Below are 144,179 nucleotides of genomic sequence, written 5' to 3'. Positions count from 1 at the left end.
TATGGCAATGTGACGTTTTACAAACCCTTGAGCCGAATGCAACAGAGAGTAGCAGAAAATATTGGCTCATTGTGAAGGATTACATGCCATGCATTCCAGACTGGGTTCATAAGGTCGGTATCCTATAAGTACTATTATTTATTTAATCGAAATTTTTGACTTTTTATTTCCTAATTTTAAATGCTATTTTATACAGCACCAACCTGTAATCAACACGCCGCCGTCTGTTACAACGCAATCAGACGAGCATGACGACATACCAAACCCAACAACAGAGCAGCGCCATGAGACTTCTGAGGATGAGGTGGCTGTTGATGACCACCAGGAGCAGACAGACAACTCTGATGACACACATGATTCCGAGGTTATAAATAATTTATTTTCTTCATTTATAAATCATTATTTTTTTACTGTTATTATAAAGTTTTACTTATTTTCTTTTGTAATAGTCGAGGACAAAGCAGTTTAATGATTACATGTGACGACAGTTGGACAAGATTGATCGTAAGGTTTATAAACTGAAGTCAGAATTTAAAGATTTTAAAGAAACCGTGGTGGGATTTATCTATTCAATGTCTAAAAGTACAAATAAGGATTCTCCCACTGGACACTCGTATGCGGTGAGCAAATTTAAATTTAATAATTGTGTTCGTTTAGCTTTTAATTTGATAGCTGTTTAATATGTTCATATTCTTGAATAGGCCAAAGATGACTATGGAATGTATACTGATGTGGGCAATCAAAATTTTTCTACTCCCACGTCATTATATAGTTTCTATGGGGATGTTAGTGGGGAGAGCGTGCAGGTCTTTACTGAAGCGCCTCCGGGGATTAGTAAGTTTGATCGAGCGTACTGACCGTCGTATGTTTTTTACAGTCCTTATATGATTCCTGCATTCAGGCAAGGAAAGAACGTCCAACGTTTACGTCCACTGCAAATCATGGCCCATGCGATTGACATGAGTACGAGTGTGGATATAAATCCACTGAGAGGATTGGAGGATTCTAGTCTGTATGCTGAGTTTGATCGATGGTTCGCTGGTGATATGACACTTAAGTTTATATAATTTTAATGCTCACATTTTAATATTAAAAATAAAATAAAATTTCATGACATATAAGTGTATAATACACAAAAAAAACAATAACAGTTTTAACCAAGGAATCGTCGAAACAATACAACTAACTTCGAGTCGACGCAATGAGATTCTTACATTGCTTACGGTTATATCCCAGTTCATTACACCGTTCGCATTTAACAGTCCGCCAATTAACGTCCTCGCCAGCCGAGGGTATTCTGAGCTCTTTTCGACGACCAGGTGGTGGTGCCTCAACTGATGGATATACTTGTATCTCTTGAATTTCATCTGGAACTTCCTAATCAGCCACGTCGCCAACCGACTCCACTGGTTGTGCATAAGCTATTGCCAACGATTCTGTAGTGTAAAAGTTCGAAAAAAAGTTAATGAAATCCACTCGAACAGTTAGACACGTCGTAATTGCATGAGCACATACAAGCTGATCAAGCTGAAACACTCTGCAGGAGCAAGTTTTCTTTTACAAGTCAACCAAACATTCCTTAATTCCACTACCTACAACTTGAAATTGATACGGAGACACCGGCCAAACTATCATTCTTTCAGCTATAGTTCTCCTGTCAGTAACTATTTCATCCGCCCATGTTGTTAGCCGAGTACTCATTGATTCAGCCACAATTTTTCTATCATAAAACCGCAATGTTTTCCTAAAGTAATCAACAAGATAAGTAACATGAAATTTTAGCAGTTCCCTCATGAAAGAATTAACACTCTCCGCAATGTTGGTGGAAAGTATGTTGTACCTCCTACCTTTAAATTGAGACCTTGCCCAATTACATGTACCGACATTATTTTCTAAGTAATCAGCCGTACCCGAGTGGATCATCCACAACCCTTCAAGTTGTCTTTTAAATTCCTCGTGACCATACGTTTTTGCTGCATTAATAAAGGCAGGCTCAAATTCATTCCAAAGAGTTTTAGACTTTCTAAACCTTGACTTAATGTTACCTTTCACAAGGTAAAAACAAACGCCATGAGTTGCATTGTGAAATACTTTCAAAACGGCTCTTTTTATGGTAGTGCATTGATCAGAGATAATTATCAACTCAGGTCTATCGCCAATCATTCAGTGTAACTTCATCATAAACAATTCGCAAGCATCATTGTTTTCTGAATCCACGACCCCAATGGCTAACAGATACAATTAATTGTTATCATCAAGACATGTTGATACGAACATGCTTCCACGATATAGCCCCTTTAGATGAGTACCATCTACAACAATGACAGGCCGAATGTACTGCATAAAACCATTGATGAAAGATCTAAGTGCTACAAAGTAATACAAGAAATTACCATCTCCATCTCGCTCGAGGTGAGTGACTGTACCCTCATTCATTTTAGTCAGTACGCGAGAATATTTAGGGAGCAAGTTATATGACTCTGTAGAGTTGCCTCGAACTGTTTCAAGACCAACTTCTCTAGCCCGATATGCCTGTTGGTATGTTAACTGAACACCGTATTCCTGTTGCATATCTGCTCTTATGTCATTCATAGTATAAATCCTCTTATCTTGAATATATTTATCTGCGATAATATGAACGACAACCCGGCTCCTTACTTGATGACGTCCATCAACCAATACCTCATTATGACAATTGTGTACATTGTCAATTTTTCGCACCACCCAAGGAACATTTTGCTCGTTCGAATTTCTAGTTGCTCGAATACGTCATTTACATGATTCCGAACAACAGTGAGCCTCGAAACGTGTCGTTGTAGACCGTGCAATCTTGAAATCAAACTTATCCCTAAAGGTAACCTTGCGTAGTTGTAATATAAACTCATTCTTTTCAGCAAATAGTTTACCCAGACTGATATCATCTGAGTCACAGACTGGTAAGAAAGCTTGGAGCAACCATGTTCGAAGGCAAAATTAGAGAAAGACTTGTGAGGGGGGTCAATCCTCCTTTTCGATCGAACCATTGAAGGAATAGATCCATTGCCTCTGTTATTCACAGGAATATTGTTTTCACACTCATCCTCATGCTGAAACGACGGAATATTCGAAGGACCGGCTCCTTCATCATCACCAGCATTATTGAAATGAGTGCCCCACATACTATTAGCAGGTTTTGTACAAACATTATCCCCCTCTGTCTCATCATGAAGATCATCATTGTCCCGGAAATCATTGTTATGATACGGAGAATACCGTTGCTCCAACAATGTCGTTATTGGAAATACCTCTTCTCTAACATCCTATAACGCAATGTCATTGTCACCAATGTTGTCATAATTGTTGTGGATTAGAGAGTAATAGTGCTGCAGCGACATTATCCTTGGCAACACCTCTTCTTAATTATCAGGGCTAGATATATTTGCTTTAAAAGAAGTTTCTGTTTCGACATATAGCTCAATATAAGTTTCTGTTTAGACATATAGCTCAATATCTTCGCTCGGAACTCGAGATGATGTGATAACGAATATAGGAATGCATCCAAAATTGGCTACATTGGATGTCATATGCAATACAACCCTCACCATTTCATCATCAAATATATCCATGGGCAGTGCACATATACGATATAATGTGTTACTAGACCTCAAAGTTGTCTTCATTGTGATACCATATTCATTAAGATTTATTTGTAACACCTCGTATACTCTTGCCAAAAACTGATCAAACAGACAAGTTTTTCCAACTGAAAAAACTCTATTTTTACCATTCACATACTACATACAACCATTCTTTAACGTCTCTCACCAACCATCATAACACAATTCAAGTATAACTGAATCCATTAAGCCTGAAATTATAAAAAAATAAATTATTTGAGCACTATCAAATTAATAGTCAGTTGCAATGGATCTGCCTTTTGGTGCGACATGGTACTTGTTGCATGTGCCTTGGTGCGACATGCACTTGTCGCACGATGTTTGGTGCGACAGACACCTGTCGCACAAAGCTTCATGCGACAGGCAGCATATCGCACCAAAAGGCAGATTCACCCACAACTCGCAGTAAGAAACCGCACTGAAACTCTCGCGCAAGTTCAGAAAATAACTCATACCACTAAGTGATGCTGATTAGTGTTGGATCTGGATGGATTATGATCAAATTTCACTTTTACTGTTCGCCGTCGGTGTTTACCGTTGCCTTTTGCTGTCACCGGTGATGATTCAAGAGTGCAAAGCTGTGTTTGGTTTGATGAAATGGGAGAAAGAAAGTTGTTTTTTGTTTGTAAACAATGGTAATTTGGGGAGAAAAGCGTGTGTTTGGCTAATGTTGATAGAAAAAGGTTTAGAGAGTTAATTGTGAAAATAGTAAAAGTTTTATAGTTATTTTTGTAAATTTCCCATCCATAGCTGAGATGCAAGCTATTGCTTCAGTTAGAGATACTTAAATCCTACTCCATTTTGTCTTGCAAATAATGTGCAACGGCAGCCAACAAATATTATATATGGCACAAGGCTTGGCAAAGGGTCAGGCGCAGGCTTGGCGAAGCCCAGCCCAGCCCTATGATTGAAATAAAGGATCTTAGTTTTAAAAAGTCCAAACCTAACACGAAAAGGATTGTGCCTAACTTTATCCGAGCCCAGTCATTCCATTTCTTTTTTTTTAAATAGAACTGCCATTCTTAATTCCTTATTAACAAATTGTATTATTGTTCCATTTTTATTTTGAAATTAGCAATAAGGATATCACTATATAAAAAAATAAAAATTCATGTTTGATAATTAATATTGTATATTTTGTTGCCAAAAAGCAAAGTCTCCATAGTTGCAATACAATAAACAGACTTACAGACATTACAATACTTGCAACAAATTATGGGCTTGTATACGTAACTTCACATATCTACTCCCAGAAACTACATACTTGCATAACGCATTCTTATCTTAATATTGGAACTAAGCCAAATATTCTGCAAAGTTGAACCATAAACCAAGAAAGGAAGGGGGAAAAAAAATAACCCCACTTCTAGACAGAACCGAGAACAGTAGGCTGAGGTTTGTTGGATAAAATATCATCAGGGGAAAGCTTTTTGACAAGAGGCAACGGTGTAAAGATGTAGCGGCTGGGAATCGCGTCAGCGTTGCTCAGCATAAGCCTCTCTCTTTCCCTCGTGCGTAGCCGGGGGGTTATTGTGCTAGCTGGATGGCTGGTGGTGCTGTGGTGGTGGGTGGCTGGATGTAAATCACCAAAGTCAAAGCGCTGCTTCTCGCTTTTTTCACTTCTTTTTATTGTTTTACCTTTTATTGCCTGTTTGGTATAGTTTATTTAATGTGTATAAGTGTTTACTTAACCTCATAAACTCTTATTATAATTTTTGTTATTGTTTGGTTGTTTTTCTAATAGAGTTTTTTAAGTTTAAATAAATTATTTTGCCTCCATTAACAAAAATTTAAATTTTAAGTTTTTAGCAGTAGAGATTGAAAAGTTTTTTTAATGTTAAAATATCTAAAATATCATCTACTTATTTAATAATTTTATTTTATTCTTTTCATAACATAACTTTAAAAAAACTTGCCTATTAAAGTAATTTTATAAATTTTTAATAAAAACTCTTATTGACAACTAAACAACTAAAATTTTTCTAGTAAAAACCATATTTATAAAAGTTCTACTTATACAAGCTGTATTTTAAAAGTTGTATCAAACGGAGCTTTAATCTTCATGCTAATGTTAGATTATCAGGGTTTGTAAGTTGTGAACCGCATCTAACGTGTGTATTTTAAGTATTCTTTAAAAAAAATTAATTTAAGTGTCAATGGTTGAGTAAATGTATTTAGGACCTGTTTGGGGCAGTTGCTCCCCAGGCCAATTCTAGGGATAGGACCGTCCTGACCCTAATGCAATTGGGCCCAAAACTTGAGTTTAACTTAGCTCTCAATCATTAAATTCGAGCCAAAAACCAACAAATTTGGGACTGGGTAAATTGGGCCAAGGGTTAGATCGGACATTTTGCCATCCTTATATGGCACTTTAAAGTAATATCTCATCGATTTGTCGTCAACCTATAATGCTGAAATTGACCTCCCGAATTATCATTATTTCTTATTGTATCTTTTATTGTCTATTACATATTTGTGGGGCTTTTGTATTATACAACTCATAGATATAGTTTTCTTTTATTCCTTCCTAATATATGTTCATGCACGAGTTTTTAAAGTTACAGAAATATTACTTTTTGTCTATTCATTATTTGTTGCGGTGTGTATATGAATATTATTACAATTTGTTGAAGTATATACGTGCCAACGAGTGAATAGAAAGAGAGCAATACATCAAGAGCACCCAAATTTTCACCATATTCATCATTGCTTATTATTGTTATGGATTATCAAGCAAACTGAACATATTGAAGAAACACATCTTTAACACTTTAAGCAAAACTATTTTTCTTCCGCAAACGACCGTTTATACAAAACCGATAAAAAAGAAGTGTCTAAACAAAAAATTCAACCATTCATTTTGTTTAATAATTTTAGGAACAATTAACAAACTCTTATTATTGCTTATTATTGTGGTGGCATTTAAATACGAAATCGCACTCATGTGAAATTAATAACCTTCACACAGTATAATTGTTGGGAAACTTCAAAAATCCAACAATTTTTGAGTCGGGTACTTTAGAGAGAGTCTTCAAGTCGAAAGCAGTCCAACATCTCGACAAATCCGTATCATAGAAATAGGCCACACATCTGCAGTTCGAACTACATTGTCTGGCACAATCTTCAATTGTAATGGATTCAATTCCATCATTATATCTGCACGTATAATGCTCAACACTTTCAAGCTTATAATAATGGAAATCTTTTGTCCCGCAAAAATTTACTTGCTTAGGCTCACATTCCTTACTCCAACCAATCAAACCCTTTTCTGTAGGGCAAGCTATACATTGGTTATCTTCACATAGCCCCAATTCGCCGCATTTATCTGGCATCTGGCACTCATTTTCCCAATTTATTGCATTGCTACCTCTGGAGTCTTTACCGAAGAGAGTGAACCTTTCTTCCTCAGGAAGCCAAAACCTTCCTTCCTCAGGAAGCCAATCAACCTCTCTGGGGAAAGTAAAGACCCTCAGATTTCCATCCATACTTAGCCGAAGAAACGATATTGTGCTGTCGTATTTTGGCCTGTCCAAAACGAGACTGTTACCGTCTGAAGAATCCAGTGTGAGCTTATACATAGTTTCTGGGGAAGATTTGAGCGTCAAATTCTTTAACCCTTTATACGAAATAGGAAAAGTGTAGTACACAAGTGGCCGGGGAGCATTGCTGCTTTTGTAATACAACGCCAATCTTTTGGGCTCCATTACAAAGCTGTGAGGGCCGTCTACGTTTTCTTTAATGGAGAGTCTGCTTATGAGCTTTGTGACCCTACTGACGCGAAGAGACTGTCCCACCAAGAGAGTATCAGTTGGGTAATCAAAGCTCTGCCAAATAAATTTACCCTTTGAGTCACGAAGCACCATGTTGCCACTAGAAAGCAACTCGAAGCGCACAACTCCTTTGTTGGCTGTGTTGGATTGCCAAACGACAGTGCCGTCAGCTTCGGCCAAGACAAGATTCCCGTCGGTTCCGAAAGATAAGACGGCGTTTGCGCGAACCGGTTTTCCCCGGTTGGCTTCCCAAACCCAACGGAAGACCGTTTTTCGGTCCATGCTACCAAAAAGGAGAGCAAGGGTGTAAGCATTTGGAGTTGTGTTGTAAAAGCCGAGGTTGAAAAGATCATTGTAAATGCCTGACATTCTGTGATCTGCATTGTATTCATTATAATAAAAAGAACCTAATTCTCCCTTATTAACAAACTTGAATGTTTCATTGCCAGGAACCTGAGCATTAGCTGTGGAGTGAATGAGTGATGTGAGCAATAAGAAGGAGAATAATAATATTGCTGAGGAAAATGGCATGTTGTTGGCTTAGTCGGTGATGAATATCGACCGCTAAGGCAGGTCATTATTTATAATGGCTAAAGCGAGACAAGTTGCTTGATAAATTATTGTTAATTACTTCTTTATGAATCACCATCATCCTCTTTCAGATTACACTACTTTGTTATTGTGGATCTACAAAAAATTATATTTTATATCGTTTTCAAGAATATCTCTTTTACGCATGCACATTGATATGATCTGGATTCAAACTTTAAGTGTTTCTAGATCCCACAGCATTTTATACTTAAAGCACGTGAGATAATAATTTTAATTATTTTGTTGAAAAAAAAAAGTCTGTTTGTTTTGGTAGTTAATCTTGATTAAATTAAGTTTGTAAGATCTTATTAATTGGATATCTTCCATGGTTTATTTCCTGCACATTTTATAACTGGAATATTATTTATTCCATCCAGGTATTAAAATGGGGTTACTACTATTATTATTATTATTTTAAGTAAAGTTCTCTACATCGCCGGCAAAATAAATATATACAAAATCAAGGGCATATTAAAATGCAGAATCCCAACTCTAGCTGCATCATTTGAATGCATTAAGTCTATTTAAAATAGAAAGTTGCCAAATATATGGTGCTTGACTCATCTTTCAAATTGGATTAAAATTAAGCCATACATGAAGCTTCCCCACTTTGTTCGGTGGCAGCCAGCCAGCCATGGCTTATTCTACTAGATGGGAGATCACATTAGTGTGTGAGAGCTGCTTACTGGCTATTCATTTGTTAAAACTTATTTGAGATGAACAAAAAAATTTGGATCAAGTGTGGATAAGGCTAACCGTGTTTTATTGCATATTTATAATTTTTTTACGAAAGTGTACATTTATAGCAGTGGAGTAATTCTACAATAAAGATATCTCTTACTTTAATAAAGTAAGAGATAAGATAAAAGATTAAAACATATAAATTTAATACACTTTAAGATAAAATACAATGTATTAAAGTGTTATTTTTCTGTATTTTTAACTTGATTTTATTTCTCTTATTCTAAAATCACTATGTAGCAGTGCACAATAATATTTAATAATCCTTATTTTATTTTATTACTACCATCACAATATTGTCATCACAAAGTTAAGCTAAACACTAAAATAAATAAAGATTTATCATGTATAGCATATTGACTTCACATTATTAAAAAAATTACCACCTTGATCTCTTCATTATAGCTGTTAAAAGAATAATTATATATGTACTGAAAATAGGACAAAATTTATATAAAAGTTACAAAAACAAAAAAGAAAATTCATGTTGTAGTGAACTTTTTTTTATCCCAAAATAATTTTCTTATCTTTTAACAATGATGTGCTTTTTTTATTCTGCTTTTTATATGCATATTATTAGATGTTGCTGTTAAAAATCTCTTAATATTGATAAAGGCATGCGTGCAATAATTAATTAATGGGACTAAATGGATGTTCAAGGTCAAACTTGGACACCTTTAATTAGATCGATAAAAAATAAAATAAAATAAAAAGATCGATATCTTAATGCTGAGACCGTGGTACCTTTTGCCCGTGGCATAGTTATATTCAATTTATAGTATCACAATAATAAAATGACAATTATAATAATAAATTAATGCTTCTTGGTCTTTATACATTACAAACATTATAATCCTTGTGACATTTATTATATATAATTATATATCTTGTCGCCTATTGCACTTAGTCATTGAACATGTGCGGCGAGGCGGTGTATTTTTTAATCATCATATGGTTTTTTCCTTAATTGTACATATTAATGGTCGTAATTGTTACTTAGAAATTGTATAATTAAAGTGGCAGATTAAAGTTTAAACTATGCCTTAAATAAATAGAGGGTATAAGTCATAAGTGATAATGACACTTAATTATTAGGTACTTTATGTTTTTATCTTTTATCACTTAGGTCAGTTATTTTGCTAATTACCTAATACATAACTAATGTAAAAACAATTATTATATTATACAGTTGTTGTTAGTCTAATGTGTTGGGTTTGTTAAAAGGTGTAATGCATGGTTTTGTATGCTAAAAAGTTGTGTTTGTCCCTCAACACTAAAGTTTAAAAGTTAAAATTAAGCCAAATTCTCCCATCGATGCAAGTGGTCCTCCATGAGTTCAAGGATGTGATGCCTCCCAAGTTTCTGAAGAAACTCCCATCTAGACGAGAAGTGGATCATCAAATCGAGTTTAAACAAGATGTCAAACCTCCTGCCTTAGTGTCCTACCACCGCATGACATCACCCAAACTCGAAGAATTGTGAAAATAGCTCATAGATTTACTGAACGTCAGATACATCCACCTGTCTAAGGCTCCATTCGATGCACTGATCCTTTTTCAAAAGAAGAAGGATCGATCAAGTCTTGGACTATCTATACAAGGCTTAAGAAAGGCTTCAACTAATATGCTAATTTTTTGCTATGTTTGAGGCATATACAAACTTTTATATGATACTATAGGTTTAAATTCATGCAGTTCTGAGCCCATACTAAAGACCAGTCCACATGTAAGTGACAAAAAAAAAAAAAATAAAAATAAAAAATCTCATATCGGCTTAGATATGTTACTAGCATCAAACTGTTAAAACTATCCATTTATTAAAGGCAGGGACTCAACGTAGAATTTCCTAAATTGCAAAGGTCCAAAGTATCTTCATTTCATAGTGCATAGTCACAAATTATTGCCATATTTTTATTTCATAATGGTTACATATGATTCTTGCCATAGATAAATATCAAAAATATCTCTGAGTTTGAATATTTATAGTGTTTACTCTAAATTTTGATGTTAATTGTGTGCATTTGGGAAAATAGTACTTCAATTTTGCTTAAAATGCGCATCAGTCAAAATATTTATTAAACTAGTCTTAAAATTTTCTCAATACTTGTATTTTGAACAAAACACTTCTTTAACTGGACCACTTTTAATTTCTCTATGTAAATACTTGTTTAATCCCTATATTCTGAGTTAAGTGCTTACTTTGTCTTTATATGACACTTTCACCCTTATTTTTCTTATTTGTTGTTACAATAATAATACTCTTACTACAATCTTGAGAGCATTAATTAATTTATGCATTAAAATTTAATTATCAAACTGACCATCAATATAAAAGAACTAGTGTTTTTCATATCCTTACAATAATCTTTCTAGTAATTATTTATAAATAGATTAATACCAGCCAATTTAAAACTACGTTTAATACCTTACTGTCTTGTTATTAATTATCTAAAAAAAATTAAGTTACCAAATAGCCCCAAAAGTAAAACAATAACAAAAACTTTACTTTAATTTTTATTTTACTTTTAGTGTTAAATAAAATAAAAATTACTTTAATTTATTTTAATTTCAGTGATAATTTGATAAAGTAATTTTTTTTATTAATGCCACCAAGAATATTGTTACAAGAATATTATTAAAAAAGCAAAGAAAAATAAGGGTAAGAGTGTCGTATAATTAATAGTAAGGTGTCTTGAGGTATTTTTTAAAATATAACAATTTAATATATATTTAACTCAAAATATAGAAATTAAACAAATATTTACCATAATTTCTTCGATTTGGCAATTATTTAAAAGAAACTGTACAAAGTAAAACAAACAAACTCTTGTTATTGTGGTGCGCATCTCTATCTTCTATGTCATAAGAGATAGAAAAAGGTGAAATGAAACAAGCCGCTATAGCCATAATAAACCTTGTGGGACAAGACAATTATGAAATAACCTTCTCATACAGAACTTCCGATTCTCCCCTTATTACAATGATTATTTTATATTCGATCACTGAGAAAGTCTTTAATTGATGCTCGTAGGACATTGTTCCTCAACTATTCATCATTTGTTATATATGTAAATTATCAAAATTAGTTGAAATATACACGTACCAAACAATAAATAGAGGAGGGGTGTTTCAGGAACAGTCAAGACTTTTCCTTGTTGGAAACTTTTATGAATCCAACTATTGGTGAGTCGGGTGCTTTGGTGAGAGTCTTCAAGTCAAAAGCAATCCAACATGTCGGAAAACTCGTATCATAGAAATAGCCCACACATCTGCAATCCGAACTACATCTTTTACCACAAGCTTCAATAGAAATATTGGCTCCAATTCCATCAAAATAATTATACGTGCACATATAATGTACAACACTTTCAAGCTTATAATAATGGAAATCTTTTGTTCCACAGAAATTCACTTGCGTAGGCACACAGTTCTCCTTGCTCCACCCAATCAAACCATTTTCAGTAGGGCAAGCAACACATTGCTCATCTTCACACAGCCCTAATTTCCCGCATCTGTCTGGCATCTGGCACTCATTTCCCCAATTTATTCCATCATTACCTCTAGAGATTTTACCGAAGAGAGTAAATCTTTCTTCCTCGGGCAGAAAATCAACCTCTTGGGAGTAAGTAAAGACCCTCAGATTTCCATCTATGCCTAGCCGAAGAAACGATATTGTGCTGTTGTATTTTGGCCTATCCATAATGAAACTGTCACCGTCTGAAGAATCTAGCGTCAGCTTATAATGCCTCGTTTCTGGAGAAGATTTGAGCGTTAAATTCTTTAACCCTGCATACGAAAATGGAAAAGTGTAGTATAGAATCGGCCGGGGAACATTGCTGCTTTTGTAATAAAACGCCAATCTTCTGGGCTCCATCACGAACCTGTAAGGGCCGTCGACGTTTTCCTTAACGGAGAGTCTGCTTACGAGCTTTGTGACCCGACCGACTCGAAGAGATTGACCCACCAAGAGAGTATCAGTTGGATAGTCAAAAATCTGCCAGATAAAGTTACCCTTTGAGTCATGAAGCACCATGTTGCCATTTGGAAACAACCCGAACCCCAGGACACCTTTGTTGGCTGTGTTGCTTTGCCAAACCACAGTGCCGTCGGCTTCGGCCAGGACAAGATTTCCGTCGGTTCCCAAAGAGAACACGGCGTTTTCGCGAACCGGTTTGCCACGGTTGGCTTCCCAAACCCAACGGAAAACCGGTTCTTGCTTTTTGATACCCAAACGGAGAGCAAGGGTGAAAGCATTTGGTGTTGTGTTGTAAAAGCCAAGCTGGAATGGATCATTGTAGATGCCTGACATTCTGTAATTTGCATTGTATTCATTAAAGTATTCCCCTAATCCTCCTTCATTCACGAACTTAAATGTTTCATTGGCAGGAACTTGAGCATTAGCTACGGCGAAAATAAGTGTTAAGAGGAAGAAGAAGGAGACTAATGCTGAGGAAGATGACATTTTGTTTGTTTAATTGGAGATGAATATCGATCGCTGAGGCAGCCCAGTGTTAATAATAGCTAAACAGAGACAAGTTGCTTGTTAAATAATTGTTACTTCTTAATGAATCACCCCTTTCACATTACACTACTTTGTTATGGACCTACAAAACTATACTATATCGTTTTTAAGAATTTCTCTTTTATACACGTTGATTTAATCTGGATTCAAACCTTAATTAACTCATCAAACGTTTTAGCTAGAGCCCACAATTTTTTTCTTGAATACATAAAATTTCCTTACATCGCTGGCAAAGTAATATATAAATATAAAGAGTGTTTCCAAATATATTTATACTATATTAAAATGCAGAATGCGTACTCGAGCAGCATCATTTGAATGCATAAAGTATATTTAATTAAACTAGAAAGGTTGGGAAATATATAATTCCTGACTCATCTGTCAATTAAAGAGGATTAATCTATGAAACTTCCCCACGTTGTCCAGTGGCCAGTTGGAGCCATCGCTTATTTTAGTGGATTGAGGAACGCGTTAGTGGGAGCTGTTTGTTGGTTCAATCGTTAAAACTTACATGAGATGAACAAAAGATTAAAAGTTCCGTTAATGGTTGCTAACCCAATAATCATATATATCATAAGTAACATGAATTTAGATTAAGTGTTGATCAAGTCAATTGTGCTGAATTTTTTTATAATTTTTTATGGGACCTTTGTCATTATAGCAGTATATCATTATTATTATTTTTATATAATTACCAATCACAATAAATAACACAAAACATCTCTACACTACCTAAAATTCTAATTCCAAAATCCATAACATATTGACTTCACATAATGAAAAAATTTCCAAATTGATCTCTTCATGATAGCTGTCATTGACTTGAGAGTTTAATGATAGTTTTTAACTTGAAATAATATTGTGAAGTTCAAAACCTGTAAATAATTGTATCCTTTGTTAAACCAAAACCTTGATCACTGCATAACTGGCTTACAATTTAGGAGAGATGCGTTCGAGTCCAAGGACTCATATTCTCACCCAATTAAAAGTTCGATTTGTGGGCTAAGTAGAGAGAAATTCTAGAATACATCTGAGATATCATGTCACCCATACAACAAGTAATGATATCATGACATGCATGCATTTATTTTGAACCACTATCATGCAAGTGGTGATTGTATTAAATTCAATTACGCATGTCATGCATGCATCAATTGATTATAATACATCTGAGGTATTTTAGAATTTTTCCTAAGCAAATATCCTTTCAAATATTTATGAAGCCCACATAGGTATACATCTCTCCAATTGTAAATGGAGCAGATATCATCATAAATTTAGGCTGCACTGGTCTCAGCACATATATCTGATTAAACAACATATATCAGCAATTAAAAGAAAGAGAGAGAGAATTTTTTAATAAACAATGTAAAGTATCTTAGTTTAAAATTTGTTCATCTATCAAATAATGATGGAGACAGGCAATGCAATAATTAATGGGATTAAATGAATATTCAAGGTCAAACTTCGGCACCTTTAATTAGATCGATACCTCAATAAGATAATGCGTTTTATTTTAGTGATACCATATCTTTCTTTTTTATTTTTTAAATGATACCATCCGTATCTTTGCCCAGGCATAGTTATATTCAATTTATAGTAATATAATGAAGACTATGATAAGAATAAACACCGTAAAATCTTTATAATCTAATACTCAATTAATTAATAACTTCTATTAGATAATAATTTTTTGCGATCTCAATTTGGGTCAAAGGGCTAAATTAATAAGATAAATTTTTTTTCTTAAAACTCTTATACGACTTTATGGTCTCATTCATATCATAAATTAATAATGTACTGAAATTATAAATATAATTATTGTAATATTTTATTAAATAAAATTTTACTCTATTGTTACTTGTTTTCTATTGAAATTTATGATAGTTGGATATCTCATCACTAATTTTACTTATTACTTCTAGAAGTTTCATGGTTAAATTCTGAAATTATAAGAATTTTAAATTTCTTTCGTTAATTTAATTTATTTTTAATAGATTTATTTATTTTTAATTGATTAAATTGGTAAACTACAACAAAATTTATAGTTGATTAAAATATAAGTTCTTTCAATTGTACAAACACTTTATAAATTTCTAAATTATCAAAAATTTATCAAATAATTAAATGTCTTTTTAAATTAATACGATCCTGATATGATATTATTAATTTATAGGGAGTTTACTGCACTTCTCCGTCTTTAGCACTCTTTCACATTATAAACATTATGCTCCTCGTGACATTTATTATCTATATAATACATATTTTGGGTGGTAGCGTATTATATCGCATTTACTCGGTGAACGTGTGCGGGGGAGTATTTTTTTAATCGTAGGCTTTTTCCGAATGCTGTTGTTTCATATTCATTCATTAATTGGTACCTAGGAATTATCTATGAAAGTTCCTTTTATTTTTCATCAATTAGGACCCTAATTTTTAAACTACCTAAATAGATCACTGATGTGAAATGGTTACTACTATACTATTATTGTCAGTCTAATGTGATGCATTTATCAAAAGATATGAGTATTTTGTATCTTAAAAAGTCACGTTTGTCCTTTAACATAAAGTTTAAACACAAAAATCATAATGTGGGAGATATAATAGGTAATTAAAGGGAAAAAAAAAAACCAACTTAAGGGGTTAAATTGTGGAAGTTTGGAACACTTACTATACCATTAAGCATTGTACAATTTTACAATTTCTTATCAAAGATACATACGACTAAAATCAATAACATTATGACATGTATATATGCAAAAATCATCGCGTTATGATATGCATATAGGGAGGGTTTAACATATTGTATTGTATTACACTATATTATAATATTTAATGTAAGTATATTGTATTATATTGTATGACATTAGTATTGTATTATAATAATATTGTACATTGGTTTGTGTTATATTATATTGTACTAATTATATATTAATATTATTAAAATTTATTATTTTTGTATTACTAATTATATTATAATATAATAATTTTGTTTTTTATTTTTTACAATAAAAAATTAAAATATATTTAATGCCTTAATTAAGGAAAATGTTGGTACATTGCAGTGTATTAAAATGTACCATAATGCAGCTTCCAAAATTTTTAAACATATGTAAATAATAAATTAATATAAATAATATTATAATACTATGTAATACTATATTCCAAACACATAACAGTCGTAACCTCTATAGGTTACATATTCAAAAAATCAATCATGATTTATGATGATTGATTATTCACTTTTGGTGGGGACATTTGTACCATTTAAAACTATTTTGAACACCTATTCTCTCTCAAAAATGTAATTACCCGTCCAATTTCAGTAGGCGTCCATGACATCTACGTCGCTCAAAATAATGCTTTCTGTGGTGGGATAGATGAAAAATCAACTCTCAATATATATATATATATATATATAGTTTTCTTTGTTTTTGTTTTTCTTTTAATTCTTTTATCTCAAGTTTGATTTCTTTTATCTCTTTTTGAAGGTCTTGAATACTAGGAGTTATAGTTTTCTTTGTTTTCTTTTTATCCAAAATCTCAGAATCATTCTTTTGTTTTTCTTTTAATTCTTTTATCTCAAGTTTGATTTCTTTTATCTCTTTTTGAAGGTCTTGAATACTAGGAGTTATAGTTTTCTTTGTTTTCTTTTTATCCAAAATCTCAGAATCATTCTTTTGTTTTTCTTTTAATTCTTTTATCTCAAGTTTGATTTCTTTTATCTCTTTTTGAAGGTCTTGAATACTAGGAGTTATAGTTTTCTTTGTTTTCTTTTTATCCAAAATCTCAGAATCATTCTTTTGTTTTTCTTTTAATTCTTTTATCTCAAGTTTGATTTCTTTTATCTCTTTTTGAAGGTCTTAAATACTAGGAGTTATAGTTTTCTTTGTTTTCTTTTTATCCAAAATCTCAAAAAAAAAAAAAAAGATATCCTTGATTCTATTCAAACAGATGAAAATGGAGCCCCCATCCTCGATGAGTTCAATAGTCCAATTCAGGATGTTGTTGCTACCTTGATCCTGACTATATCCCTTTATCTCTTAGGTGTGAAGGATCACATATGAAATGAAGGGATATAGTCAGGATCAGGGTAGCAACAGCATCCAGGTTGAAGGGCAGTAAAATCAATTCTTAGCCTTGGATTGTAGCCATACCAACAAGACTGATACTAGAATATAGGTCTTGACCCATGGATTCTCTGCTCTGTAGAGCATCGTCCTTTTCTAGCTCTTCTTCTGGAAGAACTAGTGATTCAAAGAATGTTGTGAATTCGGAAGAATTTGTGATTGAAAACTTTAATAAAGCAATTGAGAATTGAGAATTACCAAAGGTTAATAAAGAAATGATTTATAAAACAAAAAAACTTGATTTTTTAAAGAATGATTATGTTATAAAAACTGAAGAAATAGACATAACCCTTTCAAAGCCTTTTGAAACTATTCATCTATTTTCAGAACACTCTTTAAAGAAATTAAAAGATAAGAACTTTAATTACGTTCATATTGGCTTAATACAAGTTGGTATAAAACCCTTAACAAAAGAAGGTCTTAATACCTTCATACTGGCTGTCCTAAGAGATGGGCGATTCATCTCTTTTGATGATTCTTTACTAAGTAGTATAGAATCAAGTCTTTGTAAATGTCTCATTTCATTCAATTGTTACCCGAACATAACAATTTCTCTAAAAGACAAGACATTCTAAAAAGCATGATTTTACAAATCAAGACCCATAATTATCACATGATTGAAGGATCTGTTCCAGTTGCATTGATCTATAAAATTTCTTACAAACCCATGATTTCTGCGTTTAACACGCAACATAAATTTCAGTCAAAAAGAGATGAGACTCTTCTCTTGCAGACTGATCTGTCTAAAGCCAACACCGTTATTCCAAAACCAATCCAATGGAAAGATGTCAATATTCCAGACAAATGGATTCTTGAAGGAGCCACTGCTCCAGTAATTCCAAAACAACTTGAGCCTAATACAGAGTTATAGCCTAATACAGAGTTATAAAATGTAACTCAGTATTCTGATGGTAAAGTTAAATTATCCTTTAGAAGATCTACATCATTCAGATTCTCCGACAAAAACTCAAGTACGAGTATTCCTAGTTTATAAAGGAGATTTTCAAAAATTCCTTCTGTCATAAATCTCCCTTTTCAACAAGTACAAAGTCAACCTAGGTTTTCCACCTCGGATATACCTAGTTCTTCCATATATTATGTCGACTATACAACTAGTGTTCCTCATCACTTCTTCTTGAGCCAAAATTTTGTAAAATCTCTCTCTCTCTCTCTCTCTCTCGGGAAATCTGGAACAAGATATCAAGGAAACATTTCCTATCTTGTAATTTTCCCTTTCTTCAAAAGCTGTAACTCATTTCTGGATTCAAGCAATTTAACCTGTAAGTTTTAAATTCAATTTGTAATTCCAATTTAAAGTTCATATGCATGTTTAAATTTCTGAAATTAATTTAAAGTTTTTAATCTTCATAAAAGCTGCTACGTTCCTCTAAGGCAAAGAGACCGGATCTCTGCCCTTAGTTGTATCTTCTCTTCTCCCTCCATCCAATCAGAATACTATTTCTGGGATCCAGATCTAGTATTATCTTTGAGCCTTTAGATTTTGTTGCTAGGCTTGATTAAAGAACATTAAATTATTTTTAGTATATCGGCTGGAAAACAGAACGTGCGTGATATTGATCTGTTCTAAGTCAGATCTGGTCACAAAGGCAGATTAAGTTCTGCATCGATCTGGAAGCAATGCCACGTACATCTGGAAGCAACGCCACGTATTAAATAAATTCTTTTTTTTTTAATACAAATGGCTTTAATAATACTTTATTGGAGAGAATATTCCGAAGCAGTCATCTTTGTTTTCATCTCCAAGGGAGATGAACGGCTAAGCTTCTCCCGAAGAGCTTGAACCAAAACAGGCAATAAAAGGTTCTGATCTCGAAGCAAGAAGCTGTTGCATGACTTTGAAATATTCTTCTTCGGTCTTTGTACTATCCAAGAGAGACCGGGTCTTAGTTCTTTGAGCTAAAAATGTGCTTTGGGCTTTGACATCATGGATGCTTGGAGTAAGGAGTCCTTTTGAAGAAAGCCAAGCTTGAACTGTGGCTTCTGATAATTTGGACTGCTCATCAAATTTAGATCACCATTTAACTTTAAATGTTCTTTGTAAAATGAGTTGGGCGTCTTGGGTGTGGTAGTTTAACAAACAGAGTTTAACATTAAAGCCTTTGCATTGAAAGGCTCTGATACCAGTAAGAAATAGGATCGAAGTGTGGATGTGATTAAGCTAAATAAATAAGAATTTATTTAGTACGTGGCGTTGCTTCCAGATCGATGCAGAACTTAATATGCCTTTGTGACTATATCTGACTTAGAACAGATCAATATCACGCACGTTCTGTTTTCCAGCCGATATACTAAAAATAATTTTAATGTTCTTTAATCAAGCCTGGCAACAAAATCTAAAGGCTCAAAGATAATACTAGATCTGGATCCCAGAAATAGTATTCTGATTGGATGGAGGGAGAAGAGAAGATACAACTAAGGGCAGAGATCCGGTCTCTTTGCCTTAGAGGAACGTAGCAGCTTTTATGAAGATTAAAAATTTTAAATTAATTTCAGAAATTTAAACATGCATCTGAACTTTAAATTGGAATTACAAATTGAATTTAAAACTTACAGGTTAAATTGCTTGAATCCAGAAATGAGTTACAGCTTTTGAAGAAAGGGAAAATTACAAGATAAGAAATGTTTCCTTGATATCTTGTTCCAGATTTCCCGAGAGAGAGAGTGAGTGATTTTACAAAATTTTGGCTCAAGAAGAAGTGATGAGTCTTAGTCTTCATCCCCTTCTTTATATAACAAATGTTTTTACAAAAGAGAAATGATACTGTTGATTCACATGTGCGGTTGGTGGAGCGGGTCCTTTTTCTCCTGTAAGGGACAATATTTTCTTTATGATTTTTAACGTCATGTGCAGCTGGAGGACAACATCATGAAATGTATCAACTACTTTGGAGACTTTTAAGAAACTTCACGTGGTTGGGACCTTTAGCCTTGGTAAAATGTCTTCACGATGCTTTTGATTTTAAGGGAAAAAGCAAAAGTTGGGTGAAGAGACATGTGCGCTCTCACTTGTGTCCAGGGGTCCACCCAATAATGTAAATACAGAAAAGATATTTACAAAGGAAAATAAATACAACTGAAAATAATTACAATAAAATTGTAAAATTACTTATTGCAGAATAAGAAAATTACTTTTTTTTTAATACAAATAGCTTTAAGAATGCTTTATTAGAGAGAATATTATGAAGCAGTCATCTTCGTTTTCATCTCCAAGGGAGATGAACGGCTCAGCTTCTCCGGAAGAGCTTGAACCAGAACTGGCAATAGAAGGTTCTGATCTCGAAGCAAGAAGCTGCTGCATGACTTTGAAATATTCTTCTTCGGTCTTTGCACTGGCCAAGAGAGACTGGGCCTTAGTTCTTTGAGCTAAAAATGTGCTTTGGGCTTTGACATCATGGATGCTTGGAGTAAGGAGTCATCTTGAAGAAAGCCAAGCTTGAACTGTGGCTTCTGATAATTTGGACTGCTCATCAAATTTAGACCACTGTTTAACTTTAAATGTTCTTTGTAAAATGAGTTGGGCGTCTTGGGTGTGGTAGTTGAAGTTCCACATCCAAACCCAAGGAAGGAAAAAGTTTGTACAGAAACAGAGAAAATGAGGGAATTTTTTCTCAGACTCTGAAGGGACATAGCGGGCTTTGAAAAGATTTAGACAGCGGATGGCGTTAGGGGTAAGAATATCTGGGCTTGGCCTAAAAAAGTTCCACCATTGTTGAAATCAGTTTGGGAGGCTTTGGACAGTTATTTTTTAATTGAAGAAAAATAACCAAAAACGGGTCTTTTTTGGGTTTTGTATAAAAAATGTATTAAACCAAGCTTGTTGATAATCCCAGTAGGAAAAGAATAAGCAATGGTTTAAGGTTCTTTGAAAACTGGCGGGAAAGGTTTGGAGCTTGTGGAGTTGGTCATTCCACTGCTTTGGGCTTAGAACTTTAAGAATAGTTGCTGTGGAATAGGCAGGCTCAGAATGAGATTCACTGAGGAAGAAATGTTTAAATTTAATAGACTCAGTAAATTCAAGAATGCTTTGACAGAAAGACTGGGGTTTGGACAAATCCCATGGTTTGAAAAACCAGCCTTTCGGGAAAATCTTTGAAATTGCTTGAAATGGATCGGAATGATAAAAACTATCTTCCATAGTTAAAACATTTTGAAAATGGGTTTTATTAATCCAATCCGAAGATCTTTGAGAAAGCTTTGATTGAGAAACAACTATTTGAGAAGATGAGGTTTCTCCAGAAATAACTTTAGAAGAAGAAGATTTTGAAATTTCTTTAGAAACAAACTTCTCCTTTTTAGGAGCTTTAGAAAGATCTTTATTTTGGGAAAAACTTTGTAAGGCGAGCATAAGCTCAGGAGATTTAGAAATTGATTTCATCCATTCATTTACCTGTTCTTGATAGGTAATAGCTTTAAACTGAGCTTCCTGATACTCTTGTTCTTCAACTATGTTAATCCAAGATTTGATTGGCATGACTGATGAAAGCAATTTTTCTTTAGGAGGGGTTGCAGGTGAGGTCTTTGAGGTGGTTTTAGGTTCAGGGTCTTTAAGAATCTCCTTCCCTTTATCTTGTCTTTTGGGCGGCATTATCTGTTTTGGAGAAATTTCCTGGTTATAAAATCAGGGATAGAATTTGTATCACCTTTAATAAACTCAATATCAAAATAAAAAACACTCAAAATAGCTTGCCATCTTGCAAAAATCTGTTTTGAAGCAATATTTTGAACATCTTTTTCCAAAACATGTTTTGCAGCTTTGCAATCAATTCTGAGTAAAAATTTTTGATTTAATAAATCACTTTGAAATTTAGATATACATAAAACAATAGAAAAAAATTCTTTTTTAATAGTAGAGTAATTTCTTTGATATTCGTTCCAATGAGCAGAAACATATTGTACTATTTGTTCTTTATTATTCTCTTTTAGCTGTAATATCCCTCCATATCCTAAATCTGATGCATCTGTTTCAACCATTTTAGGTAGTGCAGGATTTGCAAGGAATAAACATGGAATATTTTTAACAGAATTCTTTATTAGCTTAACAGCTTTAGTTTGCTCATCAGTCCATGCAACGGGGTTCTTTTTTAATCTATTATGCAAAGGTTTTGACATTTTGTTAATAATTTAAGCTACCTAAGAATCTCTGCAATTGGGTTTTGTCAAGGATTTTATCAGGAAATTTATCAGCAAATATAAGAGATCTTTCAATAGGCGTAATGGTTCCCTTAGAAATGTAATGACCTAGGAACCTGATCTTTGTTTGAAACAAAGAAACTTTAAAACTAGAAATTGCCAGACCCGCCTTTCTAGTGGCAATGTAGAAAGTCTTTAAATGTTTGAAATGTTGATCAATTGTTTGGGAGAAGATCAACACATCATCTACATAAATCAGAGAAATGATTATAAATATTATTCATAATTCTTTGGAATTCTGAGGGTGCATTTTTCAAGCCGAATGGCATAACAGTCCATTCATATTGTCCAAACGGAACAGTGAATGCAGTTTTATAGCGGTCTTTTGGATGAATTTGAATTTGCCAAAATCCTGACTTCATATCAAATTTGGAAAAAATAAATGCAGAATGTAGTTTTTGAAGCAAATCTTTTTTATTAGGTATGAGATACCTAATCCATTTTAATACTTTATTCAGAGGTTTATAATTTATAATAAGTCTAGGTGTTCCTCTTTCTATTTCAGAGTTTTTATTTACATAGAAAGCGGCACAAGACCATGGAGACCTAGATTTTACAATGAGTCCTTTTGATTCTAAGTCTTTTATTTCTTCTTTACAATGTTGTTCCAATTCCATATTCATTTGGATTGGACGGGCTTTGGTAGGTATTTGTTTTTCATCAAAAGAATTTTCATAAGGCAAATCTACTAAATGTTGCTTTATGTTCCAAAAAGCAGAGGGTAGATCCGCACATATCTCTTTTTCAATGAGATCTTTAAAATTAGAGATTTTTCTTTTTACAAATTCATTTTGTAATTGGTTTTCGATTCTTTGTAAACTCAAATCCTTTTTTAAACAAATCAGGTCATTTTGTTTTGACTTGAGGAGTACATTGATTTGGTTCTGATAAACAGAACAGCCTTTAACAATATTCAAATTTCTTGTTTTAGGTTTCTCAATGAAAGGGAAAACAAGGTTTTTTGTTTTTGCTTTAAAAGATATACTGTCATGGTTAACAGTATAAGGGGTTATAAGGTTAATGAAAGGAGTTCCTAAAATAACAGTATGATGGATATCATTTGTTAAAAGAAAGGAAGTCCTAAATTCAAAACCATTATTGTATACTGAGGCATCAACTTTAGATTTTACTTTTAATTTTGAATTATTGGCGGCAGAGAGTCTTTCATTTGTTTTTTCATGAAATCTTTTAGGGACAATATTTTCTTTAATGCAATTTAAATCGGCACCAGTATCAAAAAGAGCAATGGTGTCAATCACAAAGTCTTTAGAAAGAATTAATGCAATTTTTATTAGGTATTTTCTCGTGGTGATTTGTTTTAAAACAAACAGGAAATCATTGGGTATGGATTCAATGTTTTCCACGTTTTGTTCATTTTCAGATTCAACATCTTTATCAAAATTATCTTCTAATTATTTTTGTAGGAGGAGTTGAATGGTTTCAGAATCATTCTTTTGTTTTTCTTTTAATTATTTTATCTCAAGTTTGATTTCTTTTATCTCTTTTTGAAGGTCTTGAATACTAGGAGTTATAGTTTTCTTTGTTTTCTTTTTATCCAAAATCTCAGTACGATCATAAGTATTCTTTTTAATTATTGGGCTTTGGAAGTTTCTGTTTTATTGAGTTCTAGGGTTTTTAAAAGTTTATCAAGGTATTCTTTTTGGAGATTTGGATCAGAAATATGTTTAACCAATTCAAGAAAAGTTTCTTGTCCTTTAGTCAAGACATTAATCTTCTTTAGATAAGATTCTGTATCAGAATCACTATCACTGGATACAGATATATCTGAGTCAATTAACTCATCAACCTGTAGAGGTTCATTATCTCCCGTCATGGAAGACTCTACAAGTAGAGGGGCTACTTTAGAAAGTGTTTCTTCATCAAGGCCAAGCTCGTGGAGCTTTCTATTAACTTTGTAAAATTTTACAGTGTGGCCTTTCTTATCACATTTAAAACACGTGGCTTCTTTGTAGTTGAAAGAAGTTTTTTGTTTGGGTCTAAAGTCCTTCTTTTTAGAGAAGCTGGGCTTCTTATAAGACCTTGAGGGTTTCTTATAAGAAAGTTCCCTAGAATCTTGAAAAGGTTTCCTGTGGCTTTTTGATTTGTAATGTCTCTTGTAAGGTTTTGAATAACACTTACCATTACAATCTTTAGAAGTGGATGCTTTAAAGGGATCATAATTGAATTGCTTACAAAAACTGCCTAATTCTTGCTTAGATTTTCTAAGCTCCCATTTTAGACGTTTCTGAAGTTTCAAGTCTTCGCAAATCTTTAAACCTTCCTTATTAACAAAACTGACTAATTCACCGTAGGTGAGTTCGTCATAAGGAATACGGTTGTCATAGAGGGCTTTTATGGAATTCCTAACCTTTTCTCCTAATAGGGTAGGTAAACCTGCAAGGAATTTTTCTTTCCAAGTTATATGATTTGCATCATCCCTAAGGAAGAGTCTGGTAAAGAATGTGGTTTTGTAACTTTGGAATTCACTAAGTTTCCTACATCTCAGATTATGTAGTAACTCAGCATTTTTATCTCTTAGGTGTGAAGGATCACCTATGAAATCAAGGGATATAGTTAGGATCAGGGTAGCAACAGCATCCTGAATTGGACTATTGAACTCATCGAGGATCGGGGATCTATTTTCATTTGTTTGAATAGAATCAAGGATATCTAATTGTTGTTGTTTGGTGAGAAGATGATCCCACCAGCCTCTAACTTGACCCGTAAAACCAGCTATAAGAATTTCTGCAATGGCTTTGTCAGACGTTCCCGACTGGGTTTTATAAGCATTGGCTGCCATGGTCATCTGTTTCAACAATCCTAAGATGTTGTATTCAGACATACCATCAATGTTCCACTCATAGACAGAGGATGCATTAAAGCGTGATTGATTTAATGCTGCAAGTCTATTGTCTATGGCCAGATCAGGTGGGGACTTGACAGTAGGTAGAGCTAATTCCCAATGGATTTTATTGGCTTTAGAAGCAGGTTCTTCTTTAAAGGCTTCTATATCTGAAGAGGTTATAGACATATTGTCCTATTCTAGTACTCCAATCTTACTGGATTGAGCATTATCCGGGGCCATTTAGATTTTACTAGATGAAGAAGAAGAGGCTTTTATTCTATCTAGTTGTTCTTTAATAGCTTTAACAAAATTTGATTTTGACTCTTGAACAAGCTTTTGACCAGTAAGAAATAGGATCGAAGTGTGGATGTGATTAAGCTAAATAAATAAGAATTTATTGATCTGTTCTAAGTTAGATCTGGTCACAAAGGCAGATTAAGTTCTGCATCGATCTGGAAGCAACGCCACTTACTAAATAAATAATATATATATATATATATATATATATATATATATATATATATATATATATATATATATATATATATATATATATATCTATATATCTATATCTCTAGCATTGCCGAAGACTCCAATGAAAGAAGTAATAAAACGAATGGTCTCTGCAGTTTTTTTTTCTTTGTTTAGTAAGTATTTTGACATTGTTTTAAATTTCTCATAAAACTTTATTTTAATTGAAATTACCTAAATAATTAAGATAAAGTATTTTTTATTTTAAAAGAAAATTCAATCTAACACTTAATCTTTTAATAAAATTTTTACAACCATCCCATTTTATAAATTATAGTTATATTTCAAAATTTTAATTATTTTTTAAAATAAAATTATAAGAGTTTAGAATTATGGAGATTAAAATTATAGAATAAAAATAAAATAATTTATAATTTTATAATTTGTACGAAGTTATAAATAAAAACTTAAAAGAAATATTCTTTTTAGGGTATAGTTTTGCAGCAAGATGTTAATTTTATTCTCAAATTTATATTTTATTAATCAAACTGGGAATATTTTTGGAAAAAAATTCAAGAAAGGTGTTGTAAGGATTTTAAGAGGATGTTAAAAGCTCCATTTTTTTTTAAAGTGCTGATATACTCACCGAATGGGATTTCAATTCGGGTCCAACAATGGAAAAAAAATTGATTAAAATTTAAAAAAAAAAGGAAATTTTTTGAATATTTTGTGACTGGCCAGTTCATGGCTATCCTTCGGGTAGGTTATCATTTTCCATTTTTTAATCTGTAAAGCTTGTTGAACGAATATCTGAGTTCAAAAGTAACAGTGGTACAAATTAATATTCCTAAGATTATTCGTTTCTTCGGGTTTCACAAGAATATTGTAAAAATATTCGTTATTAAAAATATTGTAAAGTTTGAAATTTATTTGATTTTACACTCAATGCATGCAATTTGCATCAATCATTCACACTGAAAAAATAGAATTATCATTAAAAATGACAAAATCGAAGTAAACACAAATGATAGTACTAATCATTATGTAAGGATAATTCTATTTTTTTGATAAACGTTTGATACACATTATTAAAATTGATAGAAAATCAAACAAATCAACCTTTTATTATATTTTTTTATGACATGATAATTTTTGGGTCGATCACTAATAATTTCTGTTTATATTAAAAAACATAAGAAGTAGTGGATTTGACATTTTATCTGTTTACAGTAAAGAAAAGGAAAAAAAAAAAAAACAATTACACCATTCCATTATTGTTCTTTTCTCCATTGTTACTCTTCTTTGTTGCTAATCCATTTGTTAACGTTAATCCTCCTCCAATACCATCTTAGTTTCCCAAACTACCTCGTTTTGTTAATCAAGGAGAAGAGTGAAACTATTGGCACCCCTACATTATTCTTACAAAACTCCACTTTAAATAAAATTACAATTAAAGACAATTGAAAATTAAACACATATAGATTTTTTTCCAACAAATTACTTAATTCATAATAATCCTTTTCAAAAAAAAAATCCATATGTTACTTCCTATTTAACTAAATAAATTGTACAAATTTAAGACAATCTATTGTTGTCTTTTGATTTCTTATTGATTAAATATTTTTATACTTAAAATTGCTTTGAAATTATAATTTGAAATATGTGTTATTTCAGTCAATGATTAACATTAAAAAACTTATCACCCATATAACTTTTTAATTTGTATGTAGATTAATAATAAAATTAAAAATAATTAAAAAATAGTACAATAATACTTTGAGTTTTAACAATAAAACAAATCAAATGAAAATTGAGAACTTAGAAAAGTGTATCTAAAAAAAGGGGCATTTTCGGAAATAAAATAAATATAACTAAAAAGGGGGTTTTATGAGGAGATGAGAGGGGTGTCAATAGTCCAACTCCAAGGAGAATTCGGAGAAACGAGTCATTGACTAGGGGTGTGCGTACACTGGGCTCGAATGGATTTGTGAAAACTCAACTCATTATTGGATTTTTTTCAACCCAACTCAACCAAAAAAGTATGTGCAACCAAACCAATCCAACTTTTAAATTATCAAAAAAAAAATTCAACCTTAATCAAATAAATATGTGCAACCCAAACTAATCCCACCTTTAAATTATCAGGATGAGTTGATTAGGTTGATGGTTATATTAAAATTTAAAATTAAGAAAATATAAGCATAGAAAAGTTTAAAACTTATTTAGTACTTAAAGTCAAATTCAAATAAGAAAAAAAAATGCATCAACTCTCCACCATAATATATAATATTGTGCATTTTACCCAACATATATCAATAAACAAAGCAACAAAAGTAAATTTTGCATTAAAAACTATGTGGTGTAATGTTTAAATATCTACTAACTTACTTTTAGTAAAAATTGGAGGTATAATTTTTGAATTTTGACTTTAAGAAATTAATTAGAATCAGTGTCAGGTTTAACAAAGAGAGATTGAAGAAAAGTCTCAATTATAAAAGAATAAAAATAATTCAAAAATAGATTTAGCTTTGGGATTTAACAATTGACAATCTATATTAACAATTTTATGATTTTTTTTGTTCTTGAGTTGGTTGGGTTATGACCCCATTTGATATTGAAGTTAAGCAGTTGTAACTTAAAAGTTATAGCACTAAAGTGTTTAATAAACACTAATTACTATAGTTTGAAAGTTAAATTGATTTGATCAACTACTTTCATGATGAAAAAATTATAATACCTTTATTATACCTATCAACATTATTATTTAAAAATAATATTTACTGTTGTTGATGCCGAAAAATGATCTCAACAGCTGAATTTGTTTTTTTTAGGAGAATTACAGCGCAAATCCAAGCTCAAACGTCGGTTTGAATGCAACTTTCTATACCTGCCAACCAGAAAACACGGTTAGGATACGCCGGTGGGGTTTCGGTGTAGACCCTCCGATGCTTAAGTCAGAAATTGTGTATAAGAGAAAGACAAACGAGAAGGAAGAATCGTGAAAAGTGAAAATCAAGGAATTTTTCCAGTAGAGAAGCTAAAAATCATGTGGGGAATGTTAAGACATTTAGGTAGGTGACTTGTAGAACTTTTAGTTCATTTTGCTAACCCTTTTCTCTGATGCCCTCTTCAACTTAAATAGGCTCTTGGACGTGGGCGGGTACCACCTTAACTTCCACCCACTTTCTTCAGTAGTTGCACATGATTACTAATTGGAGGTGGTTTAAATAAATCGTGGAACGCAACTTTCCTATAAATTAGGCCACGTTATCTTAACGAATAGCTTTCCATGTCAAGCTAATTCTTGGGTTGGACAAATAAATTTTGAGGTCGGACTTCTTCACTTCCAGGTCGGATAGGTGATTTTCCTGATCGCTCATGTAGGCTTAAGGTTGTATTCTTAAACCAGGTCATTCACATCAATCTCTGGTCGTACTTGTAAACCAGGTCGCCAACATAAGCTCCAGGTTATACTTAAGAGGCTAGCTTGACCATAATAAGTTCTGAGTAGATTGGGGTCGACTATATTTCTAAACATTACCAGAAAAACCCACCCAAACAATGCTGATTCTTTCTAGAGGTTATCAGAAAAATCCAACCCGAACACCAGTCCCCTAGTTTTCAATACTGAGAAGATATGAACGGTATTGGAAACTGAAACAATGAATAAGGCGCAATATGGTCTCCAGCAGAACAAAGGCAATGTGAAGCAGAACCGGGATAATGCTGAGTTAAATAGGCTTAAAAGTAAGAATTTGGCAAGAATAATAATAAAAATAAAAAATAAAAAGAAAGAGAAAGAAAAAATAAAAAAAGTGAAACCATAGAGAAAAAGCATAAGCACGTGACTTAAAGGTAAATTGGAAACATACATTTTGTCTTTTCTCAATACCTTTTGGCCTTTGTTTCATTTGGGCTCACGTTTCGTCCCCATCGTCCACACTTTGTCACAATAAAAGTGAAATATTGATATGCCGCCATCCTGCGATTTTTGTGTAAATTGAGCAACTATTCTACTAAGCCATAACCAAGCATGTTGGTGAGTACCTCGCGCACCATCTTCTTTTTCATGTTTTGTTTTGTTTTTTTAATAAATACCATATCTATATATGTGTGTATTGAAACCAAACGCCTCTTTTAAAAAAAAAAAACAAAACTCGCCTCTCTTTTTGTTTTTTTCACAACCCAACTTCTTCTTCTCTTTACTGTGTTTCTCCTTTTTTTTTTTTACGTTCTCTCTCTCTCTTTGTTATTATCGAAACCCGAACTTATTCTTCGCTTTGCTGCCTTTCTTTTTTTTTTTAACTACTCTCAGCTAATGTTGCATTTTATTGATGGAGAACCAATGCTGAATGATGTTACTGTTGTTGACCATTAGCAAAACTCGAATCCATTCTAGCTGGAGGAAATCTGGTGAGTTGTCTCATCCTAAGCGCATTTGCTTGTTGCTGTGTTTTGTATTGTGTTGGATGTGGTGTTGACAATGAAAGATTGCTTGTAATTTGTTGTTTATTTACTGGGTGTTAATATTGACTGGAAATGAGGTTTTGTTGAATGTAACATTAGGCAGTAATAGAATTAAGGAGTGCAGATGGGTCACTTTGTAACGACTCACAAAATGTAAATAAGGAGTTGTTGGATGGGCTCAGTGATATTGCATCGGGTGTAGATGATAATGGAAAAGTCAGGGAAGATAATGTAGAATTAAATTATAATACGACCGAAAATAAGTCTAAGAAAACAAGACGCGGAAATGAGGTGAATGAGGAATCGAGTTGTGCACAATTTGAAGATGAGGGAGATGAGCATAAAGAGTACGGCGTGAACAGACTAAACTTTGATACAACAAAGAAAGAGATTGAAGAGTTAAGGAAGGAATATCTAATTCTAGACGATATTACACTTAGGTTATTGGACGAAGATGAGGTGGCAAGCAAATTGGGTAATAGAGAGACTGCGATTTATCTGGAAATGTTTGAACTTGGTTGCAGGTTGTCCATTCAACCTTATTTTACTCGAATGTTGGTGAGAGTGGGTTTGAGTCCAGGTTAGCTTGACCCAACTGGCTGGAGGGTTTTAGGTGGTATGTATGTTGTATGGCCTGAGCAAAACAGAATCGAGCCTTGTTTTAAAGAGTTTACTCACTTATATTGCAATGAACATAGGATCAATCACAAATGATGGTACAATTTTATGTCAAAATCAAAGAGTAAAATAATAGTACTTGACTTTCTAGGCTCATGTAGAGGTTGGAAAAATGATTATTTTGTGGTGGTTGGAAATTGGGGTAGGGATGTAGAGCTGACCAATGGTTGGTTTAAAGTTCCCACTCATTTTAGTAGACCAGGTAATGCGAATTTTGTTCAGGTTGAGGTCGAAATAAGGATACAATCTAACCCATGTTTTTACTACAGTGACTTGGAAGAAGAAAGTTGATATAAGTTACAAGCTGAGTGCTAAAGTTAAGAAAAGATTGCTAGATGTGGAGGATTGGAAATTCTTGTTAACACCTGAGAGATTGTTGAGCACCAGCCTCATTTGCAGTCTACCACATAACAGCAAGAAAAAGAAAACTAAGAGAACAAAAGGTAAAATTTTACCAAGTGGTTACCCTTGTTGTTGTATGCCAAAGATTCACTAATTTTAGTGTAGTTGCTATTGTTGCAGAAAACATATCTACCGCCAAGCATACCCCTGCAAAAATTGCAAAAGCCTTAATCGAGGAGATATCGAACGAGGAAGGCGAACTGCATAGTAAGAAACCACAACGGGCATCATAGAAAAACAAGGCTGATGAGAAAAAAGAAAAACAACTTGCGGTTTCAGCTCGCAATGTGCTACCTTAGAGCAAAAGTGATCGAGCTAGCAACTCTCGTCCCTTATGCATTTTACCACCTACCCCTTCCCCAATATGTCCGAAAGGAAGCTTGCTTGAAAGCAGTGACATCATAGAGTCAAAACGAGGAAGAGCGGAGGACTTACTACCCATGGTGAACTTACCCAGCAAGCAAACGAGATCAGCTTAAGCGTGACCTCAATGCTCGCAACGATAAAAATACTTGCTTGGCAAAAGGCTTGGTAGCCGAAAAGAAATCTAATGTGAGCAAAGACTCCAAGATTGCCGATCTTAGCTATGAGTTGGAGAAAGTTAAGTTTGATGTTGATCAATGCATTCGACTAAAGAAAAGGCAACTGAAGGCGGATGTCATTCAGACATGCATCGAATTGTTCTAAGAGAAACACCCAGACATGGACTTTTAATGGATGTTGACTGTTTATGTGAGCAAAGAAAAGGCTAAGAAGAAGTCATCGGGTATGGATTAAGAAGCAAATCAATTTCTTCAGGGTGATGAGATCAAAGTTTAAGGTGAGATATTTTTAACTAGAAGAGTTGTTGAAGACAATGAGAATGCTTCCTAAGTAGATTTGAAAAGTTGCTATAAGGCTTGCCTTTTGTTAGTGTTATGAACTTATAACTCTTGTTGAACTTTCATTTTGTTTTTGTATTCGGATAATCGTTACATAGCTTGCTTGATAATCTTTAACAAAGCTAATGCCGACCACAACAAGACTGAAGATGTTTAGGCTATTGCCGATTGTAACTAAGCTGGAAAGTCGACCTAAAGAAGCTCGAAGCTGACCTTATTATAGATTTTTACAAAGTTAAAATGTCAACCTCAACCGTAGATCCTACCAAGATAAAATGTCAACCTTAACCATAGATTTCGCAAGAGTAAAATGTCGACCTCAAGGGCTCACAAAACTAAAATGTCAGCCTCAACTGTAGACCTCACAAAGTTTAAATGTCAACCTCAACCGCAGACTTCACAAAGTTAAAGTACCGACCTCGACTATAGATCTTACCAAGCTAAAATGTCGACCTTAACCGTAAGCTTACAAATCTAAAGTGTCCACCTCAATAGTAGACTTCACAAAACTAAACTGTGGACCTCAATCGTAGAGCTCACAAAGTAAAAGTGTCAACCTCGACCATAGATCTTTACCAAGCTAAAATGTCGACCTCAACCGTAGGCCTTACAAATCTAAAATGTCAACCTCAATCGTAGACCTCACAAAACTAAATTGTCGACCTCAATCGTAGAGCTTACAAGGCAAAAGTGTCAACCTCTACCATAGATCTTACCAAGCTAAAATGTCGACCTCAACCGTAGGCCTTACAAATCTAAAGTGTCGACCTCAATCGTAGACCTTACAAAACTAAACTATCGACCTCAATCGTAGAGCTTACAAAGCAAAAGTGTCAACCTCGACCATAGATCTTACCAAGCTAAAATGTCGACCTCAACCGTAGGCCTTACAAATCTAAAGTGTCGACCTGAATCGAAGACCTCACAAAAGTAAATTGTCGACCTCAATTGTAGATCTTACAAAACTAAAATGTCGACCTCAGTTGTAGATCCTACCAAACTAAAATGTCGACCTCAACATGAAACTTCAACTTCAACATAATTGTAACAATTCGTCAACCTAAATGAGGCGAGGATGATTGCAAAATAACCAATGTCTATCTGACTAAGGTTAGAGCAAATAATTTATATGAGAATATCACATGATTAAATTAGATTGGGCATTGATAGGGCTAAAATTCAGCTTCTTACCTTAATCGTGATAAGTCCGGGTCAATCTACTTTCGTTGGACCTCAATAATGCCCGATTATCAACTCCGATTTTTACACGGGAGGATGATTATTCACGTAAGACCGCTCCGAATATTGATCTCAATCTCAAATAACATCGTATGATTATTTATGTAGGACGTCAATAAGGCCTGAATGTAAATCTCAATCTCCAATAAGATCAGATAGTTATTTACGTAGGACCTCAATAAGGCCTAAATGTTTAATCTCAATCTCAATCTCAATAAGATTGGATAAGTTTTTCACGTTGGACTTCAAGGAGACTAAAAGCCCATCTCAGTCTCAACAAAATTGGATAAATTATTCACGTCGGGCCTCAATAAGGCCAGGAGTTTATCTCAATCTCAACAAGATTAGATAACTTTTCCACGTCGGACCTAAATAAGGCCAAGGGTTGATCTCAATCTCAATAAGATTGGATAACTTTTTCACGCTGGACCTCAATAAGGCCAAGAGCCAATCTCAATGTAACACCCTAAAAATTACCCATGAGAATACAAGGGTAAAATTGAAATGAAACCTCACATCATTTATTCTTATTAATAAATCTCAAGATAGACAATCATTATTCATACTCCTACTGAATCCTTACATAAAACATCTGAAATAAAGTCTCCAAAGAAAAGTCTCTAATCCAAAATAAAAAGTCTAGCCAAATTTAATCTTTAAAGCAACTCCAAAGATCCACTAAGAAAATTCTCCATCTAAGAACCCAAGCCACACCTCTAATCAATCTGTAAAATATTAGAAACGAGGGGTGAGCCGTCAACTCAGTAAGCAAATCCATTCACAATATTTGAAAACCTTTGTTATTAAACCTTTAAACATTTTATAATATCTTATAATAACATCTTCATTTAGCATAAGGCGTGGATTCATGTAAAAGCATTAAAAACAATCAAACATTCATAAAAACATTAAAACATAAACATTGGTAGCTCATGCCTCATAGTCATCATCATTCATCATTCATCATTCAGGGCACTGTAACCTGCATTGTTCCTCGTTCAGGGTATTATACCCCGCATTGTTCATAACATCCTTGTGCACAAGATCATCACCATACCAGCAAACTGGCCATAGCATTACATAACATCATAACATTAGCATATTATACATTACTACGAACTATGAGCCAAAACATTTTTGAATCCACCTTACATCCTTTCATAAATAGCATTTAAAGTCTTCTAAAACATGTGAGAACTTTTCTTTGAACATTTAATTCTTTAAGAAAACATTTTGTTTAAGAAAACTAATTTCTTAAGAAAATTCATTTTAAAATACATTTTTTATAAATTCATTTAAAAGTGTTTTTATTTTAAAAAATTCATTTAAATATTTTAGAAATCAGTTTTGTAAAAATTTTCATTTAAACATAATTCTTATAACATAAAATTCATTTATTATAAAGCACATCATGCATGAATCTACTTACCTCAATCCGCAGCAATCAACTCAATACATTAAGAACTAACCAACGAGCTCACCCACATCCTATAATCATCATAAAAATATCCTTACCAATATCATCTCTAATCTTGAACATAATCTCAATCATCTTTAAATTATAAGCACTTATACTAGCTCAAAACTTATACATATTCTATACTTAAACATGAGTATCCTGCACATGCTGATTTTTAATAACCTATACACATGTCGGAAAACCATGAAAATTTACAGAGGCATTGTGAACATGCATAGCATTGCATACAATATTTCACAAAATCAGCACAAGTCAAAATATTGACATTTCACGAAAGTAACAAAATTGTCGAGCATTGACCAAGTCATACCTTTATCACTTAGGCAATTCATCAAATATTCTTTAGTACTCAAAATAATTTGTTTCTTTTTTTCTAATTACAGTAGACACATCCAGAAAGCATGTAATTGAAATTCATAATTTTTGGATGCCTGAAACTATTTTAAAAGTATTTTATTTCCAAGAACATCAAACCTGTCTAGAAAATTCCAGATTTGAAAACAAAATTTCAAAAATTCATATCTTCTAGATTTTAAAGACAGAGGAAAGATTGAAATTTCATTATAAAACCCTAACATGGCATGTAATATCTATAAATTAGCCCAAATGGTTACACGTTTAAGCTTCTGTAATTTCTGGAAAAATAGTTTCTAGATCTGCAACAGCCGCATGTTACGATTTGCAATTATTTAACCATAAAGAATAAAACTACGAAATTAAACATGAAAGCCTAGGAGACATACATAGATCTGTTGATACAAAAATCATCATAATTTTTAAGGATGTGTAACCTTATAGAAAAATATCCAGAAGTGAGAACCACTGCTGAAAATCAGAATTTTCCAATACAATAACCCAACTTTAAAACACCATAATAATTTGCATACTCAGAGGATTTCAACACAAGACCTATCAATGGAAAGCTTAGGATGTCTAGTTTCATGATTTGTAAACGTATTCATGTTATTCTAAATAAAGAAAACGATTTCAAGCAAAGAATACAGACTGTTCATATCATCACAACATTACAAACACATATATATTACCTAGATCATCCCACAAGTAATTAAACGTAAACAACTAATAAAAATAAACTATATAAGTCAAAGAAATACTTAATACCATAAGGCAAATACCAGGCAAAGAAATTATAAAACTTTCTTTTTTCTTCTCCAAAGGCTTATATTTCTTTCTTTTTTTTTTCTAGGGTTTGTAACAACGTAGAAAATAAAAGATGACATCCTCTTAACAAGATGGCTTCCTATTAAATACTTGGTAATTAATAAATACTTTTTATATAAAAATAATAATAACTTACGTAACTTATTTAAAGTAATTTGATAAATTTTACTCACACATAAAAACTCAATAATAACTATCCTACTCAATTTAATAAGGGTAAAATAGGATAAATAAATAAATAAAAGTGAGCGTTACACTCAATCTCAACAAGAATGGATAAATTTTTCATGTTGGACCTCAACAAGACCAAAATGACAACCTCAATCTCAACAAGATCGGGTAGCAATTCATGTAAGACCTCAATAAGGCTCAAATATTGATCCTGATCTCAAATAAGACATATTACAAGTTTACAAGTTGAGATATAGAGTTGCACTTCTGAATAACCTCACTGATATTAAGATAATAGAAATTATAGAATTGAACACAAACATGCTAAAATAACAAAGAAATAAACTTTCCTAGCATATTTAAAGAAAACAAATAAATAAGAACATCATTAATAAAATTTTCCTACTGATAGTATTTTCGCAGGTGCTCTGCATTCCATGCTTTGCCGACGACTCTACCATCTAGATGACCTAACTTATATGCACCATTTCCAAATGAGTATAGTATTTTGTATGGTCCTGTACAGCTCGGTCCCAAAACTCCATCAGCTGGCTTTTTGGTTGACTGGTTGACTTTGCAGAGCACCAGGTCCCCCTCCTATAATTGTCGTAGCTGAACATTCTTGTTGTAGAACTTAGCCACTTTTTACTGGTAAATTGTTGCTCGACCTCTTGCTGCCTCTCTCTTCTCATCAAGCAAATCTAAATCCAACAACATTTGTTCCTTGTTCATTGTCTCATCATAATATTTAGTGCGGTGTGTCTCCATGCCAACCTCTAGGATTACCGCCTCATGTCCGAAAACAAGCGAGAATGAAGTCTCCCCCGTTGAAGTCTTCACGGTCGTTCTATAGGCCCACAACACTCCTGGAAACTCATCCACCCAAGCGCTCTTTTTCTCACCTAACTTTTTCTTTAACAACTACATTATAGTTTTGTTCGCCGCTTCCACTTGTCCATTTGCTTTCGGATGAGCAGGCGAGCTGAATCGAAGCTCGATACCGAGCTGAACACAAAACTTCTTGAAGTTCTCATTATTGAACTGGGTCCTATTATCGGTGATAATAAGTTGCGGTAAGCCATATCTGCAAATCACATTCCTCTATATGAAATCTGTTGTTTGCTTCTCAGTTATCTTTTGAAGCGATTCAACTTCAATCCACTTAGTAAAATAATCAATGGCTATCACCGCGTATTTCATTTGGCCTCTCCTGATCGTCATAGGTTCGATAAGATCCACCCTCCATTGTGCAAATGGCCAAGTGCTCCCCATTGTCATTATGTTTTTCGGTGGTTGTCTTGCAATTACGGTAAACTTTTAGCATTAATCACATCTTCGAATTAACTCCTGTGCATTTTCATGCATGGTCGGCCAAAAATAACCTTAACTTATTATTTTATGGGCCAATGCCCTACCTTTGCCATGATTTCTAAAAATTCCCTTGTGCACCTCTCTCATCACATAGTTGGTACCAGCCGAGCCCAAACATCGCAGATAAGGTAAAGTATAACATCTCCTATAAAGCACATCTTCGATAATGGAGTACTGTGTTGCCTGGCATCGCAGCCTTCTTGCCTCTGCTTTATCTTGAGGTTGTTCCTCAAATTCAATATACCTCATGATAGGCACAATCCAACTCTTCTCATTTTCGACCGTACAAACTTCCATCTCGAGATTGATTATACACGGCTTTGAAACTGATTCCAATGGGATTCCTCGTGGGAACTTTGGGCATTTCGTAGTTGCCAGTCTTGTTATATAATCTGCACGGTAATTCTCTCCCCTCGAAACTTTCTCCATTGTAGCTTGATCAAAACTACCCCATAGCTACAGTACTTTGCTCAAATACTTAGACATGTTCTCACTCTTGGCTTGAAATGTCCCATTCAGGTGGTTCACTACCAATTGCGAGTCACTCATCACCTTCAAATGCCGAACCCCCCAATGCTTTTGCTAATTTTAGACTTGCAATGAGAGCTTCGTATTCTGCTTCATTGTTTGTATGATGGAATTCATGACTTGAGAGCATAGCATACTTCTTCTTGGTCGGGCAAAACAAGAACAATTCCTCCACCTAACCCTTCTGGGTTTACAGCTCCATCTACATTAAGCTCCCATAAATCATTATTATTCTCTACCTCTTTAATCTCCTGCTTGGCATTCATCTCTTCACTGCAATCATTAATGAAGTCAACTAGAGCTTAAGCTTTAATTACTTACATCAGTCGGTAACTGATGTCGAATTCATTTAGTTCTACTGACCACTTAACTAGCCTTCCTGAAAAGTCTGGTTTGTGCAAAATTTGTCTTAAAGGTTGATTGGTGACGACCACGATCTTATGAGCTTGAAAATATGGCCTCAGCTTTCTTGCGGCTACAACTAAAGCCATCGCCCACTTTTTTGCAATAAGATATCTTACTTTCGCCCATGTAAGAGATATGCTCGTGTAGTATACAGGATATTGGACTCCACCTTCTTTTTTTACCAGGAATGAGCTAATTGAATAATTTAAGACCGCCAAGTAGATCAAGAGAACATCACCCACTTAGGGCTTAGCCAAAGTTGGTAGGTTGGCCAAATACGCCTTTAATTGTTGAAATGTTATCTCAAATTCTTCCGACCACCTTAATCTTTTTCCTTTCTTTATTAATTCAAAAAAAGGATGGCATTTATCTGATGATTTCGAAATGAACCTGCTCAGCGCGGCAACTTTCCTAGCTAGGCTCTGAACATCTTTAAGATTCTTCGATGACCTCATCTTGAGGATGACCTCTACTTTTTCCGGATTAGCTTTTATCCCCATTTGACTAACCAAGAAGCCTAAAATTTCCTTGATTCCACTCCAAAGGCACACATTTTCGGATTCAACTTCATCTGATTCTTTCGTAGCACTTCAAACGTCTCACGCAAATGCGCTGTATGTTCGACTGGCTCGACAGACTTGGTTATCATGTCATCTACATATAACTCCATCATTCTACTAATCAAGGGCTTGAAAAGCTTGTTTACCAACATCTGATAAGTAGCTCCTATATTTTTTAATCCGAACAGCATCACACGATAGCAATACAATCCTTGGTCGGTCACAAAAGCTGTCTTTTCTTCATCTATTGTGAACATACGAATCTAGTTGTATCCTGAGAATGCATCCATAAAACTCATCAAGTCATGCTTGCCTATTGAATCCATTCACTGATCAATCTTTGGGAAAGGGAAACTATCTTTAGCACAAGCTTTATTGAGGTCGGTAAAGTCCACACACATCCTCTATTTTTCATTCGCCTTTTTAACCATTACCATAATCGAAACCCATTCTGGATAGTTCACTTCCCTTGTAAACCCCGCTTTCAACAATTTATCTACCTCATCATGGATGGCCTCAGACTTTTCCTGGTTGAATACTCTTCTTTTCTGCTTCACAACCTTATGTCTTTTCTCTATAGCTAATCGGTGACACATAATTTATGGGTTTATTCCCAGCATATCTTCATGGCTCCAAGCAAATATGCTATTATACTCCACCAATAAATTCTGAAACTTATTGAAAATGCCATCTGTCATCTTTGTTCTCACCCTTACTACTCTGCTTGAATCATCCTCATTTACTGGTACTAGTTTTATTTCTTTATTAGGTCGTTGTTGGCATAACTTATCCTCAGTTGGTGGATCAATATTTGTGATACGCATGGATTCTCTCGAAGTTGTAGCGTGACAGCTTCGAGCCACTTATTGTTGGCCTCTCATCACTCCAACCCCACCTTGGACTCTAAACTTCACACATTGCATTTGGGTTGAGCTCACTGCTTCTACTATCCTATTGAATAGTCTGCCTAAAATAACTTGATAAGGGCTCGGCTCACCCACTACCACCCATGTCACCATCATTGTCTTTTGTAGTGGGCTAGACCCTATTGTCAGTGGCAAGTCAATTAACCCAAGGGGAATCAACTCAGCTTCGCCAAACCCCTTTAGCGATGCTCTGACCGGATCAAGCCTGAGGTCTCCTATTTGTAGATCATCTTGAGTTTGCTTAAACAAAATGTCGACCGAGCTTCCCCCATCTACAAGAGTCTGGTTCAATTCCTGCCATGTCAAGACAACCTTTACTACAAGCACATCTTCATGCGGATCTGCGACCGCTTCCTCGTCCTCGTCCGTGAACATGATCGACACTTTTTGAACCCGCTAGTTCTTTGGTGCCAGAACATTAAAATTCACCTCATAACTTTTTAATGAATATCTGCTATAATTTCTCCTCGAGCGATTTGAGTCTCATGTTAAGGTCGGCCCTACCATAATCATCATCGCTACATTATCTCTTATGTCTCATCTTCTCCCACATCTTCCTTAGTCACCTACATAATCTTTTAGATATTGATTTTGCACTAGCCATTCAATTTGTTCCTTCAAGTCTATGTAATCTGCAGCTCCATGTCTGGTCACCTTGTAAAACTCGCAATACTTGTAGTGAACACTTCTACCTAGACCTTGAAATATAAGTGTGCAACCCAAGAGGGGGGGTGAATTGGAATTTTAAAAATTATCCTAGCAAATCCACACAACAAGCAATCTAATGTCTTAATAAAAATTGAAAGCAATAAGTTCAATCAAAGTACAATAATTAAATAGCAAGGGAAGAGAAAGCAAACTCAAGGATTTTTACGTGGTTCGGCAATCCCCGCCTACGTCCACGCCTCCAAGCACACCGGGCTTGAGGATTTCACTATCCAAGCCTTTCCAAGGCTTCAAACGATTACAATTGACTTCAAGGTGTCAATGAACCTTTACAACAAGAGATTATATCTCCAATCTCTTCACCCCAAGTGTTTCTCACACTTGTACTCTCACAATTTGATGTGAAATGAAAAATACAACAATCAATCTCTCTTTAAGAGTGGATATACAAATTGAAGAACAAAGATGATTTAATGAATGATGATTCACGAAGTTGAAGCTCAATATATGTTGTGTGCACTTGTTCTTGCTTGCTTGGATTTTCAAAAAATGAATTGGTTTTGAGTTTATATAGTTTGAACTCAAAAACTAGCCGTTATGCACATTTTGGTCGTAACCGGATTACCGGTTATGGACATCCGGAATTCCGCTTAATGTTACCGTTACAGCCACAAATTTGAATTTTTGAACATCCGGATTTCCGCTTTGTCACATCCGGATTTCCGCTTACGCTCAGTAGCTTACTGCCCAATAACCGGATTTCCGTTTGTCAGGATCCGGATTTCCGCTTTCAATTCGGATAGATGCTGCCTAACATTCGGACTTCCGTTTGTCAGAATCCGGAATTCCGCTTGCTACAGTAACTGCTACAGTGAACTATTTTCTAAAATTATAGTTTGACCCCAAAACTTTATAAAACTGTAGTACGGCCCAAAACGTTATGAAACTTTTCAAATAGGTCCAATTTCAGAACTTCCCAAGAATAGTTAATTAGTTATCTTTCCCAAACTTTCTGAAATTATGATATGGCCCCAAAGTTTTTATTGTTTCGCTCAAAGGTCCTTTTCAACATAATACCTATATTTTTCAAAGTTCTCAAAACCTTTCACTTTATTCCAAAATATTCATAAATTATGGTATGGCCCAAAACATTTTAAATGTTTGTAAAAACGTCCAACTCCGAAATTTAATTCTTATTAAAATCAAAGATTTCAAATCTTAACAATTAAGTCCAAATTACTTAAATTTACAAAATACTTTTCTTTATAAAAACAAAAACTTTTAGTTTATGAAAAGTATTTAATTAAATTAATTTCTTGAGCTTCTCAAATGCTAAATCAAACATTAATTAAATCATACCGGCTTTACAAGAATTTATCTCACTAATTTGTTCGTTGAGCTTTAAACAATATTCTTGATGTCGCCGTTGTCCGTTGAGTGTCTTCAATCTTGATTTCACTTGCATAAATATTATCCTTCAAAAACTAGTGAAAATGTGAAATACAATATTTATTAAATCACTCAATACATATGTTTGTTATCATCAAAACTACATTATGTATAGCCCTTTAGGCTAACAATCTCCCCCTTTTTGATGATGACAAACGTTGCATGTATTTAAACAATCATTTTTCATAAAATCATTTTTCCATTAAATATAAAACATTTACAATGTGAAAATAATGATTTATTTAAAATATATAAAAAATAATTTGAGCTTAAAAAATTAATCATTTTTAATCTTGTTTGTTATCATCAAAATCAACATTATGGAAACATATATGTTAACAATCTCCCCCTTTTTGATGATGACAAACATTTCATGTATTTAAAGAATGATTCCACAAATATAGTCTTCTTTTACAATTTGCCAATTAGCTAAATTAATGATTTAAATACATGGATTTTTTTTCTCCCCCTCATCATCAAAAAGAAAACTTAATTGGCAAAGAAAAAAAAATAGCTAATTTTTTTATAAATTTGAAAACATGTATTCTTCTCCCCCTTCATCATAAAAAAGAAAACGTAAAGGAAAAGAATAAAAGTAGCAAATTTGTTACCCATGTTGTTTGAGTAGAAATTTTGAAAGAATCTCCCCCTAACAACAAGCATCACTTCAAATACAAGATTAGTAATATCACATCTAAATTATTATAGATAATGATAAGAGCCAACTCCATACATAAATCATCACACTAAAATATCATGAACCATTATTGCATCAATTACCAAGTCAACAACTCATAACATGAAATTTATCATATAAAACACCCGTGTAATCAAATCGTCATTATATCTCAAAGTGTATATTATTCTCTTCTTTTTGACAATATTGAAATGATATATTATTTTGTCTCCCCCTTTGGACAATAAAAAAAATTCAAAAATGAATATTATCCAAAATCATATTATATACTCCCCCTAAATATATGGCCAATTAAAAATTTAACCAAAATGATTTTATTCAAAAACATATCATATTTATCTCCCCTTAAAAATGAACAAATCTTCAAATACACAACATGATTAAAAACACTTCCATATAAGCTTAAACAATAATAACAAACCAACAACTCCTTCAATTTATCAAGCAACACACATATAATCATCAATTACCAAAATCATCAAGAAATCAAATCATTCCAAGTTTATGCCGAATTTTTGAAAATTCTTCTTCGCAAAGAGGTTTTGATTTCTTTACCAAATTGGCATGCATATTATCAAATATTCAAGCTCCATAATTATCAATGCAAGTTAAAAAATGATTTGAAAATTATTTAACAAAAACTCCCCCTGCATACATGCTCCCCCTAGATACATGCATATATTTTCATAACACAAATTAAATCATTCTCTCTTTTTCGATATCATTTAAAATAAGTAAGACATATTCAACAATACATCGATAAAGTACAAAAAATGCATACATTCACTAATCATAGATTGCATAAGATCAAGCTTCATCAAATATAATGTACTCATCAATGCACATTCTTTATCATCAAAACTTAAGTAAAACATAAGTACATAATGGCAATATATAAATCATCAAAATCAACATATGCCAATATATAGATCATCAAAATCAACATGACTATTAAGAAAAGCCATAATGATGAGTTAAAGAACAAGTGATCAAATATAATGTACTCATCAATGCACATTCTTTATCATCAAAACTTAAGTAAAAACATAAGTACATAATGGCAATATATAAATCATCAAAATCAACATATGCCAATATATAGATCATCAAAATCAACATGACTATTAAGAAAAGCCATAATGATGAGTTAAAGAACAAGTGATCAAATCCATTATTACAAATGCTCATATATATGTTTAAGAGATGATATAGTAGTTACACCTTGTGATGGATCTTTCAAAATTAAGTTCTTAAGGTGAGAAGAAACATACCTCCACTCCTTGGGGAGTATTTGAGAAGTACCTTCATTTTACTTCGCATTTGTTTCTTCATGTTGCTCCTCTTGATTTTCAAGTGGTGCATTCTTTTGACTATCATTTGATAATCTTCTTGTAGCTCTTCATCTACATTATCATCAAAAACAACTTTCTCCATATAGGAAGAATTAGACTCATCAAATATAACATGTATAAATTCTTCCACAATCAAAGTTCTTTTGTTATACACTCCATAAGTTTTGCTTGTGTTTGAATAGCCAAGAAAAATACCAACATCAAATTTTGGATCAAATTTGCCAAGATTATCTTTTGTGCTCAAAATAAAACATTTGCATCCAAAAGCTTTGCAATAACTAATGTTGGGTTTTCTATATTTCCAAAGCTCATAGAGAGTATTATTGAGATGATGTCTAATCAATGTGGTCTCAACCAATTTTTTAATAGACCTATCATTTCTCCATTTTATTGTGGAGTTATAGGTGATGAAAATTTATACTCAATGGTAAAACCATTACAAAAAAAATCTCAAATGCATGATTTTCGAATTATCCACCTTGATCACTTCTAATGCAAGAAATAACATATAACTCATCTATCATGCATATACATCACACAATCATGAAATATGTAAGTATTCAAAGATTGAGAATTAAAGCATATCACTTATTTGTCATGCTTAGGCATTAAATAATCATTAAAATCAAAACAAATCCATCATGATGAGTTGACAAGCTATCATCTTATATATATAACCATGCATCATGATAAAGCACTCAATGTTAAACACATTATCCAAATATAAAACATCCAAATATCAACCAATAATCATCATCAATCCACAATGAAAGCAACAATGCATATGAAAATGTAAGTGCATAATATAATAGAAAACTATGGTAAAATCCATAAGGAGAGCGCACTATGGAAGTGGTAATTTGAAATACTCAAAATGCACAAATTCAAATTTTCAAGATATTGAGTAAAATGAGTAAGTTTGAATCAATTAAAATGATTTTAGACACAAGAATTGATGTGGAATAATTTATAAGAATCAATTTGGATTGAATGATAATGATGGATTTTGGAATGAAAAATGAGAGAGAGGAACCGGTTTTTAGAGAGAGAGCAAGAACCGGAATGCCGAATGAAGAAGGAAGAAGAACAGTGTGAAATAACCCCCGAAACCGGATTTCTGGTTTGCACTAACCGGAATTCCGGTTGTGACCAGAAGCTTGAAACATTGAAAACGGATTGCCGGATGAGCTGAGCCGGAATTCCGGTTGGTTCCAGCAATGTTCCACGCGAAACCGGCTTTCCGGTTTTGATAACCGGTAGTCCGGTTTGAGGTAGAAAGTTGCCTCTTGAATTCGGCTTTCCGGATTTTAAGAACCGGTTATCCGGTTTTGAGGCAGAGAGGAGGCTTAGCAAATCCGGTTTTCCGGATGAGTGGAAAAGGAATATTTGCTAGCTCTTATACTTGTACTACATATACCATTTCATTTTTGGCTTTTAAAATTGATTAATTTTAAATAATTTTGAGATTTAAAACTTTTCAATAAGCCATTTAATACATGAGACATAAATGCATACAAGACCAAACATATGAAATCGTATCAAACAATGATGTCAATTTTATAAGTGAATGATGATATAACACAATTAATGGCATATGAATTCACACATATATAAGAGATGGACAATGATGATAGACAATTAAGAAGATGAAATCATAGACTATACAATCATCAAAATCAAACAAAGGCATCATGATAAATCACTCAATATCATACACAATGATAATTCCATCATGTAAACATACAAGCATACTTTCGCAATTTCATTTATCATGATTCATTCAACAAAATTAATATGGCAAGAATTGTTACCAAAACAATTAAATCATCTTGCCTCATCTTTTTCTCCTAGATCATGCTCAAATGATTATCCTCACAAGCTTCATCAAGGAACTCGCCACCATTCCTTGTTTGTGGTACCTACAAAACAAATTCAAGTTGTACCCTTTGGTACCCAAATACTCTTGGGTCCTTGAATGTTAGATTTAGTTCCTTTTGGAACCCAAATACATTTGACTCCATAATACACATTTCTTTTAATTGGACATCTATTCTTCATATGACCATTTTGATTGCAATAATGACATACAATTTGATCATTTGTGGAGATAGCCTTAACAAAATAATTCTTATAATATTTTTGTTTCAAGTAAGGCTTATACCCAAGTCCTCCTTTATCAAACACACATTTTTGTGAATTAAGCATGTTATCCAACATCTTTTGCCCATTTGTGAATTTCAAAACAATCTCATTCAACTCATTGCTCCTTTTCTTAAGCGTTTCATTTTCATTTATTAATTCATCAACATGTGATTTCTCATGCTCATACGAAGTACTTTGTTTACATGTGAATGATGCAATTCTATCATGTAACATTTCATTATCTAATTCCAATTCTTTGATCTTTTCATTTAATGAAACATTGGATTTTTGCAAGGCATCTTTTTCATTTTTCAAGTCATTTACATGTGATTCTAGATGCTTGTGTGAAGTGCTAGGTTTCTCATTTGATAATGCAACTCTATCATGCAATGTTTTATTTTCTAATTCTAGGCAACTAATCTTTGCACTTAGAGTTTCATTTTCATTTGTGAGCTCTACCATTTTCTTTTTAAGACATGTATTCTTTTTACCAAGTTTCATCCACTCATCATGCAATTCTTTAAAAGCATCATGTAATTCATCATAGGTAGGAAGATCATTTACCTCATCAAGTTCATCATCCGATTCATCTCCAATTGCCATAAGTGCCAAATTCGACACTTCATGAAATTCCTCCTCGCTTGTAGTCTCCTCATACACAATTTCAAGTTTTCTCCAAATTTCATAAGCATTAGAACAATTTGAAACTCTATGAAATTCCTTTTTATCTAAGGCACAAAATAAAGCATTCATAGCCTTGGAATTTAAAGACATATTTTTCTTATCCAATTCACTTAAAACATTCTTCCTAGGAATGAATGAACCATCACAAATTATTTCCCATAGTTCATAATCTAAGGCTTGTAAAAATACTCTCATCCTAGTTTTCCAATAAGGATAGTCATTACCATAAAAAAATGGAGGTCTAGTGGTGGATTGGCCTTCCATAAAAGTTGAACTAATTTGGGTTGCTATTAATCTTTAACTCTAGACGATTAAATCTACACAAGAGCACCCAGCTCTGATACCAAATGAAATATAAGTGTGCAACCCAAGAGGGGGGGTGAATTGGAATTTTAAAAATTATCCTAGCAAATCCACACAACAAGCAATCTAATGTCTTAATAAAAATTGAAAGCAATAAGTTCAATCAAAGTACAATAATTAAATAGCAAGGGAAGAGAAAGCAAACTCAAGGATTTTTACGTGGTTCGGCAATCCCCGCCTACGTCCACGCCTCCAAGCACACCGGGCTTGAGGATTTCACTATCCAAGCCTTTCCAAGGCTTCAAACGATTACAATTGACTTCAAGGTGTCAATGAACCTTTACAACAAGAGATTATATCTCCAATCTCTTCACCCCAAGTGTTTCTCACACTTGTACTCTCACAATTTGATGTGAAATGAAAAATACAACAATCAATCTCTCTTTAAGAGTGGATATACAAATTGAAGAACAAAGATGATTTAATGAATGATGATTCACGAAGTTGAAGCTCAATATATGTTGTGTGCACTTGTTCTTGCTTGCTTGGATTTTCAAAAAATGAATTGGTTTTGAGTTTATATAGTTTGAACTCAAAAACTAGCCGTTATGCACATTTTGGTCGTAACCGGATTACCGGTTATGGACATCCGGAATTCCGCTTAATGTTACCGTTACAGCCACAAATTTGAATTTTTGAACATCCGGATTTCCGCTTTGTCACATCCGGATTTCCGCTTACGCTCAGTAGCTTACTGCCCAACAACCGGATTTCCGTTTGTCAGGATCCGGATTTCCGCTTTCAATTCGGATAGATGCTGCCTAACATTCGGACTTCCGTTTGTCAGAATCCGGAATTCCGCTTGCTACAGTAACTGCTACAGTGAACTATTTTCTAAAATTATAGTTTGACCCCAAAACTTTATAAAACTGTAGTACGGCCCAAAACGTTATGAAACTTTTCAAATAGGTCCAATTTCAGAACTTCCCAAGAATAGTTAATTAGTTATCTTTCCCAAACTTTCTGAAATTATGATATGGCCCCAAAGTTTTTATTGTTTCGCTCAAAGGTCCTTTTCAACATAATACCTATATTTTTCAAAGTTCTCAAAACCTTTCACTTTATTCCAAAATATTCATAAATTATGGTATGGCCCAAAACATTTTAAATGTTTGTAAAAACGTCCAACTCCGAAATTTAATTCTTATTAAAATCAAAGATTTCAAATCTTAACAATTAAGTCCAAATTACTTAAATTTACAAAATACTTTTCTTTATAAAAACAAAAACTTTTAGTTTATGAAAAGTATTTAATTAAATTAATTTCTTGAGCTTCTCAAATGCTAAATCAAACATTAATTAAATCATACCGGCTTTACAAGAATTTATCTCACTAATTTGTTCGTTGAGCTTTAAACAATATTCTTGATGTCGCCGTTGTCCGTTGAGTGTCTTCAATCTTGATTTCACTTGCATAAATATTATCCTTCAAAAACTAGTGAAAATGTGAAATACAATATTTATTAAATCACTCAATACATATGTTTGTTATCATCAAAACTACATTATGTATAGCCCTTTAGGCTAACAGACCTCTTACAATCGGCTTTAGCGGTGTTAGTAACCCTTTATCTTTTATTGCAGCATATATTTCTACTATGCTCATGTTCAGTGGTGTGTATCTTCCACTCTGTTATAATAAGTTCACCATATAGTCAGATCTCAATCCTCTCTGGTCTCCAGGTGGTGGCAACTTATTGTAACCACTTACTTGGTTCTTCCGCTGGTTTCTCCCATAATTATTTCCTCCCTCTCGACCCCTTCCTACTAATGAAATTTCTCTTTTTTCACGATTTTCTTCCCAATCTCGACCCAGCCTTTCTGGTTGTCTATAATTAAACAATCATCAGTCGTAATAACGTCTATCATCCGTGTTCATCCTCGAGCTATACCCAAAGTTATCTCCTCTCATTCTCAAGTCTCTCCTTCTTACCGGACCCCCTGTCTGCATTTCTATTCTCTTCTTTTCTTCCTCTGTATCTTCAGTTTTTATATCAATTTTGCATGGTCGTACACCTCAACATATGTTGTTATCCCCTTAGTATATAAGTTATTTAACAATCGATTGATTCCCAACCTCTTCTTTAATCCCTCCAGAGCATCCGGATGATCAAAGGCCCCTAAATTAGTAACCTCCTTATGATATCTGGTCACAAAACTTCTCAAACTTTTAAATTCTCCTTGAAACTGCTCGTATCTTGCTCTGGTATGCATGAACCTCTAAAACGCACAGCGAAAAGCTCACATAACTCCTTGAAATTTCCTAAACTTCCCTTCTTTAATCTCTGGTACCACTCCCGTGCTTGTCCTTCTAATGTTAAAGGAAAAACATGGCACCTTTGAAAATCATTCAAACCTTGAATCCCAATCATCTCATTAAACCTCTCCACATGATTATTCGGGTTAGTTTTTCCTTCATACACCAATTCTAGAACCACATACTTGGGTGGCAAAGTTACCGCCATCACTTCACGTACCAAGGGGGACTCGTCATCAAGTAACAACCTTCCTACCACTTTCTTGGCCTCTGTTTTTACCTCTAATGCCTATAAAGTTTTTTGAAACTGCAGCATTCATTGTTCAAGCTTATTTGCCCGTTAGGGGTCTCTCAGCTCTTCCTTTCCTCTTTCTTGATTCAAGTTATTGATTCTCCCCCTCAACTCATTCACTTGTTCTCCTACACTTCTATTCTCTTGTCGTACCCCAACTTGTCGTAGTCCCATTCCGCTCTGATGTTCACCACCAAGCTCTTCCCTCTGTCACACTCTACTACTCTCTGGGTCACTAGCTCGAACTTGAGCCCCTCTGACGTGGGCATCAACCAGCCCCCTGATCATCTCCTCAAATCTTGCCATTTGCCTATCGATCCCTTCTCTCCATCTCTTATCTGCCGTGGCATTCATTTCCTCCGCCAATTGGCGCAAGGTCTGCATATCTCCGTCATTATCATTCATGGTTATTTCGTAATCTGATAGCCTCATCTTTCTAAATCTTCAAACGTATGGCTTTTCATACCGTTCCCCACAGACGGCGCCAAGATGTTGATGTCGAAAAAAGATCTCAATAGTTGAATTTGTTTCTTTAGGGGAATTACAGTGTGAATCCAAGCTCAAACGTCAGTTTGAACGCAACTTTCTATACCTGCCAACCACAAAACACGGTTAGGATATGTCAGTGGGGTTCCGGCGTAAACCCTCCGATGCTTAAGTCAGAAATTGTGTATAAGAGAAAAACAAACGAGAAGGAAGAATCGTGAAAAGTGAAAATTAAGGAATTTTTTCGGTAGAAAAGTTAAAAAATCTTATAGGGAATGTTAAGGCATTTAGGTAGGTGACTTATAGAATTTTTGGCTCATTTTGCTAACCCTTTTTTCTCGGATGCCCTCTTTAACTTAAATAGGCTCTTGGACGTGGGCAGCTACCACTTTAACTTCCACCCACTTTCTTCAGCAGTTGCACATAATTATCAATTGGAGGTTGTTTAAATAAATCGCGGAACACAACTTTCCTATAAATTAGGCCACGTTATCTTAACCATTAGCTTTCCATGTCAAGCTAATTCTCAGGTTGGACAAATAAATTATGAGGTCGAACTTCTTCACTTCCAAGTCGGATAAGTGATTTTCTCAGTCGCTCATGTAGGCTTAAGGTTGTATTCTTAAACCATGTCATTCACATAAATCTCACGTCGTACTTGTAAACCAGGTCGCCAACATAGGCTCCAGGTTATACTTAAGAGGCTAGCTTGACCATAATGAGTTCTGAGTAGATTGGGTCGACTATATTTCTAAACATTATCAGAAAAAACCCAACCCAAACAATGCTAACTCTTTCTAGAGGTTATCAGAAAATCCAACCCGAACAACTACACATTATTAACTTTTACCATATAACTATAATTTTTTTCACAACAGTTGTAGTTTAAAATTTATAACGCTTCAATACTAAAAAGGATCTATATAAGTTCATTTTAATGAACCTATCCCGACCCAATCATTAATTGAATTGAAAATAGTTAACTAAATCAACCCATTATAACACACTTGATCGTTCAAATTCTAATTGGACTGAGCTGAATTAGATTGGGTCTATGAACTTAAGTATAGAGGAAACTACAAAGTTCTGAATCTCTTAAAAATACTCCTTTCCGACTTGCTTTTTACAACACAACAACAAATCCCTACACCCTTTGCTATTTGAATACCTATACGTAGGAGACACGTTTTCACTGGATTTCGGAAACCACACTAGTGCAAAATCCGGAGGTGAAAACGCCACCCTCACTCTCAAATCCAATGAAAACCGTGTCCTGGCCGACGCCAGACGGTGGCACTGTTGCTTCGCAGACAAACATTTCGAAGAAGGGTGTTGTAAGGCTCGAGTTACTCTCAAAAGCCAACACGGTGCTTCATGACTCGAAAGGTAACTTTAGTTTCCTCAGTTTTTGGTGCTTAATTTGCTCCTATCCATTCACTATTTGTTGTCTTGTGTGTACGAATATTACCAAAATTAGTTGAAATCTATGCCAACAAATTAATGAAAAAAAAAAAATGCTCCTGAAACACTCAGACTTTTTTCTATATTCATGAATCATTATTACTTGTTATTGTCACTGTGAATATCATCCCAAAGTTTCCATATTTTGCACAAGCACACCTTAACCCAAAAAAAAAAAACTTTTCTTCCCCTGACAAGTGACAACTGTTTAAACAGAACTGTAAAAAAGTATAACAAAGCATTAACTCCAAGAAATGTCTATACGAACATCCACTTATTCATTTTCTTTAAATAATAAAAACAATAAGGACAAACAATCTCTTATTATTGTTGTGGCGTCGTTAAGCACCACAACTCTATCTTATGAAATAACCATCACACACAGAACTTCCGATTCTGCCCTTATTGCAACAATTATTCGATATTTTATTACTTGTTGGAAACTTTTATGAATCCAACTATTGGTGAGTCGGGTTCTTTGGTGAGAGTCTTCAAGTCAAAAGCAATCCAACATCTCGAGACACTCGTATCATAGAAATAGCCCACACATCTGCAATTCGAACTACATCTTTTGCCACAATCTTCAATTGTTATGTCTCCAATTCCATCATAAAAATTATACGTGCACATATAATGTCTAACACTTTCAAGCTTATAATAGTGGAAATGTTTTGTCCCACAAAAATTTGCTTGCGCAGGCTCACACTTATTGCTCCAACCAATCAAACCTTTTTCTGTAGGGCAAGCAACGCATTGATTGTCTTCACACACCCCCAGTTTGCCGCATCTCTCTGGCATCTGGCACTCACTGTCCCAATTTCTTGCATTACTACCTCTGAAGTCTTTACCAAAGAGAGTAAATCTTTCTTCCTCAGGAAGCCAATCAACCTCCTGGGAGTAAGTAAAGACCCTCAGATTTCCATCTATGCCTAGCCGAAGAAATGATATTGTGCTGTCGTATTTTGGCCTGTCAAAAATGAAACCGTTATCGCCTGAAGAATCTACTAGCGTCAGCTCATGCATTTTTCCTGGGGAAGATTTGAGCGTTAAACTCTTTAGCCCATTATACGAAATCGGAAACGTGTAGTATAAAATAGGCCGGGGAGCACTGCTGCTTTTGTAATAAAATGCCAATCTTTTGGGCTCCATCACGAAGCTGTGAGGGCCGTCCACGTTTTCTTTAACGGAGAGTCGGCTGACGAGCTTTGTGACCCGACCGACGCGAAGAGATTGACCCACCAAGAGAGTGTCAGTTGGATAGTCAAAACTCTGCCAGATGAAGTTACCCTTTGAGTCACGAAGCACCATGTTGCCATTTGGAAGCAACTCGAACCCCACGACACCTTTGTTGGCTGTGTTGCTTTGCCAAACGACAGTGCCGTCGGCTTCGGCCAGGACAAGATTTCCGTCGGCTCCCAAAGAGAACACGGCGTTTTCTCGAACCAGTTTGCCCCGGTTGGCTTCCCATACCCAACGGAAAACCGGTTCTTGCTTTTTGATACCCAAACGGAGAGCAAGGGTGAAAGCATTTGGTGTTGTGTTGTAAAAGCCAAGCTGGAAAGGATCATTGTAAATGCCTGACATTCTGTAATTTGCATTGTATTCATTGAAGTATTCCCCTAATCCTCCTTCATTCACGAACTTAAATGTTTCATTGGCAGGAACTTGAGCATTAGCTATGGCGAAAACAAGTGATAAGAGGAAGAAGGAGACTAATGCCGAGGAAGAAGACATTTTGATTGCTTAATTGGAGATGAATATCGATCGCTGAGGCAGCTCAGTATAAATAATGGCTAAACAGAGGCAAGTTGCATGTTAAATAATTGTTACTTCTTAACTATGAATCTCCCCTTTCACATTAGACTAGTTTGTTATGGATCTACATAACCGTACTATATATCGTTTTCAAGAATTTCTCTTTTATGCACATTGATTTGATCTGGAATCAAGAATTTCTTTTTTATGAACCCACAAATTTTTTATACTTCAAGCACGTGAGATTGCTGTCTTAATTGTGTTGTGAGAAAGCAAGAAGAAGAAATTTTAATTATGACTGTATTTAGCCTTGATTAAATTCTTCAGATCTTATTACTGTCGGGAATTACGAGCTTGAATTTTCATTTACTTATTTGATTAAGGTCACATCTCAAATATTATTCTTAACCATTCACTTAAATAATGTGGCATATGTGCCGCACACCAAGCAGCTAATGAGTTTTTATAAAATGATAAAAAAAAGTACTGAAGGTGACACAACGACAAAAACAACTACGCATTAGTACTAAATTATACTTATAATGAAAAATTACTGTCAAAATTTTCTCAAAATCTCACGAGGATTAAGTTTTAAACCCCCTTTCAGTTTTTTGAGACGTTGTGTCAGAATATGAGTTTGAAAAAAAAAAGTATCCGCACGCATGTATGGGAAAGGGAAAGTCTCGGCAATTTCTTAATTGGAATATTATTTAATATTCTCCATCCCCGATATGAAAATGGCGTTACCGTTGTTATTTCTATACATAAAGTTCCCTTCCATGCTGGCAAAATAAATATTAAAATAGGGAAAAATCTCGTTTAATTTTTATATTTTGATATTAGTACATACTTGATTTCTATATTTTTTAAAATACTACAAAAAATTCATATCATTAAACTATTGACACTTTACCATTATTTTTTATTCCTTTTACCTTATTTTTATAATATTATCCTCTTACAATAATATTTTTTTGAGATATTAACAAAAAGAAAAAATTTAAATTATTAATTTAACCTTAGAAAAAAAATCAAACAAACACACACACACACACACATACATACATATATATATATTAATTTTGTAGAAGCTCAAGTATATCTAAAAAAATTAATATTGTAAAAAAATTAAATTACCAATTTTTTGAATCAATAAAAAACTAATACATTAACTCCTCAAAAGAGTGTTCCACAGAAATTAATATATGTTCTTTTTTATTTTTTTAAGATTAATTGGTAATTTAATTTTTTATTAATATCCAAAAATAAATATTATTGTAAGAGAATAATATTATAAAAACAAGTCTAAAGAAACTAAAATAATAATATGAATATCAATAATTTAACGATAAAGATATTTTTAAATATTTTTAAAAATACAAAAATTAAACAAACATTAACTTCAAAATATAAGAAAATAAACAAACTTTTCCCCTATACAAACATATCCATATATTAAAATGCAGGATGACAACTCGAGAAGCATCATTTGAATGCATAAAGCGTATTTAAAGTAGAAAATTTGACAGATGTAAATTTCTTGACTCATCTGTCAAATTGGATTAAACTATGAAACCTTCCCCACTTTTGTTCAGCGGCCAGTGGGAGCCATGGCTTATTGTACTGCATAGAGCTGGTAAAATTTGACACGGCTTGATTACCCGACACGAACACGATACCAATAAATAGGTATGGGTCGTCGAATTTAACATGATTATTAAATGGGTCGGGTCCGGGTCAACACAATTTTTTTCTGTGTTGGGTTAGGGTTAAAATTCTTGACTCATTTACTCGATCAATGACCCGATTATATTTTCTATTTTAAAATAATTTACAAATTCTTGTCATCAAAACTCAAATATTAAAGATGATTTTCTTTTTTATTTTTATTCTTTAAAATGATGAATATAGACACAATATTTTATTTATAAAATTTTAAATACATTTAAAGCTTTAATAGTGTAAATGTATAAAATATTGGTAGACATGTATATTTTATAATATTGATATATAATATTATTTACATATATATAATTAAAACATCAATAGTGTGTGTTATATTTTAGTAGATATGTATATTTTATAATATCGATAAATTATGTATGTATGTATGTATGTACGTATGTGCATACATATGTATGTACGTATGTGCATACGTATATATGTACGTATGTGCATACGTATATATGTACGTATGTGCATACGTATATATGACAATGTGTAAATATTTGATGTAACTTTTGTTTAATATATAGATATTAAGCGGGTTATTGGGTAACCCGATTATTTTTCCGTGTCGGGTTTGGGTCTCAATATTTTGACACGATTATTAAATGGGTCGGGTTTGAGTCGATCTAAATTTGACACGACACAAAACTGACACAACACGAACACGACCCGACGACCCATTTTGCCAGCTTTAGTACTACTGCATTGAGAAACAGAGTAGTGGGTGCTGGTGTCAAAACTTGTTTGAGATGAACAAAAAATTAATGATTTAAAAATAGTTCTTAAAATTTAGAATACATTTTAAAAAACTTTTTGAGTTTTATATATATTCTTAGTATTTTGAGTATTTTAAAAGTTCCAAACTAATTTACTAAACCAATCACCATATATATTATAAAAAGATTTATGACTTTGGACCAAATGTTGATCAGCATAATTGTGTTAAATTTTTTTTTTATTTTACTAACCGAAATATCTTGATCTCTTCATGATAGCTGTCCTTGACTGGAGAGTTTCATGGTAATTATTTAACTTGAAATGATATTTTGAAGTCCAAAACTGGTAAATAATCCACATCCCCCTTCAAAGTAAATTAAATCTTTGTCACCGCATCAATGGTAGACCTCGAATCATTTTCATTCAACCCAAAGCTAAAAATCATGGGTAATTTTTATGGACCTCCCTTGAGGTTTGGTTTATTAACACTTAGATGAAATGTATCCATGTAATTACATAAACCTCCCCTGCCGTTAGTTACCAATTAAGTTGACCGTTAGTAGACATTAGAAATTACTAAAATATCCTTCTTACTGAAATAATAAATTATTAAATATAGTTTTCAGAATTCCGCAGTGAGGATTCCGTTGAAAATCCATTTCAACAAAATGACTGTTGGTGGTGTGAAAAAGCGTGCTACCCGATTTGGGGTTGTTTGATGGAATGGACGGCAACGATATGGAACCATCACTGTCCTCTGGTTGTTGCTTCGCTGGCCTCCTCGAAAGTGAACGAAAATGGTTCAACGTCTCACACACCGCACGCACCACAACTATGCCACCAAGTCCAACAAGCACCGCGTCGTCAAAACCCTTGGGGGTTGTACCAAAGAACCAAGAAGAGAGCAAGTGGGCCTAAGTGTCCTGTCACTGGAAAAAGGATCCAAGGAATTCCTCACTTGAAATAAATTATTAATTTTCTTCTAAAATTTTGACTTGTATGAATTATTTACAATGGCATTTTGTGCCGTTCTATTTAAATGTGAATGGGCATTTGGTTTTTGGTTGGAAGTTTCTTTACCCAAAAAAAAAAAAAATTGTAACCATCACCGTCGACTGAAATTGTGGCTGTGGCATGTGGCGTGACAAGCGGCAAGTGAGGGTTTTGTGATTTGTGTGCAGTTGGGTTTTGGGATGTCAGAGGTTGCGGCGTGGTATCAGGATGGCTCAAGGGTGATGGTAGCTGTTGTTGAGTGGCGTCGGCGATGGCCAAAGGGGCGGCAACGGTTTGGGATTGTTGTGAGACAAAAGCCGTGTACTTGGGTTAATATGTATTGGTGGACACAGTTGATTTAAAGGCTGCCGTGAATGGGATTAGTCACCGGCGTGAGGAGGGAACTCCAGCACTAGTAAAGCACCACCACCAGCCACCGGTGGAGCCATGATTGGCTGGTCAAGGTTGGGTCAACAAGGGCAAGTGGTGGTAAAAAATTTATTGATCTAGTAAAAGCATACATTTTATTTTTTAATATGTTTTTACACATTTACCCTTATATACTGATGTTATACGTATTTTTATACTAACCGCAAGGGAGGTATATGTAATTACATTGATACATTCCATCTAAGTGTTAATACACCAAACCTCAGGGGAGGTCCCTAAAAATTACCCTAAAAATCATTCATGATGACGATCAAAAGCAAACCCGAGGGCTCGAAGAATAGTTTATAATTTAGGATAAAAAGTAAAACCTGCTACGAATACCCAGTAACTTGGGAAAAGCAACGCATAAAATATTGTTATCGGTAAGAAATTGAAAAACCAAAACATTTCCCGGTAAATATGTTAAACTCTCCCATATAATGATGCAGGCATGCAATGCAGTAACTAATGGGATTAAATGGAGGTTCGAGGTCAAACTTCGACACCTTTAATTAGATCGATAAAAGAAAAAAATAAAATAGATTGATATATACGATGGAGGCATGCAATTGAATAATCAATGGGATTATTTGGATGTTCAAGGTCAAAATTCGATATCTTTAATTAGATCGATAAAAAAAAAAAAAAATTCTGAAGTGCGGGTATTGGCACGAATTTTCGTAAGGATTTAAAATTTTGCAATAATATATGCAGGCATCCTCTCTTTTTTTCATATGAACATATTATTAGAATTAATGTTCAATTTAATATAAAATTATATGATTTAATAGCATGACTACATTAATTTTGTTAAATTATATTGTTTAATAATATATCTATATGAAAAAAAAATAAAGACACCTATATGAAAAAATAACTATACACACATAACTATCCGATCTGGGATTCCTGGATTATATTTTTAATTTTGTTGGTTACCATTCCCACCATGGTAGCCGACATGGTGGGAATCCTAAATTTTGTCAAGGATGCTTTTTAAATCTGGGAATCCTAAATTGTAAAAGCATCCTACAAATATACAAATAAACGTGTGGAATAATTTTTTAATTAAGGATTCATGATTATATTAGAGTTAAAGATAAGTTAAAAGATAAAAAAGACATAAATTTAATACAATGTATTTCTATCTTATAAATTTCTTTATTTTTTAGTTTATTTTTTATTTTAATATGGTCAAAAATTTCTAATTAGAAGTTCACTATATATATATATATATAGCTAGGTTGCTTAAAGGGACAGGATCTCCATTTGGGTCATAAAATATATATTAAATTACCTATTATTTTTTATTTTAAAATTTATACATGTTAGGATCCACCCTATGCAAATTTAAAAATAGAAAAACAATATATTGATAACGCGTTCTTTTTGGTGAAATAAAATAAATGATACCGTGAACTTCTTTTTTATTTTCAAATGAAACCGTATCTTTGCCCAGGCATAGTTATATTCAATTTATAGTATAATAATAATAAAAACGTGACGATTATAATGATAAATACTTCTTGATCTTTACAGTTTACGCGTTACAAATATTATACTCGTGATATTTATTATCTAAACAATATCTATCATGCAGTAGCATTTAGTCGGTGGACACGTACATCAGTGTAATTTCCAGTCATAACTTTTTCCTTTTGCTGTTGTTTTAGGAAAATGTTATTTTAATAAAAGATTGAGTTATAAAATTTTGAAAAAGAATATAAAAAGAAGAAAATATCTTAACAAAAATTAGGTTAATCGATAATCTATCTTGATATTTTAATCTATCTTGATATTTTAATCTTTTCGTATGTTTGTCAAAATTTTATAACTCAATAGTTTTTTCAATGTAGCAATGTTGGTTGTTTATATTTATCCATTAATTAGTATTCGGAATTGCACAATTAAAGTGGCAGAAGAAATTTTAATCTTGACAATGTCACAAAATATTGATAAAACAAGAGACACCGATTTTCTGATTATAATTTGTGCAAAAATAGGTTTTACCAGGTAAATATTTGATAATTAGGAAATAAAACCGCGCTTCGTGCTACTTTGAAAAAAAAATTAATATTATCTTTTTTTCTTACTTTTTTTTTTTTAATGAACCTTTTTTTCTTACTTTGCACTTGATAAAACTGATAAAAAATATGAATTGATTTTTTTTAAAGATGGGGTAGCCCTATAAAACTAATGTTATTTATGAAAGTTAATTTTTTTTTGTTAACTTTAAAAATATATATTAATGTGTATAGTGTAACTGTACAAGCCTTATACCTTTTGTAGTTGTTGATAAGTTCCAAATTATATTCAACTTGCTAATCTGTTATAACTTTTATATCTCTTTTTTTTTCCAACCAGCTCCAACAATCTCAATATCACTCACACCACATAAACTTTCGACAACATCTGTAATATTATGGAAAAATAATATAAACATGTTAAAACATAAGAATCAATAATTTCTAATATACAGTTAAAGATTAATAAATATTAATAATTAAAAAAAACTGAGAGGATTGTGTTATCATTTACATGTATATCAATCAAATTCGGAGATATAAATTGGAATCCATTGATCGAAATCTTAACAGATCCTTCTTCTAACCTCTTAAGCGAAATTATAATCAAGAAAATAATTTTATACTGATTTGAAAGTGGTTGTACTTGCCTGTAGTTGAAACAACTTTCAAATTTTTGACATTATACAGAGAACCCTCACTCAACATGTGCATAAATCTTGTTACTAAATTTTTCTTGATTGTTGCATGCATTATATTTTCCTACGAAAAAAAAAACATGTTACATTAAGTGTAAAATAATTGGGAAAAAATTAGAGAAAACAATGGGAGAAGGAATTTTTTATACAACATTTTCATCAATAAAAATCATGTTCACACTAATCAATTCTTCATTTTTCTTGGTATTAACAGACTCTCACATCCTACAAAGTCTAACCTTTATCATCCAACTATCTTTATCATTGTTCAACTCATGAAGAAAAAGTACTCCATGAAGCACACAATACTAAAAATTCAAATAAGTCAAAAAATAAAAACACAAAAATATTTCTAAAGAGGATGTTGGTTAAATAATTAAAAAAATATAGAGTTTGAAGAAGCCAAAAGACACTAAACAAAAGATTGCATAATTAAATATCTGATTATGATATTAAAATTAGGTTCTAATGGTATTGGTGAGGGAAGATAAAGGAATCTTCCTTCCTATATTAATTAGTTGATATATTTTAAGCCACTAAAGTTTAGTTATTGGCTTAATAAAATAAATGAATGTTTCAAGACTTATAATTAATTATTATTAATGGTTACATATTGTTGAATTTAAATAGAAAGAGGAAGAGACATATAATCTTTTGTAATCTAATAATTATTTTCTATTTTTAATATTTTGTAATGTAATTATTTTTTAATCTCAACCAATATATTAGATAATAGAGAATATAAAAAGATAAGAAATAATGATGCCACAAATTTTAAATACTCAATGTTTCTAGAGTTTGAAGAAGTCAAAAGGCACTAAACAAAATGTTGCATAATTAAATATGGGATTATGGTATTAAAATTAAGCCTTAATGGTATTGTTGAGGGAAGATGAAGGAAACTTTCTTCTTATATTAATTAATTGATGTATTTTAAGCCACTAAAGTTTAATTGTTGGTATAATAAAATAAATAAATATTTGAAGACTTATAATTAATTATTATTAATGGTTACATATTGTTGAATTTAAATATAAAGAGGAAGAGACATGTAATCTAGTAATTATTTTTTATTTTTAATATTTTGTAATGTAATTATTTTTTAATCTCAACTAATATATTAGATAATAAAGAATATAAGAAGATGAGAAATAGTAATGTCACATCACTTCTTGTAGTCTCAGCTTTATATATATACTAGAAAATAGAACCGCGCTTCACGCGGCTTTGAAAAAAGAATTTAGTATTATCCTTTTTTTCTTACTTTACACTTGATGAAACTGATAAAAAATATGAATTGATTTTTTTTTAAGATGAGGAAGCCTTATAAAAAATAAAAAAAGCTATTAGCCAGCAATACAAATGAAAAAGCAACGCAAGATAAAGAATAACATGAAAGAATATATTATAAAGTGATTTTATTCATTCTAATTATGTGTGTACAAAACAAAAGATGAGCTCTCCTTTTATAGTTACATAATCACTCCATGAAATTAATGAAAAATTATGGATTATAATTCCTTATGAGATAGTGGGAGTTATAGGGAAGCTAAAGGTTGCTAATGGGAGATAGTGGAGAGACTAAGATATATATGTTATGAACATCTACATTTATTTTAATAAATTCATAACACTCCCCCTTGGATGTTCATTACAAAGAATATGTCTCATTAAAATCTTTAGATAATTGTTATTGTGTAATAACAATCAAATTAATTATGAGAAGATGAAAAGTCAAATGTAAAAGAAAATTTCTCTATTTATTAGATAATAGAGAATATACAAAAATGAGAAATGGTGATGCCACATCACCTCCTCAAGTCCCAGCTTTATATATTTTAATAAATTTATAATACTCCCCCTTGGATGTTCATTACAAAGAATATGTCTCATTAAAATCTTTACATAATTGTTATTGTGTAATAACAATTAAATTAATTATAAGAAGATGAAAAGTCAAATCTAAAAGAAAATTTCTCTATTTATTAAATAATATATAATATAAAAAGATGAGAAATGGTGATGCCACATCACCTCCTCAAGTTCTAACTTTATATATATATAGATATAGATAGATGTTTGTGAATTATGACTTACATAATCAAGAAAATCTGGAGTTGTGGTTATTTAAATAAAATGAAAGAAAACATAATGAACTATAATACTTTATGTTGTTAAAGTGCTAATGGATTATTTTATCTTTTTATTTATTTTCCTTCCACCATATGGTGTTATGGTTAATCCCATCTTGTTTCTATTTAAATATCACTACTCTTTTGCATATCTATCATTAGCTTGCATGTAGCTCAATGATCTTAGGACGAACTAAGGGCAGGCATAAACAAGAAGATCAACGGCTAATGTTAGGAACTTTGAATATGAAAACTAATTAAAGGCATGTTTGTAACTATTGTATGCTTCTAATTTGAAGGCACGTTTGGTAGCTAAAGACTAATGATTACTAACTATATGTATACTTATACTTGACATCTAATGATTCGGTTCCACAACTCTGTCATTTGATTCTCGTTTCTCTCCATTTCTTTCGCCAGAAAATCCTTCAGATAAAGATACATTTTCCGGTAAAGGAGCAGGCTGAGAAGGCACAACAACAATTTCAAATCTTCCACATTCGAGGAACTTAGAAATGACCTTAGCCTTACGCAGTGCCTGCTTACTGAATCTGTACACTGACCAGACATTAATGCACCATCCTCTTAAACAACTCTTATTTGCTTTAGCTTCATCATCTAAAAATTTTTGAGCTTCTGCAATCTTTTCATCCACATCTTGTATCCACTTCTGAACATCAGTTCTAATAATTTCTCCATTTCTTTCGGCAGTTTCAATTTTTCCTTGCACCCTTTCTCTTCTACATGCGAGTAGCTGAGTTTGCTCTTCTAATGTCTTGATGTTATGGTTGTAGTGAAGCAAGTAACCAAGCTGACGAAGCGCTGCATGAAGCAAACACGCTGCAATCCTTCCTACAATTGCCGAAACAATATCCATGTAAAAGAAATTTCTCTTTTCGAGGGTTTAGTTTCAATGGCTTAATTTGGTAACTAAAAGGCATGCAAGGCACAATCACTGAGATGTATGCCAACAGTAAAAGAAAAGTAAAGCATCAAAACAAGGCAGAATAAAGCAAAGGAAAAGCCTATATCTAGCCACATGCACGAATGCTTATTAATGGGTTTATTTGAATTCTAAGGTTCACATTGAAGCCTATGAATCATTCTTTTCTTTAACCACTCTTATGAGTTAGAATCTGTTGTTAAGGGCATTAAGGTGGGCTGGAGCCTCCCATTTAAATGATCAAAAATAAAATGTCCCATGACACGTTATTCTCCTAGGCCAGGCCTTAATTTTGCAGACCTACGCTAATGATCATGAAGGTCACTAATGATTTTAGTACCATTATGTGGTCTCTTAATTCATGAGAACGCAGTAGCAAATTAATTGCGAGACAAAAGAGTGCAAGCATCAATGCGTTATTGGATTTACTCCGTCAATATGCGTATACTTCACAAATAACAACTAGCTAATCCCAAGGATTCATATTTCTTTGAGACATTTCATAGAACAGTTCTAGTTTCACCATTAGCAGAACTGAAGTGCTCCAGATTCCCCAAAGCAAAGCCACCATTATAGCCTCTAGGCTAAGAAGGCATCCATATATATGTGAAAAATGGCAAGCTGGCACCGCTCTTCTAGATGGGGTGTCAGCCATTATCAACATTCAAAAATTTGAATGTTGATATTCAAATCTTTGAATGAAGAAATTTAAGAAAAAAAATATTATTTTATAGCCATTTTTAGCTATAAAAGGGGAGGTTGTCCATAAGTTTTAAGCATTCAAAAAATTCAATTTCTTATGAGAGAGAGAGATGAATGGTTTGTGAAGTTCTCTAGAGTTTAGTGAGAAATTGAGTGTATTTGGGGCTTGGGTGAGAGAAAATTATTTCTGAGAGTGTGGTTGTAATAATTTTCACATAGTGAATATTTTTTCTCTGGTTGTCTTTTGACAACGGCTGTGGTTTTTTTTCGGATTTGGAGTTTTCCACGTAAATCTTGTGTTGTGTGATTGGTGTATTCTCCATTTAATATTTTTTTTTGGTTAATTTATTGCTTGAAAAATTGCTTAAAGTGATCTTGGAAGGAAGCTCAATTTCCTAACAGTGGTATTAGAGCTATTGATTGAAGTTTTGGTGTCGGGTATTGTTCACGTATACGATACTGTTCACGTATATGTTACTGTTCACGTATACGGTACTATTTACGTGAAGCAGTGAGAGCCAATCCAAACAGTCTGTGGTGAAGAGTAAAGGCTGATCTGCAAAGCAAATATATCAGGATTGAAATTTTCAAGTCCGGTGAAATTTGAAATAGAAAAATTTGATGGGAGAATTAACTTTGGCTTGTGGCAAATTCAAGTCAATGATGTGTTAATTCAATCTGGGTTATACAAGGCATTGAAGAGGAAGTTATCCCTTGCTTCCAGTAGATGCTCTGGAAAAGCTAGTATAAGCGATGAAGATTGAGAAGATTTGGATGATAGAGCTACAAGTGCCATACGACTATGTCTAGCAAAGAATGTTCTTGCAAATGTAGGAAATATTCCTACAACGAAAGAACTATGGGAGAAGTTAGAAAAATTGTATCAGACAAAGAGAATCTCAAATTGATTGTACCTGAAGGAGCGATTTCACACACTGTGAATGGCTGAAGGTACAAAAATTTCTGATCACCTCAGTGTTCTAAATGGTATTGTGTCAGAACTAGAAGCCATTGGAGTTAAAATTGAAGATGAGGACAAGGCACTTAGGTTGCTATGGTCACTTCCAACTTTCTACAAACACCTGTTACCTACTTTGATGTACGGGAAGGAGACAATAGATCTTGAAGAAGTTTCTAGTACTTTACTCTTAGAAGAAAGAAGACTGAGTGGTGAAAGTACTGAAACTACAGATGTCTTGGCTTTGGCAACTGTGGGGAATTGGAAGAAAGATAAATCTAAGAAGAAAGGAGTTTGCTGGGGGTGTGGACAATCAGGGCACCTAAAAAGAGATTGTCATAGTAGAAATGGAGCAGGATCGACAAGTGGCTCCAGATCAGATACTGATAGCATTGCTAGTGGTAAGTCTCTCATCATCATGGGAGACGATGGTCCCTTGTAAAACGGATGACGACGACATCCTCATGGTATACCACGAGTGCTATGAAAGGGGATGTGTTACTACTAGCAGGTCCACAAGATTTACACACAAGGTATGGTTGGCGTTGATGCAGGGTGTGTGGTGGAATTTATGTCGATGGCTGACAAACTTCCAAGAAGGCAGTTGCACCATAAATTTCAACATGATATTTTGACATGTGCCGATATAAATTTCTTAGAATTTGTAATTAATTCTAAGTGGTATGCTCTTTATGGTGGAGTATGATAATTCTCTATGTTGAGAATTATGACTAAGGTGAAGACAATAAGGATGGTGTGAAAATTGATTGATTCTCAATCAAATCTCCAAGTGGGAGAATGTGAAAAATGGCAAGCTGGCACCGCCCTTCTAGATGGGGTGCCAGCCTTTATCAACATTCAAAGATTTGAATGTTGATATTCAAATCTTTGAATGAAGAAATTTAAGAAAAAAATATTATTTTATAGCCATTTTTAGCTGTAAAAGGGGAGGTTCTCCATAAGTTTTAAGCATCCAAAAAATTCAATTTCTTATGAGAGAAAGAGAGATGAATGGTTTGTGAAGTTCAATAGAGTTTAGTGAGAAATTGAGTGTATTTGGGGCTTGGGTGAGAGAAAATTATTTATAAAAGTGTGGTTGTAATAATTTTTACATAGTGAATATTTTTTCTCTTGTTGTCTTTTGACAACGGCTGTGGTTTTTCTCCAAATTTAGAGTTTTCTACTTAAATCTTGTGTTGTGTGATTAATGTATTTTCTATTTAATTTTTTTTATTAATTTATTATTTGACAAATTACTTAAAGTGATCTTGGGAAGAAGCTCAATTTTCTAACAATATCTGCGTCTGGCTGACCCACTGTAGATTTATTAATTAAGGATGGGTTGTTTGTACTCCAAAAAATATATTGTGTGAGACTGTATGTTATCTTGGCTTTTCTGTAATGGGCCTTCTTTCGGGCTTCTAAATTGGACTTGTTATTTGTTGGGGTTATACACCTCTCTGTAATGTATATATCATTCTCACATGCAAAACAATAATAATAATGTCGATATTACGATGACGTTTATCAAAAAGATGTTTATCAACTCTAAGTAGATAGGGATATTTCTATTTATATGCAATTATAGGGCGGCCTATACTTCTAAATCCTAATAGGTTGTGTTATGCTTTGGATGTGACTAAATTTCTAAATAAAAAATAAATATTGCCTAATGCGACCTGAAGGCTGAAATCAGTCTAATATCTAATTGAACCTATTTTGATATATATATATATATATAAAGGTGTCCACTGCTAAATCAATGAATGATTTACATTCTCTTTTAGATTTCGAATGAAGATTTAGATCATGTTATAACCAATTTAATTATATTCAAATAACTCCCTTTTTTATTTTATATATAATTTTCTAACAACAACATGAGGCCTTTCAAATTAGACATTGTTTCGACATTATAAAGAATCTGTAAAGATTGAAAGGCACCACCTTTCATGACTTTTGGTGCCATGAAGGCACCAAGCATGCGTGAGGGTGGACGTTTCAAGCAAACAAACTCCATATGCCAATCTTGATCATGTCGGTTTAAAAAAAAAGCATAAAAGTATGTACTTTTGAAATTTGAATCAGTCATGTTAGATATTCAAAAATAACTTATATGTGATACCTTCTTATTTTTTTAAATAATCATACCCAAGTGCAATGATTCGCACAAAATTTTGAATAAAAATGAATTTTTAAAGCGTTATTTTTTGGGTAATTTGTAACCTACCCCCAAATAAATTGATATTTTGCACAGCGTCCCCAACAAATTTGACTTGTTGCACTGCACACCCAAAAAAATTAACATTTTGCACCACGCCCCCAATTCCGTTATTTTCTCAGTTAAATTTAACGGTGGAGAGGTAAAATTGGAAATTTATTCCTTAAATTAATTTTAATGGGAATTCTCTTTATTGCAATTAAAATAAAATTTTTTAAAAATTAAAGAAAAAATAATAGTGGTGACAATGTACATGTAACAAAAATTTTTTTTATTACAATTAAAATAAAAATCTTAACAAAATTAAAGGAAAATAATAGTGGTGACAAATGTACATGTAACAATTTTTTTATTAAAATTGAAATAAAAATCTTTAAAAAATTAAAGAAAAAATATTAGTGGTGACAATGTACATGTAACAAGAATTTTTTTTATTAAAATTGAAAAAAAAACTTTAAAAAATTAAAAGAAAAATAATAGTGGTGACAATGAACATGTAAGAAGAATTGTTTTTTTATTGCAATTGAAAAAAAAACCTTAAAAAATTAAATGAGCTAAAAATTTTGTTTTTTTACATAGAGGGGCATTTTTGTCATTCAATCAAAAATTAGACGGAGCTGTTAGAAATAACTAAAAAATTAACGGAATTGGGGGCGTGATGCAAAATGTTAATTTTTTTGAGTGCGTGGTGCAACAAGTCAAATTTGTTGGGGACGCGGTGCAAAATGTTAATTTATTTGGGGGTAAGTTACAAATTTCCCTATTTTTTTGGGATTAACTTTACTCAACTTTTGTTTCCAGTCTCAAATTTTGCCGCCCCAACATGTCATGTGTTCCGATATATGTGGATCTGCAAAGCACTCTATTCAATTTTGATTTGTCTTCCCCTCCCTTATTTGTACTGAGATGGTCGTTCATTTGACTCAAACTAATAACAAATATATATATATAAATTAGATTAGGAGTTGAAAAAAAATATATTAATAAATAGGGTACAAAATAATTAATCTAGCTTTCGAGAAAATTTTAGGTACCCTCATAGTACACATCTTTCTGTTAGATTCTTGTTTTACATATCTTTAACTAATTAAATAAGGCACTTGGCAAGAATTCAATTATACGAAGTGCCTAAATAATGTTGAGCTATCGGTATACAATGATCATTAATGGATGTCATTTAAGTTATACACAAATCTTGTATTTGCATTTAGGTAGTAATAGATTGTAAGTTGAAGCGGTTTCATGTTGTGTTATTATCATGCCAGGCTAAATTTTGTTTCTTCAAAACCAACCATTAATTTATTGAATTAAAAAAATCTAAACAAAATCTGACCATTAATTTTATCTTATTACCGAAAACTAACCCTGTTGAATCCACTATTTTTCTTAAATAAAATTATTTCCATCAAATAATTGTTAAATTGCCATCCTCTCAATCACTGAGGTAGCTTAATTAACAAGAGTGTATTAATAGACTGCTGCACCATCAATATTTTTTCCTTTTTAAATTTGCCGGCTGTCCTTTTCTCCGAACTAGTTTTATATATACCAATATATACTTCAATCTAATTGAACAGTATATTTTATGCCACGACATGCCCAAAGACAAATCATAATTTAAGTTGCTCCATTATTGACATTATTAATTGATTTATTACATATAGTTGAATCGTTGACTATGCACAGGGAAGCCACAGAAAGATTTCATTTCGTTTGTATTCATAAACTAATTGAAGTACTAGATGAAAGAGCACACTTTCTTTCTAATTAATATATGATCTAAGTATCATCATTTCTCAAATTTAATTAGAAATTATGTTTTGCAAGGTAGTTTAGTCCATATAATTTGAGCCGAGTGTTCATTTAATCATTATATTATAAAAATAATTCAAGACATCCTGCATTAAATGTGTTACACTTATGTTTGCTATAATATTTTTGAGATATTAATAAAATAATAATAATGATCAAATTAACGTAAAAAATAACATAGAATTTACACAATTTTTTGTATTATTATTTTACTTTTAGGATTAACTTGGTAAATTATTTTTTTATAAAATAATTATTAGTAAGATTGTTGTACATGTATAAAAATATTAGTTCTTTCACACTGATATTTATTGGTTAATGCACTAATAAATAATTATTAATTTATTTACAATTACTTTTATGGATAAATTAATTAATGTCAAAAATATTGTCAAAAGGAAATTATTGTAAAAGTAAAAAAAAAAAAGGTAAGAATATAACATTTTTAACTGCAGGAGGTGTTTTAAGTCATTTCTAAAATATAATGACTAAACAAATAATTAAGTTAAAATATAAAGACTAAACAGATATTTACTCATATTTTGTTTATAAAATTAAAATTCTAAATTATACAACTTGTCACTATCAAAATTTGTTGTCATTTACTCGATGGATATATTAAAATATCACATAATTCAAGATACCTTTAGTATTATTCATGTCATCATGTCATCAAAATTGAAGCATGAAATGTTGAGCTCAAAATCGATCATATACCAAAGTGTGTGACATCATATGTTTATTTGACCACACAACTAAAATGGTATGTGTCTATCTCCGGAATCAATTGGAATATACCAAATCAAAAGCCATTAAATTGTGACTTTTAAGCTTCAAGATGATGGATCAAAGAACCCAAAAACGATTTCCGCATACCAAACCATAAGGGGTGTGGAAAGCTGAACACTCGCGATTGGTCAAAAAATAATGTCCCTGCACAACATGGGATCATATTAAACATTCATGGTGTTTCAAAATTTCAACCTTTAATTTTGACCTTCAATAATGTAATAATTTCAACTTTCAAAAACAATAACTCCACTTTTTGGAAAAAATAAATAAAGTTTCATGAGGTCTTATATGATGAAATTTTCTCCATTATTTTGGAGTAATTATTTAACTTGTTAGTTAGCTTGAGAATTTGAGTATTTCATATGTTTGGGAACATATTAGCGAACTTCAACTTGGACAAATTTAGACAGATTCCATAAGCATTAATGTAAATACAAGGTCCCTATATGACTTCTTTTTCTTTTTTATGCATTTACTAGTCAATCCATACTATATCGTGTAAGGTTCAAAGTAAAGTGTTCAAATGTTCTAGATTTTTGTGCTACTTATTTTATTTAAAATTTTGTTGTAGGAGTAAATTGAATATTTAAATAATAGACCTTGAAATTTTGAAATTAATAATAGCTAAATTTAAGACCACTTATTATTAATCAATTTATAACCATATAAGTCAACTGTGGATATTCTTCATTACCATTTAAATAGAAGAATATTCTTTATAACACTAAATATACATTAATGCATCTAGACGTGGATCCATCGAATTGTGCAAGAATCATGCTATCATGAAACCTTTCTAAATCATTTGAACATTTTTCTAACCCCTACTTCAAGTTGTTTTGACAAAAGAGAAGTTCAAGATTTCCAGGTAAATTCATAAAATATGTACAATTTTATGTAGCATATTCCAAGGACATTTAAACCTGGTGCCCCATTTCTGCCCAACAAGCTACATGATCCCAATGTCCCTACTTGGCCTAATCAGATGCATATTTTCTATAATAAATAAGTCAAATGTTAAAATTTTTAACAAAACAATCCCATATTTTTCCATCTTCCATCGTTCTCCATCCCCTTCTTGTGACACGTTAAGTTAAATATAACATCACATGACTCCAATTTGATTGAATAGATAGATGTATTAGAAAGGAAGAATAAAAAATGTCCCTCAATATACGGGTAATAAATGGAAAAATTCTAATCCTTGACTTTAATAATTAGATAACGAAAAGTGGTCATAAATCTATCAATAAGTCCAAAAATCTTTTTTAACATGCCTAAAAACATATAATTTTATATTTTAATAATGATTACAAACAAGAACCCATAATGAAATTTTAAGGAAATGTGACATTACCCAAAATAGAAAATAATATTCTCACAATTAAATGTAAAGACTTAAACTCAGACTCTCAACCTTAGAGTAATTTTATAAAAAAAATAAAAATAAAACTTCGGTCAACAATTTCAAAAATGCTACTTGAAATATCCTTTGTTAAAATTTACCATAAAAATTCTCCTCCAAACACTTTTTATCTTGTTGTATAAAAAGCATGGGTGAAATTTTAGTCCCTGTAAACTGAGCTAAGTATCAATTTATTTTAGTCTTTATAATTAAAGAAGGGAAAATTTCAGCTTGCCTTTTCGTGAAGTGATAATCTTTAAGTCGCTCCCTTATTATTGAGAATATCAAGTTTACACTTAAAACTCGTTATCTTTAACTATTGACCGATGTGGACTCATAAAAATATGAAAGTACCCTTATCTTAACAGAATATTCTTGTAATGACATTGTGAGGTTAAAAAAAATAATTGATGTATAACTAGTCATTGGAAAAAAAAAAGTACTTGATGTATAACTTAATGGACCTAAATAAATTGATAATTTTCTTTAATTAGACATGTTAGTTAAACAAATTACAAGACATGCCATCATATGTAAATCACGATAATGCCATCAAGATCAAATTTCAAAATTAAAAGTCATAGCATCTTCATTTTTTTCTTTCATTTTTTTTCATCTTTTTTTTTTCTCATCCTTACTCCTCTTTTCCTTTCATTTATTTTTTTTTCTCATCCTTCTCTTTTCCTTTGATTTATTTTTTTTCTCATCCTTACTCTTTCTTCATCTTTTTCTTCATTTTTTTCTTTCATGTACATGAGTCCAATAGCATTTTTCTTTTGTTATTTGATTTTCCTTTTTTTAATATCTAAATTTTCTCTAAATACCTTTACAAAAAAAATAATAATAATGATAATAATAAAAAATACGAAAAAATGTAAAATATTATTCTTTTTCCATTTGTAACTTTTAATTAATTTCTATATTTATTTTTTAAAATATATTTTTGAAATATGAAACGGTAAAATTTAATATGTTCAAACAATTAGTCATATAGGCACAAAATAAAAATATTTTAAGGTATTAGGGAGCATACTATAAATATTTGAAATATTTATGTGTGTTTTGAAAAACCTATAAAGATTTTGGCCCATGCAAATTAGTCTTCCTAGGTTTGATCTTTTTCTGTTAATTGTTAATTGACTGCTAAGAAAATGTGCAAATATTATTTTATCCTTTGAGGTGTTAAAAGTAATAGAGAGATAACAATTTTTGGGGGGTAACTTGATGTTTTCAACAGTAAGTGGGTGATTTGAAGATTGTCACTTCATGAGGGGAGTCAGCCGAAATTTTCCCTTAAAAAAATACCTTAAGACAATAATTTTTGGGAGGTAACTTGATGTTTTCAACAATAAGTGGGTGATTTGAAGATTGTCACTTCATGAGGGGAGTCGGCCGAAATTTTCCCTTAAAAAAAATACCTTAAGACATCCTGCAATTAAATATGTTACACTTATGTTTATTATAATACTTTTGAGATATTAACAAAAAAATAATACTATTTCAAATTAACGTAAAAAAATAACATAGAAGTTTACAAAAACTTTTGTATTATCATTTTACTTTTTGGATTAACTTGGTAAATTATTTTTTATAAAATAATTATTAGTAAGATTATTATAAGGATATTAAACATTACTTTAAGTTGGCTAATATTAATTAATTTATAAATAATTATTAGTAAGATTGTTGTATAGGTAAAAAAAAAATATTAGTTCTTTCATTCCAATATTTATTAGTTAATGTACTAATAAATAATTATTAGTTAATTTGCTAATTATTTTTTTAAGATAAATTAACTAATATCAAAAATATTGTTGGAAGGGAATTATTGTAAAAGTAAAAAAAAAAGTAACAATGTAACATTTTTAACTGTAGGGGGTGTTTTAAGATATTTTTAAAATATAATAACTAAACAGACACTTAAATCAAAATATAGAGACTAAACAAGTATTTATTGACGTTTTGTTTATAAAATTAGAATTCTAAATTATACAACTTGTCTCTATCAAGATTCGTTGTCATTTATTGGACGGATATATTAAAATATCACATAATTGTATAGCTTATTTAATGACCATAAGTGCTTATTTAATCTCATAAACTCTTATCATAATTTTTTTTATTGTTTGATTGTTTTTCTATTAAGTTTTTTTGCCTCTACTAGTAAAAGCTCAAATTTTAGACTTTTGAGAGTAGAGGTTGAAAAGTTTTTTTTAGATGTTAAAATATCTAAAATATCATCTACTTATTTAATTATTTTATTTTATTTTTTTATAAAATATTTTAAAAAATTTACCTATTAAAGTAATTTCATTAATTTTTAATAAAAACTCTTATTGACAACCAAACAACAAATTTTTTTTTGATAAAAACTCTATTATAAAAACTCTACTAACATAAGTTCTACTTAAATAAACTATATTTAAAAAATTATACTAAATAAAGCCTTAATATTATTCATGCCATAAAAATAAAGCATGAAATGTTGAGCTCGAAATCGATCATATGCCAAAGTATGTAATGTCAGACAGTTTATTTGACCACTCAACTAAAATGGTATTTGTCTATCTCCGGAATCAATTGGAATATACCAAATCAAAAACCATTAAATTGTGACTTTTAAGCTTCAAGATGATGGATCAAAGAAGTCGAAAACGATTTCCGCATACCAAACAATAAGGGATGTGGAAAGCTCAACACTCGCGATTGTTCAAAAAATAATGTCCCTACACAATATGGGATCATGCTAACATTCATTGTGGTTCAAAATTTCAACCTTTAATTTTGACCTTCAATAATGTAAGAATTTCAACTTTCAAAAACAATAATTCTACTTTTTTTAAAAAAAATTCAAATTTTATAAGGTCTTATATGATGAAATTTACTACCTTAATTTGGATTTAACCCGTTAGTTGGCTCCACAGTTTGAGTATTCCATATGTGTGGGGACATATTAGCATGACTTCAGCTTTGATAAACAACATGACTTTTTTCCGATACGTTTACCAGCCGATCGATACTATATCACGTAAGGTTCAAAGCAAAGTATTCAAATGTTCTAGATTTTTGTGCTACTTATTTTATTTGAAATTTTGTTGTAGGAGTAAATTGAATATTTAAATAATAGTCCTTGAAATTTTGAAATTACTAATAGCTAAATTTAAGACCACTTATTGTTAATCAATTAACCATATAAGTCAACAGTTGATATTCTGCATCACTGTTTAAATAGAAGAATATTCTTTATCACACTAAATATATACTAATGTGTCTAGACGTGGGTCCATCGAGTTGCGCAAGAATCAATGCTATAATGAAACTTTTCTAAATCATTTGAGCATTTTTCTAACCCCCTGCTTCAAGTTGTTTTGACAAAAGAGAACTTCATGATTTCCAAGTAAGTTGACAAAATATGTATAATTTTATGAGCATATTCCAAGAACATTTAAACCTGATGCCCCATTTCTACCCAACAAGCTACATGATCCCAATGTCCTACTTGGCCTAAAAAGATGCATATTTTCTGTAACAAATAAGTCAAATGTTAAAATTTCTAACAAAACAACCTCATATTTTTCCAATTTCCATCGTTCTCCATCCCCTTTTTGTGGCACGTTAAGTTACATATACCATAACATGACTCCAATTTGATTGGGTAGATCGACGTAGCAGAAAAGAAGAAGAAGAAAAAAATGTTCCTTAATGTACGGTTAATAAATAGAAAGCCTTTAATCCTCGACTTTAATAATTAGACGATGAAAATTGGTCATAACTCTTATCAGTAAGTCTGAAAATCTCTTTTAACATGCCTAAAAGCAAATAATTTTATATTTTAATAATGATTTCAAACAAGAACCCATAATAAAATTTTAAGGAAATGTGACATAAATTAAATTCATTACAAAAGTCTATATCAGCGCCCAAAATAGAAAATAATTAATATTCTTACGATCAAATGGAGAGATTTAAGGCCAATTTGAGATTGCAGTTACTAATTAAATAAGCTGTTGATTAAAAAGAAACTTGATATTTGAGAAACTGTATTGTTGTGGCTGTTGTGAGTTTGAAAAGCAGTGTACATGGGTTTGATAAATTTAATTACAAACATGTTATCTTATTACATGATAACCAAAATAGACATAAGTTTAAATTATTTTTTATTTTTTTTGAAATATGTTTGATCATGTTTAGATATACCTTTTTTTTTTAAAACACATAAAATTACATAAAGTTGAACTTACTAGATCAAAACTTTGATACGGGAGAGATGAATTAGTTTGATTGTGGTGGTAATATGACATCTAATGACTTATATATTAGGGTATATGGAAAAATAAGATATAATTATTATTTTTTGAATATTAAGGTTATAATAGAAAATTTAAAAAAATATGGTAACTTATTCAATAAGTTGCTTATGAAATCTCTACATGCTTTTAAAAGCTACTGTCAAAATAGAGAAAATTATGAAATAAACGGTTTTTATAAATTTACCAAATATTATTTTTATCATAAATTATAAAATAAGCCGTTTATTCAACTCCAACCTCAATTTCAAACGGGTTCTTAAACTCATATCACAATGTTAAAAGTACTTTCATTAAAAAAAATAAATTAAAACACTATCACCAATATCTGAAAAGCTACTTCAAATATCCTTTGTTAAAATTTTACCATAAAAATTCTCCTCAAAACGCTCTTATCGTGCTGTATGAAAAGCATGGATGAAACGTGATCCATGAAATGGACTTAACTTTGTAAATAAAAGTACGAGAACCACTTATTTTAAGTGCTTATCGTATATTCTTATTGACACAGATCTGATAAGTTGTCGATCGTAGTATTTTATTTAATAAGCCACCGCCCCTATGATTTTGTTGATCTTATTTATCAGCCCAAGCACCTTTCATATATAGTCAAAACTCTCGAGTGCTTCCAATAGAAATTAAAAAAGTATCCAAAATTCCAAACCGGCTTCCAATTTTCTTAAAAATTAGATCTAAAACATGAACAAAAGTCAGAAGTTGATATCTAATGATGCAGATCGTGCTTTAAAATTAGCTGGATCTACGTCTATTTTTAAATATTTAAAAAAATTAACCTCCAATGCGCATAAGAGAAAGAACCACCGACTTCAAAATTAAGATTAAAAAAAAACTCATCACAAGATAAAACAGCAGTTTAAAATTGATAATACTTTAAATTTACCTTGTAGCTAGGTTTCTTAAGTTTTAGTTGAAAATTTTATAATAAATTTAAAAATATTACTATAAGTTAGGTTATTTTAATTGATATTTTAAATTAAATTAAACATTTTCACATAATTAAGTCAAAGATAAATTAAATTAACAAATTAACTTTATTAATTAATTATGTGTGCCATTTAGTTGAGATAATTAAATCTCTTACATTGAAAACAACTGTTTTGGAGTTCGAACTCGACTCACATGAATGATAACGAGATTAGTTTACCAATAGGAATTAAAAAAAAAAGATTTGATTAATGACATGAACAACATTACTAGCGTAAAAAAGTTTAATTAATATGAAAAATATCGATAGTAGAGAAATGGTGTACTTCTTGTGGTTGTATTATATAGGGTGCGTTTGAGATTGAGGTGCTGTAACTTAAAAGTTACAGCTGCCGTAGAAAAAAAAACTGTAACTATCAAATAAAAGTTAATAATATATAGTAAATATAAATTTTAAATAATAATTTTGACAAAATTATTAAAGATATAATATATTTTTTATTATATAAGTGAAAAATCATATCAACAATACAGTCGTTAGTGTTTACCAAACATTTTAGTGCTTTAAGATACAGTTGCTCAATCTCAATCCTAAACGCACTCATAATCATAATAAATGCATTTTGTTCTCAGAAAACTAATCTTACTCATAAGTCACAAAACATGCGTTGCGCGGACACTTAGTTTTTCAACAATTATTTTCTATAAGAACTGGCGTGGATAGTGATGCATCACCCACTTTGATCATAAGAAGGTTATAAAAACTCAATTATGACTCATCAGTCATCATCTCGTGTAACATAACACGTCTTACTCAATGTGATGCCTTTCATAAATTAAAACAACTTCTCTTAGGTTTTTCATCAAGTAATTAATTATAGCCATGTTCGGTATTCAAACAAATAATAATTAATGTCTAAAATCATGTGTCGTTATCGACGATTCAATTATTTTGAACAAGTCGCGAATCTGGATTAGGCTTTGATAAGCAGTTGCTTCACAGAAACAATTAAAAAAATCAAATGTTAAAAATATTAATTGGTGGGGTGACCGATATCTTTCTATCTCATTCTTAAAGTCGATAAAATATTAACTTGATAAGATAAGAGATTGGTAATTGCATTAATTTTATTAAAAAAATCTTTACCTCCATTCTCTTTATTTCTTTATTTTATTTTAAATAAAACGGGACAGCACTGAAGCATTCCTGAATGGAATAAGGTAAAAATTAATTTAAAAAATGAAGATTAATTTTTTGAAGCATGGAGGAATAACATTGTTGGTAGCCTAATTAGGGCATAAATCATACAATCATACAGTTGACTTCATCATATTTCGGCTTAATATCTCTTATCTGTTACATAATCTACTCAACAAATTAAAACAGCTAGAAATTTAATTAAAGCTTTATTGAATCACATGCAAGCATGCAGGATGATCAATTATGCGCATTATTCGTATAATGTGTCACAGTTGATACTGACACGATACCCAACAGCAACATGCCTATATATTAAATTGCAAATTATAGAATCCACTCACTTCTTCATGTGAAGCAGAAAAATTAATTGGCAATCAGAGTGTTCATGTCACCTTCCGCAATCCCCCAGATTTCTGAGTAATCACTTAATTATATATTATCCATAACATGTACAAACATTGTTTAATAATGAATTATTTATACGTTTGCTTTTCATCCAAAACCAGGGGCGGAGCATGTAATTTGATAAACCTTTGAATCTCCAAAATGGAAAAACCTCAAAATCTTAATTTGTTCACAGTTCTCTCTCTCTCTCTCTCTCTCTCTCTCTTTTAATTCAATTTTCAATGCATACTCATTTTTTCAACTCTTCTAAGTTAATTGTTGATTAATGAGAATGTTAGTTTATTATTTAGCATTTTTTTTACTTTTTCAACTAATATTTTATATTGCAGATAGTTACTTGTAGAGCTTAAACTATTTTAGGTTTTATGTGCATAATTGATTGTTATGAACGCCGCTTATGTATTTTTTTTTTCCTCTTTAGTTTCAGTATAGTAAATGACTGTAAATTAAAAGCTGAGTTTTACTCTAGGATTAATTGCGTTCTAAATTGAAAGATTGGTGGAAAATCACATTGCTATCATCTAATTTATAAGTTAATTAATCTTGTATTGACACTTTCAGTTTTTATAGCAATTATTTAAAAAAAATTATGAAAGTTTTAAAATAAGCCTCCGTAATAAGATGAGAGATGGATTTCTTTTAAATTATTTGGTTATTTACATCGAAAAGAAAAGTGTAGAAAGCTTCAATCTAAAATCAATTTTTTTGTAAAATATTTTATTTCCACAACGTTAAAAAAATCATTTTTTAGATTAAAATTTTATATTATTTCTTAATAATAATACACTCTAGCCCTGCAGCCAAGTTTTCATTTTCCATCCCTAATCCTAATACCTTTTTTTTTTCTTAAGAAGAACTTTAAAATTAGAAAAAAAAAACACACACACACAAAATGTAGTTAAAAATCATTGATTGTTGATGCTTTTGAAAAAAAACACTTGAAATAATTTATAAGGTGCAATTTTCCTAACAATCTTTTCTTATCGACATGTTCAAAATTCAAAAGCATTATCATATGTAGACGTTATCTACAGCAGCTCTTTCTTTAACATAAATTGTTATATATATAAAAAAAACTTCCATGACATGCCAAAAACAATATAACTATTTGTCAAAGCAATACTCTGCATTCTAAAAGCAAAATGTTAATTATTTAAGTTAGGTGAAAGACCAATGGGTCTTTGGTCCAATGGGAGAAGCCTTGCACTTACAATATTGAGTGTAAGGGTTCGAGCCTCCATAAGAGTTTTATGAGAGTTAATTTTAGTACTTCCTTAATTATCAACATAATTGAGTGGAGACAGTTTCTCCCTTACGAAATGTAAATGGAGTAGGCACCCTTCGAATATTAAAGAGGGTTTAAAATATATGAGCAAATACTTCAGTGTGTCAATAATATTAGAGAGGTTTAAAATATATGAGTAAGTGCTTCAGTGTGTCAATGTACGGCGGTGGTCCCAGTTATATAGTATGATTGTAAATATTAATTGTAATGTCTGATATAATTTCAGTAACATCTCTATATAACAGACTTCAAAAAAAAAAAAAAAAGTTAGGTGAAAGCACGCCATTGGATATTTTTGCTCAATGGGCAACATGTTCTTTTAATTATTAGGGCATTACTTGGATCATATAGGAATTTTGGATGCCCACGTAACTGATAAACCAAGACAATTGGAGTTTCATTCTTTAACGATTTACGTATTCTAGGAAATATATGTGTATATGCTAATAAATTGGCGGAAGATCCTAAGGCCATAAACCCTGCTTGAAAATTCAACCCATTAGCTAGAAAATTCCTAGAAAAATCACCAGGGATTTTAAAGGAAAAACTGATGATGTGCATAACTAGTCGTGCAAATATGAATTGTGGAGTCGTGTCAAACAAAGTTACAATAATCTTTTAGATGGATGCAAATACAATGTATTGGTTAATCGTATCAATAATTTAAATTAATATGTTTTTTTTATTAATGTCCTAAAGATTATTGAAAGGTTCTTACTGTAAAAATTGAGAAAAATAAGAAAACTAAAAGTTAAGAAAAGTATAATTAATAAATGTGGTGTTTTGAGATATTTTTCTAATAACTAAACTAATAATTAACTTAAAATACAGAGACTAAATGAATATTTACACAAGTATATAACTAACCGCAACGAGATCCAATCTTTTAAGAAAGTACAAAATTTACATAAAAAAATACTTATTATGGCTATATCAAACATTTAATTCTAAATAACCATTCTTCGCATTTACAAGTTTTAGGGGATATGCGTCGTATATTCCTTTTCAAAATATTTTCTTATACTAAGGTTGAGGTTTTAAAAATATGTGGTGAGTAATACCTTGACTACAAGTTTGACATTTTTTTTTAATCCGGTGAATAATAATAACTTGACTAGATCACTACAAACAATTTTAGCTTGGTGTAAAAAGAAATTATGGCCTCATTCCTAGCTCGACAGTGACTTTGTCGTTATTTTAAAATTCAATTAAAGGCCAGTATAATTAAAATTTACTTAAATGTATAATTAACTTAAAATATCAAAGTTCAACCCAATCGAATAAAATTAAAGTACATATATAATCATAGACTCTTACAATTACAGAAAAAAATCGTATCCTTTATTTTAAAACTGAGAAACAGAAGTATCACCTAATCTTCTTTTTGTCATTGATATTACAATTAGAGTATAATAGTATGAGAGCTTCAACTATTGCACTGACCAGTCTTAGAAGTGTCTAACTAACCCACGTAACAAGTTATTGACATTTTGTCACCGTTTTGTTGAAGCAACATTAAAAGGAAGAAGCACCAATGGAACTTTGGTTCAGTGGGAGAACTCTTGTACTTATAATATTAAGAGTAAGGGTTCGAGCTTCCATAAAAGTATTATGAGGGTTAGTTTTAATTCTCTCTCGATTATCAAATAATTAAGTGGAATCAATCTATTCTTCACGAAATATGAGTGAAGTGGACACCTCTCGAATATTAGAGAGGGTTTAAAGAATTTAGGTCGCGCTTTAAAAGAATACGTACCACGACGAATATCTCAGTTATATAATTTGTTTGTAAATATTAATTGTAATATCTGATATAATGTCTCAGTCATATAATTTATTTATAAATATTAATTGTAATATCTGATATAATACCAGTAACAATCTTGTATAACAATATTAAAAAAATAAAAGAAAGAAAACTATAAAAAAAATTAAAAGAAAAAAAAAAAGCAACAACAGTTTCGGCCAATGAGAAGTGACAGGAGCATCCTACAGCATATTCCATTACCTCGTATTTGAAACTACAGTAAAGCCAGATGAAAAAAAGGGGCAGTTACTTCACATAAACTCACGAGTCATCTGTCATCACCTCTCAATTTGGGCACAAATTTCGCCTCCTCTCGAGAGAAGTTAAAAAAAGTAAAAGGGCAAAAAAAAAAAAAAAAACGAGAGAGAGAGAGAGAGAGAGAGAGAAGGAGAGGGAGAGAGAATTTTTTATTTGCACTCCTTTCTCTCTATATAAATCACTCTCTCTTCATCACTTCTCTGCATCTCCCCCCCCTCACCCTCACTATCTTTTCTGAAAATTCAGATTCGACTTTCTGTCTTTTCTTCTTCTAATCTCGTTTGCCTAGATTCAGGTACAATTTTTTTTGCACTTATCCTGTCTTCTGGGTCCCTCTCATAATCCGCCATTTCTTAACTCCGTGTGCGTGTTTTTCCTTCTGTTTTTATATGAGCCTAGGTTTTTAGATTTTCATGAATTTGCATTTCAGAGTATTTTCACGTGGCTTTTTCTTGTCAAATCATTGTTTTGTAAGATTTTGTTGTGTGGGTGGTGATCAAAATGTGATTTTTTGGCTGCCTGTTGAGTCAAGTTTTGAATTTTTATTTTGTGGGCAGAGTGAAGCTGAGCTGGGAGGAAGAGTGAAGGACAATGGCGGCGAATAGGAATTTAGAGAAGATGGCATCGATTGATGCGCAGCTGAGGCTTCTGGTTCCTCGAAAAGTGAGTGAAGATGATAAGTTGATTGAGTACGATGCTCTTCTTTTGGATCGGTTTCTTGATATTCTTCAGGATTTGCATGGAGAGGATCTCAAAGAAACGGTGTGTCATTTTCTCTTTTGACCTTTTGTCAATCTATTCTTTTGATTAATGGTTGACTTTCATTGTTGCCCATGTGACCAAAAGTTTATATTTTTAATGATTGTTGATTGATTCACGGTTTGGAGTGTGAAAAGTGTGAGACTGACGTGATTTATGACTTTTTTTTTAAAAAAAAAAAAAAAGGTTTGGTAGTGGAGGTTTTAATTGATCCCAGATTGCAGTTTTGTTCAGATTGAAAGGATCAGTAAGAATCACAGTCTATGATGATAAGTCAATGTGTTTGTTGTTGGTATGGATTGAATGTTTTAATGTTTGGGTTTAAAATGCAAGCTCTTGTTTGCAAACTTGGAGCTGTTTGAATTGATTTAGAGCCACATTTGGAGTGTTCAAGGGGCTCTATGGACCTGTGGTCAAATGGTCCTCGGATATCTCTTTTGATATGGAAGATTTATAAAATAATTTTAAAGAAGATATGGTTTGTCTGATTGAATTACTCAGACTAATGATGTTAAGGTTGTGTAGGTTCAAGAGTGTTATGAACTTGCAGCTGAGTATGAAGGAAAGAATGATCCCAGCAAATTTAAGGAGCTTGGAAATGTCTTGACAAGTCTGGATCCAGGGGACTCCATTGTCATTGCCAAAGCTTTCTCCCACATGCTTAACTTGGCCAACTTGGCCGAGGAGCTTCAGATTGCCCACCGTCGAAGGATCAAAAAGTTGAAGAAGGGTGATTTTGCTGATGAGAACTCGGCAACAACGGAATCAGACATTGAAGAAACATTCAAGAGACTTGTGGGAGAGCTGAATAAGTCTCCTGAGGAGATTTTTGATGCTCTGAAGAATCAAACTGTGGATCTGGTCTTGACTGCTCATCCTACTCAATCAGTCCGCAGATCTTTGCTTCAGAAACATGCAAGGTTTGTTCTCTGACTCTTGGAGTAGTTGTACATTATCATTCAGATATTTAAGTGTATTGGAATGTACAAGTTAGATTGACTTCTACTTCTCATTTGAAGATCTTCATGAATTTGTATGGGAAAAATGCTCCTGTCCTTCTGGAGAATGGCTTGGTTTTTTTACTTACCTCTTCTTTTTCCTGCCTATCTCAAATTTTCAGGATTCGTAATTGTTTAGCACAGTTGTATGCCAAAGATATTACTCCTGATGACAAGCAGGAGCTTGATGAGGCTCTTCAACGAGAGGTAGAATCTCAGTTTCTTGGTTAACATGTCTTCAAACTTCTTCTTTGGATTCTAATATTGTTACTGAACGTTTATACTGAGGTTGTTTGGTTGGTAAAAAATTGGTGTAAAATTTTTTATACTAAAGTACTGATGACTAAACTCTTGCCTTTAATATGCTTACAGTATCAGCAATTGTAATTGTTCTGGTAGGAGTAATTTTCTTCTTAATGGACCTTTAATAATCTGTACCATGGAATTTTCTCAAAGAAAATGATGTAAAATGCTGACTTAATAGCTTTATTAATTTTATTAATTTTTTTCTCTATGTTTATTTCTTGTCTAGATTCAAGCTGCATTCCGTACAGATGAGATCCGAAGGACCCAACCAACTCCGCAAGATGAAATGAGAGCCGGAATGAGCTACTTCCATGAAACAATCTGGAAGGGTGTACCTAAATTTTTGCGCCGTGTTGACACAGCTTTGAAAAACATAGGGATCAATGAGCGTGTTCCGTACAATGCCCCACTTATTCAGTTTTCTTCTTGGATGGGTGGTGATCGTGATGGTATGATCTTTTCTACAATTGAAAATATGTATGATATCACTGACATTATGAATTATTCAAACTAATAGGAGGGAGCCAAAAACATCTGAATGCTGAATTTCTTGTCTGTTGGTATCATAGGCTTATGTTAGAATTGTTTCTATTGCTGCTTGATTTCTGTTTGTGTCATTCATTTGAGTGGTTTACTATTTAATGGCAGTCACTAAAATTTGAGTTCTCTACGACTCTCTATCCCCAAGTTTAACATTTGCTTGTTATTAAATGCAGGCAATCCAAGGGTAACTCCTGAGGTCACTAGGGATGTTTGCCTATTGGCTAGAATGATGGCTGCTAACTTGTACTATTCCCAAATTGAGGATCTTATGTTTGAGGTACTTAATGATCATGATGCCTTAATGTCTGTTTTTACAAGGAGCTTCATATGAACAATGCATTTAACCAGCATATCCTTGATGCAAGATGCTGTCTTCAATATGTTCATCTCATTTTCTGATTTGTCTTGCAGATGTCCATGTGGCGTTGCAGTGATGAGCTTCGTCATCGTGCTGACGTACTTCACAGATCCTCAAAGAAAGATGCAAAGCACTACATAGGTAATTGCAACAGGGACTTGCTTTCATGCTCCTTAATTCTATCTAGGTTTTTCTATTTCTTTGGATATAAAGGATTTGAAAATGTGTTCACTTCTAAAGTGGACATCAGATATAACAAATACTGTTTCTTGGTCATATTATGTTTTTTTTGCTTAAATGTTGGTTTCCTTGAACCATATACAATTGGTTGAAATATGCTATTGAACATATATTTTATGTGTTCTTATGTGAATTTGTCAAAGTTTGAAGGAAAAAAGATGCATTTTGGTAAACAAAATTTTGATGACTGACAATCATCTTTTTTGCATGGTGGTCGTCATCTCCTTACCTAGTGATTGAGGTCAAGGGTTCAAGCCTCCCCAGTGTGTGTTGTGAGGAATGAGTGAACCCCTCCTTCTGTGGAGTAGATTTCCAAGCTGGGCTTTAATGGACTTGTAACGTAATAATAATGAAAATTAAAAAAATAAAACAAAGAAAAAAGCAAGTTTTGATGACTGGAAATCAAAGATTTTATGACAACTGTTCACATATTTATCCACTTAGCATTCTAAATGTATTATCCTGCTGACGTTGTGAAACTTAGCACTACCTGCAACAGAGTAAAGTGCTTCGTTTTTGTTTATTTTTCTATTCTGAATTAAAAATCCCAAGTGGCCGGTTGCTGTTTTGAATTTGACTGATTTGTCTTTGTGGTTACATTCTTGTTGGATTCATTCATGATCCAGAGTTCTGGAAACAAATTCCTCCAAATGAACCCTACCGTGTGATTCTTGGTGATGTGAGGGATAAGCTGTATCAAACCCGTGAACGTGTTCGTCAGCTATTAGCCCATGGAATCTCTGATATTCCAGAGGAAGCAGTATTCACCAATGTTGAGCAGGTATCTTTTTAGTGTGCTTCATTTTCTTTTCTAAAATCTTTTATTGTAAACGAGGGTCGGGCTATTTGCACTCTAAGTTATATTCTGAATATTCTATTTCTTTGCACACTCGTTTATTAATTTTAATATTTTAATTTTTCCACTACACACCCTTGTAAATACCAAAAATAGTCCTCAATTAAATTTTAGCAATAAATATTTTATTTTTCTCTTTATAGCCATAAAATTATTTAGTGCACCTAATACCTTTCTTCTTCTTCTCCTTCTCTTCTTCTTCGTCTTCTTAATCTTTATTTACTCTCCACATTCCTATAATTATTCAACATCCCATTGCAGGCGAAGATAATCAAACATTGCAAAGTGATTTAGGTTCTTGAGTGTTAATTTTTTTTCCCATTAAGAAGAGTAACAAAACAAATGCTAATTGTGAATGGATTAATTAGGCCATTAGAGTTTAATTTGGTGTGACTTTTTATAAGAAAAAACTTGGATTGTTTGCCTGCCACATACCAGAAGCTGTTGATATGTCGATGAGGTGTTTGAGTATGATTCTTTACTCACGTAGTCTCAATGTGCGGCATCAAAACAACTTTAACAATTAATTGCCAATAAATTTCATCTAGAATTATTATAGCTATTATTATATTGAATAATCAAAAGGGTCGCAAATACCTTGTTGCAGTCAAAATCTTCCAAAATATTGATTTGCCGATTATTCATCTTAGTATTGGTTAAGATGCTGAACCACAATTAGGGTCTATGGGAAGATAAGTATAAGTTGAATGGGTGTGCAAGATGAGTGTTCCAAGTAATTTTATTATGTTGGCTCATGAAAGATTATCCTTAATAGTAATTCACATCATGGGTATTTTTGTAGTAAACAATTTTATTAAAATTCGTGTGTTCAAAGTAATTTTTTAGAGTGCAAATAGCTCCACCCTATAAATTATTGGAAGGTCACTAGTAGGAATACACTAGTGAATCATCTTGTTATAAGATCATACTCGAGTGCTGATTTGGATATTTTGAGTTTCTATATAATCTTTTGAAATATCTTTTTCTCATTCACTTTCAATAAAACAACTTTTTAACTTGATAACTACTCATTAACTTTAAATTTCATGTAGTTCTTGGAACCTCTTGAACTCTGTTATAGGTCACTCTGCTCTTGCGGTGACCGAGCGATTGCTGATGGAAGCCTTCTTGATTTCTTGAGGCAAGTCTCCACCTTCGGACTCTCACTTGTCAGGCTTGATATCAGGCAAGAGTCTGATCGTCATACTGATGTCATAGATGCCATTACCAAGCACCTGGAAATTGGTTCCTACCGAGAATGGTCTGAAGAAAAGAGGCAGGAATGGCTTTTATCTGAACTCAGTGGCAAGCGTCCACTGTTTGGCCCTGACCTTCCTAAAACTGAAGAAATTGCTGATGTTTTGGAGACATTTCATGTCATAGCTGAACTTCCAGCTGATAATTTTGGAGCATACATCATATCGATGGCAACAGCACCATCTGATGTGCTGGCTGTTGAACTCCTACAGCGTGAATGCCATGTGAAACAACCACTTAGAGTTGTTCCACTTTTTGAGAAGCTTGCAGATTTGGAGGCAGCACCTGCTGCTCTGGCCCGACTCTTTTCAGTCGATTGGTACAGGAATCGGATCAATGGTAAGCAAGAAGTCATGATTGGGTACTCAGATTCTGGTAAAGATGCTGGGCGATTCTCGGCTGCCTGGCAGTTATACAAGGCTCAAGAGGAGCTTATAAAGGTAGCAAAGCAATATGGTATAAAACTAACCATGTTCCATGGTCGTGGTGGAACTGTTGGAAGAGGAGGTGGTCCCACCCATCTTGCCATATTGTCTCAACCACCAGATACAATTCACGGCTCACTGCGTGTTACTGTTCAAGGTGAAGTTATTGAGCAGTCATTTGGGGAGGAACACTTGTGCTTTAGAACACTTCAACGTTTCACAGCTGCAACACTTGAGCATGGTATGCGTCCCCCAATTTCACCGAAACCAGAATGGCGCGCGATGATGGATGAAATGGCAGTTATTGCTACAGAGGAATACCGCTCCATTGTCTTCAAAGAACCTCGATTTGTTGAATATTTCCGATTGGTAAGCAAACCACACTCCTAGATTTTTTTCCCTTCTGTATAAATCAATCACATGCTTCTATTGAACTAAATAACCATATTCTGAATATGATCATAGGCTACGCCAGAGTTGGAGTATGGGCGTATGAACATTGGAAGCCGTCCATCCAAGCGAAAGCCAAGTGGCGGTATTGAATCTCTTCGTGCAATCCCCTGGATCTTTGCCTGGACGCAAACCAGATTTCATCTTCCAGTGTGGCTTGGTTTTGGGGCTGCTTTCAAACATGTCATTCAGAAGGACATTAGGAATCTCCACATGCTGCAGGAGATGTACAATAATTGGCCATTCTTTAGAGTCACTATTGATTTGGTTGAAATGGTGTTTGCTAAGGGAAACCATAAGATAGCCGCATTGTATGACCAGCTCCTTGTTTCTAAAGACTTGTGGTCATTTGGGGAGAAGTTGAGAGTCAACTATGAAGAAACCAAGGGCCTTCTTCTTCAGGTAACTTTTACTGGAATACCTTTTAACTTCTTGATTACCACTCTTTTTAGTCATACCCGGTCTTTGATCTCGTCAAATCTCCATCTTTTCTGTGGAGTTATTTTTTAGCTTTTGAAGAAAAGAGTGCTAGAACATTCCAACCTTATCAGTATTTCAAGTCCTGTCTTGTTTCTCTCCAGCTTTTGGCAAGCTAAACAACAAAAGTTTTGCATTATTTGTATAGGCCTGATTGTTACTTAGTAATAGGGGGATATGAAGTTTTCCTTGCTAGTCTATATTCGTAGCCAAAAAAGTTGTCTTTTTTAATTAATTTTGTTTCTTTCTTTTTGCCCATTACTAAAAAAAAGAAAAAAACTGGTTCTTTCTTTCACATTTGTAGATTGCTGGACACAAGGATCTTCTTGAAGGAGACCCTTACTTGAAGCAAAGACTCCGTCTTCGTGATGCATATATCACTACTCTTAATGTGTGCCAGGCCTACACACTGAAACGGATCCGTGATCCAAACTACCATGTGAAGGTGCGGCCGCATATCTCAAGGGAAATTATGGAATCAGAATCTGTCAAACCTGCCGATGAGCTGGTGAAACTGAATTTGTCAAGTGAGTATGCCCCTGGTTTGGAGGATACCCTCATCTTGACCATGAAAGGTATTGCTGCTGGCTTGCAGAACACCGGTTAAACTGCATGATCATGTGCTTTTATTTTGTTTTATTTACTCTTCTTTCTACAGAGAATATGCCCAATAACTGTATGCCCGGGAATATTTGTACGATCCCGTCTATCTGTATGATAAGGTGGTTGTGCTCGAATACTAGAAGAGCCAGCATTGTTTACTTCACTTTTGCAACAATAGTGTCGAGCTCAATAGAACTGATATTTTTATACTTTAATAGAAAAAGTGGCCTTGAGCCTTTTAATAATTTTGTGTTCATAATATTTTTTCATTTTCCCTTTGATTATTACTAATTTAACTATCAATAACAGTTCTATTAGAAGATGCCTGAAAGCTTAAATAAGAAGAATTGCATTACAAGTTACCTCATTAGAAAGGAATTGCATTTTTCAAGAACATTTCAAAAACATAAAAAAGAATAAGAATGATTAATGGATCAATGCTGTTCTTGATGGCTTCGACCATGAGAGGGAACCCAGGGTCCGTCCTCCCATTCTTGATGAACTCTCAGCAAATGACCAGGATAAACAAACTCATCTCCGGTGCTGTCAAAGTGCACAAAGTACTTATCTTCGCCGCACTCTTTCCCAGTAACTCTTCCGACCCACCACCCGTCTCTGTCGTATGCATCCACCTTCTCCATCACGTCGAACTCGGCCACCGCTATCTCTGGTGGGCAGGGCCTCACTTCCGTCGCGTCCACCACCTCCCTCAGCTTCTCATTCTCATCTTCCTCCTCCGACACCAGCGTCAAGAACTCCACCAAGAACTTGTCTTTGCTGACTCTCTGCACTAGTTTGGCCTCGAAGTATGAGCCCAGAAACCCGTCTTCTTTGCTGCATACTTCCACCAATCTCTTCACGGAATTCGCCATTGTTGTCTGATCTTTGTTTCTTTTTTAACCTTTCTTTGATTGATTGATGGGTTTGCTTCCCATTCTGTGAAGAGAGTACTTATTTTATCCACATATAGAGAGAGAGAGAGTGTTTGCCCGGGGTTTAGGAAACCCTGTTGAAAGCGGGAAAATTAACTGTTTCCAAATCTTTAAACGCAAGGAATCCTTACCAACCAAGGATCTTTGTTAATGAAATTAACTGAAATTTTTTTGTTCTCATTTTAACATTCCTTAAATACAAAATGATTTTATGATAATACCACACATTTTTTTAAAAAATGTTTATGTTTTTAATTATATTAAAAGCGTATATTTTACAAAAATAATAAAGAAACTAAATGCCAATACAAAGTGTATACACCGGCGCTGTAATTAATCTGTTGGTAATTAAATGCTTATATATACCTAACTAAACTCATAATTTTGTCGTTTTGTGTGTGTATCTGTGTGTGTGTATATATATATAATAAGTTCTGTTAATGTTATTGCTTCTATAAACATTATTCAAACATTAATCCAATAAAAAATTTAGAAAGAAAAGAAGAAAAAGACCCCTAATACAAACTTCGGGTCGAAGCAACGAATCATCTAAAGACAGTCCGCATTTCATTTCTCTCTCAATCATTTCCACAAACAATTAGACAGGGAGAAACGATGGCTCTAACGACGCGGCAGAGGCGGCCGCTACCGTCGGATCCTCCGCCATCATCGCCGATATACACGAAATACGACAAGCCGTCGAGGCGATTGGGCGACGGCGACGGCGGACGCGAAGAGGAGAAGTCACTGGGGTGGTTCGTGCCGGTATTCGCATTGGGAATGCTTCGATACATGAGCGCTACGACGAACATCATTCACGACTGCGACGAGGTGTTCAATTACTGGGAGCCCCTTCATTACTTGCTCTATAAATCTGGCTTCCAGACTTGGGAGTACAGGTAGCTGCTTTTACGTATCACCCTTTGTTTTTTTTTTTTTTCTCGTTTAGGAATTTAATCAAACACCTGATAGACCAATCATCAAATTCGGCTGTTTTATGTCTTTCTATTGTGTATGTATTAATTTTACGTGTAATGATAAGAACCAATGTATAGAACTCACTCTTAGATGTAAGGGAAAGGTGCCCATGAGCTAATAATCTTTGCATTTAGATGATTATTATATTTAGCACACGTGTGGATCAAGGATTCTAACATGTAAGATGTTATCTTTGTGTAACTACAATTACAACCTCATTCATGCAAATTGATTTGGCATGATATGATTGGAAGAGTGAAAGTAAAAATAGTCAAGCTGATGTATGAGGATAGAACGTTCATTTACATTCATTCAATTATCATGTCATTTCAGTTTCTAAAGATGTTTGCTTGCTGTAGAATGTAATATACACGATTCCCGTTTTCTATTCTCATTTATTACCTTGACATAGATAGTTCGTACGTGTAGTATCATCCATGTAAATTTATGATGATAGCATTCTAATGGTTTCTAGAGAATGAGACAGTGAATTCTTTTGAAGGAATTGTTTGCGACATTGAACATGTTTATATATCCATTTGCAGTTCAGAGTTTGCTCTTCGGTCATATTTGTACATTCTTTTTCATGAATTAGTGGGTCGACCAGCTTCCTGGTTGTTTGCTGAGGATAAAGTAAGTTTTATTTTTGTCTTGTGATAGATTCTCCTGATTATTTCGTGATTTGACAGCCCTTTCCCCTTTTCATCTAATATCTGGGTATTTTTACTTCCTTTAACAGGTGAGAGTATTCTATGCAGTGAGGCTCTTTCTTGGTCTCCTTTCTGTTACCACAGATGCTGTTCTGGTAGTAGCCCTTTCCAGAAAATATGGCAGGCGTTTAGCCTCTTATACACTGGCAATGCTATGCTTAACTAGTGGTTGTTTCTTTGCTAGCACAAGTGAGTCAACTTTGAATTTGTCTTTAGTTGTGTGTCCAAAAATATTATTTTAGTTTCTCCTGATTTTGTATGGTGTTTCTTGGAATGAATTCTATTCAGTTAGCCATGCTTTAGTTATCTGCAGTTTCTGTTTACTATTTTATGGATTAAAGTTCTTATATACTCTATTTTCATGAATTTCTCTAGTTTCCAACACATTGTGTTTATTTTCCAGGTTTCCTCCCTAGCTCCTTCTCCATGTATGCTATCAGTCTTGCTTCGGGATTTTTTCTATTGGAGAAGTACGCAATGGCTGTTGCAGTATCAGCTGCTGGAGTAATCCTTGGCTGGCCATTCTCAATATTGGCTTTTCTGCCAGTCGTATTCTACTCGTTAGCTAGAAGATTCAAGCAAGCATTTCTTGCTGGTGCTGCTACTTCTGTTACTCTTCTTGTAAGTTAATTGGTTTACTATGTTTCATGTTTTCATGTATATTTTCTCTGGATTGGGAATTGATTCACTTGTATATTAGCTGATGGCATTTACTGAGGTGTAACCGTCTCACATTGTTTTTAAGTAATTGTAACTGTCTTACGTTGTTTTTATTGATGTTCAATCACAAGGAATTGAATTTTGCAGGCACTCTCTGTATTTGTTGACTACCAGTATTACAGAAGGTGGGCATCATCTGTTCTGAATTTGGTGGTATATAATGTCGTAGGAGGTGGTGAGAGCCATTTGTATGGGATTGAAGGACCACTGTATTATCTGAGGAATGCATTCAACAATTTTAACTTTGGTTTTGTTCTTGCTTTGCTTTTCGTGGGAATCTTGCCAATTGCAAGGAAAAAATATGCACCAGGTCTCGTGGTTGTTGTCTCACCTGTTTATATTTGGCTGCTATTTATGTCCATGCAGCCACACAAGGAAGAAAGGTATGATCAGCAGATGAAATTGGGTAGTTCCTGCTAGGTTTTTCTTGATTTATCCCTAGGTATGATCTGGATAAATATACCAGTGGATTTTTCTTATTTGGCAAGAATCAGCTCTTTTTTATTGATTTTTTGTGATTTTAGAAATTGTCTTAAAACTCCATTTGTTTCTTTATCTCTTTTCTCTTTCTAATCTTTTAGTGATGTCTTGATGTCTTCTCGGTTCTGAGATCATATTTAGATAATCTTTTAATTCCACCTAGCCTGCAGCATGATTATTAAGGACAGTGGGAAGTTGTAATTGTTGATTAGATCTTTTTGTGATTAGGTTCTGGGAGGATGTTTAGGTGGGAGAGAGGATGCTTAGCGAGTCTTTTCCTCAGTTGTATAGTCTTTTTTTGGGTCATAAATGTTCTATAGCTGGTATGGTGAGGTTTTCCTCAATGCAGTTTAGTTGGGACTTTAGATTCTTCAGAAACTTGAATGACAGGGAGCTTCAACACTGTTCTAACTTGCTTGGGGTTTTAGGAGTTCATATTGATAGCATGAAAGAAGATAAGAGGGCTGGGGCTCTAGAAAAATCAAGAATATTTGCAACCACATGGTACTTTCTCAGTCTTATTGATGCTCTACCCCTCTTTTTGCCCCCTCTTGTCTGATTTAGAAAGCTAAAGTTCCCTCAAAGGTGAAGATGATGGTGTGGGCTGTTGCCTCATCGGAATATTAACACCACTGATATAATTCAGAAGAGAAGACCAAGCATGGGTTTATCCCACGATTGGTCGGTCTTGTGCAAAAATGCTTTGGAAAGTATTGACCACTTATTTATTCACCGCCCAGCTGCTTTCTTCTTGTGGTACAAGCTGTTTAGAACTTTTAAATTGAGTGGGACATCACCTCACCTGCAGCAAGCTTTTCTGTTCTCTTGGAAAATTTTTGAGAGTTAAAGGCAGTGTGAAGGCTTCTGTCTTATGGGGTTGTACAGCTACGGCTATATTTTGGGTCCTATGGATTGAAAGAAACTTGGATGTTTTAGGACAAAGTGATGGAGGATTACATGTTTCTTTGGGACAGAGTTAAATTCTGGGCTTCTCTATGGGTTTCTATCTCTCTGGAGTTTAAAGATTCGTCTTTCTTCTTTATTTCAATTGATTGGGAAGGAGCTATGATGTAATATCGTTAATTAGAATTTATGATCTTATAGGATTTGTAGTTCCTGGGCTAGGGGATTTTTGACTTTTTTCTCTGTGGATCTGTTTGTCCCTCCTATATGTACATTCTTACATCTGATATATTTTTGATTGAGCCAAAAAAAAAAAATTAGATCTTTTTGTGACCACCATTGCAGGTTCCTTTATCCAATATACCCACTTATTTGTGTTGCTGCTTCAGCTGTCATTGAGAGCTTTCCTGATATTTTCCGAGACAAGTATGATCCAAATGCTAATTTTGTGATGGTTACGGTGGGCTCCTTTAATATTCTTACAGTTCTTTCTTTCTATGTAAGTGAACTCTCAGGATGGTAAACTTTAATCGATTCTATTTGCAGACAGCAAAAGTCCTCAGACCTTTTGTTCTTGGTCTCATATTGTGTGCTTCCCATTCTCGAACATTTTCGCTGGTTAATGGCTACGCTGCTCCTATCGAGGTATACAAGATCTTGCAGCACCATGACGATGCAGGACCAGGTAATAACTATTATCTTGCTTTATTAGGTTGTGTGAGGCATTAATGTTGAGATAGTTACTGATGAAAAGATATATTGAAATAGTGTTGGGTATTGTGATAAGCCTCTCTCTCTTGATATTTTAGTTAAACTCTCAAATTATTGTTGGCTTGTTATTGTTATGTGCTTTGTTTGGAAAAAGTAGAGGGCAGACGGGCTTGGAAATATCATTATACGTAAGAAGGCTCTGACATTTTATTGACGACAATGCTAACTTTTGTTCAAGCTGCACAATGGTGGCATTGAAGTAACGACTTGAAACTTTTTCAAATTTGTATCTTTTTACGGATAATTTTTTGCAGCAGAAAACAGATAGACTTTAAACGGCAATGACACTTTGTTGATTGTTTCATTTTATTTAGTCAAATTTTATTTATATTCCTTGAGTAGACTCTCATCGTTGTTCATCCTCTAAATCGTTTGCTCTATATTTCTGATTCCAATCGACATACATATATATGTAGGAAAGTGTGATCTTAACAACTGCAATCTTGGAGAGCTAGTGTTTTTGGGTTTTGGGATACTCTTTATCTTTGCAGTTTTTAAGTGTTTTGTTTATATTGGGACTCTCGTCCTTATTTTGTGGATTTGTAGTCCTCCTAATCCTTGTATATATTTCTTATAGTTTTATTTAATCTCTTGTTTCTTAGCAAAAAAACAACCGGCATCAAACAATTCTTAGTGATAGAAAATACTCATTTAGCTTATTTTTTGAATTTCATAAATGCAGGTTCTGTAGTTTGTGTTGGAAGTGAGTGGCACCGATACCCATCGTCATTTTTCATTCCTAATTATGTTGGTGAAGTTCGATGGCTTGATGATGGGTTCCGGGGACTTCTTCCCCTCCCATTTAATTCCACCTTGGGTGGGACTTCAGCAGCACCATCATATTTTAACAATGAGAATAAGGCATCGGACCAGCAATTTGTAATATTACCTCTCCCCGCTGGACTAATCGAAATATATACTGCTCTCTGCTTGTGTATCCTTCATCCCTTGTTTCTTTTCTTTTGTGAAGTAACTAAACTGACTTTCTACATTGCAGCTCCAGGATGTTGAAGCATGTACTTTCCTTGTTGAGCTGCAGCTCAATCGACCTTACCCTTCGCGTGGGAGTGACTTGTCAAAGTGGGAGGTATAATTAGTATCTTTCTTTATCTTTGTCTCATTCTCTACATATATTTCTTCAAATATCGCCTTTTCTTGCTTGATTATTACTCTAAAATTATGTGCATTTCAGCCTATTGCAGCACTGCCTTACCTTGACAGGGAGTTCTCACCTCCCCTCTATCGATCATTTTTCATTCCATACCTGTGGCAGCAGAGGAATGTCTTTGGATTGTACAAGCTGTTTAGACGAATACGCAATTGATTGGACGTCATTCTAATGATTCCTCGACTCTGATTGTTTTGAGTTATTGGACGATTCATATCAGCAACTTGGTGATTTGTTTGTGATTGACCTGTTTGTGATTGACCTGTACTCGGCTAGAAACTGGAAGAATATGGACTCATTGACCTGTTTTCTTGACGAGATGACAATGTTCCAACTACAACTAGCTTCATTCTGATTAAGTAGTAGTATGTTCTAAATAACCAGTAGTTCCTCAGTTTTTTGCTCGTATCAAGAGATTTTGATGTTTCAGATACAAACTCTGATAATAGGATTGAAAAGGGTTTCGTTAGCCGCATATATACTTTTCATTTTCTAGCACTTTCTCATTCCTTGAACATGCAGCAGTCATGTAATTCAGTCTGATAAATTAAAATAAAGAAATGCGGTAATAAAAAGTTTCCCTGTGATAACAACTATAATGAGAGAAAATGCCAATAGTAATCATTTGGGTTATCCAATCTCATTTTCGAGGGCAGTTAATGCCATTTCCAAATGCAAATGCAATTGGGAACGTGCAATTTTTGGTTTCACAGCGAACGTCGTCAGCTTTGAATTTCATCATGCAAGTTTGCTGGTGAAGAAAGAAATAAGAATGATGTTAAATGAGTAGGAAGTTGACATCATATAAAGAATGTATTGTGACTATGTTCCAAGTTAATATGGATACCAATTTCAAAGCAGAATCCTTGAAATACAATAGAAAAAAAAAATCAACTAATATGTTAAATAATTACAACCCTGTTAAACTTGGCTGCTATGCTGCTACAACACTTCATCCTGCCCTCTAAATTTCAACAGTTAATAGAAGCTGCTCTGTAATATCTTTGTAAGCTAGCTGGGAAGAACATTTCTCCAACTCCTCCAGCCTTTATTATGGGGAACATTATTGCTGATGCGCCCTGGAAAATGTACGAAAGCAACATGTATCAGAAATCGATATTAGGTTTAAATTGCAGAAACTGATTATGGATTATTGACTAGTAGCTTACAAGCAGCAGAGGTACTTACTGAAATGAGTCTGGCTCCAATCAGCATGCGTTTGGGAGAAGGAAATGGAAGTAACTAGCGTCCGACTCCAAAGACTGCCTCAGCAAAGAAATGGATTATCATGCTGAATGGACGAGGATTTAGACCAGATAGTAGAGCTATTGGTCCATTCGTAAAAAGACCTCCGAGGCTCAAGTAGTCAAAACATGCTTGTCACAGTTCATTTCTTGATGGATCGGATGATGCACAGAAGACCTTGAAAAGGGCACCTGCCAATGTGTTTATCGTAGATGCCACTGGTTTCAAGCAAGATCACACACGGTCTAGCGAGTAAAATATTACAAGCCAGAATGCATAAGACCTATTAGATGTGCAAGTTTGTGAATGCTGCTTATTTTGTGCAGGGTGTAGAAGGATTTGAGATATTTGCAAAGGGCAGGTGCATCATGGAGATCGCGGAGAGGTCATAGAAGATCTCTTAGTACAACAACATCAAAGCCACAGTCATTCCTCCTCCTGTTAAAGGATGCCGCATATTGAATGAGTCACCAAGTAAAAGAGCACCTGGAGTCGTAGACGGAGCTGCTGGCATGCTTCTATTATTCATTGTTCTGATGTTTCCTTTCTCGATCGCGGACATGATATATACCTGGGAAGCCACCACTTTTTCAAATAACGAGTCATTTCACCATTAGAAATGGATGGTACTTTTTGGCCTGGTACATCCACCTAGCAGCGAATCTCAGTGCTACGGATTGGATAGAACAAGATTGGTGCAGGATTGGCCAGAATAACATGTCCATGGTTTTTATATGGAAGCTGACAGTTCTCCAGGACCAAACCAACAAAACAAGAAGGGATTTCAACCTGCAGAAATGATAAGCTTCTTGTATTAGCCTCTACTGCCAAAGAATTTATAATGCTAGAGTTGCTGACTTAAGGTTCATCCTTCACCTCAGAATTGAAGAGAAAGCGCCGCAAATTTGAAAAACAGCCGTCACATACTGTTATTTGGGTGAGGGTGCACATGCTGTTAGCTTTTTACCAGTCTTGGTTTTGTATTCCACCCCATTAATAGTCCCCTTTTCTTCAATCGGGGATGTCACAGTTCCTTGCGCCAATCTGGCGGGTATTCGCATTAATTTACTGGCACGTATTAACACTAATGGAGGTTTACCGATCAGTAATTGGAATACGTTGAAATTAGAATTAACTGAATTGAAATGTGGTAAAATTAGAATAAGAAATTAAAATTAAAATTAATTATTTACTTAAATTGTACGTATCAAAATGAAAATGAGCTAAATTACCATTGATAAATTCATTTTATCTTGGCATCAAAATAGATTGTTGCAAGTTATTAAATCATATTATTGTTATTATTTATTTTAATTCTTCTTCTTCTTCAAAATAATTATTGTTAATATTAATAACAATAATTATTATTATTACAATTATTACTACTATTATTAATGTTATAGTTGAGTAATACAATTATTATTATTATTGGTCAAAAAGGTATTTTTAACTTTTACGAATGTATAAATGCCAATTCACTCTCTTCTCATCCTCCATTTTCTTTCACACCTCTCTCCATGAGAAAAATATTCACATTTTTCATTCCTAAATTTGCAGAACTCACTCCAATTTCATTATCATTCCTTTATATTTTTACAAATAAACACTGCCAATAATTCTTATTTTTCATTCTCATCCCTCAACTCCCAAGAGTAAACACAGCACAAGACTACTTGTGCGAAACTATGCTGAAGTGGTAGAACAAAGGATAGCCCAATAATTCTGTGGATCCTATTCTGGGACCAACAGTATGAAACTCACTAAATCTAATACTAAAAATATCAATGGCAGCGAACCTTTGGACCCTCCTAGCTCAACGCAAGTTTTTTCCCCATACTGATGCCAACTGAAGTCAAGGTTTCCTGATAATAATCGGTATTTCCAGATTACTACTATAGCAGACAATAAACATTGCTTCGAAATTTAAGAGTTGAGAAACAATGTATATCATCTAATCATACAAGTTCAAAGACATGGCTTCCACAAGAAGAAAATAATTGACATGTGCGGTAAGATGGAAGCTTTCAGAATGTCAAACTCCGAATGTTCAAACATCAATTCAATTCTTCCAAATTTTCCATTTTAAACAGACAGTGAATAGCATACATTGCACAATTGTTATTTGAATGAAGTGATATTTTCCACCATGTCATCAAGCACCACTGGCATATAAACGTGTCCATTCCTTCGCTGCAGGATATTATGAAAGCGAGCACAGTGAACAAGAAGAATCGGCAGAGCGTATTTAGTGATTTACACTTTGAAATGATAAGCTCAACCAAAGTAGGGATTAAGGAAAGTCCAAGTATTATACCTGTTTCAACTGCTTCGGCCTCATTTGTTTTCCAGTGTTTGGCAATGTTCTCGGAGAGAGGATCATCGGGGTTAGGAGCACTCAGAAGTGCTTGAATGCTAATAGAAAAAATTTGTCCCAATAATGTCAAGTCAATATATGATTATTTTAATTCCATAAAATATAAACTGAAAAATCATTGTTGAAACTGTTCAAGTTCTTCCCCTTGAAAACAAAAAGTATTCTCCCCTGAGATGTAGCAATCCAATAAGTCCATAACAATAGAAATCTCCAACAATAAAATCACAGCTCACAGTACCTCAACAGTACAGTCCGAATCTGGAGAGCTGGACTCCACTTGTCTTTCAGAATATCAAGACAAATCCTTCCAAGCTGCATTTAAAATCCCATTTTATAAGAAGCAAGAAACAGAAGTCACAAATTGTGCAGATTAATACATGCAGCCTAGAAGGTCAGGCAAACTATATAACAACCAACCTTATCAATGTTAGGATGATATATCTTGGTAAGAAATCGGACCTGTGACAAGGAAAATTGACATAAACTAAAAATAAAGGCATTGTTACTGGATTCTCATTGGTAAACATAGTATAACCTGGAGTAGTTGCATCACAAAGACAACAGATATTATATTCTTAGAGGAAGATAATAAACAGAATTCATACAATTAGGTATAGTTGTAAGGGAAATAAAGCAAATGTCTCAAGAAAATGAATCAAACGTGGATCACATTAACCATAAGCCATTTTGAGGGGAAACAATTTTCATTAGACCCGTCAAACACCTTTGATTCTATTCAGTCCCAATAGAATAATTTCAAACTATGTTCTAGTGAAGGACTTTAAGCAGCCAGAGCCCATTATAACAATAGTGTTTATTCAGATTAAATAAGCAGTTCAAGCACCTGCCATATTTTAAGCATCCTGTACCACCTGAGGCAAGGGAATATCCAGGTTTATATAGACAGTTCTCCTGGAAGCACCAGAGACTACTATGGATGTAACTCTTCAACAAATTTAGTCACATTATGATCAGTGAGCCATTAGATTCAAATTCATAACAGTCAGCCAGCATCATTTAAAACTTCCCTTTTGCTTTTTAATTTTTTATTGGGGGGCTGGGAGAGGGGGTGTCCCGGGGGGGGGGGGGGGGGGGGGGGGGGGGGGGGGGTTGGCTTCTAATTCAGCTTGTATCATATAATAATTCATTTTTCCTTCTTAATTTTTGTACTATGAATCAAATACCATCATGAGATACACCAGAATCAAACATTGCTGGGGCACAGAGAAAAAAGAAACCACTCAAAATTGTAGGATGATAGCATGCAAATTAAATACCCTAAATTCAAGTAAACATACCTTTGGAGCAGCCATTGGATATTCTTCAGGCAAAAATAATTCCAATTTGAACACCCCTCCTAAACAAACAATGGAAAGCCAGGACATATTATTCTGGAGAACAAATATATTAGTGAACAAGTAGAAACGAAAGAGAAACAAGTAAACCAGAGCTCATAATTCCAAACAACACATTGAAATTGACAAAATCCGAACAAACTAAAAGATTGGGTATCTTTGCTTTAGCAAATATTTGCAAACAAAACAGATGGGTTATTTGGTGGCCAGATGGATGAAGTGAATATTTTTTCGTTCACATCTGTTATTTTGGTCTCAACCAGACAGACTTAAAACAATAGTCTCTTGACGCCTGTATAATAGGCAGGTCCCTTTTTGGAATAATTCAAAACCATATCCGCTTTACCGTAAAAAACAAGGCTAGATCTAACAACATAATACTCACCTAAAGAAGCCATGAAAAAGAAATTAAGGGGGTGGGCGGGGTGGGGGGGGGGGGGAATAAAGCTGATAGATAAACTAAGCCTCTCATTCCCACCTAATACCTATCACCTGTAATGTAATATTTTTCACTCTTAATATGAAAACCCAAAAAAGAAAAAAAGATCATTCTTTCCTATTAAAAACACCAATTACAAGCAGTATTATGAAGTACATCATTGAGCCCATGAGGCCTTTGATTTACACTGATGGCCATGTTCTACCCTTCCAAACTTAAATAAAGTTGTGACAAAGAAATAACATGAAACCGAGGCTATATATGCCTGACTTAGGGTAATGCACCATAACACACCTTATGCATACATATTAGTTGAATAACGAAATTTGGACCTTTAAATGGTTGCATGGTTATTCCTTCTCTGGCACACGTTTTCAAAATGTAGTGATTGAAGAGACCAATAGGCAACAAGGTGAGAAGACCCATTTTTTTACAGTCTAATAAGAAGAAGTTACCAATAGAACTGGACCATTTATATTAAATAGTTTGTAAGCACACAGCCAACAAGATGTATGATACCAAGGATATACCTCAAATTGGTATCGACATCTACCACAATCGACGAGAAGATAAATAATCATCATCATTTGCAACAAATAACCATATAAGCATATAATCATGAGAACTGAAACAACACAGTACCAAGGATATACCTCAAATTGGTATCGACATCTACCACAATCGACGAGAAGATAAATAATCATCATCATTTGCAACAAATAACCATATAAGCATATAATCATGAGAACTGAAACAACACAGTACACTAAAAGAGTCGCACAACTGTCTACTAGAAATACATACTTTTCCATAAGTCTAGCTCGAATGCATGAAAATTATCATAATTTTTTTAGGAGCACTATTCACCTAACAGCCTGAAACAAATTGGAAGCAATGAAGTCTAAAAAGGTTGTTAACATATAATGTATAGACAAACATGTCACCATGAACAAACCTCTGAAACTAAAATGGTCTTCCACTAAACATTTCTAACATCACAAACAAAAAGCAACAAACCAAAACAACAACAAAACGTCTTAACATAATCCAAATTCACACGGCAATTTACCTTCATATGGAGATTGCGTCGGACCAAGGATCATCACATTAAAGTATCGCATATTATCTTCCGAGGGAGATGCACTTATTCCTGGTGCTGTATCCACAAACCATACAATTAACGAACACATAAAAGACCCAAATTTCACAGCTGAACGGCAACGAAACACAAATTTTCAAAATCTAAATAAAAAAGTACTTACCTGGTTCACTGAGGAGACGCTGTGTTTCCTGTTTGGATCAACAAAGAAAAAAAATCAAATAAATTAAAAAGAAAAAAACCAATTTCTCTATTTTATTGTCGCCAAAGCTCTTAATTAAGCTAAAGATTCTTCGACTGAACGATCAAATGAGCAAAGCAATCAAAACCCATCACCCGATAAACCCTTTACAACAAAATTTGAGCATCTAACACACAAAACAACTATTACTCCCTTCACCAAAATTGTCGAAAAATAACAAATTGGAATTCTTGTTTCACAAACCAACCGATCTGAAAATTTGGAAGGGTAATCGAGAACTGAAGAGAAAGAGGGAAAACCTTGATGATACGTCGAGGGAGATTACTGTTCGCCATTTCCAAGATCGATTTTTTTTGTTTTTTAACCTTCTTGTTGTTGCAGAGAAAGAACGCTGATAGGGTTTTCTAAGTCTAACAGAATAGCAAATAGAATACAAGAACAAGTTTAAGTGAAATGATGGATCAAAGTTGTTTTTTTGTTTTTTTTTTAACTTAATTTTAATTTTAATTATTTATTTATGCGAAAACAATACTAGTCTTTTTTGGGAAGTTGATTTTACATTTGTGTCCCTCCTAGATCTCCACCATTATCTTCCAAAATTGTCATTGCAAATGATTCCTCTGATTTTTTCAGGAAGAACTTAGGAAGAAAGACTATCTAGAGCCCCTATAAAAAGAAGGGTAGCCATTAGAGACATCATCAACAACAACATTCCGGTAGTCGAGCCAGTAAATAGTGGAAAGAAGATTGAGCTTCAATGAAAACCCCAAAAAATATGCATAAACAAAAGTTGAAAAAGTGAAGGGAGACCTCCTTGTGAGTTGTCATGAGATGGACTTAGCCCTATACAATAAAGTGCCCCTAATCAGTCTTTAGTCCTCTAGGAAATGTGGCAAGGCATGGTTGGATGTTATTCTCCTCGACTGGGAGCTTTTTATTAATATTAGGATGAAATTCAAATATCTTGGGTTTTTCTGAGTTGGGTTTGACACATTTCATTTTCTCAATTGGAGATTCTATTTAAATCATTTGATTATCCTTTTAGGCTATCTTATAAGTGCATATGGTATATGAACTTCTTGGCGGGTGGTTTCCCCGTATAATCCTTTGGAATGGTTATTTGTGAGGTTTTTCAAGCTGAGAGTTGACCCAATGGGGAGATCTTCCCACTTTGACATTGCAAATATTTGTGCAAGTCTTATCAATATTACGATAGTCCCTATTTGACATATGACAATACTTATGCAACAAGGAGGAGACATCCTTTGATTTTTTTTTCGGATATTAGAATGGCTCACACCATTTCACCTCATTTTTTTTTTTAATCTTATTGCTCTCAAGTTTTGTATCCATTTTTTTTAAACTTGTTGCGGATTTTTTTAACTAAAATAATTTATTATATATGTGTCACCCTTTCATTAGTTGGTTCAAATTTTACCACCAATATAAAGTACATAAAAACTATATATATATATACCATGAACCAAGAAGTTAAAAACCAACTCTATATGGAACCAAAGTATCTTTCTACCTTTACCCCCTTTTTTTTGCTCTTTTTTAACAATAAGTTACTGTGAACAAGATTTTCCGTTTTGGCTTTATTTAGGAGTATGTTCGACAATCATGGCTTTTAACCTATAGTTATAAAGTATTTTGAAAATTAAGATGATTTTACTTAGTAATTGTTTGATAATTTTTCATCTCTGCTCTCTTTTGTTTCAAATTATTAACTTTAAAGATCATACTACTATTATCAACTTTTAGATATGCATATTTGTAGGGAATAAAAGAACATTTACCTTCATAAAATATATTCATTTATTTCTATATTTAGTTTTAAAGACTCATTCACTCACACCAATTTCATATAATTGCAATGAGTAATGATATAGCCATAAACTCTTATATAAATTTATTTTGTACAAACTGATGTGTCATTAATTCATTAGTTCAATTAAATATATGTTGTCTCACATGATTTATTTTTATTATTTTATATTTTCATTCAACTAATGAATTAATGTCATATTAATTTGTACAAAATAAATTTGTACAAAAATTTATAATTGTATCATCACTCATTTATGTATTAAAAGATTTATGAAAAGGCCATTATGCTATTTAGATTTATTATATTACAAACAAGCAAGTTGCTAATTCTTTACGAGTTGACAATGGGAGAGATTCATCATGCAAAGGATTTACTTTCAATAATTGTTTGCAAATGAGGTAACGAGATGGCGTTGTTGTAACGCTAGAAATCACTGGCTTGGTTTGGTGAGCTTTTGGCCCACATGGCCACTTGAATCAAATAATACGAGAATAGATTATTCACATCATCATTCGTGACTTCGTGTATGGAATAAGGGCCATTACAACAAATATGGAATAAGATATATATCATTTTTCAATCAACCATTCCTGACCATTGAGTTAATTGATAAAAAAATATAGGTGCTGATACAATATATTTTATCATGTAATACATTAAAATTTATTACTTTTTATTTTTTAATAGATTTTTAATTTTAATATGGTCAGGGATCCTTAATTATATAGTTCTTGTCTTATAAAAACATCATCATTATATTAAAGTGAAGATGCAATTAAAATATATTAAATACATATTTCAATATATTAGAAACTATATTTTTTGTCTCTTAGTGCATTGAAATATGTGTTCTTTTATTTGTTAATAGCATCTTACTTTATTAAAATGAGAATGTAATGGAGCGAGCATAGCGAAAGCAAAATTGATAGGATAGATAACACTAGACATCGTTCTAGTATTGGACTAAGCCAAATTGATTAGCTTACACTCTAATTGAAATATGATTAGATCTCGTTTTAAGGCAAACGACTCAATCGGAATTTTTTAATAACCTATTAGGCAGGATTAGCTGACGTTGTAATAGGTCAGGCCCAACAACCAAGTAGATATTATCTACTCTAGGCACCCAGCCCATCGCGGTTTTGTTATTGGGTTTCGCAACCCGAAACACGTCTACTTAGTTAAAAGAGCCCAATACTTATAAATTAGTTCAGAAACTCTATCACTAGTGATGTGAGATGTTACAGATGCTCTAATCCAAATGATTCTACAAGAGAGTTTTTTATGGATAATCCCAATGGGAATTATAAAAGGGTTTTATTGAATAATTGAAATTGAAGTTATGAAAATAATAACAAGACCTCTTTATTTATAATAGAGAAAACCTACTTCCCTAAGTTAACTTAAAAATGAAAACTAAATCACAATTGTAATAGAAATAAAAGATTAAGAGACATACCATAATTGACTTTAATTAAAGTACAAAATCCTAAAATAACAAAAATTCTAAAATCTTAAAATAACGTCCTACATCAAAATGTCTTAATCATACATACATACATACATACATACATATTATTGGTTTTAGATAGAAGTTTTAAAATGGGACACATCAACTAAGGTTTTAAAATGTTTTAAATTAGTTTTTTAGCACTTTAAAATGTTTTCTTCATAATAGCTTGTGTGATATAGCTTAATCAGCTTGAGATCTCCTCTTAGTTGCAGACTTGTGATGGTATTTCTTTTTTTTTTTATTGTCTATTATGATGCGTCCCATTTTTTCAGCTTCTGTTTTTAATTCATCAATTTGAATGTGGTAATGTACATAGAAGTTTTTACATATCTTCATACAGTGGGATTAGTTGTGTAATTGTTGTTGTGCAAATATTAAATATCCAGAATTTGTAGATTGCTATTGATTTCCATTTTTTTTTTGTATACTTCTCAATTTACTGTTAACTTATTATTACTAAATTGTTAACTTGTCTTATGATGTGAATTTTAAATTTGTATATGATGATAATGGAAAATGCTTCTGAATCTTCTAATTTACCTCTGAATTCGATCGCGGAGATAGAAAATGTTCAAGAAAAACACGGAGTGGCAAAAAAGGAAAAAACAAATGGTGGTTGTAAATATTGGACTAGTTTGTTTTTAATATTAGTATTTATGATTTATTATGTTGTATTGCTAATATTTTTGTCTATTGGACCATTAGTTTAATATATATTGGATAATCATCTCCAATTTAAGTTCTTTTAGTTTTATTAAAAAATTAATTTAAAAATTCATGGAAGCCCAAGCTCGGCCAGACTTGCTCACGCCCAACCCAAATTTGGCCCGTCCAAACTTGGATGGGCTTTTAGAGGACCTCAACCTAATGACAATAACATGGGCAAACCCTTAAATTACCAACCCTAGTTGAGATTTGTGGGTTTTGAGTTTGTGGGGGTGAAAATGCTTTTTTAGTTCATGTATGTTGAGTTAATTATTTGTTTAATTCCTATGCTTTAAAAACTATCTCAATATAACCCTATTATTAAATATGTTACATTGTTGTGCTTACTCTTTCTTTACTTTTACAATAATATCCCATAACAATATTATGGACATTAATTAATTTATCTGTAAAAAATGTAGTTAGTAAATTAACTCATAATTATTTATTAGTAAATTAACCAATGAATATCAATATAGAAGAACTAATATATTTTTTTACCTTTGCAATAATCTTACTAATAATTATTTATAAATAAATTAATATAAGCTAGCTTAAAGTAATGTCAATATCCTTGCAAGAATCTTACATATAATTGTATATAAAATTTTAATTTACCAAATTAATCATAAAAGTAAAATAATAACATAAAATTTACATAAATAATAACATAAAATTTACATTAATTTTTATTTTATTTTTAAGGCTATTAAAATTTAAAATAATATAAAATTTACTTTATTTGATCAATTAACATTTTTTTCATTAATATCCCAAAATATTGCAGCAAGAGTACTATTATAAAAGGAAAGAACAATTAAGTGCAGGAACATAATATACTTAAGAGTAGGGTTCTTTAGGTATTTTTAAAATATAGAAACTAAATGAGCTTTGAAATTAAAATATAGAGACTAAAAAAGTATTAACTATTAAGTATATTATCTCACCAATCAAAAAATAAATGTTGCATTTCAGGTGAAATTTCAAAATGTTTGTTGTGCAATTATTTCTAGACATAGAATGAGGTCTATGATCACACAACACATGAAATATGCGTTTTGTGTTTATTTCTAAATCTAGAAGGAAGTCTATTATTACACAAATTTCTTTTAGGATGTATTGATACTTCTTTGGGATAAAATGTGGGCTGGGAGATTATTTCTAGACATGTATGAGTGAGCATTTGGTTCGGTTCAGTTTGTTTTTAAATAATATATGTACCTAATTTTAATACGTTTTTAAAATTAAAATTTAGTCAAATTTTAAGAAAAATACCTTCTATTTATTTTGTAAATTTCCTAATTTTTTAAAGAAATTAAATTTATAGTTAATGATTTATGATAATTTTAAAACTTTATTTATTGATTGTATATTTATTTATATTAATTAAGTAAAATTTATTTTTTAATAATAATATAGTTATACATATGAAATAGTGTCTAATAAATAACTTTTAAATGCATACGTAGCATTTTTTTACTACAGATTTATTATATTATAATAAATTATTAATCTAATAAAGACATGAGACCTACCAAATTTTAGTTGTAATTATTACATTATGGGTGTGGGACCCATAATGGCAGAAAACAAAATAATTTGCCGTTCTCCATCTTTATGAAGAAAAAGTGAAAAACAAAAACTTTTTAATTTTTGCATTTTATGTTCATAGTTCAAAAACGCACTACCAATTACCAAACTAAAAGTGATACCAAACACACCCTTAAATTTAAATATTTTTGAATAACTAATAACTTTGAAATTCAATTACATTGCACTTACTTTTTTATTTAAAGTCCAGTTTGCATATATTTTAAAATAGCGACCAAAATGTAAGGAAAAAAAATGAAATACACGGTTTTTATAATTGTTTATTTAATATTTTATTTTAGTAATATCATGCTAGTTTTATTTGAAGCTAATTTATTAATTGAATATTAATGTGAAGTCATTAATTATCTCACTTCTTAAATTAAAAAAATAAAGAGTTAGATATTAGTAATTAGTTTTATGTCAAATTTTTTAACATGAGATAGTCTACCTATTTATTAATTATTTATAAATTTGAAACAATCCGAATTTGTTGTTAAAATTTTAAAACATTTAATATTTTAGAATTTCAGTATACAACAGGGAGTTTAGGGTAATTACCAACCTATACATCCTAACGTTCAACTCTCTCACTCTCTCTCTCCCTATATATATAACGGGGACGCGCTAAAATGATCACCGACTCTCAGCTCTCTCTCGCTCTCTCTCTCTCTCTCTCTCTCGTTTACGCACGCAACTCTCTTTTGAATTTCGATGAAAATGGCGCCGACAGGAAAGGGAAAATTGAAAATCGAAATCAAGAAAATAGAGAAGCAAAAAGCGAGAATGGTTACTTTTTCAAAACGACGACAAGGCCTTTTCAAAAAAGCCCAAGAATACGCTAACATCACCGGCTCTCAGATCGCCGTTCTTGTTTTCTCACCGGCCGGCAACCCGTACGTTCATGGGTCACCTTCATTTGACGCCGTTATTGACAAATTCTTGAGCGTTAACGGCGGCGCAAGCAGCAGTAGCCAAGTGGGTGCCCATCACAATGAAGCCGATGTGTGCCGCACTCCGACACCGTTTCATCTTGTCCTCCAGAACCATCACAATGAAGCCGATGTGTGCCGCGGATTCTTGATGGCTCTGGAAGACAAGATCAAACGGTGCCGGAGTGCGGAGGATTTGTCGGCGGTGAAGGCGGAGTTGGAGGAAGTGAGAGTGAAGGTTTTGCAGAGACTTAAGCATATTGAAGAGGACGAATTCGTCACTTCTTTGCTCAATTGTTGATTCAATTTTGATGCTGGACAATAATTAAATTAGGGTTTTGCTTCGATCAACTGATGGTTGATCAAGATTCGATTTTTTTTATTTTTTCTTCCGTTGGGTATATATAGTTTACATTAGGAGATTTTTAGGGTTTACAAAATATTTTTTTTTTATTTTTTTTATTTTGCTTACAAATTGCAAAAGTACCAAACCCTTTCACAAGCACTGGCTCACAATCTGGCAGCAGTAGTGTCTTTTGCTTATTATCGGCCTTGGGCATCTCCGTGGCCAAAACTCGCAAGCGAAAGAAACAAATAACAAGCTATTTATTATTAGAATTATTTTTGAGGTAAAAGAAATTTAAGTTTCGAACTTAAAGTACAAACATATTATTTTAATTTATTAGTTTTATATATGGGCAAAATTATTTTGCAACAGGGGTTTGGTGCCCCTTTTTTGTCTTTTAGAGTCTTGTAATTTGTTATAAAAATAAAAAAGTTAAAAATTTTTAAATTTTCACAAATTAGTCCCACACTTACAAATTTTCAGTTGCATTAATGCTTATGGAAATCACGATTTTCAGGTCAAAAACTCAATTAAATTTATTTAAGTGTGTAATTAAATTTACCACTTTTATTTTAGGATAAAAACTCAACCAAAAATATAAAATTTATTGCTCAAACAAACAAAAATAATTTTACAAATTCATAAACTAACACTTTATTATCATTAGTAAATTAAAATATTTTTACTACATAATTAAAAATTTTAGTATGATAATTAAATTTGTAAGATTTTATCACTCATGTAAATTTCACTTACCAATATCCATAAAAATGAATGAAAAATAAATAAATAGTTCTTAAAATGATTTCTTTTACTTAAGAAATATTGGAGAAAACCAATCAATTTTTAGGGCTTCCAAAATGAATATATTTTTTTTGTGACAAATTTTCTAATTGATTGTAATCATTCGTGGGTTTAGGGCCCAATCGATAACTTTAATTAATTAACCATCATTAATTTTAATGAGAAGTTTTGCCAATTTTGTTCAATTAGTTATCATTTTACCAATTTTTCTTGCGTATGACGTTTATACTCTGTTCATACTCTGTTCTTTCTAATCCGTAATTAGAAGTCACAGAAAATGTGACAAAAACAGTAAAGAAGAGAGGGTGAGAGAATGACTAAATGAATAAAAGCTATAATGCATTAGTGGGTAATGCAAATAAATGAACTCCCCCAATTGACAATGCCATGTTATGGGAACCTATTCCTCGTTTAAGAAGATATCATAATTGTCATAGCTGAGAGGCCATGGGTATCGATCTTTTGATATCAGCTCCTAGAAACTGAAGCTTGGTGTCTAAATTCTCATAACCACGGCCAATATGACCAATGTCACTGATCTCAGTAGTTCCTTCTGCTACCAATCCAGCTAATACCAGCGAAACCCCACCTCCCAGGTCAGCTGCACGAAGCCGAGAACCGTGCAGGGCACTGATGATAGAATTTAAAGGAATTAGCAAAATCAAATTTGATTTTATGAAAATCATAAAATCTAAAATCACACTATGGAAAGCAGTGTTCCTTCGTGTCTCTCTCCCAAAAACTAGTGCAGTGCTCCCACAGACCTGAATTTTTGCTCCAAGCTTTTGCAATTCTCTGACTGTTCAAATATGAGGATAAAAATTAGACATATATACAGTTAGTACAGGTAATGAAACAAAAACACCACAATCTGCTTGTGGCCAAGCAAAAAGGAAGCAGACGTGGAGGGTACTTTGAAAATAAAAACGTTGTTTTCCAGTTTCAGCTTTTGCCGAACATTAGGTGCCAGCTTTTGGAAGAATTTAAGATCACCACCAAACAGTGTAATCGCAGTGTGATTCCACAATTTATCATCAAAGCATGAAGACAGAAACACATATACACAAAACCAATAAGAGATATTTTAACGGATCATGCTGCTTGAAAGAAATCTGCTTTTGAAATAAACCAATGAGCTTATTTTCAAAGCCTCCGAGCAAAATGAAGAACATTCTCAAAAAAATACACTCTGAACAGAATGTACTCTGTTGGGGAAATCGTTCCGGTAATAAAGATGAAATATAAATACAGAAAATGTTGAGATGGAAATAATTATTGGTCAATAGCAATACCATGGCCCAAGCGTCTGTCAAACACAGATTCCTCCACTATACTTGAACCACTACATGTGGTGAGTAGTGCCATTGTTGGAGGTTGGAGATCTGTAGGAAAACCAGGAAATGGACTTGTTCTGACATTGAAACCTCGCAAATTTTCACAAACATTCTCAGGAATTGCTGAAACCTGGAATGCCAATCATTTATAATGCCTCAAGCAGCTGGAAGTTGGCAAAAAGTGAAGAACAGAATAATGAGGAATTACCCTTACCTCCAACGTGTCATTGTTACCCCTTGTAATTTTACAACCAGCAATTTTTAGTTTGTCTATCAGACATGATAAGTGAGAAGGAGTGACAGGTGATATCGAGATGAGTGAGCGAGTAATTGCAGCAGCAAGCAAAAAGGTGCCTGCTTCAATTCGATCTGGTGGCATATTACATTCACAGCCGCGCAATTGGCATTTTCCCTTAATCAAAAGCTTGTCACTCCCAGCTCCATACACACATGCCCCACTGTCATTCAGAAAACGAGCAAGATCAGTCACCTCTGGTTCCTGTGGTGAAATTTGGGAGAAGAATCCACTTAAATAATTCAATTGGTTCTGTCATAAGAGAAAACTAAATTGCCCCAATTCTCTCAAAAACAAAAAAGGCACAGTGAGATGTATCACATCATACTTTGGCAGCATTTGAAAGCACAGTTACTCCGTCGGCCATAGAAGCTGCCATCATAAGAGTTTCAGTTGCCCCAACACTGGGAAATCAAGGTGGAAACTGCCCCCAACCAATCCCTTGCCATTTGCAGAATGTGCCAGCACTCTTCCATCTCTGTAATTTTGAAGAATTTACTAATTTCAGCCAATTCTTTACATATTCAGTCTGGTGGTAACTCCAGACAGTCACACACACACGCACATCAACAGTTAAAGTTCTTGCCATACCCTACTTTTTCTTGCCTGATTGCAGAGTCTCGACTTAGAATTGGCAGAAAAGCAGAAAAGAACACCTTAAATGCTTTGCCAAAGATCTAGTCAACTTGAGCTGTGATCTAATTGGTGACCGATCTTCACAAAGTAGAATTATGTCAATAAGTTGCCCAGCTCATTAACTATAACAATATCTATGTTTTTTGTAACCAACGAAAGAGGATGATCCCTAAAAAAACCTCTGAAGCCCGGTGTCATCACTAGTGATTATGCAAAAGTTTGCAATCCCTGCCATATTTTCTGTGTTCGAGTGAGATAAAGTAGGCTTACATAATCTGTTCCCACAAATCAGAAACTGCCAAGGAAATATCTTAAAAGCTACCCAGCCACACCAGAAAACCCAGTTCTGTTCTAGCCATTCAAGGGGGAAAAAAAAAAAATGTAACGACAGTGATGCTAGAGCTCTTAAGGTCAAGCTAGAATCCTTCAATAGGTTGAAAAGTTCACATAATCATCAACCTCATGACACAGACCATTTTCTTATTTATCTACCAAGTATTGCTCTTCAATCTCAAATTTTTCACTTTTATTACCCCCAGACAGTTTCTTACATTTCCCATTTGAATCCTATTACCTAATAGTTCCTATATTCACAAGTATTAGATATCATACTGACATCTTTCTTCAAACTGACCAGCTCTCTGCATAATAGTATTACGAAAAAAATCCGATCCTCAAAATAATAAGGTACCGGCTTAAAATAACGAAATAGAATCAATCTTATTGAATACACAATATATCTTTAAACTAGCTTCTTTACCTAAACATGTGATGACCAATTATATTCCAAGAAAAATCAATAAAAACAATCAAGACAATTTTCAATGAAAACATAACGCAATTAAAATTAAAAAAAAAAAAAGCATAACTTATCTCAACAGCAGCCCCAAGAGCTCTCAGCCCACGAACGTACAAATCTACAGGTCTCTCCCCAATATCACACCCACCAGGTAAACCCACAACAGCTTCACCGAACCGGGCCAGCAGCGGCCCGATAACAAAGAACCCACCTCGAATTTTCCTCATTTCCCCCAAACATGGCTCAGCACGCCCAACACCATCAGTGTTAACCAAAATTTCCTTATTCCTCTCGTTAAACTCAATCTTGGCGCCTAACAAGCGTAAAATTGAAAGCATTGTTTTGGTGTCAGACAGGCCTGTGGGCACATTGTGGAGTAGACAAGAGTTTGAACATAAAAGAGTAGCGGCGAGGAGACAGAGAGAAGAGTTCTTGGACCCGGAAATGGGAACATGGCCCGAAAGTTGTGTGGGTCCGGTGATGGTAAGAGTTTCTGCTTCCCGGATCTGGGTTGTTTGGGTTCGGATTTGGGGCTTTTGGGTTTGTGGGGAATTGAAGAGAGAATAGTTGAAGGGGTTTTGCATAACACAAAGAGGTCGCCATTTCTTGTCGAACAGAGAGAAAAGCAACGGTGTTTAACAAACACTTGACCAAATTCCCGCTTTACCGCCTTCACCCACATTTTATGTGTTGTGTGAAAATTTGTACGTGAATTAATAGTATTATTTTATTAAATTAAAAAGTAAATTTTTTTTTTATTTAAGAAAAATACCCACCGTCCACCCGTTTTTTTAATATTTTTTTAAAAATACACAATTCCTTCATTTTTTGGCTAGAATCTACCTAAAGTTACATTTTGTTTCACTTTTCCACTTCCGTTTGGAATCTGTTAAGAAAATTAACAGAAACTTAAAAAAATGACTATTTTACCCCCAAAGTGAAAATTACAATTTCACCCTAAAAAAGCAAAAAATAATCAGATTTAATGATGAATATCATTATTGGTACATTAATGAAGTACAAAAAATCTTAACTACTAGAGATTATAACTCAATGAATAATAAAACTATATTTATCTTAAATTCAATTGATGATTTACGAGATTTGGCTATTTTTAATACTACTGTTATAATTTGGCATTCTAATTACAGACATATTTTTTAAAACAACCTGCATTTGATGATTGTGGAATTAATTTCTTTATTGACCGATGGGGAAAATAATTAGATTTAATCGGATTATTTTTGGTAATTTTTAAGGTGAAATTATAATTTTCTATTTGAGGGGAAAATGGTCAATTTTTTAAGTTTCCGTTAGTTTTCTTAACGGATTCCAAACGGAAGTGGAAAAGTGAAACAAAATGTAACTTTAGGTGGATTCTAGCTAAAAAATGAAGAAATTGTGTATTTTTGAAAAAGATGTAAAAAACGAGTAAACGGTAGATATTTTTCATTTTATTTATGATAAAACTTTCAAATGTGGGTTGTGTAATTATTTTTAAATGCAGAATAAGATCTATGATCAGACAACTCTGTAAATTATGTGTTATGTGTTTGTTTCTAAGGGTAAATTTGGGTGGAGGTTTATGGCCACACAAATTCTTTTAAGATATATTGACATTTCTTAGGATAAAATGTGGGCTGTGAGTTATTTCTAGACGCAGAAGGAGGTCTGCACGTCTAAAAATGTGTTATGTTGATTATTTTCAAATTAAAGAGTCTTCTTGTTGCTGCCATTTTTCATTTTCTTTTTTAATTTCTTTAGTATTTGATCTTTCTTGTTAGTATGAAAATGTTGTTATTTTAAAAATAGTTATTGTTATCTATGCTACAAAAATAATTAACTGTGAAGAGAATTAATTAAACATTTAATAATTTTTTTAAAAGTATTGTGAGTTTTAAAAACAGTTATATACATTTGGTAAATCTTACTGCTAAACTACTGTAAGAATATAAATAATTAAATTAGAAATAATATTTAATAAAATTCATTTAAACATTTATAAACATGTACATCAAATATTTTTTATTATATCATATAATAATTGATAACTAAGATAAATATTTTATTTTGTTGATTTTATTTTTTTATTTTGTTATCACAATATAATTAGTAATAATAATAATTTCTTTAAATTCAATGATTTTATTTCTTAATTAATAAGAATAATTTCAGACTTTTATAATATATATGAGAATATATATGGAATTGTGTTTAGGCTACCAGATACAAGATTTGTCCTGACTTCAAGAACATAATAATTCTAGCAAAATTAATACTTAAGAAACAATCAATATTAATGGAGCATTACCTTTTTAACACAAAATAAAAGAAATGTCCATTTTGTCCTCAGTTATATTTAATTAATTTATTATTATTAATTAAATTATTATTACAATAATTATTAATATAATTATTTAATTAATGAATATTATAGTTAATTTATTCATTAATATACTATTAACAATTAATTAATTAATTAAATTTTTTCAATTAATATATATTAATAATAATATTTTTTAAAAATAATCAATATAATAAAATATAAAATAAATCATTAAGTACTTTTTAGTAATTTATTACAATCTAACTCATTCTAATTCCGATTTTAAGACAAAGTAAATACATTAATGATAATCCAACTCATTCTGATTCAGATCCCTACAGTTCAAGTAAACAATTTATTCTCCTATTCCCTATTTCCATTATAGCCCATATTAATTTCAGTTTAGTAAACGCACCATAAGAGTTAATCGTTAGAAGGATTTCTATAAACAAAGTACAAAAGTTCTAGTTCTATAATAACGATGCCATTAAGAATTAATTGTTAGAAGGATATCTAATGATGTGAGATATAACGAAGACACATTTAGTTGCAAATTTCAATATAACAAATTAAAGACATATTTCTGCACGATCTATTAAAAGTGAACTAGGATATTTTAACTTAAAATTTTGATACATTCTTCTCATACAATCCAATGATGGATAAATTGTCATCACTAAAATCACATTGACTTTTGATTAGCATCTACCATACGATTGTAAAATCAATGACTCAACATTTATATAACAATTTTAAATTAAATAATCCCCAATCCCCCAATTCCCCATTCATTAAAATCTCAATTATAAGGAATGCAAGTAGTAACTAGTTTTTTATGGGGGAAGAGTTAATTAAGAACAAATCAGTCATTAAATTACATGTTTGGTTACTTTTAAAATTTAAATATTAAGTGGTTGATTTTGTTTTTTTGTTTTTCCTTTTAACACTAACAAAACCGGTTGAATCAACCAATCCAATTTCTAAATTTTTAATAAAATAAAAATAATTAGAAAACTTGTTGCCGTCTTTATATATATGCATACATACACACAAACATATACGGAAACGCGCGTCAAAGAGAAGTTTTTGATTCTTGAAAAAATTTACAATTCTCTCCTGAACCTTGAATTTCTAATTTCCATACTATGAAGTAAGCAATTTAGATACTAGCTAAAATATAATCTAAATTATGCCACATTTCGCTTAATCTACTGGATCTGACGGAGCCTACTCGTGTGCGGCATGCTTGGAGCTGATCAAAGAAAAGATTCTTTTCAATTGAATCAACTTATCCTCTCTATAGGGTGCCGGTTAGAACAAAGACAGATTTACTTACGAATTTCAATATATTAGATTTAAGATATATTTCTACGTGATTAGGCTATTTCAACTTAAAATTTTGAGATGTTGATCTCATACAATTCAATGGTGGATAAATTGTCATCTTTAAAGCTGCGTTGACTTCTAATTAACATCTACCATAGGATTGTGCAAAATCAATAACTTAATGCTTAAGTAAAAATTTTAAATTAAAATAATCCCCCATTCATTAAAATCTCAATTCTAAGGAGTGCAAGTAGTTACAACCTTTTTATGGGGGAAGAGAATTTTAATTATGGATAAATCATTCATTAAATTATATGTTTGATTATTTTTAAAATTTTATATTCTAAATGGTTGATTTTGTGTTTTGTTTTTCTTTTAACGGTAACAAATTTCGTTATAGCAATAAAGGATGCATTTATTTGCACTTTAAAATTTACTTAGAAAACTCAATTAAATATTTTAAAATATTAGTTTTACTTAGAACACTATTTCAAATTTCCATATCGTCCTCACTACCCAATTCTTAAATTACCTTGTTTCCTATATACATCCAATAAAATATTTATCACCACAAATAAAATCTCCAACTTTCTTCCATTTTTATTAAACTTTTATTTTCCTTTCATAATATGGTTTGATATTTGTTTGTTCTTCTCTTTAATGTGGTTATATAATTTTGTTTTTCAAACCTATGAAAGCGTTGCGGATTAGATAGAGTGAAGATTAGAAGCAAATTTAAAATAAATCTTATCCTTTGATTTTCTTTGATTTTCTTTGATTTTCTTATGTTGGAGTGGTACAATTTATTGTTCTTACTCCACCTTTATTTTTTATTCCTTTTGTTTCAATTACAAAAGATGGAACATGCTACTTGATGTTTTTCTAGCAATTCTAATAACTAAAAAAAAAAGAGTAAAAAAAGTTTAGTCCATAAGTAATAGACAACATTTCGATGTGAACATTGATTCATTTTTCATTGTTGATGTAGTTATTGTAGATAAAATATGATGTTGGATAAAAATTTGTTAAATTATATTTTATTTAATTGTCCTTAAAAGTAAATTACATTAAGGCGAATATAGTAATATAAAAAATTATCAAAATATGAGTGTCCAAAATAAATTTTAGAGTACAAATAGCCTCACTCATCAATAAATTCAATTTTCAAATTTTTAACAAAATAAAAAATAATATATTTTTTAAAAAAATAAACTTTTTGCCGCTATTATATATATGGACAAAACTGAGGTGCAACTGTTTCACGATACACAGTTTTTTTTTTATCAGTTGACCCCCCTACTTTTTTATTTATAATTTATTTATAAATTTATGATAATTTTTTTTTCATTCTCTTTTCCTCTCCTCCATCTTTTGATATTTTGCTCCCTTTTTCTCCACTTAGATAATTAATCAATCATTAGTGAGCAACTCCTGTCAAATTAAATATCATTAACTAATCAATTACCTCAATTATTTTTCACTTCACAACCAAGATAAAATGCAGCAATTTGATTTAAATATTTGGATAGCAATTGTGAGGCCATGGCAATTGAATAAGTTAAAATAACAAATCAAATCTATTAGATATAAGTGATTGATGTCGTGTTGGTTTAGATCTATGGACGAAGTTTAGGGTGCGTTTGGTATTATTTTTTATATAATGTTTTTTATTTTATTTTATAGAACAATAATGATTAAGTTTTGATAAAAATAAAAACATGTTTGGCAACTTGTTTTTAAACTGATGTCTGGAAATGAGAACTGTGAAAATGCATTTGATAGCTTGTCTAGAAAAATAAAAATAATAAAAATTTATTTGATACATATTTAAAAATATATATTTAAATAATTACATTATAAAAATATATGTACCTAATTTTAATACGTTTTTAAAATTAAAATTTTTTCAAATTTTAAGAAAAATACCATCTATTTATTTTGTAAATTTCCTAAGTTTTTAAAGAAATTAAATGTATATTTAATGATTCATGATAATTTTAAAACTTATTTATTGATTGTACATTTATTTATATTAATTAAGTAAAAATTATTTTTTAATAAAAATATAGTTATACATATGAAATAGTATCTAAGCCATAACTTTAAATTCATGCATAGCATTTTTTTACTACATATCTATTATATTATAATAAATTATTAATCTAACAAAGACATGAGACCTACCAAATTTTAGTTGTAATTATTAAATTATGAGTGTGGGACCCATAATGGCAGAAAACAAAATGATAGAGAACATTTCCCGTTCTCCATCTTTATGAAGAAAAAGTGAAAAATAAAAACTTTTTTATTTTGGGTTAATTTTGTTTTGTCTCCAAATGTTTCAACATTTTTCGCCATACACCCATATGTTTCAAAAATACTCACTCCACACCCAATTTCGTTAATTTGACCGTTATGTTTAACGGAGCTATTTGAAATTTAAGTAAATGTCCGAAATACCCCTTATCTTGAATTAGAGAAAAATAAAATGAGATAAAATGTTAATTTAATAATTAATGTTTACATTAAAAAATTTTATTTAAAGGTAATTAATAATAATTCCATCAATTAAATTATCAAATAAATTTAATTTATCATCATCAAATAATATTTAGAATATGAATTTCCAAATTTACCCTTTGACCGTTAGAATAAACGGTCAAAATAACGGAATTAGGTGTGGAGTGAATATTTTTAAAACATATGGGTGCGTGGCGAAAAATGTTGAAACATTTGGGGGCAGCACAAAATTAACCCTTTTATTTTTGTATTTTATGCTCATAGTTCAAAAACGCACCACCAAACCAAAAACGGTACCGAACACACCCTAAAATTTTATTATTTTTGAATAACTAATAACTTTGAAATTCAATTACATTGCACTTACTTTTTTTATTTAAAGTCCAGTTCGCATATATTTTAAAATGATGACCAAAATGTAAGGAAAAAAATGAAATACACAGTTTTTATAATTATTTATTCAATATTTTATTTTAGTAATATCATACTAGTTTCATTTGAAGCTAATTTATCAATTGAGTTTTAATGTGAAATCATTAATTATCTTACTTCTTAAATTAAAAAAATAAAGAGTTAGATATTAATATTTAGTTTTATGTCAAGGTTTTTAACTTGAGACAGCCTACCCATTTATTAATTATTTAAATTATTTATAAATTTGAAACAATCTGAATTTATATGTTAAAATTTTAAAACATTAAATATTTTAAAATTTCAGTATACAATAGGGAGTTTAGGGTAATTACCAACCTATACATCCTAACGTTCAACTCTCTCGCCCTCTCTCTCCCTATATATACATAACGGGGACGCGCTAAAATGATCACCGACTCTCAGCTCTCTCTCTCTCTCTCGCTCTCTCTCTCTCTCTCTCTCTCTCTCTCGTTTACGCCCCCAAATCTCTTTTGAATTTCGATGAAAATGGCGCCGACAGGAAAGGGAAAATTGAAAATCGAAATCAAGAAAATAGAGAAACAAAAAGCGAGAATGGTTACTTTCTCAAAACGACGACAAGGCCTTTTCAAAAAAGCCCAAGAATACGCTAACATCACCGGCTCTCAGATCGCCGTTCTTGTTTTCTCACCGGCCGGCAACCCGTACGTTCATGGGTCACCTTCATTTGACGCCGTTATTGACAAATTCTTGAGCGTTAACGGCGGCGCAAGCAGCAGTGGCCAAGTGGGTGCCCATCACAATGAAGCCGATGTGTGCCGCACTCCGACACCGTTTCATCTTGTCCTCCAGAACCATCACAATGAAGCCAATGTGTGCCGCGGATTCTTGATGGCTCTGGAAGACAAGATCAAACGGTGCCGGAGTGCGGAGGATTTGTCGGCGGTGAAGGCGGAGTTGGAGGAAGTGAGAGTGAAGGTTTTGGAGAGACTTAAGCATATTGAAGAAGACGAATTCGTCACTTCTTTGCTCAATTGTTGATTCAATTTTGATGCTGGACAATAATTAAATTAGGGTTTTGCTTCGATCAACTGATAGTTGATCAAGATTCGATTTTTTTTTTTTTTTCCGTTGGGTATATATAGTTTACATTAGGAGATTTTTAGGGTTTACAAAATATATATATTTTTTTATTTTTTATTTTGCTTACAAATTGCAAAATACCAAACCCTTTCACAAGTATTGGCTCACAAATCTGGCAGCAGTAATGTCTTTTGCTTATCATCGGCCTTTGGGCATCTCCGTGGCCAAAAGGCCCAAAACTCGCAAGTGAAAGAAACAAATAACAAGCTATTTATTATTAGAATTATTTTTGAGGTAAAAGAAATTTAAGTTTTGAACTTAAAGTACAAACATATTATTTTAATTTATTAGTTTTATATATGGGCAAAATTATTTTACAACAGGGGTTTGGTACCTGTTTTTTGTCTATTTTTTTATAAAAATAATAAAACTAAAATTTTTTAAATTTTCACATATTAGTCCCCCACTTACAAATTTTCAGTTGCATTAATGTTTCTGGAAATCACGATTTTCAGGACAAAAACTTAATTAAATTTATTTAAGTGTGTAATTAAATTTACTCCTTTTATTTTAGGATAAAAACTCAATCAAAAATACAAAACTTATTGCTCAAACAAACAAAAATGATTTTAAAAATTCATAAACTAACACTTTATTATTATTAGTAAATTAAAATATTTTTACTACATAATTAAATAATTTAGTATGTTAATTAAATATTATGTTATAAAAAAATAATAAAACATTACTTACATAGAATATCAAATTAAATTTATTTTCGTATTTTGTGTACTCCATCTACTTGACATATAAAATCTCTTGTTTGAGAAAAAAAAAAGATATGGGGTTTGAACCCTGCTCACATGGGTGAAAAGAAATTGGTTGCCGTGTTAAATTAAAAAAAAATCATATTTATATTTATCATCAATTATGGTTAGTAAATAATTTACATAATTTAACTATGTAATAAATTAGTTAATTTATTAATTAATAAGTACATTTATTAATTTAAATAGATACTAATAAATGTAAGAATAAGTCATTTAATTGAAAAACTAGTTGAATAGAGTAAAAAAAATTAAAATATTGTGGACTTATATGTCATAATTATAAAATTTTTGATTTTTCTTATTTTACATGAACAACAACGGCTTTTAATGTTAATGGCCCAATAATCACATCTAACTATTATACAACTCTCACTTTAAATCCAACGGTGGATTTGAAAAAGACAAAAGAATGGAGTACCAAACCCATGGGTATAATAGCTGCACCCATAAAGAGAGAGAGAGAGACAAGGTCTAAGTTTAGTCATATATATATTGTGCACTTTTATTTAAAAATTAGATAGGCATAAAATTTGTAAGATTTTATCACTCATGTAAATTTCACTTACCAATATCCATAAAAATGAATGAAAAATAAATAAATAGTTCTTCAAATAATTTCTTTTACAGAAAATGTGATAAAAACAGTAAAGAAGAGAGGGTGAGAGAATGACTAAATGAATAAAAGCTATAATGCATTAGTGGTAATGCAAATAAATGAAGTCCCCCAATTGACAATGCCATGTTATGGGAACCTATTCCTCGTTTAAGAAGATATCATAATTGTCATAGCTGAGAGGCCATGGGTATCGATCTTTTGATATCAGCTCCTAGAAACTGAAGCTTGGTGTCTAAATTCTCATAACCACGGCCAATATGACCAATGCCACTGATCTCAGTAGTTCCTTCTGCTACCAATCCAGCTAATACCAGCGCAACCCCACCTCTCAGGTCAGCTGCACGAAGCCGAGAACCGTGCAGGGCACTGATGATAGAATTTAAAGGAATTAGCAAAATCAAATTTGATTTTATGATAATCATAAAATCTAAAATCTCACTATGCAAAGCAGTGTACCTTCGTGTCTCTCTCCCAAAAACTAGTGCAGTGCTCCCAAAGACCTGAATTTTTGCTCCAAGCTTCTGCAATTCTCTGACTGTTCAAATATGAGGATAAAAATTAGACATATATACAGATAGTACAGATAATGAAACAAAAACACCACAATCTGCTTGTGGCCAAGCAAAAAGGAAGCAGACGTGGAGGGTACTTTGAAAATAAAAACGTTGTTTTCCAGTTTCAGCTTTTGCCGAACATTAGGTGCCAGCTTTTGGAAGAATTTAAGATGACCACAAAACAGTGTAATCACAGTGTGATTCCACAATTTATCATCAAAGCACGAAGACAGAAACACATATACACAAAACCAATAAGAGATATTTTAACGGATCATGCTGCTTGAAAGAAATCTGCTTTTGAAATAAACCAATGAGCTTATTTTCAAAGCCTCCAAGCAAAATGAAGAACATTCTCAGAAATATACACTCTGAACAGAATGTACTCTGTTGGGGAAATCGTTCTGGTAATAAAGATGAAATATAAATACAGAAAATGTTGAGGTGGAAATAATTATTGGTCAATAGCAATACCATGGCCCAAGCGTCTGTCAAACACAGATTCCTCCACTATACTTGAACCACTACATGTGGTGAGTAGTGCCATTGTTGGCGGTTGGAGATCTGTAGGAAAACCAGGAAATGGACTTGTTCTGACATTGAAACCTCGCAAATTTTCACAAACATTTTCAGGAATTGCTGAAACCTGGAATGCCAATCATTTATAATGCCTCAAGCAGCAAGAAGTGGGAAAAAAGTGAAGAACAGAATAATGAGGAATTATCCTTACCTCCATCGTGTCATTGTTACACCTTGTAATTTTACAACCAGCAATTTTTAGTTTGTCTATCAGACATGATAAGTGAGAAGGAGTGACAGGTGATATCGAGATGAGTGAGCGAGTAATTGCAGCAGCAAGCATAAAGGTGCCTGCTTCAATTCGATCTGGTGGCACATTACATTCACAGCCGCGCAATTGGCATTTTCCCTTAATCAAAAGCTTGTCACTCCCAGCTCCATACACACATGCCCCACTGTCATTCAGAAAACGAGCAAGATCAATCACCTCTGGTTCCTGTAGTGAAATTTGGGAGAAGAATCCACTTAAATAATTCAATTAGTTCTGTCATAAGAGAAAACTAAATTGCCCCAATTCTCTCAAAAACAAAAAGGCACAGTGAGATGTATCACATCATACTTTGGCAACATTTGAAAGCACAGTTACTCCGTCGGCCATAGAAGCTGCCATCATAAGAGTTTCAGTTGCCCCAACACTAGGGAAATCAAGGTGGAAACTGCCCCCAACCAATCCCTTGCCATTTGCAGAATGTGCCAGCACTCTTCCATCTCTGTAATTTTGAAGAATTTACTAATTTCAGCCAATTCTTTACATATTCAGTCTGGTGGTAACTCCAGACAGTCACACACACACACACACATCAACAGTTAAAAGTTCTTGCCATACCCTACTTTTTCTTGCCTGATTGCAGAGTCTTGACTTAGAATTGGCAGAAAAGCAGAAAAGAACACCTTAAATGCTTTGCCAAAGATCTAGTCAACTTGAGCTGTGATCTAATTGGTGACCGATCTTCACAAAGTAGAATTATGTCAATAAGTTGCCCAGCTCATTAACTATAACAATATCTATGTTTTTTGTCACCAACGAAAGAGGATGATCCCTAAAAAAACCTCTGAAGCCCGGTGTCATCACCAGTGATTATGCAAAAGTTTGCAATCCCCGCCATCTTTTCTGTGTTCGAGTGAGATATAGTAGGCTTACATAATCTGTTCCCACAAATCAGAAACTGCCAAGGAAATATCTTAAAAGCTACCCATCCACACCAGAAAACCCAGTTCTGTTCTAGCCATTCAAGGGGAAAAAAAAAAAAATTTAACGACAGTGATGCTAGAACTCTTAAGGTCAAGCTAGAATCCTTCTATATGGTGAAAAGTTCACAAAATCATCAACCTTATGACACAGACCATTTTCTTATTTATCGACCAAGTATTGCTCTTCACTCTCAAATTTTACACTTTTATTATCCCCAGCCAGTTTCTTACATTTCCCATTTGAATCCTATTACCTAATAGTTCCCATATTCACAAGTATTAGATATCATACTGACATCTTTCTTCAAACTGACCAGCTCTCTGCATACTAGTATCACGAAAAAAATCCGATCCTCAAAATAATAAGGTAACGGCTTAAAATAACGTAATGGAATCAATCTTATTGAATACACAATATATCTTTAAACTAGCTTCTTTACCTAAACATGTGATGAACAATTATATTCCAAGAAAAATCAATAAAAACAATCAAGACAATTTTCAATGAAAACATAACGCAATTAAAATTAAAAAAAAAACATAACTTATCTCAACAGTAGCCCCAAGAGCTCTTAGCCCACGAACGTACAAATCTACAGGTCTCTCCCCAATATCACACCCACCAGGTAAACCCACAACAGCTTCACCGAACCGGGCCAGCAGCGGCCCGATAACAAAGAACCCACCTCGAATTTTCCTCATTTCCTCCAAACATGGCTCAGCACGCCCAACACCATCAGTGTTAACCAAAATTTCCTTATTCCTCTCGTTAAACTCAATCTTGGCGCCTAACGAGCGTAAAATTGAAAGCATTGCTTTGGTGTCAGACAGGCCTGTGGGCACATTGTGGAGTAGACAAGAGTTTGAGCATAAAAGAGTAGCGGCGAGGAGACAAAGAGAAGAGTTCTTGGACCCGGAAATGGGAACATGGCCCGAAAGCTGTGTGGGTCCGGTGATGGTAAGAGTTTCGGCTTCCCGGATCTGTGTTGTTTGGGTTGGGATTTGGGGGTTTTGGGTTTGTGGGAGTTGAAGAGAGAATGGTTTAAGGGGCTTTGCATAACACAAAGAGGTCGCCATTTTCTTGTCGAACAGAGAGAAAAGCAACGATGTTTAACAAACACTTGACCAATTCCCGCTTTAATTGTCGATATTGAATCACTTACACATTTTTTTTTTTGCTTCTTTCATAGTCCTACCAATTCCCGCTTTAACCCACTTTTTTTTTTTATGTGTTGTGTGATAATTTTTATATGAATTAATTATTTTATTTTATTAAATTAAAAAATAAATACCATACTATTTATGATAAAATTTTTAAATGTGGGTTGTCTGATTATTTTTAAATATAGAATAAGATCTATGATCATACAACATGTAAAATGTGGGTTATGTGTTTATTTCTAAGGGTAAATATAGATGAAGGTCTATGGCCACACAAATTTCTTTTAGGATATATTGACATTTTCTCAGGATAAAATGTGGGCTGCGAGATTATTTCTAGACACATAAGGAGGTCCGCCCGTCTAAAAATGTGTTATGTTGATTATTTTTAAGATTAAAGAGTCTTCTTGTTGCTATCATTTTCCTTTTTCTTTCTTTAATTTCTTTAGTATTCGATATTTCTTATTAGTACGAAAAGATTTAAGATCATATTGATAATGTTGTAACTTTTAAAATAATTACTATTATCTGTGCTTAGAAATAATTAGTTGTGAAGAGAATCAATTAAACGTTTGATAAAATTTATTCTTAAAAGTGTTGTGAGTTTTAAAAGTAATCATATACATTTGGTAAATCTTACTGTTAAATTATTGTAAGAATATAAATAACTAAATTAAAAATAATATTGAATAAAATTCATTTAAACATTTATAAACATGTACATTGCATATTTTTTATTGTGTCATATAATAATTGATAACTAAGATAAATATTTTATTTTATTTTATTATCACAATATAATTAGTAGTAATAATAATAATAATCTCTTGAAATATAATTTTATTTCTTAATTAATAAGGATAATTTTAGATTTTTATAATATATATGAGAATATATATGAAATTTTATTAAGTATAAAAGTGATTTTTAAAATTAAATTTTAAAAAGCTTCATCTTTTTTATTTTTCAAAATCCACTGTAGGATAAGATGATTTTACCAAAAGTAATTTCTAAAGAAATTTGTCTAAACACCAAAATCAACTTTAACTTTTTTAAGTCACTTTTGAATCTCCCAAAAACAATCTCCTGTAGGCCCTTAATTTCGATTGATGCTTTGCTTAATTTAAAAAATAATATTTTTTAACTAAATGGATATCATGGAAATCATTACCTATGAGTGAATTTGAATTAGACAATTAGTGTCGTTTAAAAATAAAGATTTATTATTAAAACTAAGATAAATTTCCAGTTTGGTTCATCATTATTAAAATTTTGAATGACATTGATGATAGACACCTCTCACTTCATTAGAATTAAGAGTTTAGTTGTGATGAGGTTGATTTTCTTTTAAATATTTTAACTAAAAAAATTGTAGAAAACTTTTGATCGAGGGTGTGTTGCATATTTAAATGTATCTTAATATAATTTCTATAACATTCATTTATTTAACGGTAGTGGATTGTACAAAGATACCTTATGGCCTATTCTAATTATGCAGAGATGGAGAAAATAAGAAATGTCCTACAGGTGTTCATAAAGATATTTATGATCCAAATTTACTCCTCCGAAAACATTTGAAGAAAATAAATAATGTTGAGCGGGTCTTTCTCCTCGAGAACATCAGAAACCTTAAAAATAGAAAGGAATCAGTAAATGCCGCTAAAAAATACAACCCCTATACATGTACATTATTTTCATATAAAATGGCACCTCCTAGCAGCCACCCCTCTTCACCCCAATAGAAATGGCAAAATCAATGAAGCTTGTGGCCGTTGTTGCCACAGCTCTATGCTTCACCTCCCTCCTCAGCTTCGCCCTTGCCGCAAAAGATCCAAAGACCGTTGAAGGTTTGGTGTATTGTGACTCGTGCCGCGTCAAGTACAAGACCGAGCTCAGTGATTACATTGCAGGTAATTCACAATTAATATTAGTGTACGCATCATTTCAGCTACAACATCATGTACAAGTAGCAATAATCGGTGCTATTCTTAAAATGCAGGGGCAACCGTTGCCTTGGAATGCAAGGAAAGTGAGGGCGGGGAAGTTGTGTACTCTCGCGAGGTTGTGAGTGACCAGTCCGGTACTTATAAGATACCTATCGAGGGTTGTCATGCTAAATTATGCCAAGTTCGTTTGGTCAAGAGCCCTAAACCGGAATGCAGCGAGATCGTTGCCGACGGACTCAGCAGTGCTAGGATTGATCTCACCCCCTCTGTTGGATCCGATCCTGAGCTGATTCGCTATGCCAATGATCTTGGCTTCATGAAGAAGGAATCCTTGCCCGAGTGCGCTAAAGTTCTTGAAGAAATGTTCATTCATGGTTAATTAAGTCATCGATGTATTGATTGATTAATTCATCGGATTTTGCCAACTTAACAATATTTTTTTTATATAATTTCATAATTATAATTTTTTCTTCAAATTAACATATTTCGTGACATAAATAGTTTTGATACCGTCAAGGGAACACAATTTGATCATTGATTTAACTTTACTAGAAAAGTTAACATTAGTTAAAAGTAGAATAGAATAAGGTTAACTCTAGTCCCTTGTATAAAATTGAGTAATTTAGCCTCATCCCCCAGTTGTTTCAATCTTTTACACACCGCACCCACATCTTTCGATCATGTGCACCGCGCCCCCGTTCTATCAACCTACCGTTAACTTAATCGGGAAAAAAGGGTAAAATGATAATTAAAAGAAAAAACTTTTTTTCCGTCATTTTTTTATTATCTTTTCTTTCTCTTCTTCTTCTTCACGTCTTTTTCTTCTTACTCTCCTTTTTTTCTCTCTTTTCTTTTTTCTTTCTCTTTTATCCTTTCACTGCCGCTGCCTGCCAGTGTGATATGTCGTCGTCTTGAATCGACAATAACAAAATGTTGGGGGATCTGCCACCGCTCGAAACCGCCACCTCCACTGCTGCACGAAACCGCCAACGCCACTGCTTGAAGCTGCCGCGCCCCCGCCCCCTCTATAATTTAATTTAGGGTTTGATATCTTCAGTTTTAGGGTTTTTGTTTTTTTGTTTCTTTTTGTTAAATTTTCTTGGTTTGGGTTTCTTCTGTAACGGAATTTTACAGTGAAATTTACAGCAAGGGTTTGGTATAATTAGCTTAGGATTCCTTTATTGTTGGGTTTTGTTTGTTTTGGTGGGATTATTGGAATTATTTGTAATCTACTGATGACTTTGTGTTTGATTTTCTTCTTTCCCTTTGGAATCATGCTTTGTCTCTCATTTTTTAAGTTGACTGGTTTTACAATTTCGTTATAATAATGAAATAAGAAAAAATTGTTTCAATATAATTTAAAAAATATAAAAACAGATATTATTATAATTAATTTTTATTTTTTGAGGTAAATTTTATAAGTTGTAAGGGGTATTTTAGTGCTTACATACTCTATGCAATTCAAACTAGGGGTAGTAATGTAGTATGTTCTTTTAGATTAATAAGAGCCTCAACAGTTGGAATTAATTGATTTTTGGACGGTAATGGGGGCGTGGTGCACATGGTCGAAAGATGTGAGGCGCAGTGCAAAATATTGAAACGACTGGGGACTGGCGCTAAATTACCCTATAAAATTACAATGTATTTTTTCTGTTAATGTTGTTTAACATTACTTATAAAAAAAAATGGATAAGTACTAATTTAATGTAGAAATAGATATGGATGACAAAAATCTCCATGGGGACGGAGACTCTTGGGGATTTTCCTTATTCGGAGAGGGTATGAGGACAATCTTATACCAAATTTCTTATTTAGGGAGGGTATCAAGACAATTTTATACTAAATTTCTTATTCAGGGAATGGATGGGGATAATTTTTTATCCAATTTCTTATTCAGAGAAGGGACAAGGATGAAGTGAAATCCTTATTCCCTAACCATTTCCCTATTTCCTCGTATTAAGTTTTAATTTAATTTTTATTTTTTAGAACTATTAATAAATGAATAATGAAATTTAAATTATAAAATATTAAATATTAGTATAAATAACAGATATCAAAATATTTATACAAATATGGTATAAAAATTTCAAGCCTACTTGTAATCCTGAATTACTATTCGACCAGACCTTATTCTAAAGGCCTTGGTCCAAAATTGTTTTAGATTATGAGTCATGTTACTTATATTGTTTTTATTATTTTCGATTTGAAACTTGATGTTATTTATCATTTTGTCACATTCCTCGAAAAAGAACAGGAGGAGCATGAGGTGCAAGAATAAATGATTTATTAAAAATATTAATTTTAGTGTCTATATCCATTTCATTTATTTCATTATTGATATAAAAGAGTAAATATTTTTATTAAAAATATTAATTTGAGTGTCTATACCCATTTCATTTATTTCATTATTGATATAAAAGTAATTTCTTTTTATTATAGGATTATGAAGATTGACGAAGATAATTATTCTGATGATTTCTATTTTGTAGTGTGATTTTTGTAATGGATTAATGTTAGTGTAAGATATATTGTCAAACCTTACTTTGATTTAAATTTTTTATTTTAATATAATTAAATCAAGTTCAGAATATAAATTTAAAAAAATATTAGTTATTCAAGGATTGAGGACTCATTGAGGATCCAATCTTATTATTTGAGGACAGGGATAAGGATCCCCTCAAATAATTCTAATGAGGATGGGGAGAGGACGAGAATATATGTAAAATATCGAGAAAGAGATTGGAGACGTCGGTCCCCTCCCCTCCCTATTGCCATCTCTAGAAATGAATATATCATTCTGACTTAATTATAAAAGGAATTAATACAATTATCAGCTTTGAATATGTTATCACTTTATTCACTGTACTAGGAATTTTCTTCTTTGTTAATTTTCATTTTTGGGGACCAAACTAAGTTTATTCATGGTGTCCTATACGACACAGTTCATGCCTTTATGTGATGTGTCTCACTTTTTCTTAGCAAGAACCGCTGCAGAGGCGTGTAGCCACCCATTTAAAGAAATTCCTGGAGACTGTATATGCATTTAGTCTCAGAGCACTGCAAGTCCAAACAAATCAGGGAGATAATTAACCTCCGCTGCCTCAGAGCAAGTAAAGCTTTAGGAGTCCATCGAGTGATACCATCGGGGTGTGCGGTGCAGTAGGTGATATGCTTCTCTGTTCTCGGATGAATCTCATTTTCGGGATGACCAAACCCCAAGATTTTTTAAACAGCCAAATCTCTCGGACGTAGTCGGCAGGGCTGCCTTTCCAGCTATTCCTGGCAGTGTGTTTGATTCTCCAGGGGAACAGGACAGGTGGTCACACTCTTTAACGTCACAACACAATTATTTGATCAGAAAAGCTTTGTGGTCCAGCTCTTTAATGTCACGGATCAATCATTAAATGAATTATTGAGAAAATACCGTATAACTTTTTACAAGATTAATAATGATTTTTTTTTATTCTCCATTGCTTTTATGGGTCATGATCTCCACCCATGATTTTAATGAATTAAAATTAATTAATTATATGGGTAATAGGTACATTCCTTATCTTTTTAACCTTTAAATGAAAATTATTCTTGTAATTATTTGTAGATTTTTTAAAAAATTTCTTTGTAGTATAGAAATACTAATCTCGTGAAAATAATTTTTATAAATTGAAATATAATTTTTTTATTTAAAACCTTTTCCCAATTTTTACTTGTATTTTTTTTAAACGTTAACTATATGAATACTAAATAGAATTTATTTTTAGATACTGTAATTTAAAAACTTAATATAAATTAATCATGAGTGATGCATCAAGAAACTTATGCTAATATATTAACGCATTTGGAATAAAATTACGAAGGAATTAACATATGAGCATGAATTTATGCATGTAATCTCTAATGCAAATATAATATTGCAGCATATTAGTATAACTTATTTTATTTATATTTGAATAGAGAAAATTAAAGAAGTTGTAATTTTTTAGATTACTCTCACATAAAAAGATATATTTTAGTGGGTTCTCAATTTTAGTTAATTAGTCAAATATCTCAATCTAATCTTCTAGTGGGTTCTCAATTTTAGTTAATTAGTCAAATATCTCAATCTAATCTTCTTTAATTGAAAAAAACTCTTTTTACCTAATAAATTTTAATATTTTAGTTAATTTTGATTAACTACCATAATAACATGGGGTCAACCCAGTTGCCTTCAATTTCTTTTAGGCCAATATTTTTTTTTTCAATGTGCTCCAAGCTCATTGTAAAAGAATTCAATAAAAATAATTTGGGCACCTTACCAAAAAATTACTTATAGTTTAGTGGTAAAAGTACAATTAAATGGTTTTGAAAATTTGGTTAAAATCTCAATAGCCATATAATGTTTTTAGATGTTTTGTGGAGATTATTTACAGAATGATATTTTCACAAATATAGCCATAATGAGCTCTATCGTTGAAAATAAATAATATATTACAATCATTTTTTTAAAATTTAAAAGAAAATTATAGAATTTGAATTTGTGAGACAGTAAATGTGTTTAAATGAACAGTAAAAAAGTTAAGTATCCCAAATTAATCAAAATTTATGATACTTAATTAAATGTGTTTAAGTGAATAGTAAAAATAATTTAACAACCCAAATTAAATTAAATTTTTTTAATAATTAAACTCCCTTCCTAATTTAAGTGTCTGGGTCTGCCATTGATTACGAACCATTTGATTTCATTCAATAGTTCACTTTCTATTCCACTATTGATACTAAACTTTTAGGCCAACACCATTAATAACTATATTTTAGCTTTTTATTTTTATTTATTTATTATTGAATGTGCTTTCAACGATAGTTGATGGTAAGGATAGAATTTGAATTTTGAGACATTAAATGTGTTAAAGTGAATAGTAAAAAAATTAAGTATCCTAAATTAAATTAAGTTTTTTTTTTCAATTCAGCACTCCTAATTTGAGTGTTTGAGTCCGTAATTGACTTTAAATCATTGTTCAATGGTTCACTTTTATCCCACTATTGATACTGAAGTTTTAGTCCACCACCATTGATAACTATGTTTCAGGTTTCTACAAGTGCATGAAGCTATCTTCTTTTTCATTATCAAATTTGCTTTTCAACGGTAATTAACAGTATGGGTAGAATTTGAAATTTTGAGATTTTAAATGTGTTTAAGTAAACAGTAAAAAAATTTGAGTATCCCAAAGTAAATTAACATTTTTTGAATTAAATCCCCCCTAATTTAAATGTTTGGGTCCGCCATTAACTAAGAACCATTTGATCTCATTTAATAGTTCACTTTTATCCCAATATTGTAATTTTAGATCAACACCATTAATAATTACATTTAACCTTTTTATATATTCATGAAGCTATCCTTTTTTTATTATTATTATTGAATATGCTTTTCAATAGTAGTTGATGTTAAATGTAGAATTTGAATTTTTGAGACTTTAGACATGTTTAAGTAAACGGTAAAAATAAAAAATTTAAGTATTCCAAATTTAATAATTTTTTTTTTGGAGTAAGCCTCCCTAGTTTAAGTGACTAGATCCACCACTAACTATGAATGATTTGATCTCATTCCATGGCACCTCTTTATCGAACTATTGACACTAAAGTTTAGGCAAGCACAATTAATAACTATGTTTCAACATTTTACATGTGCTTTTCAATAATAGTTGATCGTAAGGGTAGAATTTGAATTTTTGAGACTTTAAATGTGTTTAAGTGAACATTAAAAAAAAGGAAATGACTATATTGGAGCAAATCTACGGTAGAGCACTAATCTCAACCACACACAGAAAGTGATAAATAATAAAAAATTTATTATAACTTTCATCGTGTGGTTATGAAAGTGTGTTCTACCTTAAAACTACTCCAACATAGCTAAACCCTAAAAAAAAAGTTAAGTATCTTGAATTAAAATAATTTTTTTGAATTTAGTGCCCACCAATTCAAGTGTCTGGGTCTACTATTGACTTTGAATCATTTGGACTCATTCAATGATTCACTTTTTATCCTATTATTGATACTGAAGTTTTACCCCACCATCATTAATAATTATGTAGTCTATGTTTCAACATTTTAGAGCATCTTCAAAAGTCTTTTTAAATTTTATTATTCAAATATCTATTTGCTTATCTATATGGCAAATAGAAGAGTAAACAAATATATTATTCTCCAAAAGAATTTTCAAGTATAAATAAGTTAATCTTATTTTAATTAAATAATTACTTTTTTTAAAGGAAAAGTCGAAAGCAATTAAAGTATTTCTCTCTCTTTCTCCCGTGAAAAGTAATAAAATATAAATTGAAGAGGGAAAAAGCAACTCTCCAAATTTGAAGAGAGTGAATCATTTTTTATTTGAAGAATTTTAATTAGAGTGTCTTTTGGAGCCTCAAATGTGGATGTGGCTCTTCAAATGAGTAATAAAATCTTATTTGAAGAACCTTTTGATGATGCTCTTACATGTGCATGAAACTATCTTCTTTTTCATTATTGAATGTTCTTTTCAATGATAATTGATGGTAAGGATAGAATTTGAATTTTTGATACTTTAAATGTGCTTAAGTGAACAAAAAAAGAAAATTAAGTACCCCAACTTAAACTATTTTTTTGTTGAGTTAAACCCTCTTAACTTAAATGTCTAGATCAGCCACTAGTTATGAACGATTTGATCTCATTTAATAGTTCACTTTAATGTCAATACTGATATTGAAATTTTCAACCAGCATATTAATAATTACATTTCAACCTTTTACATGTGCATGAAGTTATCTTTTTTTTTTTTTTTAAAAAAAAATTGTATATGCTTTTCAATAACAGTTGATGTTAAGTGTGGAATTTAAATTTTTGAGACTTTAAATGTGTTTAAGCAAAAGTAAAAAAAATTAAGTATTCAAATTAAATTAAAGATTTTTCAATTAATCCCCTCTAATTTAAGTGCTTAGATCTATCACTAATTATGAGCCATTTGATCTCATTCAATGGTACACTTTTATTGTACTATTGACACTGAAGTTTTAGGCTAGCACAATTAGTAACTACATTTCAACTTTTTACATGTGCATGATGTTATCTTCTTTTTTATTATTGAATGTGCTTTTCAATTACAGCTGATAATAAGGATGAAATTTGAATTTTTAAGAATTAAAATGTTTTTAAGTGAATAGTAAAAAAATTATCCAAGTAAAATTAAAATTTTTTGAATTAAGCACTCTTTAATTTAAGTGTCTAAGTTTGTCACTGACTATGAGCCATATGATCTCATTCAAGGGTTCTTTTATCCCACCATTGATACTGAAGTTTTAGCCTAGCACCATTGATCATTAGGTTTCAGCTTTTTACATGTGCATGAAGCCATCTTCTGTTTCATTATTGAATGTGCTTTTCAATGATAGGTGATGGTAAGGGTAGAAGTTAAATTTTTGAGATTTTAAATGTGTTCAAGTGAAAAGTAAAAATAAATAAATAAATATCCCTAATTAAATTAAAGTTTGGGTAACTTAATTAAATGTGTTTAATTTAGTAGTAGAAAAAAATTAAGTATTCTAAATTAAATTAATTTTTTTAATTAAGACTCCTCTAATTTAAGTGTTTAGGACTACCACTGAGTTTATGAACCATTGGATCTCGTTCAATGGTTCTTTTTTATCCCACTATTGATATTGAAGTTTTTGGCCAGCACCATTGATAACTACATTTCAATTTTTTATACGTGGATAAAGCTACTTTCTTTTTCATTGTCGAATGTGATTTCCAAGGATAGCTGATGGCAAGGGTAGAATCTGACTAATAATTAGTATTGATGAAATTAATATCCGTACGAGTTCTCTTGCTATAAATACTTATGGGATCGTTTAGCTTAGCATAAGTTTTAGTTGAAGAAGAAACAAATGCAGCACAACAGTTGCAAAATGTTTCTTGTGTAAAATATGAGAAAACTTCCACATTTTTATCTGCATTCCGATATTGCCCAAATTGTTTCAGTTTTGGGTAAATAAGTCCTTTCTCAGTTTCATTTTCAACGCTTTGCTCATTCCTTAAACGGTTCTTTCTCTGCATTTTTTGTCTTTTACTCCTGAGTCCTGAGAATTAATCTAAGTCCTTTTCCCTTAGTTACAGTACCAAATTTTTCCATGGAAAATTCTAAAAATTCTTCGGCTACAGCAGAAGAGAAGGCCAAAGAGGATCAAGAATTGTTCTTGACTCAGCTTCCAAAAGTGAAAATCTGCACTGGTTTTGATCTTTTTCAATACCAAGCATTTTGGTGCCCATCCATAGCCATTAATGGTGTTATCTCCTTCCAAAAGCACTTCCAAGCAGAAGAAAGTGATATAATACTGGTCCCTTATCGGAAATCAGGCACCGCTTGGCTCAAGACCCTTACATTTTCCATTGTGAACCGTTCACGTTATGCAATTGAAAATAGCCCCTTGCTTACTCCCCTCATCATCTTATACCTTTCGTTGAGTTTAACCTCTATCACAATAATAACCAATCTCTGGATCTTGAATGCTTTTCGAGTTCGACAAGAAGGATGTTTTCAACGCATGTACCATATGCTTCACTACCAAGTTCCATTCTGAGTTCTAATTGTCGAATTGTGTACATTTGCAGGAACCCTTTGGACCAATTCATCTCAGAATGGCAATTCATAGCGAGACGCAACAACTCTCATCTTGATCTAGATGAAGCTTTCGAGAGGACTTGTAAGGGAATCCAAAGTTTTGGACCCTTTTGGGATCATGTGTTGGGTTATTGGAAAGCCAACAAAGAACAATCTGATAAGATACTGTTCTTGAAATATGAAGACCTCAAAGAAGATGGTACCTTTTACATTAAGAGAATGGCCGATTTCTTGGGATGTCCTTTCTCTGAAGATGAAGTCACGCAAGGTGTGGTACAAGAAATCGCCAAACTTTGCAGTTTAGATAACATCAAAAATTTGGAAGTCATCAAAAGTGGTAGCGTCAACGCAACAGGGACTAAAAATTCTCTCTTCTTAAGGAAAGGTGAAGTTGGGGATTGGAAAAATTATTTAACCCCTTCAATGTCTCAACGTCTGCAGAAAATTGTGGAAGAAAAGTTCGTTGGTTCTGGTCTGACCTTTAAAACATCATTGGAGGAACCACAGAAATAATATTGAGTGAAGGTGATCATGTTCCAATCCACCGTTGGCTTTAATCATGTTTTCGGGTTAAGCTTGTTTTGATATGTTTCAATCTTTGTTTCTTCATATTTGTAAGCGAGTTTCGATTTTTTTTTCTTTGCTTTCATTGAATTCTGAATAAATCTTCTGTGTTGAATATGTTGTGATCATGTTTTCCTGAGCGGTTAGGTATGCAAATATGTTCCTTCCCCAATCTGCCATGCTTCAATCTACTTGCATTCAAATTCGATCCTGATTTAGTTGATCTATGCTTGAAATAACAATCATATATCTATCAAACGAATCCAATGATCAGATAAAGATAGTACGAGTGCAACCATTCCCCGTTCATCAAACATGTAAAACAGTAAAAATTTGTTTGCCAAATTGGTATCCAAATTGACAAAAAAAAGTCTACGGATTTGGTACTTATTTCTGTCTGGAAATTAAATTACACATGAATATGGGTTCAATCATGACCCCTCTACACATAGAAAAGATTTCATATAATTATTTACATACTATCCCGTATAATAATTAATTAATTATGATTGAGAATCTTGGATTGGAAACCTTTTTTTTCTCTCTCTCTATATGTATATTAGAGCTTCTTAGGTGCGGATGCCTAAATACGAATTTCATGTGAATTTATTTTTACACCATATGGCATTACAATATTTATGTTCAGCTAACTATTATAATAGCAAATTCATATGAAATCTACATTTAGGCATCTACACTTTGAGAATTTCTATATTTTAATTATATATATTCATTTAGGGAAAATGGTAGCCACAGCCCTAAGGTTGGCAAAATGATCAAGCAAACCCTAAAATTTTCTAAAATTTTTCAATTATATCTATTATGTATTTTTTTTACATAATTTAATAATTTTTGGATATGAAATTGCATCTTATGTCCTCTTATATCATGCCACGTGCCACTTTTAATAAAAAAATGTATCTTTTTTTTTTGGGGGTTTGGTATCAATTTGAATATGACTAGAACTTTTAATTTTTTATTGATTTATTTTTATCTGTGTATTTATAAAAAAGAACCAATTTTTAGGAAAAAAAAAGAAGAACCGAATCAAATTTTTTGGGAATCAATTTGCTTGTTGGGTTTGGTAAAGTGTAAATTATTATTTTTTTTTATTTTTAGTAAAAGAACGAGCTTATCAAAGCTAAAAGTGAACAAAACGAGTAAAAACAGTCCCTATACAATCATTATGAAGCCAACCTTCAATACCATCAGGAGGGACGCTAAGAATACGAAGAGCAATAGGCAGTCAATATAAAATTATCTTATATAATTTGGATAAATTAATTTTTTATTCCCCAGCTCCTTTAGGATAAACTCAAGTGGATAGTAAAATAAAAATACTTGAAAACTACTCGACTGGATTGCTGGTGGTAGAAATTTTTGTAAACTAAAGGATTTATATTAAAGTTAGGGTCTTATTATCTTTTTCAGTGTTAAAAAAAAACACAATTTGGCAATATCATGTATACTTGAGATGATTTAGCAATTATTAGTAAAATATTTATTTGCCTATTGGCTGAAAGAAAGCAAAAAAGTTGACAAAAGCCGACAAGAGCATAATTGATCCATAGAACTCCTCAGTGTCGGTGAGGATATATAAATATAGGGAGATTATCAATTTCCCCTCTATTGTCACTAATATATATCATTTATCCCTTACTATTTTTATAATAGTTAATAACTCCATAATTTTATAATATAACTCTTATTTTCAAATATATTTTTATTCACATTATTATAAATTAAATAAATCATATAAATAGAAATTAAAATAAAATATTAAAATATTAAAACTAGAAATGTATGTTTTGATGTGAATAAAAATTAATAGTAAAAATATTTTTCTCACAATGGTTTCAACATTAGGCATTTCGGTGTCTGTTAATGGTGTTATCTCCTTTCGAAAGCACTTCCAAGCAGAGGACAGTGATATAATACTAGCCCCTTATCCAAAATCAGGCACCACTTGGCTCAAGGCTCTCACATTTACTGTGAAGCTAGTTAGTTAATTCTGTTAGGGGGTTGAGTGGTGAGCTGAGTCAGCATTTGTGGGGCCATTAGTTAGTTAAGTTTGTTACTTCTTACAGCTGGAAAAACATAGCTATAAATATATGGCTCAAGGTTGATCAGCAGTAGTACTTCAATCACGATTTTGAGAGGCTTAGAGTGAGAGATAGAAAATTCTCTGTGAGAGAGATTTAATCTTTGTCATCAGTTGTCTCTTTGTAATCAATCGGTTCAATAAAAGCTTCAAGCCCAAGAGGGTTCTTCAGCCGTGGATATAGGTACCATTGGTACTGAACCACGTAATCTTTGTGTGCTGTTTTCTTCATCTTACTCTTTCTTTTCTGAGTTCTTTAGTTTCTTGGATGTGTTGTTGTTTCTTTATCTATTGATAAGTGTTCTTGGGGAGTTAGATTGATTCGACTTGGTTGATTAAACGATCAAGATTTAATTAGTAATCTTAACAAACTGGTATCAGAGCCTTTACAGCTCTCAACTCTTGTTCTCAAATGGCTTCTACCAAATATGATCTAGAAAAGTTCAATGGCGAAAATGACTTTTACCTATGGAGTCTCAAGATGCGTGCAATCTTGATACAACAAGGGCTTGATGCTGCCCTTGATATTGAAGAAGATCAAATCGGTAAGAAAGAAAAAGCAAAAGGTTCCCCAATTTCAGGTGGAGACATAAGGACCATCAACAACAAAGCTCACAACACCACCATCTTGCATCTTTCAGATGAAGTGCTGAGGGAGGTAGCAAAAGAAAGACCTGCATCAGGCCTCTGGACAAAACTTGAAGAGATGTTCCTGAAGAAATCTCTAGCCAAGAGACTCTACATGAAAAGGAGGTTGTACACGTTCTCAATGAAGGATGGAACAACCATGAAAGATCATCTTGATGAATTCAACAAGTTGATTCTAGACCTAGAGAACGTGAGCATTAATCTTGAAGATGAAGACAGAGCTCTTATATTGTTAAGCTTTCTTCCAGACTCGTATGAGCATTTCGTTGATACACTATTGTATGGGAGACAAACCCTTACCTTAAAGGATGTGAAAAGTGCTCTCGAGTCAAAAGATTTGAAGAAAAGAGCTAAAGGAAAAGATTAGCAGATATGAGAAATCTTGATGGCCAAATCAAAAGCTGACAAGAAGAAGAAACATGAGAAGAAAGGAAACAGCCAAAAAGAAAACACTGATAAGAAAAGAAAGAAGAAGAAGTGCTATTTTTGTCAGAAGGAAGGACATTATATCAAAGCCTGCTTTGAGAAGAGGAAACTTGAAAAGATCCAGAAAGAGACCTCTGGTAAGGCAGCTATAGCATCAGAGGATGAAAAAGATTCAGAAGGTGCTGATGTACTCATTGCTGCCGAGAAGCAACCCACTGAAGAATGGATCCTAGACTCTGGCTGTTCCTTTCATATGAGCCCCAATAAACAACTCTTCAAGACTTTCGAGAAAGTTGATACAGGTAAAGTTTTACTTGGTAATAACTTAGCCTGTAAAGTTGCTGGAATTGGGACAATTGCCATTACCATGCATGATGGGGTAGAAAGAGATCTAAGAAATGCTAGATATGTACTAGAGCTAAAAAGAAATCTTGTATCCTTAGGAGAAGTTGACCAATCTGGTTGCAGCATAAAAGCTGAAAATAGTGAGCTACAAGTCATTAAAAATGGCAGAGTGACAATGAAGGGGGTTAGGAGGAATAGACTATATGTTCTAATAGGATCCTCTTACACACCAGGAATAATGGCCTCTGTTAGTAAGGATAAAACTAAGCTATGTCACATGAGATTAGGTCACATGAGTGAGAAAGGTTTAAAAGAGCTAAAGAAACAAGGAGTGATTGGTTTTGATCAGATCTCCTCACTTGAGTTCTGTGAAAAATGTGTGTTTGGTAAGGCAACCAGACAAAAGTTTGGCACTGGCAAGCAGGAAACCAAACACTCAATGGACTGCATCCATTCAGACTTATGGGGGCCATCACAGGTTCTATCACATGGAGGAGCTAGATACTTCATGACTTTGATTGATGAGTACACCAGAAAAGTCTGGGTCTAGGTTTTAAAACAAAAGGGGGAAGCTCTACTGAAGTTCAAAAAATGGATAACATTAATTGAAAACCAAACTAAGAGAAAAGTAAAAAGGCTGAGGACTGATAATGGCCCAGAATTTTGCAGCAAAGAGTTTGATAGCTTTTGTAAAGAGAAGGGGATTGTAAGACACAAAATAGTAAGACATACACCTCAGCAAAATGGCCTTCCTGAGAGGATGAACAGGACCTTAGTGGAGAATGTCAGGTGTATGTTATTTAGTGCAAATCTGTCAAAACACTTTTGGGCTGATGCTGTCACTACAACAACATATCTAATCAACAGAAGCCCCTCTACAGCACTGAACTTCAAAACCCCTCAAGAGGTTTGGTCTGGTAAAGCTCCTGATCTTAGTTATCTTAGAATATTTAGCACACCAGCATATGCACACATCAACCAGGGAAAACTTAAGCCTAGGGCAATTAAAGGCATCTTTATTGGTTACCCTGAGGGTGTTAAGGGATATAGGATCTGGTGCTCAGATGGGAAACCTTCAAGAGTAATAGTGAGCAGGGATGTTATTTTTTTATGAGGATGCTATGCTGCAATAGAAGGTTGAAACTGAACTGTTAGCTCCTGAGCAAAGTGTCAGTCAAGAGCCTAACTTGGAGGTGGAGTCTGCAGATGACAAGATCAAAACTCATGATTGCAGATCTAGCTCCTTAGAAAAACAGACTTATCAGCTGGCAAGAGACAGAGAGAGGAGAGTAATTAGAACGCCTAAGAGGTTTGGCATAGCTGATCTGATATCCTATGCACTCACAGTGGCTGAAGAAGTTATTGGGGAAGAACTTGGTAGCTATAGTTAAGCCATGAATAGCAGAGATAAGTCAAATTGGTTATCAGCAATGGAAGAAGAAATGACATCACTAAAGAAAAATAATACCTGGATTTTGGTAGAAAAACCTATGAAAAGAAAGTTGGTTGGGTGTAAATGGATTTTCAAACTAAAAGAAGGGGTTGCTAATGTTGAACCTCCAAGGTATAAAGCAAGGCTGGTTGCTAAGGGTTTTACACAAAGAGAAGGGGTAGATTACAGTGAAGTGTTTTGTCCTGTTGTTAAGTACAACTCAATCAGGGTGTTGCTTGCCATCACAGCTTATTTTGATCTGAACTTAAATCAACTAGATGTCAAGACAGCCTTTCTTCATGGCAACTTTGAAGAAGAGATATACATGGAACAACCAGAAGGTTTCATTCAGAAGGGATTAGAAGACAGGGTTTGCTTGCTTAAAAAGAGTTTATATGGCTTAAAGCAATCTCCCAGACGGTGGTATTTGAGGCTTGACCAATTTATGATGGCACATGGCTACACGAGAAGTCAATATGATAATTGCGTATACTGTAAGCTTCTGCCTTCTGGAAATGGGATTTATTTACTTCTCTATGTTGATGACATGCTCATAGCATGCAAACACAGAGAATAAATAGAGAAACTTAAGTCTGAGCTGAGATCTGAATTTGAAATGAAAGACTTAGGCTCTGCAAGCAAGATTCTGGGAATGCAGGTCAAGAGAGATAGAGTTGCCAAAACTCTTTTCCTCACACAGGCTGGTTATGTTAGAAAATTGTTGAACAAGTTTGGAATGGTAGATGTTAAAGAAGTTTCCACTCCCTTAGCCGCTCATTTCAAATTGTCAAAGCAGCAGGAGCCATCAGGTGATGCTGATATTGAGTATATGAAGAAGGTTCCTTACTCTAGTGTAGTTGGAAGCATTATGTATGCTATGGTCTGCACTAGGGGTGGGCATATTTTAACCGAACCGATCCAAACCGATAAAATACTGGTTTCGGTTTATTGGATTGTAAACCGATATCACTCGGTTTGGATTTTGGTTTGGAAAGATTTCAAATGGATTCAAACCGATCCAATCCAAAATTTACACTTTCATACGTACACAAAGGAAATGTACACTTACATACACAATAGCATATCTCTTACTATAAAAACAAAAAGATAAACCTAATTTTCCAAACACTCACGCCTCCGCCTCCACCTCCAGACTCCAGTGCTTCCCATTCCTAATTCCTATCATTCTCTAACTCTCTCAATCTCAAATTCTCAATCACTCATTCTCAAGTCTCCTGAGGTATGTTTTGATTTTATTTTTCTTGCTAAGATTTTATTTCATTTTAGTCAAAAGTAAAAATCGATTTTGGTATAATTGATGATAATTTATTTGATTAATTATTTTTCTTGGTTTTATTTTTCTTGCTACGATTTTATTTCATTTTAGTCAAAGTTAAAATGGATTTAGGTATAATTGATGATAATTTATTTGATTAATTATTTTTCTTGGTTTTATTTTTCTTGCTACGATTTTATTTCATTTTAGTCTAAGTTAAAATGGATTTAGGTATAATTGATGATAATTTATTTGATTAATTATTTTTCTTGGTTTTATTTTTCTTGCTACGATTTTATTTCATTTTAGTCTAAGTTAAAATGGATTTAGGTATAATTGATGATAATTTATTTGATTAATTATTTTTCTTGCTGCGATTTTATTTCATTTTAGTCCAAGTTAAAATGGATTTAGGTATAATACTATAATTGATGATAATTTATTTGATTAATTAATTCCATAACTTTTTTTAATCTTTATTAATTGTAGAAGCTCTCAACATGGAAGATAATTCTAGTATGAATGATATCATGGAAGATGGAGAAACATTGATGGATGATTTTCTGGAACCTAAAAGTAAGAAATCTAAAATAGGGGGTGGTCGTCTTCATGACAGTGAAAGGGGTTCAAAAGCTTGGCCTCATTATATCAAAGATGAAGTGAATAAGACATGTAAGTGCAAATATTGTGGGAAGCAGTATAAGTGTGATAGTAAGTTTAATGGGACTTCTAATTTGTGGACTCACTTAAGAGAACAATGTGAAAAATATTGGGCTACTTTAGATGATGAGACTCAAACTAAACTAGCAAGCTTCCGTGTTAAGAAAAAAAAGTCTAATATGGCAAGTGGTAGTGGCACTGGGAATACTGTGTATGGTAGTGGGTTGGGGCTTGCTGGAAAGTTTGATAAGGAGGATTGTAGGAAGACTGTAGCTATGTATTTTATTCTTAATGAGGTTCCATTTAGGGAAGTAGATCTTATGGGTTTCATCTTTTGTGCGATAAACTTTGTCCTAGATTTGGCCCTCCTTCTAGGAGAACACTTGTTAGAGATATATATCAATTGTATTTAGCTGAGAAGGCAACATTGAAAAATATGTTTATTGCAAGTAAGTATAGAGTTTCTATTACTACAGACACTTGGACTTCCATACAAAATTTTAATTATATGGTTGTGACAGCCCATTGGGTTGATCATAATTGGAAAT

At 32.6% G+C, this 144,179-nt stretch overlaps 12 protein-coding genes and 1 pseudogene across 18 annotated transcripts; 7 read left to right on the top strand and 6 right to left on the bottom strand.

Moving 5' to 3' along the window:
• Positions 1-6,454: 6,454 nt before the first annotated feature.
• LOC102631092 (epidermis-specific secreted glycoprotein EP1-like) lies at positions 6,455-7,965 on the bottom strand. Its single transcript, XM_006487457.3, has one exon. It carries the CDS (start codon positions 7,955-7,957, stop codon positions 6,617-6,619), a length of 1,341 nt encoding a protein of 446 aa, XP_006487520.2. The 5' UTR covers positions 7,958-7,965; the 3' UTR covers positions 6,455-6,616.
• A 3,643-nt stretch (positions 7,966-11,608) lies between these two features.
• LOC102631405 (epidermis-specific secreted glycoprotein EP1-like) lies at positions 11,609-53,851 on the bottom strand. The gene is made up of 2 exons (XM_052436364.1): positions 52,964-53,851; positions 11,609-12,370 (listed from the first exon to the last, which is right to left on the bottom strand). Exons 1-2 carry the CDS (start codon positions 53,807-53,809, stop codon positions 11,897-11,899), a joined length of 1,320 nt encoding a protein of 439 aa, XP_052292324.1. The 5' UTR covers positions 53,810-53,851; the 3' UTR covers positions 11,609-11,896.
• On the top strand, positions 29,628-32,488 carry LOC127900922 (uncharacterized). Of its 2 annotated transcripts, XR_008052816.1 has the most exons (4): positions 29,628-29,975; positions 30,252-30,349; positions 31,351-31,524; positions 31,604-32,488. XR_008052816.1 is itself a non-coding variant. In XM_052436365.1 (3 exons), the coding sequence occupies exons 1-3, from the start codon at positions 30,289-30,291 to the stop codon at positions 31,714-31,716; spliced, it is 348 nt and encodes a 115-aa protein (XP_052292325.1). In that variant the 5' UTR covers positions 29,995-30,288; the 3' UTR covers positions 31,717-32,488. The 2 variants fall into 2 exon arrangements, 1 of the variants encoding a protein (XP_052292325.1); XM_052436365.1 differs by lacking the exon at positions 29,628-29,975 and having other exon boundaries at positions 29,995-30,349.
• A 27,851-nt stretch (positions 53,852-81,702) lies between the features above and the next one.
• Positions 81,703-89,109, top strand: LOC102608170 (phosphoenolpyruvate carboxylase, housekeeping isozyme). 2 transcript variants are annotated; one of them, XM_006487390.4, is made up of 11 exons: positions 81,703-81,955; positions 82,150-82,354; positions 82,877-83,271; positions 83,472-83,556; positions 83,882-84,104; positions 84,372-84,475; positions 84,610-84,697; positions 85,423-85,577; positions 86,705-87,703; positions 87,800-88,186; positions 88,566-89,109. In XM_006487390.4, exons 2-11 carry the CDS (start codon positions 82,184-82,186, stop codon positions 88,866-88,868), a joined length of 2,910 nt encoding a protein of 969 aa, XP_006487453.2. In that variant the 5' UTR covers positions 81,703-81,955; positions 82,150-82,183; the 3' UTR covers positions 88,869-89,109. The 2 variants fall into 2 exon arrangements, with proteins under 2 accessions (XP_006487453.2, XP_006487452.2); XM_006487389.3 differs by having other exon boundaries at positions 81,704-81,887.
• A 189-nt stretch (positions 89,110-89,298) lies between these two features.
• Positions 89,299-89,736, bottom strand: LOC107178165 (hypothetical protein). Its single transcript, XM_015533030.2, has one exon. It carries the CDS (start codon positions 89,734-89,736, stop codon positions 89,299-89,301), a length of 438 nt encoding a protein of 145 aa, XP_015388516.2.
• Positions 89,737-90,243: 507 nt separating this feature from the next.
• On the top strand, positions 90,244-96,001 carry LOC102608844 (dol-P-Man:Man(6)GlcNAc(2)-PP-Dol alpha-1,2-mannosyltransferase). 2 transcript variants are annotated; one of them, XM_025102021.2, is made up of 10 exons: positions 90,244-90,695; positions 91,320-91,407; positions 91,514-91,673; positions 91,888-92,105; positions 92,292-92,587; positions 93,933-94,013; positions 94,103-94,272; positions 95,041-95,237; positions 95,356-95,445; positions 95,551-96,001. In XM_025102021.2, the coding sequence occupies exons 1-10, from the start codon at positions 90,412-90,414 to the stop codon at positions 95,680-95,682; spliced, it is 1,716 nt and encodes a 571-aa protein (XP_024957789.2). In that variant the 5' UTR covers positions 90,244-90,411; the 3' UTR covers positions 95,683-96,001. The 2 variants fall into 2 exon arrangements, with proteins under 2 accessions (XP_024957789.2, XP_006487455.2); XM_006487392.4 differs by having other exon boundaries at positions 93,933-94,047; positions 94,134-94,272.
• A 141-nt stretch (positions 96,002-96,142) lies between these two features.
• Positions 96,143-98,549, bottom strand: LOC102606804 (squalene monooxygenase SE1-like; annotated as a pseudogene).
• A 339-nt stretch (positions 98,550-98,888) lies between these two features.
• LOC102577935 (ubiquitin-conjugating enzyme 13) lies at positions 98,889-102,642 on the bottom strand. Its single transcript, NM_001288841.1, is given in 8 exon segments — positions 98,889-98,961; positions 99,086-99,183; positions 99,384-99,457; positions 99,563-99,604; positions 100,444-100,502; positions 102,009-102,095; positions 102,202-102,229; positions 102,540-102,642. Coding segments are annotated over 8 exon segments (462 nt in total). The 5' UTR covers positions 102,576-102,642; the 3' UTR covers positions 98,889-98,923.
• Positions 102,643-108,599: 5,957 nt separating this feature from the next.
• Positions 108,600-109,112, top strand: LOC107178184 (agamous-like MADS-box protein AGL61). Its single transcript, XM_015533052.3, has one exon. It carries the CDS (start codon positions 108,600-108,602, stop codon positions 109,110-109,112), a length of 513 nt encoding a protein of 170 aa, XP_015388538.2.
• A 1,167-nt stretch (positions 109,113-110,279) lies between these two features.
• Positions 110,280-125,650, bottom strand: LOC102609424 (uncharacterized). Of its 4 annotated transcripts, XM_052438311.1 has the most exons (7): positions 124,990-125,650; positions 123,812-123,964; positions 123,404-123,688; positions 123,280-123,319; positions 111,254-111,385; positions 110,726-110,760; positions 110,411-110,591 (listed from the first exon to the last, which is right to left on the bottom strand). In XM_052438311.1, exons 1-7 carry the CDS (start codon positions 125,518-125,520, stop codon positions 110,559-110,561), a joined length of 1,209 nt encoding a protein of 402 aa, XP_052294271.1. In that variant the 5' UTR covers positions 125,521-125,650; the 3' UTR covers positions 110,411-110,558. The 4 variants fall into 4 exon arrangements, with proteins under 4 accessions (XP_052294269.1, XP_052294271.1, XP_052294270.1 ...); XM_052438309.1 differs by lacking the exons at positions 110,726-110,760; positions 111,254-111,385 and adding an exon at positions 122,576-122,654 and having other exon boundaries at positions 110,280-110,591; positions 123,148-123,319; positions 124,990-125,648; XM_052438310.1 differs by lacking the exon at positions 111,254-111,385 and having other exon boundaries at positions 123,148-123,319; positions 124,990-125,648.
• LOC127901294 (agamous-like MADS-box protein AGL61) lies at positions 120,039-120,788 on the top strand. The gene has a single exon (XM_052438312.1). It carries the CDS (start codon positions 120,113-120,115, stop codon positions 120,629-120,631), a length of 519 nt encoding a protein of 172 aa, XP_052294272.1. The 5' UTR covers positions 120,039-120,112; the 3' UTR covers positions 120,632-120,788.
• Positions 125,651-127,161: 1,511 nt separating the features above from the next.
• LOC107178167 (olee1-like protein) lies at positions 127,162-127,958 on the top strand. Its single transcript, XM_015533031.2, has 2 exons — positions 127,162-127,514; positions 127,604-127,958. The coding sequence occupies exons 1-2, from the start codon at positions 127,349-127,351 to the stop codon at positions 127,927-127,929; spliced, it is 492 nt and encodes a 163-aa protein (XP_015388517.1). The 5' UTR covers positions 127,162-127,348; the 3' UTR covers positions 127,930-127,958.
• A 1,310-nt stretch (positions 127,959-129,268) lies between these two features.
• Positions 129,269-136,860, top strand: LOC102609689 (cytosolic sulfotransferase 6-like). Its single transcript, XM_052435713.1, has 3 exons — positions 129,269-129,329; positions 135,431-135,545; positions 136,170-136,860. The coding sequence occupies exons 1-3, from the start codon at positions 129,269-129,271 to the stop codon at positions 136,690-136,692; spliced, it is 699 nt and encodes a 232-aa protein (XP_052291673.1). The 3' UTR covers positions 136,693-136,860.
• Positions 136,861-144,179: the final 7,319 nt, after the last annotated feature.

This window comes from Citrus sinensis, chromosome 3, assembly GCF_022201045.2.
Source record: "Citrus sinensis cultivar Valencia sweet orange chromosome 3, DVS_A1.0, whole genome shotgun sequence".
In the NCBI taxonomy this organism is placed as follows: Eukaryota; Viridiplantae; Streptophyta; class Magnoliopsida; order Sapindales; family Rutaceae; genus Citrus; species Citrus sinensis.
Note: the sequence above shows the minus strand (reverse complement) of the source record. Positions and strands in the feature narration are given on the sequence as shown.

Coding starts and splice junctions, on each gene's coding strand:
- LOC102631092 (XM_006487457.3), bottom strand. CDS start 7,957: ATGCCATTTTCCTCAGCAATATTATTATTCTCCTTCTTATTGCTCACA.
- LOC127900922 (XM_052436365.1), top strand. CDS start 30,289: ATGATGTTACTGTTGTTGACCATTAGCAAAACTCGAATCCATTCTAGC. Junction 30,350..31,350: donor TTCTAGCTGGAGGAAATCTG/GTGAGTTGTCTC, acceptor TTTTTACTACAG/TGACTTGGAAGAAGAAAGTT. Junction 31,525..31,603: donor GAAAACTAAGAGAACAAAAG/GTAAAATTTTAC, acceptor CTATTGTTGCAG/AAAACATATCTACCGCCAAG.
- LOC102631405 (XM_052436364.1), bottom strand. CDS start 53,809: ATGTCTTCTTCCTCGGCATTAGTCTCCTTCTTCCTCTTATCACTTGTT. Junction 12,371..52,963: donor TCTTTACTTACTCCCAGGAG/GTTGATTGGCTT, acceptor TACTCCCAAGAG/GTTGATTTTCTGCCCGAGGA.
- LOC102608170 (XM_006487390.4), top strand. CDS start 82,184: ATGGCGGCGAATAGGAATTTAGAGAAGATGGCATCGATTGATGCGCAG. Junction 85,578..86,704: donor TATTCACCAATGTTGAGCAG/GTATCTTTTTAG, acceptor AATTTCATGTAG/TTCTTGGAACCTCTTGAACT. Junction 88,187..88,565: donor CCAAGGGCCTTCTTCTTCAG/GTAACTTTTACT, acceptor TCACATTTGTAG/ATTGCTGGACACAAGGATCT.
- LOC107178165 (XM_015533030.2), bottom strand. CDS start 89,736: ATGGCGAATTCCGTGAAGAGATTGGTGGAAGTATGCAGCAAAGAAGAC.
- LOC102608844 (XM_006487392.4), top strand. CDS start 90,412: ATGGCTCTAACGACGCGGCAGAGGCGGCCGCTACCGTCGGATCCTCCG. Junction 90,696..91,319: donor TTCCAGACTTGGGAGTACAG/GTAGCTGCTTTT, acceptor ATCCATTTGCAG/TTCAGAGTTTGCTCTTCGGT. Junction 94,273..95,040: donor CCATGACGATGCAGGACCAG/GTAATAACTATT, acceptor TCATAAATGCAG/GTTCTGTAGTTTGTGTTGGA.
- LOC107178184 (XM_015533052.3), top strand. CDS start 108,600: ATGGCGCCGACAGGAAAGGGAAAATTGAAAATCGAAATCAAGAAAATA.
- LOC127901294 (XM_052438312.1), top strand. CDS start 120,113: ATGAAAATGGCGCCGACAGGAAAGGGAAAATTGAAAATCGAAATCAAG.
- LOC102609424 (XM_052438309.1), bottom strand. CDS start 125,520: ATGGCGACCTCTTTGTGTTATGCAAAGCCCCTTAAACCATTCTCTCTT. Junction 123,320..123,403: donor GTAACAATGACACGATGGAG/GTAAGGATAATT, acceptor TTGGCATTCCAG/GTTTCAGCAATTCCTGAAAA. Junction 110,592..122,575: donor TTTGGGAGAGAGACACGAAG/GTACACTGCTTT, acceptor TTCTATCATCAG/TGCCCTGCACGGTTCTCGGC.
- LOC107178167 (XM_015533031.2), top strand. CDS start 127,349: ATGGCAAAATCAATGAAGCTTGTGGCCGTTGTTGCCACAGCTCTATGC. Junction 127,515..127,603: donor GCTCAGTGATTACATTGCAG/GTAATTCACAAT, acceptor CTTAAAATGCAG/GGGCAACCGTTGCCTTGGAA.
- LOC102609689 (XM_052435713.1), top strand. CDS start 129,269: ATGGATGACAAAAATCTCCATGGGGACGGAGACTCTTGGGGATTTTCC. Junction 129,330..135,430: donor ATTTTCCTTATTCGGAGAGG/GTATGAGGACAA, acceptor CATAAGTTTTAG/TTGAAGAAGAAACAAATGCA. Junction 135,546..136,169: donor CCAAATTGTTTCAGTTTTGG/GTAAATAAGTCC, acceptor GTACATTTGCAG/GAACCCTTTGGACCAATTCA.